General features: G+C 39.9%; 2 protein-coding genes across 2 annotated transcripts; both read left to right on the forward strand.

Moving 5' to 3' along the window:
- Positions 1-4865: 4865 nt before the first annotated feature.
- On the forward strand, positions 4866-103558 carry so (sine oculis). The gene is made up of 6 exons (XM_065231557.1): positions 4866-5864; positions 44452-44662; positions 67650-67777; positions 67980-68084; positions 68590-68645; positions 102773-103558. The coding sequence occupies exons 1-6, from the start codon at positions 5580-5582 to the stop codon at positions 103200-103202; spliced, it is 1215 nt and encodes a 404-aa protein (XP_065087629.1). The 5' UTR covers positions 4866-5579; the 3' UTR covers positions 103203-103558.
- Positions 103559-115234: 11676 nt separating this feature from the next.
- LOC135709302 (histone H2A-like) lies at positions 115235-115896 on the forward strand. The gene has a single exon (XM_065231612.1). It carries the CDS (start codon positions 115361-115363, stop codon positions 115823-115825), a length of 465 nt encoding a protein of 154 aa, XP_065087684.1. The 5' UTR covers positions 115235-115360; the 3' UTR covers positions 115826-115896.
- The last annotated feature ends 18927 nt before the right edge of the window (positions 115897-134823 follow it).

Consider the following 134823-nt stretch of genomic DNA (forward strand, 5'->3'; position numbering starts at 1 on the left):
GTAGAATATAGCAAGTGAAAAATAGAAACATGCAGTGACAAAAGAAAGCAGCAAAAAAAAAGGTCCGCCTTGAGTGCTTCGGTTGACCTTGAATTAAACCTCTAAAATCTACGTCGCAGCTTCAGTTAAATTGTTTGGAGTCGGTTTAATTGCCTCCCGGGAGCCCGGTTCTTCGAGTTCGGATGCCACACTTTCGGCGCGTAGTTCTATTGAGAGATTCGTCCCCGTGGACGAGTTTTAATCCGGTCCGATTGGTGAATTAGCCCGGGAAAGTGCTGATAATGTGTTCGTCGCGAGTTTTGGTGGTAATTCGGTGGCAGACGTTGCCGCTTGCAAAAGTGTTCGGCCTTTGGTCTCTTGACGGTGTCGGAGATTACGGCTAATCTGAAAAATGCCTCGCTCCAGACTTGACGGGGTGTAACTGATGGCCGCGAACGGTTCCTAGGAAAAGCACTAGACGTGAACATCCTCCCATGCATGGCAATGCAAGGAAATTTGTGTTCAGAACAACGTAACCAGGGGGATCAAATTAACATGGTGAGACCAGTCCAAATACTTTTTACAATAAAAAAAAAACAAACTAAATACAGTATGCAAAAAAAGTTTATCCCCCCCCCCCTTACCAATTAACATTTTTTATTGTTTTTCTGGTGAAAATCAGTTTAAATTTATGAGTGTTCCTTCATGATTTATCAATTTATGTTTATTTATCACATTGCCATTGAAAATACGATGTTTATATCTTTTCTTGAGATTTCATGTGATAAATTATGAAAAATGGTAAAAAATTACGCAAAAATTGTTTATCCACCCCCAAACGGATACTAGGATTTAAGTGTGTTTGACAGAGTTTTAGTGTGTATTCTGCAACTTTATCGAATGTAAACATTGTGTCTATCTGTCATTTAGTGCTCTTGAAGTTTTCATGCTCAAAATTTCAGTTTTGTGTTCAAAATTTGAAGTTATTTGTTTCAAAATGCCCAAAAAAGACCAAATTTCGATCAGTATTCGAAATTTGATTATTGAACATCACAAAACTGGCAAAAGCTACCGTTTTATTGCCGATATTGTCCAGCTTCACAAAGATACGGTCGCTAGAATTGTGCAGATGTACAAAAAGCGTGGTTCTATCTCACCAGCTAAGCGATCGGGGCGTCCTTCAAAGACAACTGGCCGAATTGACCGAGCTATCGTGAAGAAGGCGGAGCTGGACCGGAGACTATCAGCTCCGAAAATTGCGAAACAGATTGAAAGCGAGTTTTCCATTCAACTGACATCACAATCCGTACGAAATCGTCTTCATAAGAAAAGTCTTAAGGGCAGAGTGGCTCTTAAGAAGCCATGGTTGTCCGCAATATATATCAAAAAAAGATTGAAGTGGGCCCAGGACCACATTTCATGGACCATGACGAGTCGAAAGTAATGCTATTTGGGTCTAATGGTATCAATGGTGACCCAAATAGCATTACTTTCGTCTCGTCTGACCAGATCACCTTATTCCAGTCATCATTAGTCCATAAAATGTTGTCCTGGGCCTACTTCAATCTGTTTTTAAATTTTTTTGCGGATGACCATGGCTTCTTAAGTCTAACTCCCGGACTAAAGCTGTCTACAATGACCATAAATGCGGCATTGTAGAGAGAGTTCTTCCATAATAACATTGCCGGCCAGTGGGGGTTAGAGGGAATACACACACAATACACACATATGCAATTTTGGAGAAATACTTAGTATTAAGGAGAGCCAGTACTTTTACAGGAAACATCAGAAAACGATGCCATATCCCGGATCTGACGCGAAATTTTGTCTAGTTTTTGGGTATATAGGCCACTCTTTGCGCATTTTTGCGCAAAGCGCAAATTTTTTTTTATCAAGTCACTATGGAGACGCATGGTTGTGGAGGAAGCAAAATGGTTTGAAGATTGTATTTTATCTTAACATAAATAAAATTACCATCTGAATACTGACTATTTAGTGTAATCCTTATTCTGGTAGGTAAATGGCCGTCAATAAACCACGTGGTCTTATGGGGGAGGGGAGGTGGGAGGGGCAGAGGGGGAGGGGGTCATGACCACGGCCCTAACAAATTTTAGAATTTTTCTACGGACAAAACGAATCCAAAATGAATGAAACGTCGAAATGAATCCTTATATAACATCAACTTCAGCATTAACTTAGCTCTGAGTTCGCACCTTAAAAACGTCACGTGGTTTATGGACGGTCCCTAAGAATACCAATCAGTTTTGTCAGCTAACATGTGTGTGTAGCTGAATCGATCCATTGAATGAAAAACGTAGGTAATCGAACTTTTTTAATAATTTATATGATTTTATAGCTTTTGGACCACCCTAAGAGCAAAAAATACACAAGTAAAGTTAATTTCAATATCAATAATGATTTCAGAATCCCCTAATAACCCTTTTAATCAAACTCTCCATTCAACTAACACATCGTGATAGCTTATTATTGATTACTTTTTACTTAACCCAAAATGAGCTGATTTTCATAATTTAGAACCACCGTAATATAATAAAACCAAAATATATGAAAAGTTTCATATCAGAAATACATTCAGGATACCAAAATCATCTTAACCTGTGAGTTTTAGCCATTCCGGATAACATATGAGGTTTTGTCCGACCTTTGTCTGGAGGCCCGCCACTGTGCAACGGGTGGGCTAGGGCTGTAGACCCCCCTAAGGATAATATAGCCCCCTCTAATTGAAAAATTCAAAGCATTAATATAGTCCCCCCCTTGGGTTTTCCTTAGTTACGGAAATACGGAGAAGTACTGATTTTCGAATCAATTTGAATCGTCAAAATCGAACAACTTTTTCAACTGTTGCAAGATCAAAATGTATGAAAAGCATTTGAGTAAACAATCGATCGTTATGAAGAGCTTTGAGTGGGTTGGTTTATTTCCTTTAAATTTCGTTATAATTGCTTATCTTTTTTTTTATTATCCAGACTTCATCAGTGCCAAGTACTCAATGCCACTGATGTTAAAGGAAATAAACCAACCTACTCGAAGCTCCTCATAAAGGGATTCCGTTAAGAGGTTCGACAAATTTAAAGGATTAATCGATCGTTATTTTATAACAAATCACTTCCAAATAGTAACAAATATTTTCATTAATTTTACCGGTGCGCTTCCACTACAAAACTCCGAAATGGAATGGATATATAAAAAAAAATGAACAAACAAAAATCCAGCTCAACAACTGCAATTGTTACGATAGAGCCATGCATTGATTGGATTTGTTGTCATCGCATTGTCAATTTGACATACATCGTAGGAGTCTCAAGGTGACTGCAATTTGTCTTCGCTAGACCCAGTTAAAACGTAGCTAATCGCTCAGTAAATTGTGTCCAAATAGACCACAAATTTTATTTTTGATACTTGGAGATCATCCAGTGAGCTGTTTTTCATGAAAAACTACCCGGAAATAAATAAGCATACAATTACCATAACATAAAATACAGTCACAACCAAATTTATTACCAACAGTCGATCTTATTGTATGTTTATCATACAAGCAAATTTAAAAATAGATCTACAATACGTCCCATATACACGGATAGAAATCCTTTTATACTTTTGGAAAATTTCTATTGCTGATTATTGATAAAATGTATAAGTCAACTAATAAGCACTTGCAAAAAAGTTAATGAAGCACGCCTTGCAAAAAAGTTAATGAAGATCATGTGTCAAATGAAATGTATAAATGGTCATTATTTTTTTATAATAGGACCTATGTGGATTGTCTTATGAAATGTATAAGCACCGACAAACCGACGTTACAGCTCATACAAGCTATACTTTCAAATTCGTGCCCAAGACGCCATATTTAAAATACGTTAAACACTACCGACATCTACTCATCCGATCGCGTCATACCATGAGCAAGGACACGAACCCACGTATAATTTATATTGTCATGGTTTGCGTCTCACCTCATTCGACAGATCTGATCACCCGTTTGAAAGTTCGAATCGCTCGTTTGACAATTCGAATTGTGGACAAACGAAATGCTCCTGTGGCATGTCGGTTCGTCGGTGGTTTATGGCTGATGTTTTGGCAAAAATGTTTAAGTGAAAAGTGATTTTTTATACGGTTAAATATAGAACAACTCCTTTGTCTATTGTACCAACCAGTGAATGATGACTGTACGTTACGCTTCCCCCTAATATCAAAAGCTGTACTACAAATATTGCATGTGTGAATTGCGGCTTGAAAGTGTCAATCATGAATGGCCTTGAAAAATCTGATCACAAAAATTGTGCGTTTCACGATGACGACGTTGTACGTTCCTGTGGATCAAATTACAAAACAAACGATAGGAACATAGAGTCCAATATTAATCCAAAACATGATTAAATCACTTTCTTCACACAACATACTTCAGTACCACAGTACCACATGCATCCTCACGTTAAGGTCAGGAATCCACCATCTTCGCATGAGGCATCAGCAGAGAAAAAAAAGCTTGCCTAATCTTTATTGTGCTCACTGGATCCAAGCAGAAAGACCAACCACAGAGAGCCATCACCAAAGAGCAGAGCAGAATCTGCTATCTTCCCTGTTGCATGCATTCCTTCAGGTAACCGCATAAAGTTAATGCTATCGCCGTTTTGTAAAAACTCCTCCCAACTGGCATCGGACCACGCCTACTATTCGCTGCGAGCCATGCGCAACAAATAGCACATGTTGCACTAACACTCACTCACATACGGATCGGCGGAGGGAACTCAGTTGCAAATGAGTGACCCACCCACAGGCACGCTCAACCGGGCCTGTCTAGGAGATCGTAGCGCACAAGGATCTCAGTAGTCTGTGGCGATCGTTCGTGGTGTTCGGTAGGCGATTAGAAAGGCAGCGTGTGCGTGGTGAAATTGGTGAAATTTGCCATTTGGACGGATATCGTGCAATATGTGCAACTGAAATGCGATTACAAAGTGGTGTGTAGGTAATTGATGCCAGAAAGTGGGATCGCCGGATCAATTGCCGTTTGAAGATTTTGGCAGAGATTCAAAAGAGCAGTCATTAATAGGATAGGTTGGATAGGTAGGTGTCGCGAACATTCGCGTGCTGTGCGCCGTCGGATTTTGTGACAGAATGTTGTGGTGTTGATCAACATTAGTGTTGTGTTTCTGGGTGTATGGTTTTTTTTTTGAATGAAGAAGATTGCAGAAACCTAAGCAGGCGGCAACTGTGTATGCAAAGTGCGGCTATTTTTAGCGCGGTCGTTCGAAACCGAAGCCGTGCGTTTCAAGAATTTGACGGGTGAAATATTTGACCGTGCTGAGCTGCGGCTCCGTCGTCTTGATCGTCGGCGAGGAGGAGGAAAAAAACACGTAAACACTTCTTTTGGCGAAGCAAATTAGAGTGGAAACGAATTTAGAACGTGTCATCTGGGTTCGAAGGAGGCGCTTTGCGCAATGCACCTGCCTGACCGGCGGCGGTGTGGATTACGCGAGTTATTGTAAGAGTGCGTGATAATATGTTGCGATTGTAAGAGAATATAAGAAATTTTAGAAGACCCGCAGAAACCAAGCTGTCACTGAAAGCACAAAGTTAAAATGTTGCAACACCCGAGCAGCGATTATTACGAGTTATCGGCGGCCAGCAAACAAACGCCCCCAAATTTCAGTCCGCAGGGAGCTAATGCGGCTGTTTTGGGATCGCTGGCTGGCGGAGGTAGTGCAGGATTGAATAATAATAATAATAACAACAACAGCAACAATAATAACAACAACGACAATGATCTGGATTTGTTGGGACAGAATGGAGGTTTGAATAGCAGCGATCGGGAATCGATGCCCAGTTTTGGATTTACCCAGGAGCAAGTAGCGTGCGTCTGCGAGGTGAGTTGACCTTTTAATCGTTAAGCCTGCTTCTCTCTGAGATGACTACGTTGGTCATGACGTGAAAAATAGCTGGGTAAAGCAGAGTTGCTATATAGAAGACCATCGCTTGAGAATGCTTGAAACCATCTCCCGCCACAGACAGTATATGAGCAAGCCAAACAATCACTCTTTTGCCAGTGGATCTGAGGAAATACCTCAAGTCCCCTCACCCATCAAGTGAGCTAGGCATCAATGGCCCTTCGTTTAATTTCAACTTCTGTTCAATTTTCACTCTGATAGTACTGTAACAGAACTATCAATCTATCCTCTTCAGAACTTTCTCTAGCTAATAAATTATCGTACTAAAGCTTCATATTGATATTAGTATAGTATTTTATCCCAACTCTGTTAAGCTTAAGTTATTTGCAGTTAATAATTTGTCCATATGTACGCCAAATGAGCTTAATGTTCAAAGAATGCTCTGATCCGTTTCCTTTTCTTCTATAGTGTTCGAACATTTTCTCTTTTCCATCGGCTTAAGTCCTCTTTTATTTGCAAACAATCTGCACTCATGTAGCTGATGGTCGATTGCATTGAAGAATGTGAGACGGTAAGCGGTAAGAAATGTTTTTGTAGAAATGTTCTCAAAAAATGCGATTAGAGAAGCATATTTGTCACCTTTGACACAAAGGTGAAAAGTCTATTGATGTTTAATTGATTTGAATAAGAAAAATCTTTTGCATGAACACACTCAATTGATTATGAATCCCACGCAGTGACATCCAAACTGGATAATCTTAGAATTGGTGGTGTGAATTTATCGATCTCATCGCAATCAGAGTACAACAAAGTAAACATTCACACACGACGGCGTGGACCTCCAACTGCGGGGAAGATATCACGCGGCTATGTCGATGTATCTCGAACGACCGCGTTCGTATGCTAATCGATGTTGAACAGTGTCCATGCGTCCACCGTAGCATGTGAAGAAGGAGGTCCACGGACGACGACGAAGACGACGGTACAAATTAGAGAACATCACGTTATGTCGTTTTTATTCAAATTTACTTCATCGATCTCTCTCAACTGAGAGGAACGCAATGGAACGTAAATTTTGACTAATTAATGTGAATGCGGGCGAGTCTTTAAATGCGTCTCCGTAAGTAAAGCTTAAACCGTGAAATGTTTTACAGGATAATCTCGGTTTTTGATATTATCTCGACAAAAATTAGGCCTTAAGGGAAAAGGGAACGTCAATAATTTTTGGGAATTCAAATGCAGATTTCTCGCGTCATTTTTCAAATAGACCTACCTACATTTATCGATTCTCTTTTTCGTTATTAACTTGGCTGCATCCATATTTCGGGCTAATTTTTCTACATAGTCTGTTAAAAGTATTATTTAGCGAATTGGACGATAAGAATAGCTGAACATGTTTTTGGAGTCGAGTTATTAGCGAGAGAGTCGATTAAGAGAATCGTTTAATGGTAGATTGGTCTATTTGAAAAGTGACGCGAGATTTTCCGTTCAAAACCGAAATTCTGTTAATGAAAATGTCTTCACTGTGTTCCGGTAGGCAAGTAGAATACTATGAACACATATTCATGAACGTAATTTTGGTTTTGAGGGAAAACACTTCTTTTTTATTCCCCCTTTCACCTTAATATTTGTTATTATTTGTTTCGGTCTCAATCTCGACCCAACCCAACTGAACACCAATTGCTAGTTAAAATCCTGCGAGTGAAAATCTCTCAGTAATGATTTACAAAATAAATTTATATCGATGGTTTTTCTTAAATTATTTCAAATTTATTGGTGAGAGCTCCATAACTCGATATTTTCTATAATTCGATGTAGATTTGGGGTCCCTTCACTTTTCAATGTATCGTTCTCTCCACAAGTTGATATACACGTACATAGATATTATTACCGACTTCAATCATTTTTACCGAACATACAAAAGCTGAACTGTTCGTGTTTCAGGCGGCTGGCTTGGTGATCTCTGACTGTTCGCTAACCTGAATACGGGAAGAAGGACCACGGTTTCAGGCGGCTGGTTCGGAATCACACTGGCAGTTCGCTCACCTGATGCTGGGACTGAATCTTCTTAGCACAAATGACCGTAGGAACTCTTCTTTGAAAAGGTTCTTGAAAAACGGTTACTGGTTTTCTATTAAATCCGAAATGGATAATGAACCTTTTTGTTGAAGTCATCCTCATGGCTTACTAGTTTCCAACAGTTCGATAAAAATCAGGCTTTCATCAGTTTTAAGGTTTTACAAAACAAGGAAAACTTCACCACTATGTTAAGACTTGTTTATTTAATTGAAATTAAAATTTAGTGAAACAGACTTTGAAATTAGGGTCAAAGTTTTACCGAACGGTCAGCAGGAATGGAAAGGTTGTACTGGTTTTGCCATGTTGATTGTATTCGATGAGGTTGTTCCTGTTAAAACAACCCCGTTTTGCTCAGCGGGATGCCCTCGATCGAGCGTGATCTATTGTTCGGTTTAAGTTAGAATAATGGTTTGGTTTTACCGTATCCAGATCAAATGAAACTAATTTCGTTGTGTTTGGAAAGTGGCTGAACATTGTCGCGGCAGTCGTAGCTTATTGTGATGTAAGGGACATGATAGCCTGAACAATGTTGAAGATTTATGGGTTCTGTTCCAATCTTGTGTAAAGACCAAATCGAAACAATTAACGTCGCGTAATTGAAGAATTTAATTAAGGCTTAAGTGCTTTTTTTCTAGTAGTTCTTGGGATTGACAGATCGTTGGTCACACCGCCGTCGGGTTTGAATGGTTAGTGGCGTCCCGTAACCTCACTTTTAACATGTGCACCAACTTTCAAAACCAAATTTAATGCCATATTCATACTTGAATCAGTTAAAAAATGCACGTTTACTCGATATCTATCCATTGCAAGCAATATTTTGATTTATTGTTTATGTTTTGAGAGTTGGTGCACAGGTAGATTGAGGTTAAGGAAACGCCACTGGTTATAGCATCAACTTGATCATATATTGTGATATGAGGGACTCGGCTGCCTTAAACAGTCGTTTTCGTTTACTGAGTGGGATTCGAAACCACAATTTCCATTCAGTATACGGGTGCATTGCAAATTATACAACGGTGGACCTATGATCTATGGATGTATTAGGCTAATGGCATTTGAGTTTCGAATCCGTTTCCTTCCCTAGTTTTTCCAAGCATTTTCTTGATATTTATGGTCCGGCATGAAGACTACGCCATTTTCCTATTGTTTTGGAACATTCATGAAATTCTTGGTTTTTTCATAATTTCTCGGAACATCTTGAGTTTTTTTAAACTTTTGTAAAATTCCTGTAATTCTCTTGAATTTAATTGAACTGCCCTGATGATGTGTGATCTTTCCTGATTCTTATAAAGTTATTGGAACTACACAAAAATAAATGAAATGGTCCTACATTTTTTAAACTTCCTTGGAAATCTCTGAACTTTCCTAAAATCTCTGGAACTTCATCTTTGAATTTCCCAAAAGTCTGGACTTGCCTGAAGGTTTTAACATTGCCCTTAAGGTCTCAGAGTTTTTCCGAAGGTCTCTAGACCTAACGTTCGTGAGGTATTTGGAAATTATTTGATGTTCCATAAAGTTCTCTGAATTCTTTGAAGTTTTCTTAACTTCCCGTACTTACCTTACCAATCATACTAAGGCCTTGTTGTCCTCTACTGTCCGAAGAAGTCGTCTCCACTCTACTCGATCCTTGGCCACACTTCACCAGCCTCGTGGTCTGCGAAGGGTCCGCAGGTCGCCTTCTACTTGGTCGGCCCACTGCGCCTCTTCTTCTTGTTCCTGTTGGGTCGCTTTCTAGAACCATTTTCACCTTATCGTCCCGTGGTATTCTTACGACGAACCCAGCCCACCGTAGTGGCCCAATTTTTGCACTTTGGATGATGGATGGTTCTCCAAGCAGCTGGTGCAATTCGTGGTTCATTCGCCTCCTCCATGTTCCGTCATCCATCTGCACTCCACCGTAGATGGTACGCAACACCTTCCGTCCCTGGTCCTCCACGTGCATAGTCCAGGTCTCGTGGCCGTAGAGGACCACCGGTCTAATGCGGCGGCGAATTTTATGCGACCGGAGCGTCCTCCAGAGTCCAAAGTAGACACGATTCCCTGCCATAATGCGTCTTTGAACTTCTCTGTTGGCCACCTCGATTTCGTCACCGTCAATCTGAACTCGAGGTGGGAGACTAACATTGTCTTCCCTATGGCTTCAGTCTGGTGTACGTTTCCGCCATCGTCTCAAAGTTCTCTGCCATGATGTCAATATCATCGGCGATGCCAAGAAGCTGGATAGACTTCCTGAAGATCGTGCCACTCGTGTCTATCCCAGCACTTCTGATCACACCTTCTAACGCGATGTTGAATAGCAGACACGAAAGTCCATTCCCTTGCCGTAACCCCCTTCAAGATTCAAAGGGACTCGAGAGTGTCCCCGATACTCGAACAACGCACATCACTCGATCCATCGTCGCCTTGACCAATCGCGTCAGTTTATCCGGAAATCCGTACCCGTGCATAATCTACCATAGCTCATCTCGATCGATTGTGTCGTATGAGGATTTGAAATCGATAAACAAATGATGTGTGGGCACGTTGTAATCGCGGCATTTCTGCAGAATCTGCCGAATCGCGAAAATTTAATCCGTGGTAGCACGGGCACCCATGAATTCCACCTGGTATTGACCCACGAGCTCTCTTGCAAATGTTGACAGGTGGTAGCATAAAATTTGTGAGAGTAGCTTGTAGGCGGCGCTCAGCACCGTATTTTAATAGCTCACTTGGTAGTTGATATAGACCAGTTGCTTTGTTGTTCTTCAGCCGACCGATCTCCTCCTTAACTTCTTGAAGATCAGGGGCCGGTAGCCTGTCGTCTTCTCCGTGCGCTCCAAGGTCTGTTGTCGTGCCACCTTCGTTTTCTGCTGCATCACCGTTGAGCTGTTAGTCATAGTACTGCTTCCACCTCTCAATCACCTCACACTCGTTCGTGAGAAGGTTACCGTCGAAGTCCTTACACATATCGACTTGCGGCACGAACTATTTAGCTTCTCGTAGAACTTGCGTGTGTCGTTTACGCGGTACAGATTTTCCATCGCTTCGCGATCTCGGTCTTGCTGCTGACGCTTCGTCCTTTGAAAAAAACGAGTTTTGTCTGTTCCACGCTTGTCAATATCGCTCCACATTCAATCTCGTGCGGTGTTGCAGCATTCTCGCCCGTGCTACCTTCTTCTCCTCTACTAACAGTTTGCATTCGCCGTCAAAACAGTCATTTCTTCGGTCCGGGATCGCAGTACCTAGTGCCGCTGCAGCAGTGCTACCTATGGCGGAACGGATATCCCTCCAGCCATCTTAAAGAGTAGCTGCGCCAAGCTGCTCTTTCGTGGATAGTGCAACTTCCAGCTGCTGCGCGTAATCCTGGGCAAATCCGGCGTCCCGTAATTGTTCAATGTTGGGTCGCGGCGTTCGACTTCGGCGGGTGTTATGTACCGTCGAGAGTTTTGAGCGCATGCATACTGCAACTAGTTAGTGGTCCGAATCTATGTTCGCTCTGCGGTACGTAGTGACTATTTTAAACTTTTTTTTTACGTGAATTTATTTCGAGATTGATCATTCTTCTTGCAGTGTGTAAGATAGGCCTACATTTTGTCGAAGACATCATATCAAGAAGACTGGCAACTTTGCCAGAATCCAAGCGACAGATACAGCACCGCTGCACTTGAGCGAAGGTGGAAACAACGCATAGAAAAATGAGCAAATACACAAACCTTTCTTCTGAGGATGTAATCTTTGCTATCAAATTCGTTCGAAGCATTTACCTTTGAGCGGCAGATGACGCAATTGTACCTGTCTCATACGAGAAAATGGAAGAGTTGCCAGTCTTCTTGATTTGTTGTCTTCGATTTTGTTCTAATTTTTTAACAAGTTGACGACCTTGTATAGAGTTTTTTGACGTTTAATCGTCTTTCTCTCGTTTGGCTAAATAAAGTTCCATGAGTTTTCCAGGTTTTTGCATAACTTTGGAGGATAATTTCCAGGTTTGTAATAAGAAAGCTATTTATGAAATGCGTTTAAAAAATGTTTTTTTTTTGTAAAACAACAATAACAACAACAATTAACGCACTCGTTTTTAAGACATGATAATCAGTTTTAAAGAAAGAGCTTTACTTAATTTTAATAAGTCTAAGCTCACAACACTTTTAATGTCTTGAAATTTCGTACTAGCAAAATTGTTGAAACTTTTAAGAAGTTCTATTTATCTCAGAAAAACTAGATCTAGAGATCTTTGGGGTGTTCCAGAGATCTCAGCGGGAGTCCCCGAAATTTTAGCCCAGACTGTCGGATTGGTTTAAAAATCTATAAGCGTGAGTTTAGACAAATTCAGGATAATTCCATGATGTGCTGAAATAAAATCGAGAACCCTTAAGATGTTCCGAGATATTCCGTACAGAGACCTTCAGGATATTTATGGAAACTTCAGAAATATTTCAGGAACTTCACATAAATCCAGAGAATTCCAGGGAAGTTTAAAGGTGTTCACGAGAATTCCATTTATTTTAAATCAAAACCGAGATCTTCATTAGAACTAAAAGGTTTAAGGAGCTTCGAGAAGATCAAGACAGATCATAGAATTAAAGGGCAGTTAAAAAAAATCAAGGAATCTGCAGAAACCTTAAAGAAGTTTCAAGAAAATTTCCGGAAACTTCAGTTTGCTCAGAGAAAATTTCTGGAACGCAATAAAAATTATATGAACATCCGGAAAATGTGAGAGTATTTCAAGGGTGTTATATCATGGAAATTTCATAAAATTTAGCTATGTTGATTAGAGAACATCAACGTTCCATTGATTAAAATAAATGCGATATCTTTTAGCAAGCATCGATATTTTCAAGAAATTCTAGAGAACTTCTAAGAAATTTAGATATTTTTAGATTGTTTCGTTATATTCAGTGAAGTTTCGAGTACTCCGAGGACGATCAGATTACACCACAAATCGCATTAGCTTAAGGAAATTTGCAGCGACTTACAAGGAGTTCCTTGGAATTATGGGATATTCCGAGAATTCTGTGATTGATCTGAAAACTTTAGAAGATTCAGGGAATTATAAATATATATCAGAAAATTTACCGGAACATTTGATCAATTTAGAGAAATGAAGGCAAGCATAGAAAACTTCAGGGCTGGGCTTTCCAGGGAAAATTAGTGATTTAAGGATAGTTCTGTGAGCGTGTATAAACTTTATGAAACTTAAGGAAAATTGTAGAACTAAAAGGCAATTTAACCAATTTCAGTAAAATTTTGGGTTCTTTAAAAAAAGATATTCAGGGCAGTCTAGAGAATTTTAAGGAAATTGAGAAAAATATTGGACAGTTTTAAAAACATAAGACTATTGAAAAAGCTGTGAATTAGTTTCTAAAATCGACAAATCTTGAGAACTTCAGTGAAAATCATAGAACTGTATTAATTAATTTCGTTGCGGGAGCTTAAAGAAATTCCTGAAATTTCAGAATAACTTCACAGAAGTACAGAGATCTTCAGAAACATTTGGGGAACTTCATAAAAGGCTATGGAACTTAAGGGAATATCCGAGAACTTATATGGAAATTTTGAGAGCATTTCAAATAAGTTTAGTAAAGCTCCAAAAACAAAGTGAATTTCAGGGGAGTTCAGTTTCATAAGTTTCACTAAATTAGCGGAAAAATTCAAGAAGTTCCCAAATTTTCAGAGAACTTTAGAGATTTTAAGAAATTTTTTGAGGTTTTCACACCAGAAGTTCACGGAAACTTAAATATTTTTAGAGCAGTTCAATTAACTTCAGTACAACACGCTTCATGAGAACTGCAAACAGAGCAGTGAAATTATATAAATTTTAAAAATGTTTCGAGAAATTCAGTGAGTTATTAAAACTTTAGAGAAGATTCATGTTCGTTAGGAAAATTGTAGAAACTTTAGGAAGCTCGAAAAAGTTTAGTGAAGTTAAAAACAATGAAGAAAAGTATTGTGAGCTTTAGGCTAGTTTCTCAAACTATATAAGAACTTCAAGGCAGTTTCATTAACTTCAGGAATATTTTGGGAACTTTCAAGTTGTTCTGAAGACCTCAGAATAGTACATTACATATTCAACGGAAATTTCTCATGAAAATTCGCTTGGAGTTCTCCTCATCATTCGCTCGTATTCTCCCGAAACTCTCATGGAATTATTTCAGAAATTGACTTGGAACGCTTCTCTGAAATCTCTAAAAAAATCACAATAATATAGTTGGAATACTTCTCGCAACTATCCGACGAATCCAATATTCTTTTAATTTTCCTAGGAATTGCCTTGAAATTCTCCTCGGTAAGAAATCCTATGGAAAGATTCTCAGAATTTTCATTGAATTCTTTTCAGGTTTTTTTTATCTCACTCGATCCTTCCCTTGAAATTCTACTCACATTGAAAGCCTAATAAGAATTCATTTTCATTTCTGCTCACAAATTCCTTAGATTTCTTACCTTGAATTGTTTGGCGATCTCTCTTGAATTTTTTTTTCCGAATTTATTTGAAGATCTCCTGGAGTTATTCTCAGATTTAATTGTAATCCTCCTTTTAGCATCCCCAGGGGATGAAAAGTATATTGTATGTTTTTATTTTAAAATGCATTATTTTCTATGGAATATCCTTAGTAAAAAAAATATTTAATTTCCTGAGTGCTCCCTGAGACTTCCAGAAAATAAAATTCCCTGAGAATTCCCGGTTTTTCAGGTTTTTCCAGGTCTTAGACACTTTGAGGTTTAGTCATAAGCTTTCTATTGAATCTTTCACTTCAAAGGTTCCAATTGTACATATTTCAGTGTTTATGAGATTCTAATTGAATAAGTCTAAAACGTCAAACATTTATTTGATATGTCATCAGAACGACTATTTTTTTTCCCTTAGGTCACTTTTTAGTCACTTTTTTACAACTATATGTCACTATTTGGTCACTTCAACATCGTCACTAAAATCACTTTTTTTTACAGCATTGATCACTACCAGCCCTGAAATATGCACTTTTAAAGCATTTATAATTTTTTAGAACATTGCATTGATTTTTTTTAAATTCAAACAAAAAAAGTTATGGTAAAACCGCGCTTTATTAGGGGGTACTACCGTTTTTAGTCCATTTACACCCTATAACTTCGTCAACTTGAGAGATAGAACATTTTCGTGTTCGACAAAGTTGCTAAAAATGACTTCATCTACAATGTGTCCATGGATGTACGTCAATTTTAACAAGACATACAAAAGTAATTTTTTTTATCTGAGTGTATACCCCCCAGCAAACATTTTCACGACCTTAATAGTTTCATTGGAAATAGTCATGTTCCACTATTTTCGATTTCGTCACACTGTGGGGCGTAAAGATGTTCGAAATGTTTGTACCCGATTTTCTTCGTAAATTTGGCCTAAATCATGGTTTGGGTTATCCAAATCTTCAATCCCATTTATCTTCGTAAATATGACCTTAATTTGTCAGTCCCATCAAAATTGGAAATGAGAAAACGGCGTTCATAGATTTTACAAGTTATTTTTCAGTTCTCATTTTACACTTATTTTGAAGGGATGGTTTTAAAAATTAACGTGCAATGCGATAGAATGCATCTTTGTTTAGTAATCTGAGTGGGACTGATTTGCGATTACATTTAACGTCAATGAGAATATTAACCACAAGTCAGTAACAACGCCATGACGACGATGCTGCATTAGTTAAGCATAGTATTGCACAGTGGAGTGATATCATGATCCCAGATAGTTATTATGGTTCCGGAGCTATGGGCGGAACATATTTCGGCGAGTATGGGACGGACATTTCCATTTACATGCCAAACCCATCATGCGGTAAATAAATTTACATGAGAATTCTAAAATAAGATCCATAAAAGTCATGGTGAGTAACCAGCACCATGTTGGCCACAGCCCGACATCATGCGACACAAAAAAACACATGAAAATTCTAAGCAAGAACCATAGGCGGTCATATTGAGGATCGTAAGAACTATATTGGCCACATCTAGACAAGTTCCTGATACCCTTGGGGAAGTGTTTCTAATCTAATCTAACACCAACACAGCCAGTTCTTGAAAGCATCCTGGAAAATGATGGATATACCTCCATCATTTTTCTTGTCTATTTGATATATGTTTCACATCGAAGATGTGTCACACATATCAAAACGGCCAGGCCTACTGTGCAGCATTTAAGGGGCAAGATGATTCAGAATACATCGGGCCTGTTTAAATCGAAGACTTAAACACGATGCTTCAGAATCCAATGAATGGAAGAAACGTGTACATCTCGTACCGTACGTTCCGATTTTGGTAATTATATGATTGGTTGATCGTTGGAAGCATCAAAGCTAGAAAGGTTAAGTGATGCTCCATTTTCTTCTGCCGGTTGGGACATGAGCACCAACTCTTGTCCTAGCCTTTTATGGCTTATGGCTATAGCGCCATTACTCGCTTTCTGAAAAGAGAAGAGTGAAAGGAAAAAGAGTAGGACAAAGGGAAAAGGATTATGTAAACTCTATGAACATAAACAATATTTTTGAATTGAAATATACAATATAGAAATGCATAACGGCGGTGGTCACTTCACGGGTCTTGTAACTTTTATCAAGTCATGAAAAGTAACAAAGAACTAGAAAATCCTGATTCTCCAGTTTGAAATTCTAACGACTAGGGTTCGGTGGTGGATCTTATACCAGTAACGCACCACAAAAAGGAGATCTCCCAACGTTACTGGTTTGAAAAGATAAAAATTTACAAAATGGAACGAACTCACCAGGTTTAGTCAATTGAACCTGAAGGCTGCCTGACATGTGTTGATGTAGAAGTCCAAATTGACGAAGATCAACATGAACTAGTCCGGTTTATGGTAGTTGAGCGCAATGTCTTCCCTCGATTTGAGATAAAAAAAATGATCGGATGTATGTAGTCGATTTTTGATTCACACTTACAAAAAACTAATTTTACACGTGACGGAATCCATCTTTGACATAAAAGATGAGACGTAAACAAACATGTCATGTAATATTACGTACCCCGATCCTGAAAACTTCGATGCTCAAGTACGTTTGATTGAGCTATAGAGATTGCTAAAGTATGATTGTGTCAGTGATTTGTTTTCATCAGGAAAATTTCCCGCTATGAAGTTTTTTTTTCTCGATGAAAACATTTTTGCGTATACGTATACGTGACATAGTGTGCGTACGATAAACGTCAGCAATCTCTATATTTCGCGTCTGTTATGAAACAAATTTATGTCAAAATTGTCGCTCGTATATGTCACTCGCAGAGCACCTAAATTAACATTAGTTTTCTAAGTGTATGTGCATTGGCAAGCCTTTTGGAGGCCAATTGTCAGGTTCAGCGCTGCGACTCAACGCTGAGGCGAATGATGGAACTAATGATGGGACGCCTCATGGAGGTTCTACTTGTCTTCAGAACAGCTTCTCAGTGGGAAATAGCTGGAAGGTAGCACTAGATACAATGATATGCAGCTCTCGCAGGACTTCTTCTGTCTTAATGGACTCGCTGACAAACTAGAAATTGTCTCCTGGGCCTGATTTTGGCCAGATCAGCAACCGAATAAAGATAAAAAACTCCACGAAAAAAAAACAAGCGTCACTTTCGATCATACACACAGTCTACTCCTTCTCCGTGGGCACATAATCAACCTCAAAAATGGATTCACGGAAACAAAGTATAAACTGACAAAAAAACGATAAAAAATAACAATCTCACCAAGTCTGCAACAAGACGCTACACACTTAGAAATAACTAATTTTACACGTGATGGAATCCATCTTTGACATAAAGGATGAAACGTAAACAAACATGTCATGTAAAATTAAGGGCTCCGAGATTGAACAGTTCGTTACTCGACGAAAAGTACGTTTGATTGAACTGAATTTTGCGTTTGTTTTGACCCAAATTTATGTCAAAATTGACGCTCGTATATGTCAGTCTCAGCGCACCTAAATTTACATGAATTTTTCTAAGAGTGTATGCCACTTTTCATCGTAGCAATCCCAATTGTAGATGATCCACTTCTTGACAGGAACCAACATTTACCATTCCGGTTCATCTGTCTGAAATTCCCCGAGTAATGTTCTCCTTTGATAGGTTCAGCGATCCGCCACACCTCCATCATAATATTGGGAAGTCACGAGTTTGTTTGAGGCTCACCCTTGGTTTCAAAGCCACTTGTAAAAATACACGCTGCTCGGGGCTCAGAAGCAGCCATTACTGTACAGTCCTCATGAAGATGAACCACATAGAAAATGTGGAACCAGCCTGGACAAAAATCACAACAGATCCATCCAGTTTGAGTATCACTGCTCAGACTTCATGGTTCAGATTTACACTTCACAAACTTCAGATCTCTATTTGCTTGACTTCTAGTTGTAGAGCCAAAGTCTTGATATCCTAAAAAAATCACTCGAGCTTAGAACAGCAAAAATAAACGTCCTGATACCCTCGGGGAAGTGTTTTGAGTTAAATCTCATGATGCGATATGTTGTCTAGCATTCTTAATTTTATAGAAGCAAGCCTAAAAACATAGCTGTGACGTTGTTTTATAGTTTATTTAATGAATTCATTTCCTATTGGGTCTGACTTCCGGTTACTTTTTGCTGTGGGTCAATTTGACTTGGTACTGTTTTTAATTTTTCCTGGACAAATCACCTTTTCTCAATAGCACAGCTAAAAAACATAGAAAGATTAATTGAATAATGGTGCTAACTCAAAATTGTTAAAATACAGATGGACTGACTTGCGGTTACCGGCAGTTTAGGTGTTCGAAATATCTACAGAGGATGTAAGAAATTCATGCTTGCATATTGTGTATAAGCAAGTTGTTTTCAGTGAACTATTGTAATATAATTACATTTATACGCAAAATGTCGAAAACCCATGTATTTGCAGTTTGGTTGACCGGAAGTGGTCTCTATGCTGGATTTTAGCGAATAGCAGCATAAGACAAAAATATCTCCCAACACAGTTAACCCAACACCAACAAACGCGCACATTCTCAATCTATCCCAATGGAGTGATCTATGCGGGTCGTTTATGACAAGTTTATTAGCGTTCTTCGGCTAACGACGACGGCGGCATCCGCACATGGGAAGACGACACACGACAAGAATGCACATTCCTTCTAAATGCACACATTATTACTACCAAGTGCCACCCGAAACTTGTAGCTTGGCTCCGCTTGGTTCTTTCGGAATTAGAATGAAACATATTTCCTAGAAGAACAGTCGTTGAAAACGTAAAACGTACGACGAGCTCGCATATTGGTGGGTGTTAAAAGTGCAGTCGATTCATACACGTTGCATGTTTTGGGAAAGGTTGCGGGGGAAAAGGAAGTACATATTTTTCACGTTATTTAATGTTCCCTGGAGAGGTGAGTCGAAGAAATGTGGAATAGTAAACATTGCCGTTGGGGAAGTGTTTTGAACAGATTTTCAAATTTGGAAGTTGATTCGTGGAATTAGGAAAATGTACTGGAAAAGGAAAAATATTGTAATTGTGTGAATGCTTCATGAGAAAATGCGGAAAACAATAGAGCATTTTAATTATTTCATGGCTCAATTAGTAACTTTTTATCGCTGTTTCAATTAAAAAGTTCATAAAACTTTACATTAATCAACCAATTCTTTTTGTTGTTTTTGAGTTACCTATTTTTTGCTATTTTATTCTATTATTAGAATAAAATAGCAAGGGGAAATGGATGTAATGTCGGCCTAAATGCCCCTAATTTGGGCCCACACATAAATTCAGCAATCGACTAAATTTTCAATAGTGACCAAAAATATCCATTAGTACCGTCCCAATGACGCGTTCATCTAGATAAAATTGATAAATAGCAGATTTTTAGCGATGGGCCCAATCTTAGATCCATAGGTCAACATTAGAGTCATTTCCCCTATTATCATTATTATTATTGGTGTTATCATAATTGGTAATATCATCATTGTCACTGTCACAGCAGTTTCACATCGTCCAACAATGGTTTCTCGTGCTTTTATATATATGTCAATATCATTTGACATTAGTTGAATTGTTGGTCAGTAGAAGGTCTTCAAACTAATACCTGATCAACCTGATGTCTTTAAAAAAATATGCCGAGCGACTGGGTGACCGTATCACCGGATTATGAGAAACACGCGACACGCGACTTTTATTGACTAAAAGAACGAATTATGATCGGAGGCGAACCAGGCCCAGGGTGAAAGCCTCCCTAATGATGAAAACCTTACAGAACCTAACGCATTATAATCACAGGTAAAACACATTGTCTAACTGAATATCGACGTTTTACGCTGTCCGTTAGCATCGACTGATGACAGGGTGGTCTACCAACAGTGAGCTGTGCTGCGTGCGCTAGGGATGTCCATGGGTCCTAACATCTCCCCTTTTTAGTATAGATGGTAGGGATCGAACCACTGAGGCTGCCTTCGAACTCTCGAAGAGCGATGTGCTACCTACGCATCGGAAACGCTCTTGAACTCCGATGAAATTGTTTTGGAACCAGTAGCACCGGACGCAGATCTGTTTGTTGCCGACGAAGTTGAGGAAATCTCTTGGCCATCGGCTGATGTTCGTGGAGAGGATATCGTAAAGTTCGCATTCCTGAGACGAATTTTTCATAATAATTCGACAGTGAGCATGCATAAGGGCCTATACGCGATGATCGATTCTCTTTGTCGATTTTCTCTTTTGTTAATAACTCGCTAGATTTAACGTTTCTCGGTGCGTTTGCTGTTGCTTTTGATAGCCAATACAACCTGTTACTACTCTGCATTGAACAAATTCTAGAAAATTATTTCGCTTAGCTGTAGCAATGCAAGAGAAAATCAATGAAGAGAATCGATCATCGCGTATTCGCCCTTATGCATGCTCACTGTCGAATTTATCTCCCCAAGGAACGAGCGAACGCCGGTGACATCCGTAGGAGCTGGCAAGTCCCGGATTGCTTGGATTTTTGCTGGATCCGGGCGCAGTCCTTGCTCACCGATGAGCTGTCCGTTGCCCAAAACAACACTTGTCCGCTTTGATGGTGAAGCCATATTCTTGGATGCGTTGGGGAACGGCGCCGGTGGTGTAGTGGTAAGCGTGATTACCTCTCACCCCAGCAGGCCTGGGTTCAATCCCAGTCGGCGCCGCCGGGATGTTCTGAGGCATAACATCTCTGATCACGCCTTCCTTCGGATGGGAAGTAAAGCCGTTGGTCCCCGGTTCATGAGTTGATGGGTCGATAGGTAGGGTCCAGGTGTGGGAGCTGCCTTCCTGGCACGTCGGTAGCATTGGTGCTCAGCACGGAAAACAAGATCGACGGAAAAAACAAACCAAAGGAAAAAAAAAAAAGTTTCGTTGGTGATCAGAGTGAAATAATTTCCAGGCAGCTCTCGCTCTTAAAGATCGGATAGCTAGTCTCCGTCATCATCATCGCGCTGGGAAACTCATCAGCTTCGACTTAGATCACGCTTTCGATCGGGTCCGGCACTCTTTCCTTTTCGAAACCATGCGCTCGCTTGGCTTCAACCAGCATCTCGTTACTTTGCTCTCCGAGATCGCTTCACGCTCCACCTCTCGACTGCTCGTGAACGGGCATCTCTCACGGCCGATCGACATCCTGCGCTCGGTGCGGCAGGGGGACCCGTTGTCTATGCACCTCTTCGTGCTGTACCTTCATCCGCTTGTGTGCAGACTTGAGCAAACATGTGGGCTTGATCTGCTGGTGGCATATGCGGACGACATCAGTGTGATCGTCACGTCAACTGTACAAATCGATTCGATTCATGGGCTATTCGTTTCGAAATAGCCGCCGGCGCCAAGTTGAATGTACGCAAAACTGTTGCCATTGACGTTGGATTTTGCGAAGGCAATCAAATCGACGTCCAGTGAAGTGGCTGCAAACAGCCAGCACGGTGAAGATCCTGGGAGTGATTTTTGCCAACTCGATCCGGTTGAATTGGAATGCTGCGGTTGGCAAGTTTGCGAAACTGACGTGGCTCCAGTCGTCTCGGACCCTGACCCTACTTCAGAAGGTGACTGTGCTGAATACGTTTGGTATCTCTAGGATTTGGTACATTTCGTCCATCCTACCTCCACTAGGCGTACACATAGCGAAAATTACGTCAAGGATGGGCACCTTCCTGAGAAGTGGGATAGTCGCCCGTGTACCATTGATACAACTGGCGCGCAGCCGGGAGCATGGTGGCCTGAAGCTGCAATTACCGGTGTTTAAGTGTAAGTCGCTCACCATTCACCGACATTTGCGAGAGATCGATTCCCTACCTTACTATAGATCCCTCCTTTTCCACGATAATCACCGTCCAGCAATTTCTATAAATCTTCCCGACATCAAATTAATCCTATTAAATTTATCCCACATTCCCCTCCAAATCCAATATAAACCCTCCGCCGATCAAATCCACCAGTATTTCGTCCAGTAAACCGAACTGCCAAAGGTGGAACGCAACAGTCCAGCAAACGACTGGCCACGCACATGGCCAAACATTTCTGCGAAGCAGCTCTCTTCAACGCAGCGATCGAAACTCTACCTGCTAGTGAATGGTAAAATCGAGCACCGAAAACTACTATTCGTAATGCAGCAAGTACCGGACGAAAACTGCACACATTGTAGGGCGTCGTTCAGCCCCGTAGAATAGTCACCGCAGATTCGTATAGCACCACTCGCCTTCCGGACCACAACAATCGGTGCAGCTCACTCGGAGTACTCGACCGGTGTGATGATGTTTGCTTGCTCAAGTAGATCTAGCTCCTGATTAACTGTTTCGTACATCGCGTAGGCTACTTGCCGTTTTGGCCGGAATACAGGAGACTGTCCTTCCTTGAGGGTGAACCGGATCTTCGCTTTCCTACACATCCCCAGTGTGTTCATAACAAGTCGTTGGCATTCGTCGGATATTTTTTTTTAATTATAGTCACTTTAACACTCTTGGGTCATTCGTGACTTTGGCGTGAGAGGTATGGATGTTAACCACTACGCCGGGGTCGCCCCCTTCCGTTGGATATTTGTTCCAACGTAACTGCTGTGTTTTCTTCTATGCGGATCGTATCCGGATCTCGCCATCTCCTTCCGACTTCAGATCGCATATGAAAAGCAAACACTTGAATTGCCCCTCGCTCATTTTCGCTCGACGCAAAGACGATTCAACCGGCAAGCGTACGTCTTGTAATCCTTGTGATCTCGAAACTCACCTCCTTCGTAGTCTTCGGCAAAATGTAGCTAACATACCGTTGATGTTCCGACGGTCCAAGTTTCCGAAGCAATAAGCATACCTTCGCCTCGTCATCAGTTGACCGGATTACCTGCTCCTGATGCTGTTGGAAGAATGCCTGCTGCTACCTCTGTGCTGATTCATGCTGCTGGAGAAACAATTTGGCCAAGTAAGATAACAAATGTTCTATAGTCCATAGAAAATGTAACATGAAAAAAGTTTCCACGAAAATTTTCACGATGAAGGAAAATCACTAAAAAGCAGGAAAAACCGAGGGGGGTGACACATCTAAATCTCAAGTTTAGATGCTCAACAAATCTCACACTAGCGAATCAATCTTCGAACAATCTTCTTTCATTTGTCGCATCTACTTGCATCGCTCATCAAGTTTTTGCAGGAAATCTTCAGAATCGACATCAATCTTCTTTCTATCTACTCAGCGTGCGCGCAGGTAGCTACAGCAAAACACAATCTTTTTTGCATCGTAGATAGAGTCGTCCCCCTCGGGAAAAACCACATTCCAATATAATGTGGAAAATGTTTTCCACTAAAAATTTCACGGTTTGAGAATAAAGCAAAGAACAGCAGGAAAATTTAGTTATAAAATTTTTCCTTATCGTGCTTGACATTTTCTTCTCTTTCTGTGATGAAAGTTTCAGAGTGGTATCTTTTACCATTTAAGAGTTATGGGATTTTTATAATATTATATTTTCGGGAAAATTGAAAAAGTTTTAATAAAATGTTCCTGGCTGTTAGTTTTTTGTTCATAACTCAGAGGTTAGGTTATCTTTATGTACAAGACTTTCAGTAAATATTGGCGACTTCTGAAATTTTTAAAAAATTTCCTCCAACGTGAAAATTTTCGTGGGAAATATTTTCCAGAATAAATTTTATATGGATTGTTGAGATAATTTCCTTATCGTTTCACGATTAACACATTTGCTTGGTTCATGGGTTATACATTTTCAAAGTACGTGATGTCCGGGAACTGCAACTAAAGTTTTTCGGGAAAATTGGCCACCCCAATTTTTTGAATTTTTGTTCTATTCATATGATGGTCAAATATGGTCAAATGGCTTGTTTATCGTGTATTTATCAAAACATGTCGTCGACGTCGGTGCCGGGTTTGAATGGTTACAACAACTCGAGTAACGGTATGATGTGATATGAGGGGCTCGGTGGCCTTAGAGCAACCGATTTTGCGTACTGAGTATGAGTATGAGTCGAATCTCAGGCCTATCCACATTCAAGATTCGTCAATCGGTTTATTTGTTAATATGATTACATGGTAATAACAGCAACTAGATGTTTAAAAAGGAGCTCGTTTGCCTAGTGGTAAACGTTTTTGTTTACTTAGCAGAAGACCGTGGGTTCAATCTCAAGCTCCTTTGCATTATATGATCGTTAGGACATCAATTTAGCTTATCGTTTACCGAAACGAACCCTGCTGCAAACCCAACACGCTTACCCAACATCCCAGAAATTTCTCGTGGAAGTCGTCAAGAGTGTTTCGCAAGTTATAAAATCGGTATTAATGCCGATAAATCGGTATATCTGGCAACGCTGCTGTATGTACACCGCTATATTTGTGCATAATGAAAATAGTAATGTTGCAATTGATCCTCACAATCAGCCCCACCAAGATGAAGACCAATTTTAATAAAGACAACAACACAGGCGACAAACACAAATATGTTGACTTCGATTCTCAGAAGTTGCCTTAATCAAAAGAATGTTGATATGTCAAACTTCAAACTAGAAAAATCCAGAATTACATATGATGTTCATGCCATAAGTTTTGCGTGTAGTTCTAAAATAAACCAGAAAACACTCAGTGTAATAATTACCGTTGAATTCTTTTTGGATTTTTCTTGCAACCCCTTCTAAGAATTTAATTGATAATCTTAGAATTCCCGTAAGCCTATCGGGAGACTTTGATTCTTTTCATAACCTTTTCAAAAATTTATTTTAACTTTTTCGAAATTTTATTTAGAAACCCCTTGGAGTATTTTAAAGAATTTCTTTCTAATTATCAGCAAATTTTTTGCAATCAATTTTGTTGCAGTTCTGTGATGAATCTTTCGCACTAGGATTGAAATTATTGCCAGGACACTCTTAGAACTTTGTTGAATTCTGATCATAATTCTCTTGGAATTCTTTTTTAAATTCATCCGTCATTATCCCCATGCAAATCTGCTCAGAATCACGTAGAAATTTTCCGCAAAGTTTTGTTTTTCACAGCTCCTTTTTAAATCTTCCAAAATTACCTAACCATTTAATTTAGAACTTGTATTCTTCTCCACAGAAATCCCTCCAAATTCATCTAACAATTTCTAAGGATTTCATGTTAAAATAATTCTGAAATACTGTTCAGAACTTCTCTTTCGAAAACTGTGTGGGAATCCTTCTCAATATTTGTTTGAAATCAACACTTTGAATGAATTGTCCTGTAATTTGTTATAACCCTTAAAATGCTTCCAAGTCTCAGAGCGTGACAATTATGACTCCACGACTCATAAGTATGATATTTTTTTTTCAAATCTGTGATCTTGATTTTTTTCCCAAATCTCCCATTTTCATTATTTTTCTCCAAGTCTTCACTTCAATCACAAAGATTGTATTAATCACAAATTTTGAAAAAAAGTTTTGGGAATCTTCTTAAATAATTTTTTTTTATCGTTTCAGTAAATTCCTTTCAGCACGTTCTTAAAAATGCGTTCGATTTCGTTTTTGTTGAATATTAACAACCGGAATTTTTTAAAGATTGGAACCGGGAAAACTGGGAAAAACCGGGAATTTCAAAATGAAAATTCACTGGCCTTAGTCAGGTCAAAATATTAATCACTTATGCTATAGTGATGGAACCAGATGGGCCATGGCTGCCTGATCAGCATCGAAATACATTTCATTCATAAAGCATACCAAAAGCAATAAATTTCCATACTTATGTGTGTGAACGAAAACCACAGGAATGTTTGTTTCTATCGTAATAATGTCCGTACATCACCGTTCCCAGTCTCACCAGGTGGTGTGGATATCGCAGCAAGACCTTTAAGAAGACAAAGGACAACAAATCACCACTCACAAGTTAAAACTGTCGTAAGCATTTGGTCGAAAAAAAAAATCACTGGACGTTAGTCGAGATAAAATTCGGAACCTCCCGCAAAAGAAAGGCATTCCATTTAAATAAAAAAAAAATAGTTTTAGCGCCACCCTAGTCAATTCACCAGCAGCTTCGGGATCGTAAAACTATCAAAAGAACCATAAGAATCCGGGTAATGAATGAAGAATAGAGTTCTGATGGAAGTAAAAGAATGCCTTTAAGAATAAAAAATCCAACCCTTTGAAAGTTGAAGACTCAAAAGGAAAAGAACAATCCTTTCCCTACGTTGAATAAAAAGAAAAGAGTTAAGCTGGTGGCACTTGAAAATTGGAAACCTTTCTTTACCATACACTTCGTCTTGGGCACAGCCAGCTCGTCGGTGGTGGTGCAGCAGCTCTGGATGCATTTGTTTAGCTTCACTCTCCTTCCCTTCTTTGGCCAGACCGGACACACTCGGCTGAACCGTTACCCATCAAACATCATTGCGGTGCCGCCGCCGCCGCGCCCTTTCCTAAGCAACGAAGAAGACCGTTGGATAAACACGCAGTACCTATGTACATACTCAACTAGGTCGACGATCGCCAAATGGTAGAAAGGATCAAATTACCTCCCCATACACGCACATAACAATTTTGCAGCACTCAATCAAACTCTCATCCTCGTCACGTTCAACGAAAGCCGCAAGCATGCTCGGAAAATCCATCAGACAAGCCTGATGACGACGACACTCGTGGACTATTCCATTAATACTCAGCATCAGTGTTCGAAACAAGATGGATTTCCATGCCGCGCGGGAAAACACATGTGTCGACGAAAGTCATTTGTGGAAAAATGCGATAAAAATAGTTTTCGGGATTATTTTGTAGCATAGTGAAATTATTCAAAACATCTTCCGCCGACGATGCAGTGCGCGATGTTCCGGTGTGGAATGTTTAACATCACGCATTGGCTGTTGGACGAATTCCACCGGGACGGACCGACCGACCGTCCGACCGACCGGTTGTTTTCCGTTTTCCGGTATGAATGAGTTATGCACTAGTAGTACCCATCGATACAGTGTCGTTGAGAACATTTCCAGACTTTCTGAACCAAACGATACAAATGGGAAAATATGCTGTGAGTCGGGACATCTGTTGATCCACTGATGTTTGTTATGTTTTTTCTTACGTAAAAAAAGGAATTGTGACCACTGATAGAACATCATAGTAGGGCAAGTGTACCAGTTTTGGTTTAAGTGAGGACATAAGTACTTATATTAGACAGCTTTTTTCATAATGAAGATTTTCATATAAAATCTTCTCTGAAGATAAATAGGAAATATTATCAAAATATAAAATAATCATGGCCACCCTCCATGTCAGCTGAAAGCATTGTTGTCATATATACCGATTTTCAAGTATTATATCGATACAGTATCCCCCGTTCATCATGGTCGGATTATCGGGGATTGAATCGCTAATCTGGTTGTCAAACCCATACTAAAAAATCAAAACAAGCGGACAGCATGCATAAATTTGAAAATTAACTGCACAATGTATTCAAATGCGTATTTATACTTTTTAACGGGGTTGGAGCGGGGGATACTGTTTACAAATAAAGTTCTTCAGAATAATAATGTTTGTCGATTTTTTTTCTATTCGAATTAATTATTAAAAATAACAGTACCAATGTAAAGAAAAAGTAAAACATGGATCTCAAATCAAAACATTTTCGAGCTGTCAAATCGATCCAATATTTTACTCTCCTGGTATTAAGAAACGAATATAAATATTGCCGTCCATTCATATGAAAAATATTCAAGTTTTTCTTAATTAATAACAACGTTTTTAAAGACATCAAGTTTCCACAATGTCAGAGCAAAAAGTTAGATTTTGGAGCCATCTATGCGGATGAGTTGCGAACTACATATTTTTGCCAATAGATAGTGAGAAACTTCTTGGAAGCCAAGCCATATTATTCCAAGTCATTCTTAAAACAATTTCTTAAATCAAATATGTATTAATTTTCCAAAACTCTGCCTAATCAACCACTCGGTCAAATTAATGTTATCCTGATGAAAGTGCAAATCAAAGTATTAGCAGTTGATAAACTTTTACACTCTATATAAATTCAGTTCCCAATTGCTACTTTCTTAACTCATCCTCAACCGTTTGCTTAAGACTGTCGAGGAAAGCAATATTCTCCTACCGGAACAGTTTGGTTTCAGAAAGGGGCATTCCACAACGAAGTAACAAGGTTGTTTCCAAGTCCACAGCCATGGCCTTTTTAGATGTCGAAAAGGCGTTTGACAATGTATGGCACGACGGACTTAAACTCAAGATTTGCAACTTCAACTTTCCTTTACATCTGATAAAAATCACCCGTAACTACCTTGAGCAAAGGTCATTCAAGGTATCGTTAAATGGTTGTCTTTCCGACACTTTCTCCATCCCAGCAGGCGTCCCATAAGTCTGTTGGGGCCCTTGCTTTGCAGCTTATACACTTCCGATATACCCGATCTTGGTAACGGGTGCGTGTTCTTCCTGTTCGCAGATGATCCTGCAATTTCCGTCAAAGACAGATTGCCTCGCGAAATCACCAACAATTTTCAACGATGCCTTGACACCTTTGCTGACTACGCGAAAACGTGGAAAATCAAAATCAATGCCGCCAAAACTCAGGCAATTATGTTCCTGCACAGGCAATCCCCCAATCTAAAACCAGCTCCCTCCTGCACAGTAGTCATTGACGGCTCAAGAGTCGAGTGGTCTACAGAAGTAATTTATCTCGGGATGTTGTTTGATGAAAAGCTTCTATTCCGCTCGCACATAGAAAAGACGTTAGTTAAGTGTTTAAGCTTAGTTAGGTGTCTTTTTTTTATATTAATTTATTTGTACAGGCTCAATCGAATAAACTTTACAGAGCCGAGTTATCATTTGCATTATACATGATTAATGTCTTAAATCTAGAGTTAAAGGAATTGAACCGATTACTCGCGGTCGTCTCGAGGTTAGTGGAGATTTACAATTTTTTGGATGGGTTAGTTAGGTTCTGTATTCACTCATTTGTCACAGATATTGTCTATCTATGGTGAACAAACTGGCCGTCTACAAACAAATCATTGCACCTGCAATTTTCTACGCTGCTCCGGTGTGGGACATGGGCACTGACTCACAGGAACAAAGTCCAGGTAGCACAAAACAGAGCTTCACCAGGAAGCGGACATCCCAAGAATAGATTTTAAAATTACCGACATCAAGACTAGATTTGTGCAGAAATGTAACATTTCAGAACATGCTTTAATAAGCAATTTGTATATTTTTTCCCTCTGTTCGGGACCTAACACTACTGCGACCAGTAATTTGATCTATTTTAGTATATCCCGTGTCCTTAGTTTAGTGCATATCGTATAACTCCATCACTATTGATTTTTTTACAGTTGCCTCTCGTGCATTTATCGCAAGGATCCGACTCTAATTGAAAGGTCCCGCTATTTATACCTTTGGGAGTGTTGAAACACCCTCCAAAGGCGCGCCCCTTTGTCAGTCAAAATTGAATTCCTTAGCAACAAAATTAAGGTATGACACCGATTATAACCATGCATCATAACCCTAGTCTTAACCACTTCAAGCTAGGGAACAACGAATAGAAGATTAGGAATCACATAGATGAAGACAACTAACTAATTTTTTTCCTTGTTTCAAGATCATCCTCGGTAGACAAAGCCGAGTCTTGTCACTATCAACAAGGCATAAAAAGTAACAAGGACTAAGATGTGTTCCTTGGATTACTGAAAAATCCTGTTCCCCTAGTACGAAGCAATCAGAACTATAGGAATCGGTGGTTGATCTTACATCCCGTAACGTACCACGAAAAGGTGATCTACCCACGTTACGGGGCAATTTGTATATAAGGCCTGTACTCGAAAAAAATGCACCAGACAAAAGTGTTCGCCAAAAATTTATTTTAAGTCGGATTTTCTTGAAACTTTCAGCCTGAACTAATACATATGGATTATGTTTTGGCATAATTACTTTATTCAATTTCCTTTCCATCGCTGAAAGCCCGCACCTTTCCTTTAAGACCCCTCATTACATTTTGTGCAATGGTGGAGCCGACCTTTTTGGTCACTTTCATTCATTCTTTCTTCAACTCCAGCTCGTTCTTAAACACCTTGGACGATTTTCGAAATTTGGCTTTCATTATGGCCCAACATCATTCCACCGGACGAGTCTCTGGTGAATTTGGGGGGTTGGCGGTTTTTGATACAAAAACAACGTTATTGTCTCATGATGCCAGGTCCGGCCAAAATAATGTCTCGCCTCCGTGGGACCGCAGGAAGGGCAACAGACGCTTCTGGAGGCACTCGGTGCGGTAAATTTCGCTGTTGATGGTACCCATTGTGATGTACGGTTTACTCAGTTTACCGCATTGGCATATGGCCTGCCAGAGCAAGTATTTTTTAACGAATTTGTCCACTTTCTTCTTCCCTATGTCTTCCGGAACATCGAACCGTGATTTGGTAACGTAGAACTCCAGCCCCGGTATCTGCTTTGCGTCTGCCTTGATGTAGGTTTCGTCATCAATAACCACACACATCGGTTTCGTTAACCACTCTCGATACAGCTTCCTTGCGCGGGATTTGGCCGCCGTGTTTTGTTGATCACGCCGGTTCGGTGCCTTCCGGACCTTGAATACACGAAGCTCGTTTCATGGTTTGCTGAACGAACCAGGCGGAACACTTTGCCTTCAGAGTCACGTCACGAATCGAAAGGTTCGGATTACGCTTGAAATAATCCAACACTTTCCGGGCCTTCACAGGGTCAGCTGTCTTCGATTTTCTTCCACTTCCAGCCCGCCGCTCGGTCGTCTTAAACGATTTTACCACCCGAGACACAGTTGTATGGCTGATTCCCAGTTGTCTTCCGATCCATCTCATGGTCGCAGTCGGATTTTCCATAACGGCGCGCAAAATTCTCCGGCGATTTTCTTCTTGTTTCGATGACATCTCAATAACCACTGAACCGATTGTTATGAAATTTTGCACATGTAAACAATTCACTCCAAACTAGTTATACCCATATTATTTTCATCAATTATATACACGGATAAAAATGGTGCATTTTTTCGAGTACAAGCCTTATTCAACAAAATCCAATAATATTCAAAGGAAGGAGCTAAAATCCATCTTGGCTGAAAATTAAAACCAAATTTTAACAAAAATACGTACTGTTGTCAATTTAAACCAGGTTTGTGTGTACATAAAGACATATTATTATTATTTAACTTTATTAATGAGGCTTTCAGCCTTGGGCTGGTTCGCCTCCACATAAAGACATAATCATCGAGTATGAATTCAGTAAGATCTATTCTATAACATCCAAGCATAACTTTCAAAAGAGGTTATTAAAAAACAACTTAGCATAAAAGGAAACCCAAATTTCTGAAAAAATACTTTTCGATTTACAAACCCGGTTCAACCTTCAAGCATGGATTCAGCAAGGTTCATTCATTTTTTTCAAAGATAGGAGCCGAAATTCAGTTCGCCCGGTTAACCCGGTTCACGTATGGAGTCAGCAAGGTCCATTCAACGAAAAACAAGCTTATTTTTCAAAGATATGAGCCGAAATGCAATTATGCAGAACCAAATTTCTATGAAAATACATACTTTTAAGAATTTAAACCCAGTTTTCTAATAAATTGTGCATTCTTCAAAAAATGTACCATCACGTTTGGATTCAACTTGGCAGAACAGAAAATCAAAGTTTCTATGAAAATACGTACTTAAACGTGAATTTAAACTCGGTTTTCTCAAAAATTGAGAAATTGAACCCTCACGTATGGATTCAGCAAATTCTATTCTATATAATACAAGTCAATACAAGAGAATACCTACTTTTTTGAATAACCAGTTTTGTCCTTCACGTATGGATTCAGCAATTTCCATTCTTTCCAAGTACAAGCTCCAAACGATAGAACCGAAATCCAATTTGGCTTCAAAAAAATCTACCATCACGTATTAACTTTAACACAAAGGTCTATTCTATAAAATCCAAGTTTGGTTTTCAAAGGACGGAGCCAAAATCCAACTTGGCTGATCAAGAAACCCAAATTAATTAAATCACTTCAGGAAAGCTTATTTCAACTATAAATATAATTCAATCACTTAACAGAAAAGTTTGGACTCCCTAAGAAAGGTATTGGCCCACTTCAGAAAAGGTTGGACTCCGTTTGGAAAATTTAAGCTCAAAAAAGTGTCGGTTCACTTCGGAAAACTTTCTAAACTTATTGGAAAGCTAGATGACCTAAAAAAGATTGTGTCCTTGCCAAATGCCAAAGCAGTTAACAAAAATCTGGGGCTCGGTTAGGAAAATGTCAAACCCGTTCTGAAGAGTTTGGATTCAGTTCGAAAAACTTGAATCAATGTTGACAACCTTGGATTGGTTTAGGAAAGGGATTAAATCAGCTAATGTGGCCTCACTCCAGAAAATGCAAAACCAATTCTTTAAAGTTCGGGTTTGAGATATGTTGGATCACTTCAGGAAAGCTTTGACGACTTTAAAAAGGATTGAATAACATAACAGAAATTCTTAGGCTCAGTTAGAAAAATGTTGATAACTTATTCGAAAGTTTGAACTCACCTCAAAAAAGTTCAGACTCAGAGTTTTGAATCTGCTTTGAAAAGTGTCACCTAAATTAGAAATTTCTTGAATCTTACCTTCTAAAAAATTGAATCATTAGGTACACAGTTCGAAAAACTATTGTAAAATTCTATTTAGTATGATGCACACATCCCAAGTAACCAAAAGCTCCGCATTCAACACTTTCAAGTTCCATAAAGTTCAAATAAAGTTCCGATAGAACATTCAAGTTCCATAAAGCTCGAATAAAGTTCTGACAGAACTTTCAAGTTCCATAAAGTTCAAATAAAGTTCCGACAGAACTTTCAAGTTCCATAAAGTTCAAATAAAGTTCCGACAGAACTTTCAAGTTCCATAAAGTTCTAATAAAGTTCCGACAGAACTTTCAAGCCACATGAAGCAATCCGCACAAATCTTTTTTTGTAACAAAATTTAATGTACGTAAATATGAAATAATCAGTGGCCCGAATAAATCATAATTCTAATATTTATGCAACATTCCATAAAAAAAAGTAATTTCCTGGATTCGAACCCGTGTATTCGGCATGTGATCTACGTTTGCTAACCACTGCGCCACAAGTGTCATGGAATACCATGCGGGCAAACACCAATTTAAATTCATCAAGGTGTTGTGTTGCGTATTCAAGTCAGTCAGCTGGCTCAGAAAACTCCAACAATAGGCGGGACAACAGCTCACTTTAAGGTGATACGGCACGTCATGCAACAATGGCTGTCCCTAAAATCATTAAATAAACGTATTATGGTATGCGTACGAAAGACATCTTCCTACAAAACAGTAAATTACTAATTACATACCTTAAAAAATGGGCCTGAATTATATGAATAAGATCTGGATACATATTTCAATACTTTGCCACCCAAATATTGCCAATTAATTCACTCATTGGTAATATTTACATTAAAAAGTACGATCAGCGGATTTTGCTCTGCTCAGGGCATGAAATTTCAACAACTGTTTTCACTAGCTTTCACTTCTCAGAACCACACTAAAAACAATTACGACACGTGCTTCTACAAGTACTTTCAAGTTAATTCACTTTTAAAGACGATATTCACTTAAATAATATCATTTGCATCGTTAAAAACGCGAGCCGCGAATAATTTTGCATGTTGAAACTGTTTTGATTACCTTTTTTCTACACACCGCATTACGGAGGTGTGTGTAAGAATCATCTATCATCGTATCCAGTGTTGTCGATTTAATTGAAACAAAGTGTGTAAAAACAATGTTTTTATTGCTTTTTAAGGTACTTAAACTGTGTGCAATTTAGAAACCATCACTAAAAAATGTTCAAAACAATTTCTTATTTTGTTTCTCAAGGCAAAAAAATGATAGTCAATGATCCTAGAAATCTTCTATAGAAAACATATGTGTCGTTCTGGTTGCACTGCTCGAAGCCATCAGCTGATATGCAAAAGGCGGCAACGGATGATTCAAAAACAAAAACATACACTATAAGAAAAAATATCCAGCGGCCAGTTCATTTTTACCTACTTTTGACTTTGAGTGGGTAGAAACGAATTGTCAGTTCCATACTAATTGAAAACAATCAAATGAAAACTCTTCGACCCACATTACCTACTTTTGGCCTCGCTTTTGGCTTCCTGCAATATAGTGCCGAGATTTGTGAAATTGAGTCATTTTGGGATCTTTTGTCTTACCGTGTACCTGGAGTTTTGAGCTCTGGAATCACTTTTGGACAGGTCGTATGTAACCAAAGTGTGATGTTGAATCAATTAACTTCTATGATGACTTGACATGTTGGTCTTGGTGGCTAGGCGCAAAATTGTTTTCTGTATAGGAAGGGGTGTCCTGGGAGGTGGTAGGTCGATAATATTGGCAAATTGAATGGAAATGTAGTGATAGTTTCTGTTACACATTCGACCTAATAATAACGAATTCTAGCAGCTATGTTTACGGTAGTTGCGGTAGTGCATGATGTACACTCACACTACTACAGCATCAATGATAATCAATTCACTGACACATAGAAAGGAGAAAAAAAAAAAAGCAAAAAAAGCGTGACGTATCGTATCACCTTAATATATTTCAGATGACGTAGTGGTTCGTGCTGAGACTCTCACGCAGAAGGACTGGGTTTAATTCTTCAAACAGCTGCATTACTACTACTAATGCTGATAAATCAATACACATTAATACCTGCCTTAAGAAATATCTTTCATAAAAGTGCGAACTAAATAATAGAATGTGTAGAGGTGTAGGTGTTGGTCGCTATTGAAAATTTAGTCGATTGTTGAATTTATGTATGGGTCCAAACTAGGGGAATTTAGGCCGACATTACATCCATTTCCCCTAATATATATTTTTGAAATATAGAAATGCTTCCTTCTTTTGAACATGACAAGTTATTTCAGTTTGATTCATGATTAAAGTTCGGCGAAATGTCCTTCGGCGAAATGGCACAGCCCCACTTCGAAGAAAAACAACTCACCTTAGGAACAGTGAAGAGCAGTCTGTTGACTGAACAACAAAAGCTGAATGGTCGAGATACAAGCGGTGGCGTAACAAATCGATCCGATGGGACAGAACTGGCAGCTAAAACCGGGATGCAAAAGAAACGTATCCGTGACAAGGGGTAGGTCACTCCACACACCAGTCTTGGGTGTTAAATTGTTATAATATTCTGCTATTTTTGTTGCAAATTTAAATAAATATATGCTCACTTTTGTGCTTGGACAAAATAAATCATACACTCCTAAGATTTTATTTTTTAGCCATCGAATAAAAACAAAATCTGAAGATTTGGCATCAAGGCGTAATATCTGACAGTTCTTGTTCCGGTAAGCGTGCGATGCGCACAATTGTGTTTTGTTTGCGTCATTTGAAAAGTGAAAATTGTCGGGAAAGCAGATTTCGCTCGATGTTAGAAATTTGGTGATTCGTGATCGTGAAAAAGGAATTTCTTTTCGGAAAATTGCCGAAAAGTACTCTATCTCAGTTGGATCTGTTCAGCACATATAACTAGTGTTTGAAGTTTTCACTGTTCACTGAATAATTCACGTGTATTTCCGCAACCGTTGAACCCCCATGTGTCAGTAAACTAAACTGATTTCATTGTATCGGCGGGACAACGAATCATGGCACATAAAGAAACAGAGAAAAATAAATCTTGCTGCATCGATGATCAAATACGTTAACACAAACAATTTACTACTGACGGTATCATCGAAAGAATCTTTATATTCGTGTGTACCATTCGGCATGGATTGTGTGCGTTAGTTTCTGTTCATGATACATCTGCGTATCGCAGTATAACACTGGCGAATGGTTCATATTCAGCAACATGTAATGACACTGAATATGAATGGTCAAAAGCTGTTGCATAAAGTGAACATTAACTCTTCACATCGAATTACGTGGGTTATTAGGGGAGATTTTGTATTGCCAGGTTCCTAATTTTGCGTATATATTCTTAAGAAGTATAACCATGTGGGCGCCTCGTCTCGTGTCCGCAGTACTAGAGTTTTTTTTTCCGATTACACGAGTGAATCCCGTAAATTTAATATACGTATCATGTGGGATTTGATTTAATTGGTTCAAAAATGGAATACCCCGTGATCCCAGCGATATAGTAAGTTACTGTGTTCGGCAAACATTTTCAGGTGACTAAGATCTTTCGGATGGTGGACATATAAGTTCAGAGTTCATACACTAGGTGGCGTAAGTGTATATATGAGATTTTTATGTGCTATTTATATCTCATGAACCTGACATTCATGGAAAATACAGTCCTCAACAATGTTTTTTTCCCCGGTGGACAAGGCCTTCTACATGAAGAAAAGGTTAGTTGCGAATGCTCTTGTTACGCGGCTCTATCTCAAGTAACAATTCTGCAATCATTTGGCATCTACTATGATTTATGATGGTTTTATAAAGGCAACGAACAATCCATTTAGTTTAAATACAGAATTTCACAGTGTAAAACGTTCCAGCTTAGTAGTTCACCTTTTCGCTGTTTTAAAAACCTTTTCCTGTCTGGCGAGAAGTCAAAAACTGTCTTGTTTTAAAATTAAATTTAAAGTAGTTCTCAATCCCACCATAGAACTGTTCTATAAATCAATCATAAACTTCATTAGCATTTTTTTATTAATGTCTTGATAAAATACTATATAAACCTGTTCTATCATTATCAAAACAATCATAAAACCATTACGTTTAAAAGGTAAAAGGCATATATTGTTGCCTTTTTGGCTTTTAAAAGTGTATCATAAAATCACCTCTGTTTACAAATTGAACTTTAAGGATGGATCCTCATAGTGAATAAAAACCAAATTTATTACAAGGATATCTCGAAGGATAAACGAAGTTGGAGGAAAAATTGAAGCGATGCTAACGACCGTAGGGAAGTCGATTTCAGTAAAATTTAGTTCTTTAGCACTTTAGAACCAGCACGTTTTTATCTTGGTTGTTGTTTTTCTAGTGAACTTAGCAAGCAGCTAGGGTAAATGGCTCGGATAATGGTTTTAATTGTTGCCAAATAGCTTTTATTGTAGCTTAAATACGATTTTGAAATGGATCTCAATGCGTTTATCGTACAACCATTTTGCAGTAAATCAATCTTGAAGAGCTTCGATAATATACCCTTCAGAACCTTCTCCAGAGTGGGCCAACTAGACAGATTCTAGCATCAATGAGGTTTTGGTGGATGCATCAATTACAAAGCATTCTTGACCAGGGTTTTATGAATTTTGTTTGATAGTAGCTTTGTAGTATTTTATAAACCTTAAAATGTTGCTTGGGATTGCATATGTGCTTTATCACAAGATCCTGACTTACTTGGAATATACGGTCTTCTACATACATAGTTGCTAAACTAACCAAGTCCTTTCAAATGATGGACAATACGCTCTTAGAAATTATCGCCGACTTCGGTAATTTTTACTGAAATCTGAACAGCTGAACTTTTCGGTAAAATTTATGCAATTCAATTCAATTGCTTGTCAGCTACTTTGAAACTAAATCTCCACTGAAATGACAAGATTTGATAATTTAAACAAGGTTGAAAATGTTTTGATATTATTTTCAAATTCAATAGCCTTTAAAATAAAGGTCAAAGTTTTACAGAACGTTCAGCTGTTCCGAACACGGAAACAACATCTTAGTGTGTAAGTGTGTATGATACATGCACAAGCTCTTACGTACACTGCGCTAGTGTACGTAAGAGCTTGTGCATGTATCATATCTCAAGATTTTGGCATTCTGAGAAATAACTGTTCACTGCAAAGTTGTTCTGATGACCAAGGTCACTGCAAAGTTGTCCAAAAAATATATGAAAACTTTCCCGAAGACATCCATTCACGGATTTTTCATACGTTGTAGCAAGCTTGATTGACCCTTTTATGGATAATCCGGATCTTCCGGAGGACCAGTCTGTGATCATCAATATTCTGGCCACAATATGAAATTAATTCGATAAACACCTCAACAAGAGTGTTCGCAAAGAAAAATAATGGAGCTCTAGAAACAGTTTGATGAATTGACCACTTTTACGCATGTTCCGGATCTTTTAATGGACCAGCCTTAGCCCTTCAAGGTACATATTTGGACCAAAACCCCATATTTTTTCTTAAAACTCACCAATAAGTGCTTCCGCTAATAACTGCGCAGCTCTAACTCCAATTTCATGAATTTACCACTTTTACGGATGTTACGGTGTCCCCGCTGGATGACACATTGTACCAAAAGAAGGACAGTTAACAATTTCCCCGAAGATACCAGTAAGTTATCTATTCATATAACTTTAATATCAGAGTTTTCTTGACTGTATATAAATTTAGTTTCATTCATTTTAAACCGACCATGACATTGATCCGTGTTCATAATAAATCAAAACTAACTAACTTATCCGCGTTCCATTTCTTCGATTATTTCTACCCTTATTCGCTCATAAGGTACCGCAGGACGAAGGAATGTTTATTATGTACCTAGCTGCGCTGTGCTACTGCCAGAGTTGGTGCGGCAGAAAGATGACGTTTGCGATTCCTTATGTATCATCCACTGCTTTGCATGGATCTGTACGGCAATGTTGTGCGGTAGACACAAAGAGAAGATATGTGCAGTTCAAAGTTGTATACAATCATTGAACGCGTTATTCGGTGAACTGTTGAGATCGTGTTTTTTTTGTGCAACCATCGTTCTTCGTTTTGTTCATTCATTTGGTGCTACAAAACTGAATACTCTTATTCGGCAAAGGTGTCTGACACTTCACTCATTTGTGAATATCTATTCATGACCAGTTACGAACCTGACACACGGTAGTTCAATGGCATGTTGACAGATTTCCAAACACTGCATAAGAAAAGTACGAAACACGAGGAATTGTGAGGAATTTATCCGGACAAGGACGTCATCGTGCGACAAGTAATCTTGATGACATCAGAATTGTTCGAATGGCTAAGCAGAATCCGAAGTATTCGTCGAGGCATATTGTGGAATCGATGGATCTCAATGTAAGTCGACGTACTGTTCGCCGGCGACTTAATGAGAGCGGTTTGAAAAGCTGTTTGGCATCGAAGCGTCCTTTTATCAACAAGCGGAACCAACAGAAGTGACTGGAATTTGCTAAAAAGTACGCCGGAATGACTGTGGACTTCTGGAAACGAGTTCTGTGGACGGATGAGAGCAAATTTGAGTTATTTGGACAGAAAATGCCATCAAGGGTTTGGCGAGGTTCCGGTGATGCTCTTAAGGAACCATACATTCAAAAGACGGTTAAACACGGAGGCGGAAATATCATTTGCGTGGTCTGGTGTTGGAAGCTTGGCTCATATAAAGGGAATAATGACTGCAGATGTGTACATTGACTTGTTAAGTGAAAACCTGGAAGTTTCGCTACTGAAAACAGGCCTGGAATCCAATTACATTTTCCAACAAGATAATGACCCAATGCACACAGTGAAGAAAACAACGGCATTTTTCAAATCAAATCGGATTAAAAAGCTGGAATGGCCTCCCCAATCTCTCGATCTCAACCCAATTGAGAATTTGTGGTCTTATTTGGACAACAAAGTGGATACAGCATCGGTTTCCAACAAAAACGTTTATTTTGAAGCACGTGAGAGAATATCGATTCAGGATATCCACAAAACCTCGTCAAAACTATGCCAAGACGGTTGGAAGCAGTGTTGAAAGCAAAGGGTGGTCATTAGAGTGATGCAAAATTAAAAAAATTTCGCTCCACAATACTTAAACCAATCCAAATCTGATCTTGACTAACCTCTCAAAATTTGAACCCATTTGGTGAGAAACTGAGATGGCACAAACCATTTGAAGTTTGTATGGGAATTACTATGGGAAAACCAAGATTTTTTTTCATGTCTATCTAATAATTCACCATATCGGGTTGCTTCAAAAACTTTCAACTGAACTTGCAGGAAATTTTTCCAGCTACAACTTTGCTGAAGACCATTTTTTGATTAAATGCAAGGAACCAAAGTTATCAATGGTTTAATGCGCTGATGTCTTATGATCATGCTCAATCAACTGCTCAGCAGGCAACATTGGTGTTTCTGGGGCGTTGAATAGGACACAAAAATCATGGCTACTATGTCACACTGCAAAATACAGTGTTGCCTACAGAGCAGCTGCTTGATCATGTCATAAGTTTATCAATCTCTTAAATAATTAATAACTTTTTCCTGTCTCGTTTTACATAGAAATGATCTACAGCAAAGTTGTAGCTGAGAAAATTTTCTATAAGAATGGCTATCGAACTGTTTCGCAGCTCAATATGGAAAAAGACTTGAAGGCAATGATCAAAAAGTTGAGGTTTCCTATAGTAATTTACATGTAAACTTCAAATGGTTTGTGCGAAGTCTGTTTCTAACCAAATGAGTTGTAACTTTTGGAGGCTAATCAGGACCCAATTGGAAACCATTTAAGCACTGTGGAGCGAAAAAGTCAAATTTTGCATCAGTCTAGTGGTCATACCAAATACTGAGAGTGTTAAAATGTAAGTTGAAAGTTGAATTAAACAAGAATTTTCAATAAGAAATCAGGCGTATGATTTATTTTGTCCAACTAGAAATTCTTCTTTTACAACTTTTAAATGATGATTGAGAAAGTTAAACAATATATTGAATATTCTATACCTGCACAGTTTTAGCGAAAAACATACAGAAGTATTGCAGAACAAACCATTATTGTATGTTTGAATCTACCTGATATATCGAGCTCCAAAGAAAAATTATATGGGTGTATGATTTATTTTGTCCAGTACTGTAGTTGGTTTTGTGTGAGTTGCAGCATTATTTGACTTAAGGGGGTCTAATTAACTGCCTCTTTCTTTAGAGCCCACTCTAGAACCTACATTTCGTATTTAGATCTATAAGTGAACTGCTGGTCTGAGTTCCTCAGTCAGTCAAACAGCACGTAATGTTGTGAACAACTTCGATGACAGTTGTCCAGCAGTGCTCCCATTTTATTGGAAGAACAATCCAATGCCTACGAGATTGTGCCGATGGATGTGCCCAATTTGTGCCGAATCTAATTTCGGCACAATGTGCTGAGTGACTTACTCCTTGATCCGTGATTATAAATCGAAGTTTTCTGGAAAATGCTACGGTTGCACAGATTTTGGCCACAATGGGTCAGCATTTCCAAGATCTAAAGAGCCTCGAGTGCGAGCATAAGCAGCGGAAGTGCCAATGCATCGTGAAGTTGCGTTGATAGGATCTGTGCCGATGGTGTGTTCAAGCACAATGAAGAAGGTAGAATGGATTCTTGATTCGGGTGCCAGCCGCCACATGGACAAGAGGTAGGCATTTTCGTGAAATGGAAACGCTTGCTGAACCTATCACGATGAACGATGGAAGTATGAGAGGTGTCAAGCAAGGAATCATCAAAGGAAACATATGACACAAAGCGGCCGGGTACGCGAAGTTTTGTTCGTTCCAAATCTAAAATTTAACTTGCTATCGTTGGGGGCACCGATGAATGTTGGAGCTAAGGTCATCTTTGAGGAAGATCGTGCCATCTTGACCAAAGACGGGGAAGTCATCGGCGAAGCTATTAAGCATGGTAATTTGTACTATATGACCATGGAAGTAGAGAATTCAGACACAGCAGGCCTTGTGGTACAAGCGCTACGGTAATTTGAGTCATCGAACCCTATTGAAACTTCAAAGATCGGAGATGGTTAATGGATTGGATAAGCTGAAAATGGAGGAAGCTTTCTGTGAAACTTGTGCTGAAGCAAAACTTGTTACACTTCCATTCAATAGTTCAAGACCCCCACAAACAGCAAGCCGCTGGAAAGAGTTCACACGGTTGTTTGTGGAAAAACTACGTCGGCTACATTCGATGGTTACCTGTATTTTGTGACGTTCCTGGATGACTATACGCATTTCGCTGTTTTCCTCCATTCCTTTATTTAACGTCGATCTCTGTTCCGCAATCTAGTACCAATCACCGACGGACATCGATTGCTATCCAGTACTTCGTCGAGACTACCACCGTTCAACTTCCAAGACGTCCGGTCAGTTACCGGACAAGAACTCGCCGATAGTAGTTGGAGGGCCCTCCCACTGCGGTGCACCGTGTTCGTCCACAACCAACATCCACCAAAGCTAGCCACGGTAGAAAATGTTCGTAGTCATCACCACCTGCATCAAAAGCGCTAGTAAACATGTCCCTCTCCCTTCTGGAGGAATAAAACGCTAAGCCTGTTGAGCCTCTCTCTTCAGGGTAGTTGGCATTTCTTTAAACGGAGCATTCCCAGATATTACTATTGATTTCTATATTCGTACCCACAAAGGGGTATCCAGGTCTTGCTCTTTATAGTACTCTTGAGGTTTCCTTTCACCTTAGTTATGGCTATTGGTTGAATTCCTGTCTGACAGCAGAGATTATCTATTGACAAGAGTTCTAAAGAGCTCCTGCACAGGTGAGTGATTAGTGTGAACAAAGTACGCAAAAGTGTTTACAGAATAAACGACCCAGTGCTCAGTATATTCCTTACTTACAGTGCTCAGTATAATTCCTTACAAAGATCCTTCAGAGTAGCTACCCGAGCAAAGTCTGAGTTCAAATGGAAATCTAAATTTGATCTTGTGATTTCGCTGATAATGATTACTCAGGTTGCTGTCGTTTTGGTCGTTTTAACGGTTAAAATATCAAAATTGAGGGAATAACAAATTTCGATCCATAATTTCATTTCCACCTTTTTGTATTGTGTGACCGACCAGAATTTGAGTTAAAGTTAGAGCAATTTTAGTGAAATTTTGAAATCTCACGTAGAATTCGTCAACATTTCCATTCAATCTTAAAACCTCTTGCACGCTCAATCCTTTAGAAAACTTTACTATTTTTTAAAGCAGTTGAGAATTGAACTTGAACTGGACTCAGCCATGTTTGCAAATATGTTTTTTTTCCAGAATAAAGTACACTGGTACAACATCTACTCGAATTAGACGACATTTACTGCTAGCAACTTATTATACCTCGTTCACAATTATATTGAGAAATGGTTTCTTAAAATACAGTTATCTGCCATCACATTTCAATCGTCAGCTTGCATTAAATGTTTATTTTTAACAGTCCATTTCGACTTGAAAATGACTAATTTCGAGACATCGTTTAATTCGCAGTCGTACATGTTCCCAATGAGGGTCATGCACAAATTACGTAACATTCTGGATAGGATACTTTTAAGCTATAGTATTGCTTATGTTACTCGGAAGCTTCCCGATGTAAGTCCACAAATGGTTCGTCATTTAACTATGACCCCTTTAGATGCTGCAGCAGAGATCAACCGTAGAGCAAGACAAATCATCGCCATTTCAGTGTCGTCCCAGTATACCACACATGTGTACACCGCATGTACCTACCAATGTAGTGAGTGGCAATAAATAGCAAAGGTAACGTTTTTGGATACGTTGTTGCAAATTTTGCTAAGGAAATTATAACGAGCGCGAATCAAAAGATGACGGGACGAGTGATTTATGTGTTTTAAATTTAAACTGATACAATGTAACTCTCAAAGCTAGTTTGCTGAAGATTCGCAGTGAGTAAGAGTTTGGATGGGATGTTTATGAGCTGCGAATGAATTTTAATGTTGTGGCATAATTTCCATCTCAAAATGTCAACATACTCAAACATTCAAGGTGTTCAATTTCATCAATCAACCTGAAAACATATTTTTCTGCGCTGTAACTTGATCCCCGTCGGGGCGACCGGCATAATGAATCGCAAAGGAAGTGTTAAAGCGCGGTGTTGTCGCCGTCACGCCGCCATCGTCGTCGCAAGCAATTTAAAAATGTTTTTGTTACTATTTCGGAAAAATGCAAACGGTTGTTCGTGGAAATATATTTTCCCACAGTTTTGAATTGGGTTGAGCGTGCGCGCGCGCGAGTATGCATGCGTCACCTCAATTCGATTGCATTCCTACCCCTCTGGGTTTTACAGCACGGTCGCAGAAATCCACGCGTGAGAAACGCACCTGGTTGAACCCTGTAAAAACGCAACAATTCGATGAGTTTTGATTAATTGGACATTTTTTTTCCACCTCTCCTTCCACTTTTCCCAATAGGTTCTACAGCAGGCAGGAAATATCGAACGGTTGGGTCGGTTTCTGTGGTCATTGCCCCAGTGCGACAAGCTGCAACTGAATGAGTCCGTGCTCAAAGCCAAAGCCGTGGTGGCGTTCCACCGGGGGAACTTTAAGGAGCTGTACCGGTTACTGGAGCACCACCAGTACGCACCGCACAATCACGCCAAACTGCAAGCACTATGGTTGAAAGGTGAGTAAACGAGGAGTACCTATGTTTGCATAATGTTTGAATAATGTATTGGCTTTTATTTTTTTGATGCGATTTTTGGATTCTGCCGCTGCAGGTTATCCTCAAACCAGGCGGGCAGCTTTCAAGAGATTTTAGACAGCCTATTTAAAAAATAAAATAAAATGTAAGGGCGTACACTGAGGCAAAAAGACTAAATAATTTCATAAGGCTTGACTTATGAGCGACACATATGAATTTCATAAGCACGACTTATGAACGATTTTCGTCTAACATGAGGCAGGGTAAATAACGGCTTCGGCAATACCTTATTATATTGTCGTCAGGGGGTAAACAAAGTCCTTGAGAGGTATATCGATACATTGTGTTTCAAAGCATCTATTGGCCAAATTTGAGTGCTCTAGGACTTTGTTTACCCCCTGACGATAATAGGTTAAGGTATTGCCGAAGCCGACATTTCCCCTTGCTCTTTTACGCCATTAGCCATTCTATTTCCCAAGCGTTGAAAGACGAGTGATCCAGTAACAGGACCCGTAATCTAAACGTCCATGGTTCGGTTCTAGTTTGCTCAGTTTTATTATTTTTTTGTAGACATTATTTTTCATAAGGCAAATCTTTGAAATTCACACCGATTTCTTGTGGCTAAAATTCATAAGTGGTTCTTATAAAATGTTTACGTACGTTTACCTCAGTGTAGTCAGGTTTTGATTTTTTTTTTTTTTTCTCTTTATGAGTCGTTAGGCCGAATGGCCACGTGGTTGAACGCTATTAGGTCAAATGTGATTAGGTGGAAGGGGTCACTAGGTGAAACGAGTCATTTGAAAAGTTGAACTATCATATTATCACCCGTTTCTAATATTATCTACGAGAGGCGAACCAGCCTAAGGCTGAAAGCCTCCTAAATAAAGCTAAATTAATTAATTATTATCTACGAAGCCACTAGTAAATTCTACAAGGGGCCTTTCTTAGCCCAGTCGGTATAGGCGCAGCTACAAGGCACGACCATGCTGGAGGTGGCTGGGTTCGATTCCCGGTCTGTCAATTTTTCTCTTTGGATCCCCACGGCCATGTATAGAAACTTCCAGCTATTTCCAACTTGTAGTTCAATAAAAGAAGCTATTATCGAGCATCTAATATGGCAAACACGGCAAGAAGCGCTTTTGTAGCCAAGTTATTAACGAAAGAGAAAGTCGACGAGGAGAATCGATCAATGTTACTTAGGACCTAATGCATTGTTGGGGTTGATAGTTTTTCGTAGTGACTCATTAGTGACATTTACTCATATTTTATAAAAATTTACTTATTGTACGAGTGACCTACGCTTTTGCAAGTTTGAGTGAACGGTACTCAAATATGAGCCAGTCTCATTTTCCGTGAAGTTTGTTTTGACGGGAGAATTGACTGCACGCTATTTTTGAACAACCCAAATTTGAGTAGAATCTACTCATATCCGTCAAAAGTAGGGCTACCCTAAATTGAGCAAACAAAGTTGGAACTGACAAGATGACAAATAAACAAATGTCTTCCATTCGTCTTCTTGTCAGTCTAAACTTTGTTTACTCAATTTGGGACTTTTGACGAATATGAGTAGATCCTCCTGAAATTTGGGTTGTTTAGAAATAGCGTGTGTACCGTGTCGACCTCTCCTTTCACGCAAAGATTAACATTTTGCCTACACTGTACACAAATATCATCCTCTGATCGAATGAAATTTCAGACCATTGAAATCGAAACATCGAAATCGCTTTTTCGAATGATAGCTGAAACCGGATGACGTTTGTTTTGAAATCAGACGATTTTCCTCTCGAATACAGGATGAACATTATCATGAGAAGGGATAGGGCTTTCAGTTGAAATGCGTAATGCTCTCTGCAGAATGATTGTCATCTTAATTGAAATGCATATGGTATTGGTTCAGGCACATAACGCAAATCATTCAAAACGATGATGTAAATAATTCTATCGAATGTCATTTGCTGATCTGAGCAGACAAACGAGTTGGAAACATAGCGATCGCTATCAGAGCTGGTACGAACATGGGTAAAGCGTGGAAACCGAAGTTTGTCTATTTCGCGGTGGAGAGAGTTTCCTCGACCTCTACCGTGCTTACGGGAAAAGTAAAGTAAACGCTTTTATTCATACGACCTAATGAAGCATTTTTGCATCCTTAATGGAATGGCTGATCATGGCTATTCAGTATGTACATGTCAATAATCGAATAATAAATCTTATTTAAAGCTCTTGCTGTCACACTTTCCTTAAATTTGTGTCCTCTGAGTGCTGTATGTATTACAGCCAATTTTCAAATAAAAATCATCTTTTATTTGGATGTCAGTCATATGGATGCTCATCATCTGACGACGAATTCACCGTAAGACAATCATCCGAAATTCGAATGGATATTGTTGAAGGGCTCGAGCAATGCAATAATCATTCGACGCATTGTGTGTGGATGTTTTCGTTCAGTGTACGGGATATTTCAGTGGAGTGAAAGGATAAGAAACGATCCGCTATGTTTGCTCGACATTTGCTTATGGGGTTTTCCTATAGGAGTGAACAGTTGCAGAGTCGTCGTCAACGCGAATGGTTTCACCAATACCAAAACCAAGTTATCAAATAAAGTTCGTAGACCATAATTAGGAAAACGTCTCAAAATTACGTCCCTAATGTTCGGCCCATAGTTATAAAGCGCAAAAAGCGTTAAATCTTCTAAATTCAGAATAAGAGTGAAAAGTGTGTTATTGATTTATTAGGCTAGCATGTTACAAAAAGGTAAGTCCTTTCAATTCATGAAATTATCAGGATTTTTGATGACCTCCGAAGTGACGATTTTCGTTAGTGCAGTAATACGGCAAAATCATGGCGCCTAGAAATCGAAAATTAAGAAAATTTCACTAAACTTTTTCTTTGAAAACGAGCAATAAATGTTCTAAATTTGTCCCAAAAATAGGCAATCAATTTACGGATAAAAATTTCACAGCAGATGTGGTATTAGTTTTTCATTACTATTGTGTATTATTGCTGAATGACTGAGTTATTTGCTTGATAGGCCGTAGTGAAGGGCTAGACTCACATTACACCCCGTAACTCTATTATATTTTTTTCCAGAAATTCGAACAAGTTTAAGTGTCAGAATCGTTCTTAAAGCTAAAAAATCGTTGCGTTGCATTTGCAACGGAGTAATTCGTAGATTGCATACTGGCAACTGTCATGTATATACTTCGTTCTTATTCTAATTTCTTAAGGAAAACTGTTCAAAACAGGGGGAACTCCGTTACGGGGAAAGGAAGGATATTGTTGGTGTACCATCTACTTAACGAGAGGCCAGCGACTCACCGACGCGCCCATAAAAGCTACGGAGTTGGGTCAAGATTCGCTTAAGCAGGCGATGTGACCTTAGGAATTGTTTTATTTTGAAGGAGCTTGGGAGTAAACCCACGATCTTCTACTCAGTAAGCAAAAGCGGTAGCCACCAAGCTAGCCGAGCTCCTCAATTCAAACCCTGGGACATAATTTGGTAAAGTTTTTATGAATACTAATAGAATTATAATGCAAACAAATGAAATAAAAAGCAAGGATCTCACCCGAATGATCCCGCCTCTTGTGATTCTTAAGATCAACTGTTCTCGCAAATGGAGGTCCATCTCCTTGATCCTGATAATAATAAAATCAGTTTCCCCTTGCTCTGGCCTCGGGGAGATCTGCATCGGAATAAACGCATCGTCATTGCAGCATTGTCGATGAACCTCTGGATGTTGGCTCACGATCCCCGTTCCGATCAGCTCTAACTGTTCCACTCTCAGATTCAAAAATTCCAATACGCAAAAACATGTATTCGTAAGAAACTTCACAATTTGCTAAACACGGGAGAAAAATTCAAACACGTCACTTTTTCAGCGCGACCTACTTGGATCTAAATTATAAACGGGAGCTAGAAAATTCCATGTATGAGTATTAAATTTCTGGATCATTCATCATTTGGTGTGCACGGAATCTCGAAAAATTATCGGTCTCTAAATTACATTGATCATTTCATTTCAACGCTTCACAGGTTTTTTCAAGATTTTTTTTAATTATACCAAAAATATACTCAGAGTGCCTTTCAGAACTCTTCTAAAACAATATTCGCTTGCTCACAAGAAAACTCCACCCTTCACTTCTTATCCTTAATAATTCTCCCAAGCATTTTCTTAAGTTAATTTATCTAAAACTTATGCAAAATTTCTGTAACATGTTTCTCAGAATATTCACGGTATACCATTCGAAATAATCCTCGAATTACCTTGAAAATAGCATTGAAAATCGGTTCAGCATAATCTTAGATACATTCTGAAAATCTGAATACGCATGCAATTTCCCAGAGAATTCCTTGAGTACGCAGAGTTCCTCCTTGGAACACTGTTCGGGATAGATCACATCATGTAAAAATGGGGGTACACTTTGTGAAAACCGAAAATGGAACATGTAAAAAAATTATGAAAGATTTCTAACGTTAATAACTCAGCTGACCTCGAACCAATTTCAATAATTTTATCACCAATCGATCAGAAATATTCCTACTCATCTGCTCAATTGAACACTTCATCATTTTTCCAAATGTCGCTATTGAAAATTGCATGCATGTGCAACTGTTGCTAAGCTAATTAAAATTATCAACGATTGCCTGCGAAAAGCGATTTCGCTAACACAGATTTCAAAGTTGAATTTCGTCTGGTATCACCAAATGGTGATTATTCAATCACCGCGTGTTGAGTGATAGTGTTCTCCAGTACACAACGAAAGGCTGTCTGCAAGCAGCGAGCTGCAACCCACATGAGCATCCATTGAAGGAGGAAAAATCCGCAGCGCTATTGATCGGAATCAGTAGCTCTTCGTGAGTCGCTGTGGGCCATCTATGCCAAGCGCTTCTTACTAAAGAGTATACATTGAGGGAACCCCACTCAAATTCCTATTCCTATACAAGCTCCTGCTGCAGTTAACTAATAAGACTTATTATATAAGACCACGTAGTCCTACGTCACCATTGCGTACAACCCCATAGGACTGTCCCTTGTAGTTTTTTTTAAATTCTAAATCCTCTAGAAAATAGGGTCTTAATCATGCTAAGCTTGAAAAATCAGGAATAAATATAATAAATATACCACGCACACCGTTACTGAAAAAACTCAGCACAACCTACGATGACGGAGACGTCCAAAGCAAGCCCTGTTTCTCGTACCCTGCCAACCAGGATTCCCACTATGCTGCATCATGTGCAACGTCTGTCATCGTTACTTAAAATCAGCAGAGAAGATTGAGAAGCCACATCGCTACGAACTCAACGTACGATACATCATCACTACCAACACCGGACTCGCGAATTCTCCGCTCAGGTTGCCTCTTCTCGCATTTCTCCAATTTGCTTGAAGTCAAGCACTTTCGCGTGCAGCTACAACAGCTGTACCCAGGCATGGAAAATCATGTGCATTCATTTCATACATTCATTTACATTCATTTACCTCTAACTTTTTTCATTACAGCATTCTGCAAAATAATGTACAGAGCTTTTGTAGGTTTTGTTATAAGCTACAACTTTTGCTCATAACTCAAATCTGTATCTCTTATGCATTTCTAACTAGAGCGGGCAGAACTTGTTACTGTTTTTCAGTGAATGTAAAATACATTCACTGAAAAACAGTAGTGGCTTCTGTTCAAATGAATGCAAATGATTTTCCATGCCTGGCTCTCCAACAGAATTAACGAATCAGAAGCTTGAGAAGACACTCGCTCAGGGAACAGAGCCACCGGACGAGTTTCCGGCCCTTACTCAAGGAAATGAGTCGCTAGACGAGATCCCGGCCCATGCTCGGGGGAATCGAGCGGTTCCTGTTTCCACTGTAAAGAGTCAAGCTCGCCATGTGGGTTCGTAGAACCCCATAGCTCGGACTTGACGTTAAGTACCAACTCTTTCTTTCTCTTCCAACAGTACGCGTACAGATGATCCTCCTGTACAGCACACCGTCCATGATCCCGCAAGCTGTGAGGAGGCTTGTCTCGAGAAACTTTCAAACCAGCACTAGTGAATCGCCATTACCAGTTGTCGACAAACGATACGACGTCTAGTCAACGACGGGATACCAATTCGGACTGGAATCCAAACCGACGCGTACCCTGTTCCTCGTCATCCATCAATCCATCTGCGATCAACAAAACACCACTCTGGAACGTAATCTGGACCGCTTCATCGGAGCGTACTGCACGATGGCCATTCCAGATGCTGCTAGACCATATTCGCTTCTACGTGACCCAAGGCTCAACAGCATACAGAAAAACTAAATCACCATTCCAGTGGCAACTTGAAGTGATACTTTCTAGCGTGATAACCTCACTCCTACGCTCGTTTAATGGGACACTCCTTCTGGATTCAGTCAAACGGTCGTACATCAATCTGCAAGATCCAGTCCATTGATTCGTATCAATGGGCAGGATCTTGCAATTTAAGACTCTGTTGGATTGCAAGAATTCAACTGACTTGATCAATTGACTTGCCCTGTCTAAACCCAGCTTAAAGTGTTTTTTATGCGTATGATTAGTGCAACCCCGGCCCTAAGTATCGGCCAGTCTATCCCGGCGTCAACAGAGAGTAGAAAGCGAGCAAAGGTCAATTTTGAGTGTGAAACAATCGATACCCGAGCAGAGAACGAAAACAAAATGAAAACTAAGTTTGATATTTTGATATAAGCGTTCGTGATAACATATTTTGCCTACCGTGTGGTCGAGTTAACAGTAATCATACCAAAAATGAGATCTAAATAGTATATGAAGGATATTAAAAAAGATAACAAATTATGTTTACTTGATAACAAATCCATGTATGCGTTTTGATATTAGTAATTTCGTCAATAATAAACAAAATAAGTAATCAATATGTTATTATAACTTTGGTAGGAAAACAAAAAAAAAAAAAATTACAAAACTAAATTAGTTATTATTTTGATATCATGATATCAAATTTAGTAATCTGAATGTTTTGAAATCTTTTGGTTGATATCAAGATTCAAAATCAAATAATGTTGTAAATAAAGTGCGAATGGTGCCATATTAAAGTACAGAACTGGAAATAATCATCCGGTGGTACACATTACAAGAAAGTATATAATGAATCGCTTTTGTCATTATAGACAACTAACAACAGTTAAAATATGACGAACGATTGAAGTTTATTAGCATAGAAATAGACGATGTGAAGTTTTTAAGTTTAGAGTTTCGTTTTCATGACAAATTCTAGTGAAATTATATTCAATATAGGAATAGGACACACGAAATGATAAATTCCTTCGCATCGAACATATTTTAACATACAATGACGATATTTATTTTATTGGGAGAGAACTGATAATTAATAATATTTATGACAACATATTTAAATATGAGCTAAGAAACCGACTAAGTCTACGAAAGTTAAATTGCTATATTCGACCATGTATTAGTATAAGTATTACAGACGAACTGGACGCAATCAATTTTCTATCGATTTGTAAATTCAATTCACAGGCACATTAATATCAATAAATGTTGTAAAACAACACTGTAAGATTCATAATTGGACGTATTTCGCGCCAAATCGAATCGAAGCTGGCAGCACCCTCTCAGATTTCAATAAAATTTTCTGGATGTGTAGACTTTGACTAAATAAGCACTTTTGCATACTCAGTTTTTCCAAAATTTATCTAGACTAACATTTGAGAAGGGCCAAACTTTTTCAGCCGATTTTTTCAAAAAAATATTATGGAAAAATGACAACTCCAACAAAAATATGTTGTATGGATGACTTTTAGGAAATTGACCAAATTATCGAAAAAAAATACTGAAAAAAAATTTAATTTGAGATCTACACTGAAAAAAATATCGATTTTTAAAATTTAAAGTCGGTTAAAAAAAATGGCCATGTTTGATTTGGATGAAACTTTGCCTCAAGATAGGTAATTATGTTTACTACCATCCGTCTATACATCGTGAGATGGCCACTTTTAAGGAAAAAAAAGTTTTTCTTACAAAAACTTTTTCAAGTCTGAACTGATTTTTTTTTTGATTTGCCATTTTCACACAAAACTAAACCAGTGAAGCTCAAAATCATCTCAGAATCCAATGAAGCTCAATTTGCGATTCAATTTTGTCTAATCAGCACTTAAGTTCACTTTGATTAATCGAGAATTTCATATGTAAAGGGCTCATGGTACATTTCTCGCCAAATCGTACTTGGAATTTGCAGCACCCTCTCAGAGTTCAAAAAAACTATTTGGACATGTAGACCTTGTCAAAAAAATATCATTCCCTTATTCTGTTGTCTACTTCTGATGCAAAATTTGATAATATGTGAGAGAAAAAAGAGAAGATTTTTCATATATCATTTATTTATATATTTTCAATGTTTTAAACCTATTTTCATACATCCTATTTTTTCCTTTTTCCAATCAAGTTAAATATTTTTGGTTCATCTTCTGAATTAGAATACCTTTTTGCCGCTACTTTGTCACCAGTTATAGGCACAAAACTGTGGAATTTCTGTGTGCCAGATATTGTCTTTGTGCTGTTATATAGTTCTTCGAGTTCTTCTGACATTTCGATGTACTGTTCAGTGGATATGTACTCGAAACGTAGTTTTGTTTTTACCTGTTTGTTCAACTATTTTTGAAATCTGAGAGGGTGCTTCCAGCTCCGAATACGATTTGGCGCGAAATGCGTCATTGTCTTTGTGATGTTCATAAAGAAACCTGATTGACTCGCAAGAAGAAAAAATAAAAATAAATGTAGATTTCACTGATAAGTGTGGATGTTTTTTTTTATAAAATATCAAATTTTGTTTTAAGTAATATTTTTAGAAATATCAAAACAATATCAAAATATGAATTCAACCGAAATTTAAAAAATAGCATATCAAAATATGTTGTCAACATGATTTCAAAACCAAAATTAGATATCATTTTGATAGTATTTTGATATTAGACTTTGCTTGGGTAGAACTGTTTCCCCTCACCATCCCTCCCCTACAGGGGAGTTTGGTAAAAGAGATGATCAACCCTACTTCTGCCTTCCTCAAAATTGACCTTTGCTCGCTTTCTACTCTCTATTTACAATTTTCAAACTGCCGTGCTCTAACGGAACTATCAACTCTATACTTTCATCTCCTCATCTATCGTATAAAATGACCGCTTTAAGTCTTGCTTAGTTCAGAAAACCGTTTCCTATAAACATAAGTTTTAAAATCTTAAAAATGTACTTTGAAGTTTTAGCAGCTTTTTACCATGAAAATTTGTCATTTTTTTCAGTGTGTATTTTTTTCTCAAAAAGAATTGCAATTTCCTACAACTTTGTTTCAGACATCAGTTTTGATTAGAAGAGACGTTTTCATGCTATTATTTATTGAAAAATATCGAGAACGCCATTTTGAAAAATTAGGCGATATTAAAAACGGCTGAATTCCAGCACAAACTTGGTTCATTGCCTCTAGTGAAAAACTATGCGAAGTTTTATGGGAAAAATAAAGTCGATTCGTCAGTTGGCGTGGAACTGCTCATTAAAATTCTCTTGAAATTTCCATAAATTTAGGGTTAATTTCTCGAGCTAGTCACGTGAAGACTACGGCCCTTTTATTTACAATCAAACCGATTATAAACTTTGTACTATTCTTCGGACATAAACAATGATGAAAACTACAGGTAAACTCTTCTCAAGCTGATGAAAATTATTTTAAACACCTTCCGACGACTACATTACAAAATCTATCATTACGCCACAGAACTACAGATATGTTCAATTTTACGATTACAAAATACCAAATTTTTAGAAGCACCTGCCGAAAAGTGAGACACTACGTAAAATTGTTCAAAATAGCAGCATTAATAATTTGCAATTTTTTTTTGGGTCGACCCCGGCGTAGTGGTTAGCATCTATACCTCTCACGCCAAAGTCACGAGTTCAAATCTCACCCGGACAAGTCACAAATGACCCAAGAGCGTTAAAGTGACTATAATTAAAAAAAAATAATTTGCATTTCAGCTCAATTTTGAGATTTTCAATTTTACATTTCTCAAAATCTTAACAATTCCCACCCCCTTTCCCCTTGGCTAGTTTTTGCACCTTGCTGTTGGTGGGCGGGCTTAATTTCATGCTAGTGGAGTGTTGGAGACGGTAGGTTTATGGCCGGCGTTGCTGGCTCATGCCGCGATAGAATGGCGCCATGGGCAGAGGCAAGTCTAGTCCAGCAGTGATAGTATCACACTTGTTACTCCTTTGATTTGTTTTGGGAGACTAATCAGGGCCCAATTTGGAACCGTTTGAAAGCACTGTGGAGTGAGCCATCTCATCTGAACCATCCTAGAATTTATCATAAGGGCAGCTCAATAATCAATAAAAGCTTGCTTGAAAGAGAATACCTATCAGCACTCCCGATATCAACTCTAGCTCCTTCAAGGCCCTGTGGGAATGATTAATTCATTCATCCTTGTTTTACATGAGACCAATTTAACCCTGTTCACCTGTCCAATTCTAAGGAAAGGATGCTCGGTTATATTTTAAACTATATCAATGCATTCATTGTCGTGATTCATGTGATCGATGATTACTATTTAAATTAATTAGACGTAAAACAGAAATAAAAAAAAGGATTGAGCTTGGGATTGAACTCACGACCTACTACTTGGAAAGCGGAAACGGTAACCACTACTCTACTGATTTCGTCTTGTGTTAAGCTGAACCAGTGTTGTGGAATAATGAATCTAATACGTCTTTTATAAAGCATTTACAAGGCATGCGATTAAAACATGGACGCATACTGGTATAAGAGCTATTAAACTGACTGTATTCACCTTTATTAAGTAATATTGTTAAGTAATGCAATGGAATTTAGTAATGGAGCTAGAAAAAAAAAATATTAGAAGTCTAATAAATCATGTTATTAAATCAATTGAAAACAGTCGAAATAAAGCGTCAATGCATGTGCAAATTACACTTATTCAGTATGTTATTAGACAGAATTAGAATTTGAATTGTGAAGACAGTTAACGTTTATACAGCTTTTAATACGAAAATTAATCAGATCAGAGCAAACAGTGGAATAAATGTGCATCTATCGATCTCAATTAACTTTTTTCAGCGCAAATTCGACAACTCGTTTTATTCAGCATTGTACACTGTAATACAGCATTTATTCAATATAAATATATGCTTATTTGTAACTTTGAATTGTTTTTTGGGTAGTCACGTGACGGTTACCGTCCTTTTTACAAACTTTTTTTTCGAAAATTTAGCTGACATAAACTTTTCAAAATTATTTTAAAAACCTTGCGGCGACTACATTACAGAATCTATTCATCACAAATTTTGAATATTTGTTCTATATGAATCTATAATAGGATTTTACATTCATCGTTTGGGTGTATAATTATTGAACAGACGTCATCTCCAGCTTTCCCGGCGGCACTCGATGCTGCCTATCTGTTGCTTTAATTATCAACAAACCTCGACAGATCCCATAAAACCCGAATCTGATCCGTGGACACCATACATTTTCAGCTGAAGTTGCGTTGCTTTCGCTTTGTGTATTATATCACATGTGGAAACCGAGCCAAGTCCTGTCTCACTCTCTCTCAATCCCATCTCATCACAACCGATGCGTCGAAGCAAGTTTTGTAGTAGGCACAACTGGGGACCACCATCAGCAGACGAACTATACAACACGAACACAGAACTGTTATTCCGTTTCGTTTCGAGGTTCCGAGTCCAAGTCCGCGTCGCACCCTCCGACTGTGTATCTCACTTATAGCATCCGAATGCCAGCGCGTTTATCAAAACGAATAATAAAATGAAATTGATATCTGATACCCTGTGCAACGCGCCACGTCCCCCCCATCCCCTAGCCCGGTTCCCTTGCGATCAGCGGGATTTGTTGTCACCGAGGCCGACCAACGACGACGCTCGAGGGCAACCACAAAATCTCTGACTCAGCAGCCAGCGAGCCTGCCAACGGACGAGAAGAAACCCCACCACGGTATCACACGACGACGACGACGACGACGACGACGACCAACAACAGTAAAACAATGAAGTTTCTCGGAATCTCTGGGCATCGTTGGATTGGAGTTGTCGTTGCCGTTGTTATTATTATTCTAACAGCTCCGCTTCTCGTTGGTTGGTCATCTCGTTATCACTGAGTCCATCTAAGTGAGTGAGAGTGATACGTTTGGCCACCCCGAACGGTCGTAATTATTTGTGGCTTTGCGGATGAACCGGTCCCGATGGATGGACGGTGGGTGCCGGTACGTGAGTTTTCGATTTTGGACTCTCGATGGTCGCGTGGTTTTATGGCTGACTTGAGAACGAGCCTCGACAACATTCAAATTCCAGAACATAAACTCACGGCAGTGAACAACATTATCCTCTCGTATCCGACGGGCATTCCTCGCTCAACCTGCACAACATTGTATGGCTGCGCTCCAGTTATTCGTTTCGGGACTTTTTTCGAGGAAGCCCTGAAGCCAACAAAAAATGCAACCTTCTTAAAATCTGATAAAGATAAAGAAAGAGAAAGCAACAATGCCTAAAACCCTAAAGGCGAGTCCACTCAAACGGTGGCAACTTGCTCGAATCATCATCCTTCGCCTGGCATGCAAGCAGGAAGCACTATCAAAAATCAACCTGGACGTGCATGGAGTTGAACATTTTCCAAAAATCATGCCATAAAACAGCACTCACCGAAGAAAAGTGAAGAACGACATGTGTCTGCCTGGCTGTCTGCCTGTGCCGTCCGCTGAACGGAAAGGTCAGGAAAAAGAGGATTAAAGCTTATGTTCGGTTGAAGTTGTGAACAAGTGGCTCCCTACGAACGCTACCGCGCCGCACTGCCTCACCCGCCTCGATATGGACGGGAAGAAAGGACGGACGGTAATTGAATCAAGATTATTAACGCATCATTCCCCCTCTTTCCCGGATCGTTTTGATTTTATGATATGTAGGAAAATAAACAACACTCGACAGGGATCATCCTTCGGGCTGGGAACGCGGGGTGGAGACGGAAGCTCATTTCGGGATGATGTGCATAAAATTTAATTAAATGGAAACCTCATGTCCGTATTCATCGGACGAACACGGACGATGCATTCTTTTTTTTTTTCGGAAGCCAATGGCAGCAGAGAGATTTTTTTTATGAATGTTGAACATGCTTGGTACTGATCCTTGCCGTCGGATGGCAAGATTTTAAGCCCGCTCAATAGTTCGATGTGGACTAAAAACTCCACATCGGATCGTTCTTTCCCTTCTTTGCTCCTTTCAGTCTCGTTCACTGACGACGGACAGGAAGTGATCACTCGAAAAGGATTAAGTCAACAGTGCAAGTTTGTTTTCCAAACTGCATAGCACTTTGAAAAGCAAAACAAAAAACTAATGGGATGAAATTAGCTGAAGCTGAAAATTCTAGCTAATTCTACAAAAATGTATTGATAAATGTCGTTTAGACCTGGGTACTGCGGACTAGAGAGGGTCTAGTATAAGAGACAAGTGGACTGGTTGGTTTTGAGCCAAACGAATTGTCAAATCCAGAGCCAATCGTGCAGCGCCTATCTTGCAATTGTTTTTTTTTCTGACACATGAGCTTAGCGGCGCCGGTGGTGTAGTGGTAAGCGTGATTACCTCTCACCCCAGCAGGCCTGGGTTCAATCCCAGTCGGCGCCGCCGGGATGTTCTGAGGCATAATATCTCTGATCACGCCTTCCGTCGGAATGAAAGTAAAGCCGTTGGTCCCCGGTTCATGAGTTGATGGGTCGAAAGGTAGGGTCCAGGTGTGGGAGCTGCCTCCCTGGCGTCGGTAGCATTGGTGCTCAGCACGGAAAACAATATCGACGGAAAACAAATCAAGGAAAAAAAAACAGAACCGCTGGCAGACAATGCCCATTTTGATTATTTACAGAATCGCTATAAATCGGTATAAATCTCGTAAATCGGTATTCAGAGGAATTTTATCTATGTATCGGTATCAAGTTCTAACATTGGAATAAATGCTGATAAATCGGTATATCTGGCAACACTGAGTCAAACACTCCGAAGTCACGAGCTACACGAAAAATTAATCGGATTCAAATATGAGTCAGATTCATTTGCCGTATAGTATTCTTATATATCTTCTAGCATTATCATCTCATAAAAATGAATTGTAAGCGGAACGGAAAAAAAACCAGAACGGCTTGGTTAAATGTCCAATAAAACATACTCTGCACGCTTAGAAATAACTAATTTTACACGTGACTGAATCCATCTTTGCCATAAAGTATCAGACGTAAACAATTATTTCGTGTAAAATTAAGTGCTCCAAGACTGAAAAGTTCGTTAATCGACAAAAAGTACGCTCGATTGAGTTGAATTTGCCCGTCTGTTATGGCTCAATTTTATGTCAAAATTGACGCTCGTATATGTCAGTCTCAGAGCACCTAAATTTATATGATTTTTGACGTAGACTACGTCTTACGGGAAGATACTGGGGGTAAATCGAAAATCTAAAATTGCGACCGTCACGAAAAAGTGTAAGATTTAGAACGCTTATAACTTTGTCATTTATAGATGAAATTAAAACCCAAATACATCAATCGATAGAAAATGACTCTGAATATTTGCCACAATATTTTTTTTTCCAATTTCCCATATAAAAACAATTGAAACATGTACAAATAAAAAGTGATAATTTTATCACTATTTTCATGAAATAAACGTTCTCCCCAAACCCAGTCGTCATAATCGACTACCACTTGGTTGCAAATCGTTCTGATTAAACCTGAAAAGTTATAAAACCGCGCTGCTGTCGTGGCTCAACTCATTCTTTGCTCGACTGTCGAGCTGTTCAGTCCGTATTTTCGCTCGAGTTCTCGATTCGATTTTGTTTCGTTTTGTGCTGTCGCGTTGCGCCGTGGATGTGTCGCCACCTTCTCGCGTTCTGGCAAGTTTAATTGAACTTGCAAACACGAAACAAATGGTGCGTAAACGTGCCAATGAGCCAGCAGAAGGTGCTAATCAAGCCCAGCGCATCGCAGGATGACGCCGGAAAACGAGTACTGCAAGCCAACCAGTATGCAGTTCTCCCGGAAGAAAATGGCGATGGTGACGCCGTTCCCATTGCAAGACGAGAGCGGATTCCCCAGCTTTTCACGCCGGTGAAGGATGTTGCCAAGCTGGGTGCCGAACTGGCAAAACACAAGCTGCTGCCTCGCTTCAAACTTTGCAGCATCGGTACCAAAATCATGTGCTCCAGTCTGGAGGAGTACAGACAAATAGGAAGTTTCCTGAAGAACAACAACGTGGACTTCTTCACGCATGATCTGTCATCGAGCAAGCCGCTGAAGGTGGTTTTGCGTGGATTACCGTCGTTCGAGGTTGCTGCGGTGAAATCCGAGCTGGAGCGGCTTGGGATCCAACCTGAGGCCGTGTTCCAGATGAACCGGCGTCCCAACTAAAAAACACCAGCTTCCGTGATCACTTGTTCCTGGTGTATTTCACGAAGGGATCCACCAGTCTTGCAGCTCTGAGATCCAAAATAGGTCATCATCAGTTGGGAGCATTACAAACCCCAACATCGTGATGTAACGCAGTGTATGAACTGCCTCTCATATGGCCATGGCACCAAAAACTGCCACATGAAGACAAACTGCGGCAAGTGTGCTGGAACTCACTCAACTGCGTCCTGTGAGCAAGTCGATGACATCGAGCCAACGTGTGTCAACTGCGGTGGAAACCACCAAGCCTCCAATCGCGGGTGTCCCATGCGAGTGGAGTTCATTAATATCCGTCGGAAGGCCACAATCAGCAACCAGCTCGGTCGCCTTCGTAATCATCGTTCGCCTCCTGCACTAACGGAAGTCCAGTACCCAGCTCTTCAGCCCCGCCGACATGTTCCGAACCTAGCCCCGCTTCCGCTCAACAACCAACAAGCCAATCCTGCAAGTATCCAAATGGTTCCCAACAGTCGGACAGTTCAGCATCGTCTCGCTGCTGCTGCGGCCCAGCCAATTCCAGGTTCATCCACCGCCCCTGGTTTATCATACGCTGGTGCTGTCTCAGGTGAATCTGTCGACGATTCTCCGTTCACCTCGGAGGAACTTGTGACGCTCGTGGCCGAGGTCATCATCATCATGCGTACCTGCAAGACTCGATCTAAACAGCTTCATGCTGCCTTGTCACTCGTCACCAAGTATGGACCGTGAAACTATAAAAATTTCAAATTGGAACGCTTGCTCACTGACGAACAAGCATAGAGAGCTACTCGATTTCCTCAACACCAAGGAGGTCGACATTGCTATCATCACCGAGACGCATTTGAAGCCCGAACTGAACATATTCCTTCCCGACTTTCGGCTCGTCAGACTTGATCGCACCTGCTCTGGAGGTGGAGGAGTGGCCATCGCTGCAAGACGGAACATCAGTTGCCGGCTGCTACCAAACTTCCAGCTGAAAGCAATTGAAGCCATCAGAGTGGAGGTGAGCACATCACTTGGCCCAATCACCATCATCGCGGCCTACTGCCCCAAGCAAACCAACATCAGGGACGGGTCGTCAGTGGCCCTCCGGAAAGACATCATCAAACTCACCCGGGGGAGCGGGAACTTTATCATCGCTGGCGATCTGAACACAAAACACCAAGCTTGGGGCAACTAGAAACGGCATCATCCTGAATGAAGACCTGCAAGAGGGCCACTATACCATCTTGGCCCCGGATTCTCCCACCCGGTTGAGTCGGTCTGGGGTCCATGCGACCATCGACATCTTCGTAAGCAACATGGGACACAACGTCTCGCAACCTGTGGCATTCCAGGAGCTAAGCTCGGACCACTACCCGGTGGTGGCCAAAGTTGGATCCTCGGTAAACCGATTCGAAGCTTCCCGGCGCAACTACCATCGAGTCAACTGGGCGCAATATCAACACTGCGTCGACACAACCATCGACTACGATGTCCAACCGGGGACGTCCGAAGATGTTGACCGGTGTCTACAAACCATCGAGGAGGCGATCTCCCGGGCCAGGGAACAACACGTGCCAGTATCCAGACAGGTGAGTAACACTCTGAACCTTGACAGCCCTACCAAAGATCTCATTAGACTCCGTAACACCATTCGTAGGCAGTACCAGCGTACTGGCCTGCCTATCTTGAAGACCAATTGTAATTGATTAACAAAGATCATTCAGGCCAGGATGGTGGATCTCAGAAATAACGATTTTGCTAGTAGGATCCGCTCTCTCCCAGATTGTGCTAAGCCCTTCTGGAAACTTACAAAAATTCTTAAAAACAAGCCTAGGCCCATTCCACCACTGACCCCACTGGATCGTCCCGGCGACCCAGTGGTTCATCTGATAACTCCTGAAGAGAAGGCTGCCGCGATAGGTCAACACTTCGTCAGCTCCCATAATCTCGGACAAAACATCGTCAGTCCTCATGAATCTGAGGTTGCTGAAAATGCAACCAATGTTCTTCAGATTCCTAACATTTTTCCAGAGGAATCCGAGATTACGGCTGACGAACTGTTGGCCTATATAAAATCATCTAAAAACATGAAGGCCCCCAATTTTTGACAACATAATGAATCTGGAACTCAAACACTTAAGGTCCACATTCTACAGCTATTTGACACTGATTTTTAATCTGTGCCTCCGACTTGGCTACTTCCCCTCGTGTTGGAAGTCAGCTAAAGTCATACCCATCCGGAAACCTGGGAAGGATCCGTCCTCTCCTTCAAGTTATCGACCAATCAGCCTGCTCTCAGGGTTATCAAAACTGTTCGAAAGAGCAGTGTACCACCGGCTCCTAACATCTGCCGATGAAAACAACTTGTTACTCGAGGAACAGTTTGGTTTTCGGAAAGGTCGTTCGACCGTCCACCAGCTGACTCGAGTAACAAACATTCTCAGACGGAACAAGTCTGTTTCGAAAACATCTGCCATGGCGTTGTTGGACGTTGAAAAAGCGTTCGACAATGTCAATGTCTTCCTAGTGAAGATAATAATCAACTATCTATCAGACAGGACGTTCCGAGTCTGTCTGAATGGCATCACATCGGATGCTTTCAACATCGGTGCCGGGGTTCCACAAGGAAGCATCCTTGGCCCCATCCTATTCAACCTGTTCACCTCCGATATGCCGGCTCTCCCTGATGGTGGATCGTTGTCTCTGTTCGCAGATGACACATCCATCGTCTACAAGGGTAGGGTCATCGGAGCTCTGACTGCCAAACTTCAGAGAGGCCTAGACGTCCTGTCTGAATACTTAAACAGCTGGAAGATCCGTATCAACGCGGCAAAGACCCAGGTCATTATCTTTCCACACTCTAATTCTCCCAGACTTGTTCCGTTGGAGAATAACAAGATCTGCCTGAACGGCACAGTGGTGGAATGGTCCAAAGAGGTCGTTTACCTCGGGCTAACACTAGACAGCAAGCTTCTTTTCAGGGAGCACGTTGACAAAACGAAAACCAAGTGCAACATCTTGATAAGATCGTTGTATCCACTTATCAACCGGAAGTCAACCCTGTCCCTGAAAAATAAGCTTGCTGTCTACAAACAAATCATCCTTCCTGTAATCGAGTACGGTATGCCAATCTGGGAGAGTTGCGGAAAATGCCATCACCTTAAACTCCAAAGGATCCAAAACAAGATCCTTAGGATGGTCCTAAACAGTCCCCCGCGGACTAGAAATTCTGAGATACACCTCCTGGCTGGAAAGGTTCAGAGACACCTGTCTGAGATCAAATCATCAGATCATACGTGATCTAGCACGTTAGGTTAAGTTATACTCGTAGTTAGGTAGGCTATCACTTTTTTCAATTCAAATAAAACAAATCCCCAAAGGGGTATTCTGTAAACTAGTTGAAAAACGCAAATATTAAATTAGAATATCAAATTAAACAAAGATGAAGAGCCAGATAGGCTAATCAATTAATATGATAAATCAATGTACATACTACCATAATCAACAGAAATAAACATAATTTTACTACTACTACTGGCTCTACTCATTTTCGCTTCGGACGGCGTGGGAGAAGGTAGCAGTAGCAGCAGCTGCAGCATCAGCAGTAGGAAGGCAGCGGTTCCTGTCAACCGCAGAGTTCACCAGTTTGAACCCTGAACCTTCCGCGACGGGAACGATGAGATCACTGGCTGCTGGCAGCGAGCCCTGTCGCCTCGATGGCGCAAGCACTCCGAAGTGGATCAACCTCGCCTGGTTAAAAGTGACATTTCGAAATTTATTTTCAATGTTCGAAAAACCCGGTGATTTCGATTGATCGGTTTTCAAACAGAATTCAGTCACGGTTGCCAAAATTTAACTTCTAGTCGGTCAGAAATAACCACGCTTGGATAGCAGGGCTATTCGATAAATTTCCAGCTGTCACTTTTAACCACGAGTTAAATTTAACTAACCAATTAAGACACAGGCTTGGAAGTAAAATAAGGGACCATCCATAAATAGCGTAGCATTTTTTAGACCATTTAACAAGCCGGGGGGGGGGGGCCATGATAAACAACCTAAAGAAATCATTCGTGAACTTGCCGAACACTTTTTTCCAGGAAATTAGTGCAACAAGCTAAAATTAAATGGAAATGGTTTTTTTTCTCGAAAATTCTATCTCGAGCTCAATCCCTCATCATGGCATGTATTTTGATGACACTCGATTTGTGATTTCCCTCTCACAGATTACAAAATAGAGTACTTCACACTACTAAACATGTCGGGGACCTCTATATATGCATTTAGACTACCATCCATATACATATTTTGCACTATAGATACTTTCTGCTCCGCCCCATTCATAAAAACGGTCGGAAATCCTTTCAGGGGCGGGGCTTATAAAGTATTTTTTGAGCAAAATATGTAAAAAAGGAGGGACTTCGGACGTTAATCTAAATGCAAATTAAGAGATACCAGACATGTTTTGCATTGCACTGCCCTCTATGAACAATTAACGGGAAACAGATTATGCGTAGCTTCCGATATATGTCACCGCAAACAACAGCAGTGGCATCTGATAGAAAATGGATGAGTGAATGATTTTTTTTAGCGTTCTGAAGGAAAATCGCTGTCGAAGCCAATCTCATTTCCACATAAAAATTTCAAGAGCACAAATATCAGCTCTCACAAAACTTATAATAATGAAACTGGAACTTCACGTTTGCTGTAGTGCAGTACATACTTAGGGAATTCCAATTTCATGAGTGGTCACAACAGTGTGTAAGATTTGTACTCTAGGAATCTTGAAGTGATAGGGAACATCAGCCATCATGACGGCCATTGTTGGACGCTTCAAGGAATCTCCTGAAGAAAGCCCTACCTTCATTTGCTTCATATCTGATTGTAATTTAGGATCCAAAAGGAATTGCATATGTATAGGAAATCCAAAATATCTAAATACGACCGAAATCATAGGTTTCTTCTACTGTATTTAAAATCAGTATCTAGAAAAATCAATCCTCTGCCAAGAAGGAGGGTTGCTGAAGCCAAAAACCATTGCACTATGGGCAAAAATGGGTCCAAAATTACCCAAAATTCAATATCTCAACAGCACGCTGAATTCCGGCCATGAAAAACTACTTTTCCGAAGTGAAATCGTCCGGGAAATCGATTGCACGTGATTCCATGGACCGGAGAGCCTTGTAGGTATGTGTTTTGGACCATTTTACCCCATTTTCCCCTACTTTTTGGAGGAAATGTTTTTTTACAGCTCTATTTTTCGTAAAACATAAGCACTTTATGCATGGTTTTAGAATACTATGTCTTCAAACAACAGTTCATGAGATATTAAGGTAATACGGGGTACACTTTATAGGGGAGTAAGGGGTAAAAGTGAAATTACAATCAATGTTTTTTAATACAAAATCCATTTTTTTAATATCATATTATTTTTTTCTGAAAAATTCTTTTAATTAACTTTTATTTGGTATTTTGAGTTTCGTCATCGGCCAAACAGTTCAAAAGTTATAAATTTTTGAAAAAAATCGAAAAAAAAAATATTTTTTTACCGCCCTAATATATAAATAGTCACCCTAATGACAAAATAAAAAAAAAAATGTGTCTAATATGTTGCGATAAGGAACAAAACTACCAATTTTTACAAAATTCTGAGAACCACTATATCGTTTTGCTGTACACAGACAAAAAAGTGAAAACTCTTTTAAAACAGATAGCAGTAAATTAAAACTTATTTAACCCCAATTAACTTTAAAATTTCGAAAAAAAAATCTTATTATTGCAGGCAACCTTTGAGGTCATTCAAACAATCGCATCGTTCAACATTTTTATGAATTAAAATAAATTTAGCGAGGGTTCACTTTTACCCCTTACTCCCCTATAAAGTGTACCCCGTATTCCCCTAATATCTCATGAATTGTTGTTTAAAGACATGGTATTCTAAAACCATGCATAAAGTGCTTATGTTTTACGAAAAATAGAGCTGTGAAAAACATTTCCTCCAAAAAGTAGGGGAAAATGGGGTAAAATGGCCCAAAACACATACCTACAAGGCTTTCCGGTCTATGAGACCACGTGCAATCGATTCCCCGGACGATTTCTCTTCGAGTGTTATTGAGCAGTTCCACGCCAAATGACGAATCGATCTGATGCGACCATTTTAGGGGGGAGTGAGACATTTCGCCGAAGGTCATTTCGCCGAATGGAAGCAAGCAATTTTCTACGGGTTTGAACTTTTCTCAAAGCTCAGTAAATTTTGAAATCAGTCTCGAAAAAGTTTAGAAAGGTTCGATTTTTTTTTCAAATGTAATGCTTCCTTTTTTTGAACAAGATCAGTTCTTTCGAGTTGTACTGATTTCAGAAATTTTTCAATAATCAATATTTTTGATTTATAGGAATGCTTCCTTCCTTTGAACATGATCAGTTCTTTCGAGTTGTCCACCCTTTAACATAATCTTAAATATTTTAGGATTTATGAAAACTATCAAGATTCTGGTGATTTTTTTAGGTTTGAGAAATTTAATTATTTTTCGAGACTAGTGACAAGAAATTTGTTTGAGTAGCGCTGGAACCTCAACAAAAATATGTTGGCAGGAATTTCACCAAGATCCAGCAAGCAAGTAGCCGCTTAGGATGGAAGTCTTTTACGGTGGCTCTCCCAAATAACAATTTAGGTTTTATCAGGGTTCTGTAGACCGTAATTTAGACTTGTAGAATGCTTTAAAACCTCGATAAAACTTGACATGTTACTTGGGCTGTGAACCACTGGAGGTGCTCAGGAAACTTGATATGCCGCACATAGAGCTTTCTAGAGTGTTAGTCAGTCCGCCCCTCGCCCCTACAACTATACGCCCCTGCAAGAAAAATGTTAGTTTATGCTTAGGGCCGTCTTACCCCGTCGTTCCGCAAATATTTTAAAATATTATCCAACTTGAAATGACTATGACGACAAATTTCCATACGGAATGTTACTTCTTTTACCTTTTTGTTTTTATTTTAAACATGTCATTGACTGCGTCAAATGGATAAGAACGTGTTTCGCGAGCACCAAGCTTCGTTTTCGTAGCAAAATGCCAGTGTTCCAAGTTCCATTCCAGCTACAAACTCATAAGCATTTTGTACCCCGCTGAGTTTTGGTCGATTGTCGATTCTGGTGGTTTTCGTTTGCTGTTTAATTCTTTTGGAGAGATCGAATCGAACTGATATCATCAGTCATCGCACATGGAATTTAAAGAAGGTGACAGACGCGCGACAGCGAGAGTTCCGCGACCAACGTCATGTCTGTCCGTTCGTAGTAGGTAGGATGTTCTGTACAAGGGGCATAGGTGTCGGCTTCTTCTATGTTTCCTTTCACTTTTCAATGCAAAAAAATGTTATCCGGTCTGAACGTAGTGATATATTCTCGCAAGTTTATTGAATTCATGGCATACTTTGATTCTTTAATTTAATAATTTGGAATGATACCAATTAATCAAGATTAACAGTGTACTAATTACGATCACCCTCCCTCATTCCAGCTCACTACGTTGAAGCGGAGAAACTACGGGGGCGACCGCTCGGAGCAGTCGGTAAATACCGCGTTCGTCGCAAATTCCCCCTACCCCGGACGATATGGGACGGAGAGGAAACCAGCTACTGCTTCAAAGTGAGTCAGGTGCTTCCAACTCAATGTGATGCCAAAACTAGCATCTTGTTAGAAAAATTGAATCTCAATCATTCTACAAAATGTTAACAAAGCAAAAACAAAGAACGCTGCTCAGAAATCAACTGAAGCGGCAAATTTTCGACTTCCCATCTTGGCATTAATGCGTTTGCTCTGTTTCTGTGTTTACGCGTGCATCTTCTAGGAAAAATCAAGATCGGTACTGCGAGATTGGTACACGCATAATCCTTATCCCTCGCCGAGGGAGAAACGGGAACTGGCCGAAGCAACCGGATTAACCACCACCCAGGTAAGGTCTAGTAAGTTGGGTGGATTTTGAGTGAGTTGTTATCATCGAACGAGCGAAACGATCACGGAACGTTTTTTTTTTGTGTGTGGATGCTTTGTCTGGACGAGGGCGGCGCTTTGGTCCGGACCAGTTTTAGGTTCGTTCGTTGTGTGTGCTGCTCTTTTCCGCCTGAGGAAGCTCATCTCAACTAGGTGGATTGAAATTGGATACTTTTTATTTTTTGGGTTTTGTTGATTCAATCTAGGCTCAGCTCTTCCGTTGACTTCAGTGAAGCGCGAGGATTGATTCATCAAGGGAAAAAGGATCATTTTAATGAGATTTATCTGAGTTTTTCCTCTGCGACCTATGTTTTATGCTTTTTCCAGCTCTTAGCTTCTACATATTACCTGAATTATTATGCAACAGAGCGGAGAGTTGCACTTGTTGTTTCGTTTTTGATTCGCTTAGTTATAGTAGCTCTGACAAAAAAAGGCAATGGTAAATTTAATAGATCCCTTTATTCTAGGTTTCAAATTGGTTCAAAAACCGACGGCAACGGGACCGAGCAGCAGAGCACAAAGAGTAAGTATCAAACCGTTAATTTCGAATAGTCCATAATGCACCCCTACAAAAAATCTTCAGCTGATTCTTGTTAAACCCATTGATCCAATTTGTTCGAAACCGTACAATCAAAAATGAAAATGTTGCAAATTCCATGCCACAGTGCTTGACAGCTCTAAATTGGCTGCACACTGAGAAATTGTCACTAATTGAGCTTATTGTTTCCGAGATGTCGTCGTTTGTCAGTCCATTCTCATTAACTGCCAAATTTACGGCATGATACAAATCTAATCGGGAAGATATCTTGCCTTTAACCTCCTGGCTGGGCTGGCTTTGTACGAGCTACCAAAGACGTCCATAAAAGAAAGTCTATTGTTTGAATGCGAGAAGCAAATGTGTCAGTCAGTCTTTTTTTTTTATTCTGGTTTGATTCCCTCCCTTTCCTCGGAGCCGACTCAACCTCGTCTTTGGTGGGGCCTGCAGCAGTTGGTATCAAGACAGAAGCAACCAAGACGGAGAGGGAACAACAAAACTCATTGGAAAGGGAGATAAATAAAATGTAAATAAAAGTATCGAATTACCAGCCACCGCAATATGGATTTTCACTCGTTCCAACCGGCGGAGACGATGACGATGACGGTGACTATGAGTTGGCTTCATACATTATTAGAGTGCTGTATTTTTCGTGTATGCGTTTATATTGTGAGCGTTTGTTGGTTTGTTCCAAAAAGAGGAACACCTCGCCACTGTAGCAGAATTTTCGTAGAGTGGTTTCCAAACTTGTTTTTTGTTCTAAGGTAAGGGAAACTGCGTTGCTTCATCAAATTCATTAGACATCCTCTTGGATTCCCTTTTAAATTGTATATGTAACTGTAAAGTATAATTTGCTGAACGAAATTAAGTTGAGTTTAGATGCTAACACCTGCTAACCTGCAAGATGCACCCCCTTAAAGATAGCGTTAAAACATTATTAAAAAGGATGTAAATCATTTAAGGTTCAATTTACTTTGATGCTTTTTGGAAAATTTCAAAAGCAGTTTTTTCCGACGCATTATTTCAGATTTCAAAAAGCTCGCACTATTCGATTTCTTTTGATATTTTACACAAAATGACGCGTGCAAAAACTGCTTTTGAATTTTTAAAAAATGCATCAAAGTAAATTGAACCTTAAACCGAAGAGATAGTGATGTGCTTCCCCTAGAAAAAAAATGTGCATTTTTAGAGCACTTACAACTTCGTAGAACATTAAAAAATTGGGAAATTCAAACAAAAAAGTTATGGTTAAAAACGGGTTTCAAAGGGGTACTACCATATAGGTAGCTCTAAGACCAGAAGATTCCGAAGAAACGTGCTCAACCTTTTGAATCAGCTCTGGTACTCTCTTCGGTCCCAAAATCAAAACAAATATAGTGTAGTACTAGAATTTCGACTAGAATGGGGTTAGCTCATCGATGTACTTGGGACTGATAGGCTAGTCTAGTGTGAGCCAATTTTTATCTGACTGTATATCACCCTTAATAAAAAAAAAAATCACCACTCAAATAAAGTAGGGGGAAGTCCTCTATGCTCGGACACTTTTTGTTTTTCAGCAATAACTAAAAAGTACTGGATTTCAGGTGTTTACTTTCCCATTTATTTAAAGAGAAACAATATCGTAAGTAAAAAAAACAAGCGAAAAAATAAACCCTTTGCAATTTGAAATTAATGATGGGTTACAATTTTTGTGGAATTCAAATCATACGAAAAGTGTTCCCTATTGCCGGACACAGTGTCCTCTATGCTCGGACACGAAGGTATGCTTTGTTAAAGCTTACACCATTGGCACAAAAAGGTCAAGGGACGCTCTAATATTCCTGCTCAAGTCTTGTGGGTCCAGTCTTTGCACGTTGAGCACCTTATGAAGCCTTCCTTATCCGATTTCTGGCAGACTAGGCAGGCTAGGTTTTTTTGCCAAGTGGTTTTCTTTGTTGCTCTCGCATAATCTTTTGGTTTGATTCCGCTTTTTACGAAGATCTTGCATGGACTCCTTAATTCTCTTTTCTTTTTCCTTTTCCTCTACCAGCGTTCTGTTGGAAAGTGATGTCAAAACTGTGCTTTTTTCTGACTTCCGCTTCCTAGATTCCGAACGCTTCTGGACGGCATCAGGTAGTGGTGACAGTTTTTGAATGCTTGCGGTAGCACAAATAGCAGAACAGTCATAGTTGAAGATGCTAATTTCAAATAACAGACTAAAGTGGTAATTTTTATACGATAGATGGAGGCCAGATGAAAGTCTAGAGTTGATAGTTCCGTTAGAGTACGGCAGTGTGAAAATTGCATATAGAAAGTAGATAGCGAACTAGGACAACTTTTAAGGAAGGTACAAATCGGTTTTTTCATCTCTCTTTACCAAACTCCCCCTTTGGAGAGGGATGGTGAGGGGTGCCCCCCCCCCCCCGCCACCACTGGCAAAAAGAGATGAAAACCGACCGCTCAAGTACCAACGATGTGTTTGAAACAGTTCTACCGATTTTTTACCGCACTTCAGTTGTTATTTGAAGGAAGGCATCCAGTCGTAGGTTTGGAAATTGCAACTATTGTTTTCATCTCTTTTTGTCAGTGGTGGGGGGGGGGGTCAAAGGGGGAGTTTGGTAAAGAGAGATGAAAAAACCGATTTGTACCTTCCTTAAAAGTTGTCCTAGCTCGCTATATACTTTCTATATGCAATTTTCACACTGCCGTACTCTAACGGAACTATCAACTCTAGACTTTCATCTCCTCCATCTATCGTATAAAAATTACCACTTTAGTCTCTTATTTGAAATTAGCATCTTCAACTATGTAAATCGTTGGCTTCACGCAGAAGTAATATTAAACATATAGTCAAAGTAGCAGAACAGGTTGATGGATTGATAGCAGTATCTTTTACGAAGATTTCTTTTGAACCAGTTGCAGACTCTTCCAACGGAATGTTTGTAAAATCACATGGTAGGAAGTCGATGTCAGAGAAAATGTGTTTATTGAACGGATGAATTCCCGTACACTGGAAACCCGAAACTGCAAGATCTGTTCGTGCTATCTTCACGTATGCCTCACCTACGAGGCCAGCAATATCGTAGTCTGTAATCCGTGCTCCTGCATTTTTCCGCATCCACACTTCACAGCATTCATGGTAAGCATTCTTGAACGGTTTCATGAAAGTCCGGTCGAGTGGTTGCAGCTTGTGACTTGTGTGTGGCGGAAGACTTAGAACATTATGGTAGCTGTGACCATCAAGTATTAGAAGAACAGGTGATTGTTTTGAAGGATGCGAAAAATTTACGAAATGTTCAAGCCATTGTAAAAACAAATCACCATTCATCCAACCTTATGGCTGAGCAACTCCTTTCGGGGGCGTTAATCATAAGCCTAGCATGCATATCTAGACCAACAATTGAAATAGGCGGAACAACCAAACGTAAACAATGGCTTTAAACGCAAATTCCTCGAGAATCAAAGCACATCCAAGCAATCTAACACCACCATTTGATAGAGCAAACTTCCATTTTCGAATGGCATTGTTAGTTTGCCTGGGAGTGTTTTGATTCTCGAGAATTGTGTGTTTAAAGCCTTTGTTTACGTTTGGTTGATCCGCCTATTTTAATTGTTGGTCTAGATATTATGCCTTGGAAAGACAAACAAAGGCGTTATGTACTGTCCGATTGCACACATACAAAACAAGGTAGTGATATTTCTTCCACGTTCCGCAGATGCCTGTTTACGAACTTGACGAACGGCTTTGGGAGCTAAAACCTTCCCAAAATTGCACTAGTTCTGGATATCTGGGGGCTCACCCTCCAAATGTTAGCTAAGGGTGTTACAAACAAACTTCTGTATGCCGGCAACTCTGGGAAATGTTGTTTAGAGGTCGCCCCGACAATATTTTTGAAAAAAGTACATTTTTCATAGCTATTATCCAATAAATATATTTTTAGTTCTTTAAATTTCAGTGAAATCTCAGCCTTTTATATTTTTCGCAGATTACCAAGGGTCAACACAATAAGAAAAAAAATGCTACGGCATGTTCTGTGTCCAATTTGTTAGTTATAATTTTTCAAATTCGCTAAAATGATGTTTTTTGTTGTACATCATCACAAGTGCAGCAGAAATATGGGAAAATTTATAAGCAAAAACTTTGCCGGAAACTTTTTAACCTCATTTTTAACCGTTAAAAAGTTATTCGGGATTTACTGTGGAAATAAAAGTTCAGAATTTCAATACTTGTAGTATGTCCACCAGCAAATCAAACTATCATTGAAATAGATAAATACAAATCACCTACTTTGTTGTAAATCACTTGATAACATTTGTTTCGAAGTTTTTTGAATTCAATAGGAGGATATATGAGCGGAGGGGATTACACAATTTATTAGTTTCCATTTGATTGCCGTAGCAAGCTGAACCAAAAAAGAAAATCATGTCACCAAAAACCAAGCTCAAGTCGGATCTCATCACCGATATTGCGAGGAAGCATTTGCCCAGAAACCGTTTGTCGTCGGAGTTGGACATCATCAGGTACTTTCGATTCAAGCATGAAACCCAACAACTTTCAATCGGACAAAGCATTCAAGTTGTGGCTACCGAAGCTGCTTGTATATCAATGGTACACTGCTTGAGAAGGTTTTCGGAAACTCAACCGGAACTTTGTTTGTCACCTGCTGGCTCCGGACTTTTTTCAAAAATATCGTCGGGGCGACCTATAAGCAACATTTCCCAGAGTTGCCGCCATACAGAAGTTTGTTTGTAACACCCTTAGCTATCATTTCGAGGGTGAGCCCCCAGATTTCTAGACATAGTGCAATTTTGGGACACCCTACTTCTCATGCTTCGGCACACAATTGACGCCAGTTTCGTCGCAATTGTAGATTCTGGACGGTTCAAATTAGTACTTAACCATAAGATTTTCAAGATTTGAGTGAAATAACTGGACCTGAGGACGGTTGAACCCAACAGATCTCATTAGGCTAGTCGACTTGGAAGTTCTCAAAGAAAATCCATGCCTTTTCATGAAGCTGTAGTAAAAAAATTTCCAGGCTGTGCCTTTTTTGGTGTTGAAGCAATGAAGAACCTTCAGCTCTTCCGCGAGATCATAGACCAGTTTCAAAAACTCCTTCTTAGTAAGTGGCATACATCTAATCGACAAATCCGTGACGTAATGCGCAAGCTGCTCCTTGTATTCAGTTGAAAACGTCTTCTTGAATCCACTGGCTTGTGATCCAGAACGATATCCTTACCGGTTCTGAGGCAGCTGATACGATCTTGTGCGTATTTAGGTATGCCATATTTTACGGCGGCCTCTCGTATACTCATTTGCTTTGAAAGCATTTTGTTCCAGAGACCACGAATTTTATTTTTTGCGTTCCATGTCTACTACTCAACATCATTACTTCCTGTAACAATAAAAAAAAAACTTAAATTCTATATAATATCCACATTTTATGTTGACAACTTTATTGTCCGAACATAGAGGACAGTATGGTGTCCGGCCATGGAGGAGACACAACAGTTTCGAAAAAAAAAACCCGAATTTATCCACCTATGGTGTGATCAGACCCTTCTTACTTATTCAAGTTTATTTATTTTATTGTCATTATCAGTGACCAAGCCCCCCACCCCCGTGTCATCCAGTGACGCTACACCACTGCCTGGGGGTACCCGGAATATATCCGGGTGTAGTCTATTTGGTGAGGCTACCAATCACCTTATCATCGTATTTTAATGTGATTTAATGGGTTTTAATTCAATTCATATTCAAGCAACTTCCCCGGGGTACCTTGAACATGTCCAAGTGTGTCCAATGTGGTCTGGAACACTTAACACGACTTGCATTGATCTTATTTTTGAATTCTGTAGTAATTTGATGTGTCGCATGATGGTTTTAATTCGTTTCCCGTTAAATCCAGCGTGAAGGCCCATATTCACCGGATCTTATTCCGGCCATATCTCCGGAACCGGTTCACCGATTCCAAAACCGTTCAATAGCGTTCAACGAAACCCCAAGACCTATCATTTCGCACCGAGTTTGTCCAAATCGGTTGAGCGGTTGCTGAGAAACGTGAGCGCATTCATTTCGTTACATACACACACACATATACACATACATGTTCCAATCTCGTCGAGCTGAGTCGAATGGTATATGACACTCGGCCCTCCGGGCCTCGGATCGATAGTCGGTTTTTCAAGTGATATCTATACCCTTCTTTGTAAGAAGGGTAAAAAATCCCAGAATCCTATATTTTCATACAAAATTTGCATTACATTCAAAAGAAAACTTACCAAAGTCGACGTACAGAAATACTACACCTTTAAATTTAGGAAATATTCGCGAGTACACTTCCGTGAAATTTTCTCGTTTCTGTTTTTCTTTACAGCTATCATTTTTTTTACCTTTACTGACCGTGACGTCATAATTTGTACACGGTGAAAACATACAGCTTACTATTGTTTCATCATGTCCAAATCTTATTATCACTCTTTGTTTATGGAATATCATTACTGTCCGGACATAGAGGACTTCCCCCTACTCAAAAAATGAAGAAACATTGTAGAAGACATCAAAAGGCTACACTCAATAGTTTCGTCGCAAATGGCCATGTCCCATTTTTTCGTGCAGAAACATTTTCCTCGTAGCGAACAGCGTGATCACCTTGACAACCAGCGATGGGATGGAAGGAGACTCTGCTGCATTAAGCTATGCACACCTCCCGATATCCCTGTTGATATCGGGCGGGCAGGTTAGTGAATAGCTTTAACCCTCCGTCATTCGCGCTGTTGTACTTTGTACAACACACATGAGCTTTCCATTGCCATTTTGTTGCTGACTTACCAATCGATCTGAAACCGACGAGTATTCCTCAAAAAACTTGTTTTGATCTAAACAAGCTAATTTTTGATTACAGTAAACACAAGAATAAATTTACTCGCTGTGCTTTTTTCAAAAAAGAAACATTGGTTCCATATTGTAGCTTAGGGTATTTTCGTTGATATCGTATATAGTTTTTATAAAGTATGTGTTACATATTTTACAAAAATATTAAAAAACCATTTTCGTGTTTTTCGTCTTTTTGAAAAAGCACTCAAACCATCACTTACGAAATGTATTTCCGATACAGCCATCACAAATTCAATGTTGTATTCTTATTGCTTATGAAGTTTTCTGATTATATACTCATGCATGTAAAATATTTGTATATGCCTTAGCTTAAGGTAAGGAAGTAACTGTCATCATCAAAGATGTACATGCGGCAAAGTTCTTCCGGATAGTGAACATGCAAATGTGTTTTGTTCAAAGCTCTCTCAATTTACGTCCAATTTTGGCATCTCCTTTGGTTATTTCAATGGTATGAATGGTATACCATAAAGGCTCTACCACTACTTTTTTTTTTTTTTTTTAGTAGATTTTGAAAAATAGTGTAAATTTGGGTGAACCTTTTGTACATAAAACTTGAGCAATATGCCTCTTCATATTTCCATTCAAAATCTTTAAAATGGTCTATAAAGATCGAAAATTGGACGTTTTAAGGGCGTGTTTTCATTAAACTTATGATCGGGAGTGTATGGTCTTATAAATTTCTCCATTCAACTGAGCAAAAGTGCCTCACTCTCTGAGTTAGTCTCGTTGTCCGTGCACACGTAAATACAGGGATTTTTTTTTTGTTCTAGACCCCTCGGTAAGACATTTTGAAATTAGCCTTAAATGAAAGGGAGATTCTAAACATTAATTTGGTGGAAATTGCAGCGATATTGATCTTTTAAGATACTGTTTTCCATCTGAGATACGTGTTACCATTAATTTATCAGAGGTATACAAGTGGAACGACTCACCTGAATTTATGTATCCACAAATCTGCATGAAAATCTTCACCAGTAAAAGAAATCCAGAATATATTTGTCTTATCCCACTTACGCTGTTTTTTTACTTTGATTTGTTTTTCGTCGATCTTGTTTTCCGTGCTGAGCACCAATGCTACCGACGCCAGGGAGGCAGCTCCCACACCTGGACCCTACCTATCGACCCATCAACTCATGAACCGGGGACCAACGGCTTTACTCAGAACATCCCGGCGGCGCCTACTGGGATTGAACCCAGGCCTGCTGGGGTGAGAGGTGATCACGCTTACCACTACACCACCAGCGCCGCTTACTTAGGCTGATGTAAATTGTATTTTAATTTTATGATATTTGATATGCGAGAATTTCCCGCCAAGTTTTGAGAAATTTCTGAACTACTGTTCATCAGCCAAAAGATCTTTATCTCCTTAACAGCTTTGCCAAATACAGTAAATTTCTAGCTGTTCAGGATCTCGAGATCAGTGTTCACTCGGCTGTCGACAAAAGCAGGCCACTCTCGATGTGTGCTACGCGATCGTCTGTTTTCTCGGCAGCAACCATTGTGTGGTCCTCCTCATTGTTCTTCATCAGCAGTTCTTTCGGTCGATGCGTCGTCGACTTTGGAAAGCAACCGTTTCGTGATGAGTGTGTGAGTGCTGACCACGTTTTTCGTCCATTGTTGCAATGGACGCGCTCTGACCCTCGTTGGCGTACAACAATTTGCCATACAATGAAACTACTGGACGCGGCTCCAGTTCTGATGGAGGAGGCTTTTTGGATAGCGGAAGATAAAGTGTTTATTGTGTTGTACCTTTTGACTATAGTTTTAAGATATATTGTAAAGTGACCAAGAATCCTCGGCTCTGTAAAGTTAATTCGGTTGAGCCTTATCAAATAAATTAATAAACAAAAAAAAAGGATCTCGAGATAGGGGAATTTACGTATTCTCGTCAATCTAAGCAGCGTCCGCACTTCTATTAGCATTTTCAGAGCGTCACGCACATATATGACGTGTCTGTTTGTTTCAATTCATCTGCTGCTTGCTTCTCTATCCATTCCTATCGACAGAATTCTTTAAAACTGTTTGAAAGCGTTTTTACAACGCTCTAAACTTCTCAGGTGAGTGTGACTATTGTCGGCAGCCTCTTTTTCTTCGGCAACCTTCCCATTAGAACTGCGTGTTAACCAGCTGTTCTATTATCGGCAACTCGAAATCAGCCCCATTTTGTAGTACGTATGCTTCATTTGAAGAAAAATCTGGCATAACAGGATTGCTCGGTCCTACAAATATAATCAGATTGAAGCTGAAAGACTAAAGAATCGTTTGGATACATTCAGGGAAGTGTGTTGATCGTAAAACATAGTGAAATTAACGTTTAAATTTTGGTTGCCGAAAACAGTCAATGGGTGCCGAAGCCGACATTTACCCTATTATATATGCGAAGAATTCACGTATATCCTAGCGCCGTGTAGTGAGAAAATTCTGTACTGTCGATGACAGTTTAGCAGGTCTCGAAATACATCTAATCCGAGAATTGCACATGTATACAAGCGCAATGATGTGATAAATTGAATATCTGTCCACCAGCCAAAAGGCCTTGGCTCCCTGAACAACTTTGCCAGTAACTTTTTATCTGGGAAGGATCTAGAGATATTTTATATATGCGATAATTTTACATGTCTACTAGCGCCGCAAAGTGAGAAAACTCTAAACTACTGTCCACCAACAAAAAGACGTTGACAACAACTTTGCCGAAGACAGTAACTTTCTATCTAGTCAGGATCTCGAGTTATTTTATATAAGAATTTCACGTGTTTACTAGCGCCGCTCATTAAAACATTTTTGAACTATTGTGCACCAAGAAATAGGCTTTTATCTCATCAACAACTTTGTCGACGACAGTAACTTTCTATCTGGTCATGATATCGAGATATATCACTAGGCATGGAAAATCATTTGCATTCATTTTGTGCATTCATTTACATTCATTTGTCCCTAACTTTTTTCAACAACAGAATTCCGCAAAATAATGCATGTAGTTTTTGTAGGTTTTGTTATTAACTACAATTTTTGTTAACAACTCAAATCCGTATCTCTTATGCATGACGAACCAGAGCGAACAGAAGCCACTGCTGTTTTTCAGTGAATGTATTTTACATTCACTGAAAAACAGTAACAAGTTCTGCCCGCTGTAGTTCGTAATGCATAAGAGATACAGATTTGAGTTATGAGCAAAAGTTGTAGCTAATAACAAAACCTACAAAAGCTCCATACATCATTTTGTGGAATGCTGTTGATGAAAAAAGTTAGAGGCAAATGAATGTAAATGAATGCATGAAATGAATGTAAATGATTTTCCATGCCTGTATATCACATGCGATAATTGCACATGTATACTAGCGCTACGTAGTGAGAAAATTCTGAACTACTCTCCACCAGCGAAAAGGTTATGATCTCTAGAATAACTTTGCCGAAGACAGTAACTTTCTATCTGGTCAGGATCTCGAGATTTTCCATGTTGTAACCAATTAAGTCAAATCCCACGTAGTACGGACACCGTTTACGCGGTTTCCATTCACATTATCTCTATTATCCGCATTTTGGGGGTTAACTGTGCTAAAAGTTTAGCTTGTTTAGTTAAAAACAAGTTTTTTGAGGAATACCCGTTGGTTTCATATCGATTGGTAGCTCGGCTGCAAAATGGCAATGGAAAACTCACACTGCTGTATAAAGTACAACGCGCGAGTACTCGTGTTACAAAAGTTGGCACGAGTAAAGGAGAGTTAAGTTAAGAACGATGTCGGCATATAACCCCTATAACGACAACCTAAAAGACATGGACTTTGACGTTCACTTCTTCCCTGGAAATTATTGTTCCACAAACTACAATTAAGTAAAAAAAAAAGTAATTTCTGTAATTTTGACGTATGACTATCGTCTTTGTGGACTATACTATTGTGCAAATAAAAAAAAGTCACGAAATAATGTCAGGTTTTGAACGCTTATGACATGCTCATTTATGAATAAAATTCATTTTTAATTACATAATATTATTAAGATTGAATGTAAGATTTGTTTGGTATAAAGATGATAGGGTAAATGTCGGCTTCGGCACCCATTGACTGTTTTCGGCAATCAAAATTTAAACGTTAATTTCACTATGTTTTACCATCAACACACTTCCCTGAATGTATCCAAATGATTCTTTAGTCTTTCAGCTTCAATCTGATTATATTTGTAGGACCGAGCAATCCTGTTATGCCAGATTTTTCTTCAAATGAAGCATACGTAATACAAAATGGGGCTGATTTCGAGTTGCCGATAATAGAACAGCTGGTTAACACGCAGTTCTAATGGGAAGGTTGCCGAAGAAAAAGAGGCTGCCGACAATAGTCACACTCACCTGAGAAGTTTAGAGCGTTGTAAAAACGCTTTCAAACAGTTTTGAAGAATTCTGTCGATTGGAATGGATAGAGAAGCAAGCAGCAGATGAATTGAAACAAACAGACACGTCATATATGTGCGTGACGCTGTGAAAATGCTAATAGAAGTGCGGACGCTGCTTAGATTGACGAGAATACGTAAATTCCCCTAGTTGTTTATCAATGGTTAACTATTGAAAATTGATCAAAGTTTTCAGCCGTAATCAACCAATCACGTGTTCGCTCGCTATGACTATCGAGAGAACAGAGAGACGAGCCGGTACCGATCAGTCATTTTTTCTTTGTTTTTTTTCTATTCATTGACATACATGAGCAAAATACAAAAAAAAAGATGGGGCTTAGAATACTAATCTAAATGCCTAAGTATCGGCGTCGGTAGTGTAGTGGTAAGCGTGATTGCCTGTCACCCCAAAAGGCCTAGGTTCAATACCAGTCGGCGCCGCCGGGATTGTCTGAGGCATACAATCTCTGATCACGATTCATGAGCTGATGGGTCGCTAGGTAGGGTCCAGATGTGGGAGCTACCTCCCTGGCGTCGGTATCATTGGTGCTCAGCACGGAAAACAAGATCGACGGAAAACAAACCAAAGAAAAAAAGTTAAAGATCATTAATTTGACAAAGTTTTCGGATGTTTTTTTGCGTGATTCTGGACGAATGTATGACAAAAGGTCAAAAGACAAATGGCCGAATGGACAAAAGGTCGAAAATGATAAATGGTCGAAAGGACAAATGGTCGAAATTCCTGATGCATTAAAGTACTGCTCACGTCTTAAAGAATCATAAACTTCTGAAAAATATGAGATCGATCACAGTAGATGCGACCTTTTGAAACGTCAGTCTTTGATAGTTGACTGAAGGAACAAGCCTAACCTAACTCATATCCATTTGTTTTTGTCCCTCGTTGAACAAATGACTCCCGAAGCGCCATTAAGCCGATACCTTTGCCGTAAAACTCAACAAGATTAACGAAAGTCATAAAATCCTACACACAAAAGCCGTGAAAAATTTATCGTTCTACACACATACTGTATATATAAACTGAGCTCACACCACGTTCACGATTTTATAGTGGACAATTCGAATCTCGCGTGCGCACGCCGCATATCGGAGGAGAGCCGTTGTTGAATCCGAAACATCCGAGGAGCTGGGAAAGTGAAGATTCCGTTGACGGTGGCTCTGCTAATTTATGGCCGACTCCCAAAAGTGTTAGCTGATACCTCTCCGCGTCGTCTGTGTTCTTTTCTTATGCTTTCTGTTAGTTTAATTTTAATCTTATCTCTCGAGACACCGTCGAGCAAGGATGGGAACGCGTTCGCCGCTGCCCCCGCCCAATGCTGCGGCTTCCGCGATAATCAAATTAACCCTGTTAAGTTTATGTTTCTTCGGTTTACAACCCTCTTTTTGGTATGGTAGATGGTGTTGTTGTTGTTGTCGCGTACAAATGTGCATCTGATCGGAGGAGGTCCAGTCGAGCTTGAGGGTGGTCGGTCGCTCGTGATGCATCTCAGGCTGTAATCTTAATCGAATTAAGGAGAATTTGATTGAAGCGAGAGATAGTGTGCGGTTCGTGTCGAGACAACGGATATTTATTGGTGGTTTACGATCGGGAGTTTGATGGCAGTAAATATATTTGTACGTCGTATTACAAATCTATTTTGAGTGCATTTTGTAATGGTTGTGTTGCTGGAATTTTGTGTCTTACCGGTTGGTGTTGTACTTCTGTAGTAATTTCACTAGAGCCAAGAGCAGCTCTATTAATTCCAGTTTTTCGTCATGGAATCAATAATGCATATCACAAAGAATTGCTTACAACTTTTACTATGATTCGTCATGGATATCTGTGTGGTCTAGTCTTGGACAGATCCTGTGCCAGAAATGCAACTCGGACGAACACGGTCTCGGACCGCTCCTGCTCCAGTTAGGCCAGGGAATCCGAGATACAGAAAATTAAAATCGACAAACCAGTCAACAAATGGAACGCATGAGCAGCAATTTCCAGTCAGACATCAAAGCCCTGACAGCCACTCAAACCGAGACCCAGCGCAAGCTGCAGCTGATTGCAAGCAGCATCCAGGAATCAGAAAAATACTCCTCAAGTCAAATCCTTGCGCAACCCACAGAGATACCATAACCACCGAAACTAAACATGGTTGTCCATCCGCCGATCGTAATCCCAGCGTCGATCCAAGGATCTCCCATCGACGTTTGCAGCGACATATTCTTCTCCACGGAGGAGAATTCAGATACAACTATCACCCCAGGGAACAGCCCGAACGCCGTTACCAGGCTAGATAATCCTTTGTCAAACAACAACTTGACCCACCGCCCACCACGCACAGCCCAAGCTCCCAAAGTCCAAAGACCACATAGAAACTCACCGGAGCCGCCCGATAACGCCAAGGCTGCCAAAGAAAAATGGAAGTAGTTGTTTCGCAATCACTTCCAACTAGCGACCCTCAAATCCTCAGATCCTCAAACCGGAAAGTCATTTCCGACACTCCGTAGCCATCGGGGTGCTACGTGAGACCGCTTTCCATCGTATCGATATCAGCTCAGAGCTAACCATCATTACCGCACAGCTAGAAAATCCTTCTAGCATTGCCGTAGCCTGAGCTTACCTGCCGTGCGGCCGTATTCCCAACCTAGAGAAACAAATTAACGAAGCTCTCGACAAACTGCCCGAACCCCGAAGTCCTCAATAATGGAACTCCCAACTAACTTCAACGGACGGCACGCCACTGAAATCGACATCACAGCAGCTAGTCGGACCGGTTTCCGGCAAAATAGTGTTGACACTCAATTCCGACCTCTACGGCAGTGATCATTACCCGGTCTAACTTCAGCTCCATGCCATGGCGGCATCCCTGAAGTCACCTGCAGACCCCGCTGGAGATACGAGAAAGCCGACTGGGCAATATACGACACCAGTATCCGTTCCCTTTTAGATGCTTTACGGAAGTGATTCTAGACGAGCAGCAAAGGCACTTCGAAAGCTCAAGCGCCTCCGCCTTGACGACCCTGATCGCGAAGTATCGCAAGCTTCACAACCAGTGCCGCCAAGAAGTGAAAATGGCAATGCAATCCAGCTGGATGAACTTCCTTGACAGCATCAACGAGTCGCAGTCCTCGGCTGACCTTTGGAGTCGAGTCGATAGCTTCGCGGTATCCGACCCTGACATTGTCGCGGACGAACTCGGCAAGTACTATGCTGATCTTTCCGCCATTAACGAGTGCGATGACGATTTTAAAAGCCGGGCACAGCTCCGATCTACCTCCATCGCCAATTTCAACGTACCACTGGACCCTGGAGTGTTGACTAGCATCAACCTGGCGTTCCCCTTGGGGAGGAACTCCGTTTCGCGCTAAGCCAAAGCACTGGCAAATCCACCGGACCGGACGAGGTTGGCTACTCCCTCCTGACCCACTTGCCCGTTCCAGGCAAGGTAAAATTGTTAGAGTTATACAACCTAGCTTTGGATGAATGGGGTGTACCCTGACAGGTGGAGGAGGCTTGTTGTATCCATCCCGAAAGCAAATAAAGCATCCCGCGAGGTATCCAAATATCGTCCAATCGCACTCACCTGCTGCAAGGCCAAGGTGATGGAAAGGATGGTCAATCGCAGGCTAAAACTGCTAAAACTGCCTGCTCGACAACCGACAACATGCGTTTCGGCAGGGGTATGGCACTAGTTGATCTTTTATGATGTTCTTGAAGCTACCCGGAAGTTCGTGCAATTCTCATAAATGTCTACACCTGGAGATTTTCGTTTAAAGTTTCTGAACTTCTGTTATATTTCTAAAATATGTTTCGGGTTACAATGTGTTTCCAAAATATGTATGAAGATTTCTAAATTACTCAGGAGTTTTTGAGACTTAAGTTTCTCGAAAATTTCCTAGAACTCATGGAGCTATTCTGAATTTATAATTATATAAATTATTCTTTACAGTTCTTTAGACTTTCCCAAAAATCTGGACTTTCCTGGAGTTATTGGGACTGCCTTTAGGATCTCTAAGCCTGTCTGAAGTTCTCAAGAACTAGCTTGTATGAGGTTCTTGGAATTTATATAAAGTATCTTTGGACCACTCTGAAGTTTTCTTTACTTCGCTGATGATCTGAGAACTTCTTACAATTTCGTGCAGTTTCCATGCAGCTTATGAAACAACTATAAAGTTCTCACAGCTTCTCTGAATTTGCTTAAATGTTATAGAAATTCTCAGATTTTACCTTACTATCCCGCAATCTGTCCATTAAATTTTTCCGAAACCCCAAGTATTTCCTTTCATTCCTCGGATCTTCTTTAAATTGTCTAAAAGTATGTGGACCACCCTGCCGATCTCTAATCTATCCTGAAGTTCTCGTTATTTTTCTGAGGATGTTTCTGGAACTACCTTGAAATCAATGAAAAAAACTACAAAGAACAGCCCTATGGGGTTGTACGCAATGGTGACGTAGGACTACGTTTTAAAACAGCAAAAAAGGGTTATCTTGCATTTAATTCCACTCAATTAATATTGGTATCCATGACAGATACGTATTTCGACTACAATGTGCAGTCAGTGTCATTCCCACAAAAGACTTATCAAACATCCTAGCCCCCTTAAGTACTCATCCCTTAGGTAAAAATGTCAAGATCCCAGGTATAAAAAAGAAACACAATGTGTGGAATCGGAACCTACCTAACCAATAAAAACCAAAGATTTAAGAAAAGGAGAAAAATCTATTCAAATCTCTAATAAGGAATGTTAACTGCAGCAGGAGTCTCTGTTTACACTCTTTAGTGAGCTACTGATTCCGATTAATAGCGGTGCGGCTGGATGGATGCTGCTTGCAGGCAGCCTTTCGTTGTGTACTGGAGAACACCACTACTCACCACGCGGTGATTGAATAAACATCGTTTATCGGATCGTACACCGGATGGAATTCAACTTTGAAATCTGTGTTAGGGAAATCGCTTTTCGCAGGCAATCGGTGATAATTTTAATTATCATAGCAAAAGTTGCACATTCGTGCAATTTTCAATAGTGACATTATGAAAAATGATAAAGTCTTAAATTTTACAGATGCACAGACATATTTCTGATCGATTGGTGAAAAAATTATTGAAATTGGTCCAGGGGCATCTGAGTTGCTTACGTTCAAAATCTTTCATAATTTTGTTACATGTTCCATTTTCGGTATTAACAAAGTGTACCCGACGTCACAATCTGTATTACCCCGACGTTTTTTGCAGCGACTTGAATTTATTTGAGCTTCTGTGAAGTTTCATAAATTATTAATGAGTTCTTTTAACTTCCCTGATGTTCTTTGAAAATCTTAAGTTTTGTTAATTTCTTTAACTTTGACGCCATTTCTCAAATTTAACTGCCTTAAAATTCTAGAAATACATTTCAAGCTCTCAGAACATTCTTGAAGTTCCCGCAATTTTTCTGTTATTGATGGAACTACTTTGAAGTTCTCAGAACAGCCACAAAGCTCACGTAACTTCATTATAATCTTAAATCTCAATTGAAGCAATTGAAAATCTTTAAACTTCTGACAAGTTATGGAACAGTTCTTGAAATTTTCCAGAAATTTATGGAAAACCCCTGCACGGTCAATGTGATCAACTCAAATTTGAGTTCAGTTTACTCATAATCGCAAAAAGTGCAGGAACTCAGCGATGAGTAAATTTACCTCATGTTTTCCTGTGGAAAACCCAAAAAATCTGCCAAAAAATGAGGAGAATGGACGGAAATTTTACGCAGTCTAGGATTAGTGCCAAAAGACTGATTTACTTTTATCATATTCTGGATTTTTTTACGTAGGATTACGGCTTTCTGCAACATAATGGGGGTGCAATTAAAAAAAAAAACAAAATCGACCGCGTTACGAAAAGTGGTCAGGTTTTGACCATTTATAACTCTGTCAATAGCGGATGGATTTAATTTATGAACCAACCAGTCGACTGGAAATTGTTCTACAAATCCATTAAAATTAAGACTTTATCAATTTTCAATAGGGCACATTCACCGAGTATTGATATCGGGCATATAATCCTACTTCAAATTCCACGGTCGTGTCTTGGATAGAACCTTTTACTTTTTTCCTGGAAAAATCTAGAAAAACATGAGGCAAATTTACTCATCGCTGAGTTCCTGCACTTTTTGCGATTTATGAGTAAACTTAACTCAAATTTGGGTTGTTCTCATTGGTCGTGTGAGACCATTCTGATATTAGGGATCTCCCGTAGTTCTCAGAGCCTGAAGTTATCAGAAGTTGCAGAAAACTTCTCAAAACTATGATTCCCGCAATTTTTCTGATGTACCATCTGCGATTTTTTTTAATCTGCGAAATTTCAGGGCAGTCTATAGAAATTGAGGGAAGATTAGGAGAAAGTTACGCGAGCGTCAACACAGTTTTCAAAACTTCTGGAAAATTAAGGGAACTTCGAGGAAGATCTTGGAACATCATGGCAGTTCAATTAAATTCAGAAGCATATAGTGGGAACTTTTATAAAATACATAAAAAATTCTGGGAAGCCTAGAGAACTTTTTAAAAACTCAGATATTTTTGAGGCAGTGAAAATAACATCAGGAAAACACATAAATCTTCAAGGAATGTCTAGACTAGACTAGAGGACTTAATTCAAAAGCTATGAACTTCATAAATTATTTCGCTTTAATTTCAGGAAAATTAAGGGAACCTTGAAGAAGTTCTGCAAGTTTGAGTGAAATTCAATGAAACTCAGTGAAGTATCGAAGGAGTCCAGAGAATTTCGGAAGATCCGAGACCTTCAGGAACACTCCGAGATCTTCAACACGAATGAGAACGACCCAAATTTGAGTTTAGAAACTGGAGGAACTCAGCGATGAGTAAATTTTCCTGTGGAAAACCTCAAAAATCTGCCGGAAAATGAGGAAAATTGACGAACATTTTAGTCAGTCTAGGAGTACTACCAATAGACTGAGTGAATCCAATCTTTACTTCTCTCATATTCGGGATTTTTTTCCTGGACAAACATGAGACAAATTTACTCATCGCTGAGCTCCTGCACTTTATGTGATTTATGAGTAAGCTAAACTCAAATGTGGATTGTTCTCATTCGCCGTGAAGAAAGTTTCACCAACATCTGGAAAATGCGGGAGCATTTTAAAGGAAGTTCTCCCCTCCGTCATTTCAAACTCTATCGCTAGGGGGACCCTCTTCTGGAGTTCCCAGTATTCGTCAAGAGATGAATCAGCCTATGGCTGAGAGTCTCGTTAATAAAGATATCCTAACCTTAAAAGAAGTTCCATAAGCTTCAGGGTAGTTTCTAGAGTTGGGGAAACTTCAGGGAAGATGATTGCAGTTCCATAAATTTCAGAAAAATATCAGGAAATTTTCAGATGCTACGAAATGTTCAAGTAGTCCAGTAAGCTTCAGAGATGTGAAAACTTCATAACATTTTTGAAAGCTCCACTGAAGTTCAGAGATATATCTATAATACTTAGGGATTCTCTTATGCTCAGTACAGTACTAAGAGCTTCAGAAGAATTTCTTGAATTCTAGGGAAGTTTCGAGAACTTTAGGAAAGATCAGATAATCTTAGGACAGTTCCATTTGCTTCGGGGAAATTACAGAAATTTTAAAGAAGTTTCGAGGCGCGCACATCTAAAATCTGTGAGTAACCAGCCTAAATTTACCATTGAGTATACTGTTATATCACATCTTCCTTCGGAAGGGCATTAAAGCCATTGGTACCGGCTCATGTGTTGATCGATTCAAAATCGTGGCGAAACAGATACCGACGGAAAATAAACAAGAGAAAAAGTTCTTCCTACACACTAATTCAGTTCGGTAAAAGTAAATTAGAATTTTTTTCCAAACTTGTACAGACTTTGTTCAGTTAATCCCATTTAATGATAAAACATAAAATTTGTCGATTTGTTTTCGGTTATTTGAAATTTTAATAATTTCTGCTGTTCGGTGAGCTGAATTCAGTGTGAATATTATTCGGAAAAACTCACTAATTATGTAACTTGACTTCTGTAACTAACCCATACAGATACACTATTAATATAATGCCAAGGTCAGTGAAATCTACCATAAGTTTATTTGAAGCAAAGCTTGCATAATACATTCATTTGTAGTGCTAAAATCAACAAGACCTCGATTAAATTGATACCATGCGTCAATGTCAACTTGTCCCAGGCCCCAAGCGCACTGCCAAAAGAGGAAATATTAATCAAAACGTATGCCGTCATCATCATCATAACGATATCAAGATTAATAACCATAGCTATGGAACCTGTCACAACGCTTAACACACCCATCCAATCTCTATAGCCGTCTCTTTAAATAGAGCCATACTTCTTTCCCCCTGTTGTTGCACTGCTCCATAACTAAGTTAGGGAAATTGTTATTTCATTAACTTCCTTAAGCCCCTCTGACTCGCGGATAATAGGCGTGAATTTGTCTATTTCGTCACCCTATTCAAGAATGCTACCTTCCTTCTTTCCATCCTCTTCGCCTGGAAGATAATATGCTATCACTCATCAACCATCACCGTCGACGGTTCCCGTGCATCGTCGCCTAGATCCTACTGCTGCAACATCGTCACAATCATCATCATCATCAGCAGCAACCAACGTCAGAACGGTTTCCATATAGCCCCTACTACCTATAGCCGCAAAAACCATCAAGTTTTTCTTTTCCGCTGCTCCTTTGGCTGCCCTTCGTCGGTCCTTATTCCCCCACCCAATTTCTATGCTGTTTGTTCATGGCTCCGTCCGCGGCAACGACAACGAATGCTAAAATTCATACACCCTCCATAGGCCTCTCGCTCCCGCTCTCCTGCGATATCCGTCCCACATGTTCCACGACTACGACGACGACGGCGGCGGGCAAATTGATCATTCGAGTGTACATCTCGGGTGATATTTGATATCCCATTAAATGGGCTGAATGGGCCGAGTGTACACCATTCCACTCTGCGTTTGCTCGCTTCATGCTCTCTGGCTGGTCTGTGGTTGCTAGAGTTGGTCTGATGGTCGCTCTTCGCTGAGTGCGAGTGAGATGGCAGCTGTTGCTTGATGCGGGGCACTCACCTACACGCGCATAGATATGTCATTGCCATCCGAGTAACTCACTTGCTGCATGATGGTGGTTGTGTGCTTTTTGCACCATGTTTATGTTGAGTGCCATGGATACATACCCGGTTGGCAGGGTGGTGTGGTCCACACGTGCTTCTAATCTTCATTCTACACCACTACACACTGCTGAGCGATTCACGCCGCAGGCAGGCTGTCATGGATGGATGAAAAGAAACATGTTAGTAGTAATAATATTCATATGTTTATACATTTTTTTTTATATAGCTACATGAAACGAATGAGCGTGCGGAAGCATTTGAAGCTGTGCTAAAAATAAATTCATAGAACTATAATAACAAGCATTGTTGGCGGGCTGTCGCTTTTGTTGTTATGACGTTATGCTGTATTGATGCTAAAATTAGCGTATCTGGTGAATGTAACTAGTAAGAAGAAGCATGAAAAGAGTTGTTCAGCCTATTATTTTTATGCATACCTTCGACGGATTAGATAGTTTGTATAAAGCACCCTTATGATTGTTCATTTGCCGATATTGTACTTCAGGAAGAATCGTAAATAGCCGGTAATCAATTGATTATGTACTACTACTGACACAATCTACGCACCATCTACACTCATAAAAAAAGTGCATATTATATGCATGTGCACGGAACTAAAAATTTGACCAGTTACTTTTGAATTTGGAAAATATGTGTAGCGCTAATGAAATCTTGTTGATTCGATCAAGATAGCTTTTATGTGCAGTTCTTTTGATTTTTAATACCAATCTAATGATTACACTAGTTTACAGCATACTTGAACTTTGTACGCTGATGGTCGTTTCCCATGTAAAATCATGCGCTGAATCCAAAAATGCAGTCCAAAAAAATCTCAGTAGGATAGTTATCGAGATATAGCTAATAAACTTTAAAAAAATGTGTTTACTAAAATACAAATATTTCCGATTGTAATGAAGTAATATTAATTATTTTAACGTCAAACTAAAGGTGATGAAATTTGCGTTCAATTGTTTGTATAACATTTTGAAAATCATTTTTTCTGCGTAAAAAGCAAAATTTAAAAAAAAAATAGAATAAACAAACTATTAATTAACAACAATACCACTAATTTCACTGACAATTGATGTTCAGTTGATCGAAAGAAAGCAATTTACCTTTAATTTGGCGTTAAAATAATTGATATAGCCGCATTACAATCGGAAATACAACAAACTTTTTTAAAGTAAATTTTAATTTTTTAGCTGTATCTAGAAAACTATCCTATTGAGATTTTTTCCGACTACATTTTTGGATTCAGCGCACGATTTCACATAAGAATCATTGATCAAAGATTCAAGTTCCTTCTGACATAGAACTACGGCTTTGTCGACTATACTGGGGTGTAAATAAAAAAATATGTGGGGTGAAATAGTGTTAGGTTTTGAACGCATGTAACTTTGTCATTTATACATGAAATTGAAATCCAAATACACCAATCGATAGGACATTACATTAAGAATCTGCTGACAAACATAGTTTTCCAATTTTTATTAAAAAAATGGACAAATGATAATTTTATCACTGTTTTCAGGAAATAAACGTTTTTCCCAAACCCAGTCGTCATAATCGAGTACCACTTGGTTGCACATCGTTCTGCTTGAACATAAAAAAAATATAAAACAGCACTGCTGTCGTGCCTCTGCTCATTACCGCTTCGGACGGCGTGGCACTGGGTCCTACGTAGACAGTTAATGGGGGGGGGGGGGGGGGGTTAGGCAATTATTCACCGCCCATATAAATTAAAAAAATGTATAGAAAATTGTTTACACAGGGGGAGGGAGGGGAGGGAATTAGAAGCTGTCTACGTAGTTATTGAACAAACCCCCTAAGTTGTATGCAAAACACCCCCCCCCCCCTTCCCCTAAAACGACAACCTGAAAAAGACATGGACTTTGAAATTTACTTTTTTCCGGGGTGCTTTCATCGTCGTCTTCGTATTGGTGCGATGCGTGCTGTTCCACTCATACGTCGTGTCCGACGCTTATCCGTCCGTTGCTCGAAAGCAAATGACGAAGAAAACGATTTGGCAAGTGTTTTTATTATCGCTGCTTTTCTCCTCCCTCATTGGTGAAATGGTGAGCGGTCAACCGATCATTGAGCTCGCTCATGTGAGCATGCGCAATGTGTCGTGTATTCGATTTGCGCTCTATCGCTGCGTCCGTGTTTGGGATTTTTCGTTACATGTCTGAATTTTTGATTTTTTTTTTGATGTGACCCCCAGTATAGAAATTAAAGACGTAGCCCTACGTATTTTTTAACATTTTAATTGATTACACTAGTTTACAAAACAACATAAAAAGTGTGAACTTTAGTGGTTGACCAACGTTTCTAATGCAAAATCCTACGCTTAATTCAATGCCGTGGTCAGTTAAGTGGTTAAAGTAGAGCCATTTTTGAGATATACAAAAATTTTGATTTTTTGAATTTTGGACAAGAGTACGATTACTAAAATGTCAATATCTTTGAAACTAGTGCACCAATTTTAAATCTTTTTTTATGAAAGTGAAGCTTAATAAATTTATATGTCTTAATTAAAAATTTAATCTTGAAGTCATTTAAAAATTTACAGCATTTTTTTTATTTTTCCTGCGAATTTTCCATAAAAATCTTGTTTTAATCAACATTTAAATGGGATAAAAAGATTCAAAAAATCATTCCATAATTTATTCTTAAAGTCCATTAAAAACTGGAGAAAATGAGCCTTTAATGGATGAAATCGGTTGGAAATTGTCGAAGTTATGAAATTTTTTGTAAAATCATGGAAATTGAATGTTCCAAGATTGGCCGTTGTCCCGCTCCTAGGTTCATGCACCACTTCCAGTAAGCCTTTCTGCGGACGTGTACGTATACGGTGCATTTCACTAACACTACCAGCTGTCACGCAAAATTAAATGGGATATTTTCAACGCTAGTGTTTGTGAGACCGCTCGGTGAGAACCTTACGCAACCAACTCAATTTGACAGCTTTCTTTCTTTAACATTGCTTAACGATGTATACGACAAAACGTGAATTCAAGTGTAAAAATGATCCTCAAAAGTTTTGTTACGCGTGTGGCAACTATATATTTACAAAATCGGTCAATTTCACTGCTTCGTTGCAAACTGCATACAGGCTTTATTTTAAAATTGATCCTGGAGACTTTGACGAACCGTGGATTCCAAAAGTATTATGTAGTTCGTGCAAAACGTGCTTGGCTAGGTAGATGTCAGGCGCAAGGTAAATTGATTTTTTGAATAACTTTCATATAAACAATTTATGTACAGCATGGTAGTGCTTTGTTCTTTCCTGATCGACATTATCTTACTTCATCTATTTTTGATAAGTGTTAATGTCTTACTTACTAACTCACTTATTTGTTATCTGTCAGTCGCTATTTGTCCTTTGACATGCCCACCATATGGCGTCGACCGTTTTGTCATGCAACGGATTGTTATTTCTGCTTGACAAAAGTTAAGCAACAAGGACGTCACAAAACAGTTGAGTATCCACAAGTGGCTTCTATGACAAAACCTGTTCCACATTCAAGTTCGGTCCCGTATCCTGTTTATCCAAAGCGGAAACGAGCGCCCTCTGTTGAATCGACCGTTACAAAAAGTGAGGAGGAATTCAAGGAGGAATGCGAGGAAGACTTCGAGGTGGAATTGGAAAGAAACCCAAAACTGTTTACACAATCCGAATTTAATGATTTGGTGCGAGATCTCGACTTATCGAAGGAGAAATCCGAATTGCTGGCATCACGCTTGAAAGAACACAACATGCTGAGCAAGAATGTCAAAATTTCTTGTCACAGGATTCGTCACAAGAAATTTGACAAACATTATTCTACAAAGGACAAGGCATGTTTTTGCCATGACGTAAACGGCTTGTTTGAAGAGTTTGGTGAGCCATATGATCCAGCTTAATGGCGTTTATTCATCGATAGCAGCAAGTTGAGCTTGAAAGCCGTTTTACTGCATCAAGGGAATGAGAAACCTTCTATTCCATTAGCTCATGCCGTTAATATGAAGGAAACGTATGAATCAATGGCTCTATTGCTCAATTTGATAAATTACAATCAACACAATTGGAAAATTTGTTCCGATCTTAAAGTGGTTGCCATGTTGACTGGATTGCAACAGGGATACACAAAATATATGTGTTTTTTTTGTGTAAATGGGACAGTCGAGCTCGTAAGGAACACTACGTCCGAAAAGATTGGCCAAAACGGGATAATTTCACAATTGGTAAAGACAACGTTAAAAATGATCCTCTTGTGGTAAAAGAACGCATAATACTTCCACCACTACATATAAAACTTGGGCTATTCAAAAATTTCGTCAAAGCGTTGCAAAAAGAAGGGCCGGCATTCCAGTACTTGCAATCAGTATTTCCAAATTTATCTGACGCAAAGATAAAGGAAGGTGTATTTGTTGGCCCACAGATAAAAAAACTGCTCAATGATTCCGCATTCAATACAGTTTTGACACCAGATGAGGAAGAAGCGTGGAAATCGTTCCAGCGTGTTGTCACAACCTTTTTAGGAAATTTCAGAAGCCCAGATTATGAGGAAGCCGTCGATGAATTGCTCAAAAATTATGAGAAAATATGTATAAATCAAAAATATTGTGTTTGTTACATATAATTAATTTCAAATCCTTTTATTTCACTGAACACAGGTGTGAATATGTCTTTGAACATACATTTCCTACATTCTCACATGGATTTTTTCCCGGAAAATCTTGGTGACGAGTGTGATGAGCACGGCGAACTTTTTCACCAACAAATGAAGATGATGGAACGTCGTTACCAAGGGTTTTGGGATGAAGCAATGATAGGTGACTATTGTTGGTTTCTGATTCGAGAAACAAGTTCAAAACATCGAAGACAAAGTCATTCGATTCTCAATCATTTTTAATAAAACCTAAATAAATTTCTTTTGTATCAACTCGGTTTTAAATCCTGATATGCCTTAATCAAATTGATATGTAGAGAAAAGAATCTCCCATGAAATCTTTACATGCGATTTGGATGCTTACAACGACACCTAGAAAAGGAACTCTAAAGCTGTTGTATTTCAGCAACATTTTTAAGTGTTTTACAAAAATGCTCATAACTTCGACAATTTCCAACCGATTGCATCCATTAAAGGCTCATTTTCTCCGGTTTTGAATGGACTTTAAGAATAAATTTGGAATGATTTTTTGAATCTTTTTATCCCATTAAAAATGTTGATTAGAACAAGATTTTTTATGGAAAATTCGCAGGAAAAATAAAAAAAAAATGCTGTAAATTTTTAAATGACTTCAAAATTAAATTTTTAATTAAGACGTAATATTCTAGTGATAGCAAATTTATTTAACTTCATTTTCATAAAAAAAGATTTAAAATTGGTGCACTAGTTCCAAAGATATTGACATTTTAGTAATCGTACTTTTGTCCAAAATTCAAAAAATCAAAATTTTTATATATCTCAAAAATGGCTCTACTTTATTTTTTCTGACCACGGCATTGAATTCAGCGTAGGATTTTGCATTGGAAATGATCATCACCTTACCGAGTTCAAAAATGCTGTAAACTAGTGTTATCAGGCTCTTCATCTTTGTTTAATTTGTTATTCTAATTTACGTATTCATATTTTTCTACTAGTCTACAGAATACCCCTTGGGAGGTGTACTATGTTTGAATTGAAAAAAGTGATAACCTACCTTACTACTAGTATAACTTAACCTAATGTGCTAGATGACGTATGATCTGATGAGTTGATCTCAGACAGGTGTCTCTGAACCTTTTCTGGATAAAAACTCTCCGTTCTTCCAATGTCTGAATTCCAGCCGAGAAGTAGGGGACTGTTTAGGACCATCCTAAGGATCTTGTTCTGGATCCTTTGGAGTTTAAGGTAATGGCATTTGGCGCAACCCTCCCAGATTGGCATACCGTACCGTTTGACTGAAAGTCATATCTGGTACCTCTATGCAATTAGATTGACATCCAAAGTCAATCCTTTTTTGCATATTCTGCACAAAAGATACTTTCTGCCCCGCCCCATTCATAAAAAAGGCGGGAAATCCTGTCAGTGGGGGGGGGGGGGGGGCCTAGAAAGTATTTTTTGTTCAGAATATTTAAAAAAGGACGTCGGATGTTAACCTAAATGCATAAACCGTGCATCATAGAGAGAGAAGCGCGTGTGGAAGTTGAAATGTGTGGCAGATGTATCGCTCAGCGGAAGTGATTAGTCACTTAGATTATTTCTAATATATTAGTTTGCGGTAGTACACAATGCCTCTCAAAAATTATTACGCGAATATTCTCTTCCACCCCGGTGTACCTTAACAATGATGCTTTCTATCAAAACAATGAACAGGTGCAAACTGTATTCGAGCATTTGCTCTGACTTTGAAATTCATTGCTCCTACTTATTGGAAACCAAACATTTGATGAAGTCACAGAACTCTATTTTGCATCATTCTACAAACATGCTACATAATGATGATGCATGATAATTTTATGTTAGGGTTGTCCTCCAAATTGGCGAACAAAGAGGTGCTTAAACCCCGTATGATCGTTATACCCCTTCCTCCTCTACTTCGCTGACATATGAACCAACATTTTATTCAATATTGAAATTACCGTCTTCTGATAAGGAAAACACAACTGCCTGTTGCGTTATCATAAATGCAACCTTCACTCTCTTATCTGCTGCAGAGATCTAATTTAAAACTAATGATGGAACCACGGAAAAAAATAAACGTATTTTTTGGGAATTGTTTTATCCCACAACATGCATGACGTTTTTGTGTACTATACTGAGGTGCAAATCAACTAAAAATGTTTGACGAAATAGTGTCAGTTACTATTGTAGTCGGCGGCGATGTCGAATTGAGTGCGCATTGATCACAACAAAAAAAGCTCAACATTGATCAACCCAATGTAGTTATGTTGGGAAAATTCTGTCAATTCTTAACCATTAAATTAAATTCATATACATAATCTCATGCGTAAGATGAACTATAGTCTGATTATGCTAATATGAATTGTCGCAAGTTGGCGTGTTGGGAGGGTTCTTGTCCTTGGGAACCACCTGCACGTTGTTGGCGGCGTACCACTCCATGGCCTTTTTACCGTAATGGCAAGATGCCAAATCCGGCCAAAACAGTACGGAACAACCGTGTTTCTTCAGGAAAGGCAGCAGACGTTTATTCAAACACTCTTTCACGTAAATTTCTTGGTTGACAGTCCCGGAAGCTATGAAAATGCTGCTTTTCAAGTCACAGGTACAGATGGCTTGCCAAACCAGATATTTCCTTTTCGAACTTTGACAGTTTCATGTGCTTGAAAACATCTGCTACCTTTCCCCTTCCTTTTGCCGTATAAAACTCCTGTCCCGGAAGCTGCTTGTAGTCGGCTTTGACGTAGGTTTCGTCGTCCATTACCACGCAGTCAAACTTCGTCAGCATCGTCGTGCAGAGCCTCCGGGATCGCGCTTTGGCCGTCGTATTTTGTTTATCATCGCGATTTGGAGTCACTACCTTCTTGTAAGTCGATATTCCGGCTCGTTTTTTGGCTCGATGCACTGTTGTAGACGATAAACTTAGCTTATTTGCGGCATCTCGGAGAGAGAGGTTAGGGTTTCGCTTGAAACTACCGGCAACTCTCTTTGTCGTCTCAGCGGCTTCCGGGTTTCGATTTCCCCCCGATCCAGACTTCCTGGCTGTCGACAAACGTTCCCCAAACACTTTAATTACATTTGTAACGGTTGATTTGGCAACTTTTAGCGATTTTGCCAACTTTGCGTGCGAGTAGCTCGGATTTTCGCGATGCGCGAGCAAAATTTTGATACGCTGCTCTTCTTGCTTGGACGGCATTTTGACAACTGAAGAGTGAATTCCAAAATCAAAATAGGAACAACATTCTACACACACGCACACCTTCAAAATGAGGGGTGTTCAGGTTTTTTAAATGCAAAATTGAAAGAAATACGTCAAGTTGATATTGACCAAATTTTGACCGTATCACCCTTTAGTTTTATGAATGCACACTGCAAATGATTTATATTTGTAAGACTAATGAAATTTATTGCTGGATTTTTTGCATAGCAGCTGATTTTAAATATTTCTTCCTTAATCTGTATTGAACCTAAACTACTTATATCTTATACAAACAGACAAGATTAAATATCGGTAGACAGAAATTCATGAGATACAATACAGTTTCTTGCAAACGTTGTGTACTGAAATCGGTGGACCATCACAATCGTCTATATTTCCTATTCTGTACACGCAAACCAAAAATTTATTACAATGAATGTTATGTGAGAAGTTGACCTTGCAGACGATGCAATGGTTTTCAATCTTTTTTTTTATTCCATGCTCTGTCTATGCTTTCACCTACACAAACAAGCATTTGCCTTGATTTTTATGCATGACATGGTAGAACGACGCACACACTTGCCTCGATTCTCTCCAGCAGAAAAATCAAACAAAGTCGAAGGGCAAGGGAATGAGCGCTTCTTGTTTGCTTTTAGCCTATCAATATTCCGAAGCATGGAGAAAGCACAGGTCTGATAATCGCCACGTTCGTAGTTCGAGTCCCCCCCTAGCCGGCATTTTTTTTTTTCGACATGATTAATTTTACTCTCCACATTTTTCTTTCTCCATTTTCTTGCATTGGACCGCAGCTCGGTATATCGCATCCTCGGTTCATGCGGTCTCCACTTACATCCTCTGATGATGAATCCCACATAATTGTAAGCGAATCTTACATCCACCGGTTGGGTGTAGGTTTCGGTTTTTGAAATGGCTTCGTATGCAAGATAATGTTTAGATTGACTACCAACTTCCCATTCAACACATATTACATACATCATATTATCAACCGGTAGAAACCAACGATTTTAAATTGGCTCGCTACTTGACTAGCCTATTGGTCCCAAGCAAACGATTAACGTACCCCATTCTAGCCGAAATTCTAGTACTACACTGTTTGTTTTGATTTGCTATGAAAGTTTGACAGATAAAATGAGATCAACGAACCGATTTTCCTATGTTTCGATTAGCTTGGGACCGGAGAGTACCAGAGCTGAGCCAAAAAATTGAGCACGTTTCTTGGGGAACGTTAGAGTTACCTCTATGCTAATAATGTCATCTAAAACAAATTACACTACCTCAGCGGTGGTTTGCACTTCCTGACTGGTTTCACCCTCGCTACGAACTGCAGACTGAATGGATGGTGGTGAATTGTCACCACCGAAAGGTATCGCACCGGGATCTGATAGTTTCTTTGACGAATACCCAGCGGTCACTGAGTCAGCATCTGACAGATCGGTTCAACTGCTGTCGCGAGGACCATGCGCGCTTTTATGCTACGCTTTTACGCTTTTATGGATACGCTGATTTTTTTTTCCCTCGCTGCACAATAGACTGGCCCACAAAAATAAAGTTCTAATTTTCCACGGGCCAACCTCTAGATTTGTGCTTTTAGGCGAGAAAACCTTTCTCTGAAAGTTTCAGCTCATTTGGTTGTAAGATGAGCTGGTGCTTTTAGTTTGAATTTTGTATGGGAAATTTGGATGAAATACATGAAAAAATGACATCGCTACACTGTCAGAAACAATCACGCTCGGATAGCAGGGTTAATCGATAACTTTCCATCTGTCAAATTTTAACCAAAAGTTAAAAATAAAACACCAAATGGTTCAGAGCTTAAATTTACTCCACCATTATTCGATTTGACAGAACCAGAGTACCAGAATTTTCGGGGTACATTGACATCAGCGTTGCTAGAATGTTTTAAAGCTTACATCGGTATTTATCGGTATTTACTATTTTAATTAATTTTATATTTTTGCCGTTTCTGAAAGCGATAGTTTTAACTTTTGGACTATGATCGGAAAATTCCGGAAGAAAACTCCGGGGAATGTTTAAATTAGCTTCTGGAGGAAGCTGAAAACAACATCCAGAGAAAGAAGAAAGTAGCTCTCCTGGAGGAAATTTGAGGAAAGTTCTGAGAGAAGGCGGAAAAACATCCGCGGAACTTCCAAGACATAAATTGATAAACTTCTGACGAAAATTTAAAGAAACTTCGGAGATGAACTAGCCTACGGCTAAAAATCTCCTAAATAAAGGAAGAAAAAAAAAATCAGAAACAAAAAATCGGTTTTCACATTTAAAGGAAGGCAGAAAAGTTTCGGAAATAGGAAGTAAATTCCAGAAGTAGCCATTTCCAGGGGAAGCCAGAAGAAGTTCGGAAAAACCTTCCAATAGAAGTAAAAAAAAAAAAAAAACAACTGGGCAAAATTCCAGACCTAGACGAAAGAAATTTCTGGGAAAGTTCAATTGAACTTCCTAGAGAAGACGGAAGAAACATCCTGGATACACTGGCAGAAACTTCCTAAGGTAGATGGAAAAAATCTGGAGGAAGTCGGAAGCCAGAGCGCTAACGGAACAGTCGAAAGAAACAAGGACATAATTCCGGAAGAAAGAGCTCTTGGGGGATGTTCTAATGATCCAGAAAATTTTCCAAATGGAATATTCCATATTTCCTCAGAATTCCTTGTAAAAGTTCTTGTAATTTTCCTTAAGTTAATAGGGCTGTTTTGGAGTACTGTAATCATTTTTGAAATACTTGGAACTTCCCTGATTATAAAGAGACTACCGGAATATCTCTAATCAACTTTGAAGGTCTGTAGACTTTTTTAAAGATTACGAAATTTCTTAAGCGGTCTCACAATTTTCTTGAATTTATTTTAACATCAGCAATGAAGTTCTCTGATCTTTCCGATTTGTCTAATTTTTTAAAGTTATCGACACTGCCATTAATACGCACGGAACTTCCCATAAAATGCTAATGTTCGTGTAACTTCCCTTACGTTTCTTAAATTTGCACGAGGGGCATTGGGACATTGCTGAAGTTTTCGGAAATTGCCTGAGTTTCTCGGAACTCCTAAAACTTCAACGATTTACTTGAAATTTATTAATCTGTCCTGATGTTCTCGGAGCTTCTTAAAGTTCTCTCAATTCACCTAAAACTAAACTGTCCTGAAAACCATTAAAATTTCCAGAAGTTCTTTGGACTTGTGAAGTATAACATTGATTGTATTTTCACATTGACCCCTTACTCCTCTATACAGTGTACCCCGTATTCCCCTAATATCTCATGAACTGTTGTTTAAAGACATAGTATTCTAAAACCATGCATAAAGTGCTTATGTTTTACGAAAAATAGAGCTGTGAAAAAACATTTCCTCCAAAAAGTAGGTGAAAATGGGGTAAAATGGTCCAAAACACATACCTACAAGGCTCTCCGGTCTATGGGGCCACAAGCAATCGATTCCCCGGACAATTTCCCTTCGGAAAAGTTGTTTTTCATGGCCGGAATTCAGCGTGCTGTTGAGATATTGAATTTTGGGTAATTTTGGACCCATTTTTGCCCATAGTGCATCGACTGACTGAAGAGCCAAAACGGCGAGGAAATTGAAACAATAATCAAAAGAGTATCCATGAGACATTTTTAAAGATGATTTTTTTTAGAATTTTAAGGGCTCAAAAAATTTGAGATAGGGAAAATGACGGCTTCGGCATGACAGACTATTGAAACACTATTTTCACTGGATTTTCTTACGAAAACACTTCGCTGAATGCATGCAAACGATTCTTTATGCTTTCAGCTTCAATTTGACTATATTTTTACCACTGAGAAAAAGCAATCTAGCAGGGTTTTCTTGAAATGAAACACACGCACTACAAATTGTAGCTGATTTCGAGTTGCCGATAATAGAACATCAGATTTATATGCAGTTCAAATGGAACGGTTGCCGAAGAAAAACTGGTTGCCGACAATACTCGCTCTCACTAGAGAAGATTGGAGCTTTGTAAAAGCGTTTCAAAACAGTTTTTGACAATTCCTTCGACTGAAATTGTTAGAGCAGCTGGCAGCAAAAAATTGTAAACAAACCAATACTGCATATGTGCGCGTTCCTTAGAGAAAAAGGCTATAGAAAGAAGGTCGCTGCTTAGGTTGCCGAGAATACGTAAATTCCCCCATTATAAAAGATACAATTATTAAAAAAAAATCGGTATAAAACATCAAAAATCGGTATTCTGATGAACCTTATCTGTATATCGGTGTCTAGTTCGGAAATCGTTATAAATACCGATAAATCGGTATATCTGACAACGCTGATTGACATTACACTGGAGCTGTCAAATAGCTCCCGGTGTGATTATTACTGAGATATCAGCAAAATACTAGTTTGTTAGCTGCGTTAGCGGAATCTCGGCATGTTTTTCACTAAGGCTGTAAACCATTTGCCAAGTTAAATTTAACTCGTGGTTAAAAGTGACATTTTGAAAGTTATTTCTTATGTTCGAAAATCCCTGTGTTAACGATCGATCGGTTTTCGAGCAGAACTCAGCCACAAATGTCAACATTTAACTTCTTGTCGGTCAGAAATAACCACGCTCGGATAACAGGGTTAATCGATAACTTTCCATCTGTCAAATTTTAACCAAAAGTTAAAAAAATCCACCAAATGGTTTAGAACCTAAGGCTGTGTTCCATTTGGTGAATTTTCACTTAAATTTGACAGATGGAAAATTTTCAAATAAACCTGCTATTGTACCAGACTTATTTCTGACAGACCAGGAATCAATTTTGACAAACACCTTGTCGAAAATAGGAAGATCATCAACAGAGGGATTTTCTAACATCTTAATTTATTTTCGAACTGTCAAATTTAAGTGAAAATTCACCAAATGGAACGCAGCCTAAGAGAAGAGGTGACAATACGAGGGCGAAAATGAACCACTTTTCTGTCAAACGTGAACCAGCTCCTGATTGGCCGATTTCATGTGCGTAAGATAGAGAGAGATAAAGATAGAGATAGATAAAGAAAGAGATAGAGATAGAAATAAAAGAGGAAGAAGCCAATTGTCACCTCTTCCTCTTAGGTTTTTCACTGAGATCCGCTAAATAAAACGCCGAGCTGGTCGGCGATGCCAATCTCGGCAATAAAAATTAAGTGCACGGCGAATGAGAACGACCCAAATTTGACTTTAGTTCACTCATAATCGCCAAAAGTGCAGGAACTCAGCGATGGGTAAAATTTGTCTCATGTTTTCCCAGCTTTTTCCAGGATTTTCCAGGGAAAAATTCCCGAATTTGAGAAAAGTAAAGATTGGATTCACTCAGTCTATTGGTACTACTCCGAGACTGAGTTAAGCGAGTTAAGTTCAAATTTGAGTCGTTCTCATTCGCCGTGTGTGTAAGGTTCTCAAAAATTCTCCCAACGACTATTTCAATAGGAAAACTGAGGGTAGATTACATTTCTTATAAGTTAGCACTAACTTATGCGAAAAGCACGATTTTCCTTGATAACACGGCGAATGAGAACGACTCAAATTTGAGTTTAGTTCACTCATAATCGCCAAAATTGCAGGAACTCAGCGATGAGTTAATTTGCCTCATGTTTTCCCAGGATTTTCCAGGGAAAAATTCCCGAGTTTGAGAAAAGTAAAGATTGGATTCACTCAGTCTTTTGGTAATACTCCGAGACTGAATAAAATTTTCGTCAATTTCCTCATTTTCCGGCAGATTTTTTAGGTTTTCCACAGGAAACCATGGGACAAATTTTACTCATCGCTGAGTTCCTGCACTTTTGGCGATTATGAGTGAACTAAACTCAAATTTGAGTCGTTCTCATTCGCCGTGAACATTCATCATTATTTGAATCCTGTATCTAACCCGACAAACCTTCCTATTTTCTTACTTTCAGCACCGGTGAATCGGACAAACAGCACCTGGACTCTTCTAGCGATTCGGACATGGATGGACCCAGTTTGGGTATGCCCGGGTCGCATAGTGGCCCGCAACAGTCACTGGGAGGAAGTGCAGCACAAAGTCTTCATCTGGGTCCGGGCCTTGGTGGTGGAATGTCCGGAAGTGGTGGACCCCACTCCGGACCGGGAGGTCCACCTGGAGGTGGTGGCGGTGGAGTAGGATTAGCTGGACTTGGGGTCGATCACCAGCCACAGCCACTGTCGACGAGGAACAGCAATCTGATGAATATCCCGACCAGCAACAACAAGGCACTGGGCCAGCTGGCGTCCAGTTCGCTGACCGCGGCTTACTCCCATCTGTGGGATCGGAGCAACGTGATGGGATCGATGCCGATCTATGACATCGGAGAGTATCAGCATTTATGATTTTAAGCTAAGGATTGTGATTCTGTTTAAGAAATCTCGGTTTTTTATGATGGATTTTTAGACAGTGGACAACTCTCTTGGATAGATTTTGTTCTAGACTTTAGTAGGAATTTTGAAAATTGATTGCAATTTTTAAGTAGTAGGAATTTTAATTCAGGTTATCTCCAGAATCTTGTACTGTACTTTTTTTCCAGCCTTGCATGGAGCTGTAGAAAAACATGACAGAGACACTCTCACACAAATGATCTTAATTATAGAACAAAGCGTAATGCAGTTTTTCAATGCCACAATTCTAGTGTATAATGCAATAATATAATCAAAATTATCCTTTTTATTATACATTTCGAATGCAATGTAGAGGCATGACGTCAATCCTCGTAGAACAGAAAAAGAACTCCCAAATAATCCCGTGACAAATTGAGTTTTCCCAACAAAATTGAACGAATAATTACTCGCTATTGTTACGGTTTTGAGTATGCCTCACGATGAGAGTAGAGAAGGTACTTGATTCCGTCGTTAAGAGCACCCTTCTCAAAAGTTCACAAACAACATCATTTAACGCTGGCAAACGGCAGAGCCGGTCCCCTCTCAGCAATTTACGAAATCAGAGCAGCATCCTTGCGCGCTCATTGTTTGCTTGTAGATGGAAAAGCGAGCAAATTATTCATGATAAAACTGGGCTGACAACAAGGATAATGAAGAGGTTTACCGCACTCCTTCAGCTTCTGTTACCGATTCTGGGAAGCGCATTTCGACCGCGTGATTTTTCCATGTATCAACAGGTCAGTCTAGTATCTAGTTAATGTGTAGGTAGGGTATAGATCTAATTTTAGGTCGACTAAGCGCAACTCGCACTTTGCCTCTCTTTTACGGGTGGAATGTTTCTACCACAGATGTCTTCCAAATGTCCATACTTACCGTTAGATTTGATGAGGAGTCACAACTCGCTTACACCGAAATCATGGATATGTTTTATATTTTCTGCTCGATAGGCCCAAAATGGGCGATTAGGCCGAAGTAATTCTCTACCCTATTAGGAGCTGTTGGGGGAACGTTACATTGAAATTCGCCAGTTTGCCGGTGTAATTATGGGGCCGGTAATGATCCGCTATTAGTAAGGATAATACCCACGCGCGACACGTGTGTTAGAGAAAAGGGCACACGTGGCGGTGCCAAAATAATGATGTTCATCCTATTATGTTGTATAATTACGGGATGGAGATTGTTTTGACTACAACACAACATTAATGAGCGTGGGAGTTGAAAATCAAACCGAGTCTAATGTTTAAGACTGGTTTTGCCGTCAGTCAGAAGTTACACGGGACTGAAGCGGGGTCAGAGCAAGTCATATCAATTGGAACTTCACTAAAGGAATGCCTTTTGAAAATTTAACTCTCTACCGTCGATGCCAGTGCACAATGGGACAGGAATTAAATTTAGCAGGAACTGGCATTGCATCCAATTGAGTTGACATCTGAAGTGAAGTTTCTTGGATTAAATTGGGATACAATTTGGTAGAAAAAATAGTTCAAGTTTTGGCCATAAAGATGGCGCAGCGATACAAACTTTTTTTATTTTGCAAGATAGAGGTTTGCTGTCTCGGGCAAAGTTATATAACGTAGAATTTTATGAAAAGTTGCCAAATAAATAAACGCTGTACATCTGCGAACAACTGAGGTATACGAAGTTTTATAAAATTTGAATAAAATTCACGTTTTTAGTATTATATTTTGAACATTGATCAATCCAATCTTTTTCAGATCAATGCGATTATTTTTAGAGTTCTTAAAAATATATAGCACATGAAAGTTGAAAAAAAATACATGATTTTGTGAATGAATTTTCTAACAAATGCTTAACTGAACGCAAAATGTCATCAATTATTTTAAATTTACATCAAATAGACTCGGGTCTGGGTTCAATCCCAACCGAGGTCGGTGGGATTTTTCTGAGGCATAAAAATCTCTGGTCACGTCTTCCTTCGGAAGGGAAGTAAAGCCATTGGTCCCGGCCCTTGTGTGTTGTGAATGGGTGCGATATCCTACGCAGGTGTGGAAGCTGCCTTCCTGCACATTCGATTGTCGTCAATGGATGTCCGTCGGTGATTGGCACTAGATTGCGGAACAGAGACCGACGTTAAATAAAGGAAAGAAGAAGAAGAAATAGACTTAATGTACCACCGAACAGGTTGGCATTTTATTTTGCTGGATCTCAGTGAAAAACTTGCCGAGATTCAGCAAAATGTATGATTGTTAGCTGAATTTCGGCAAGTTTTTTTTTTACTGGGATCCAGCAAAATAAAATGCCCGCTGCTCGGAGGTGCCCATCTTGGCAAAAAAATCTAAGTGTGCAAATTTGACCAAGATCAAGCATTTTTTTTATTTTGAAAAGCAGTAGAATAGTTTTGCTGTAACGGGTGTTCAATAAAAAATGAGAATGATTTCAGTGCCGTCCAGCGCTCTTGTGAGAGTATCGCGACTAAGTTGCGTTGTACGGCTAACCAGAGCCCCTTCTCCAATATTCATTGACGTTTTTTTTTGAAGAATACTGAAGGGCACTCGCAAGAGTCTCGGTGCGTGTGCTGCAAGACAGGGGTTGAACTGGTGTCTGCGACAGGTTCTTCTTCTTCTTCGCATTTCAAGCTTATTGCATATCGCATGATTAGCTTATTGCGTGCTCTCAACTTAGTGTTCTAGATGCACTTCCACAGTTATTAATTGAGAGCTTTCGATGCCTGTACCATTTTTGCATTGATATGATTGTGTGGCAAGTCCAATCATACTTCTATGCCCAGGGAAGTCGAGAAATTTTCCAACCCGAAAAATTCCTAGACCGAACCAGCATGGTCTTGCTGCGCCTTTACCGACTGAGCTAAGGGAGGCCCCCTGTCTGCGACAGGTAGTAGTAGTAAAATTTACGTTTATTTTCTGATTTTTTAATGTTTCAACATTTGGTTTCAATTGGTTAGCCTTTGGCTCTTTATCTTTGTTCTAGTTAATTGGTTATTCTAATGTGATGATTGCGTTTAGCCGAAGACAACAAATCATTTGCTCATTTTTCTATGCGTTGCTTCCACCTTCACTCAAGCGCAGCGCCATTGTATCTGTCGCTTGGATTCTGGCAAAGTTGCCAATCTTCTTGATTTGTTGTCTTCGGTTTAGCGCAAATTTACAGGATACCCTTTTATGGGATTGTTTTCGTTTGAATTTAAAAATTTGATAACGTACCTACTTGAGCACTGGAATCTACCTAACTACTTAAACTAGGTTGCCAAATCACGAATGATCTGGTGGTTTGATGGCAGACAGGCGACTCTGAACCTTTCCAGCGTGGAAGTCTTTCGTTCCTCGAGTGTTTAAAGACCGGCCAGGTGGTGAATCTCAGGATTACGAGTTCGCGGTGGACTGTTAAGGATCTTGTTTTGGATCCTCTGAAGCTTTAGGTGGTGGCACTTAGCACAACTCTCCCAGATTGGCATACCATACTCAATAGCCGGCAGAATTATTTGCTTGTGGACGGCAAGCTTGTTTTTGAGGGACAGGGTGGACTTCCTGTTTATCAGGGGGTCGAATGACCTGATCAAGATGTTACACTTGGTGGATGTCTTGTGCACATGGGATCGGAATAGCAATTTGTTATCGAGGGTGAGACCAAGGTAGACTACTTCACTCAACCATTCAATGGGAGTACTATCAAGATGGATCTTGACGTTAGCAGGCGGAACAAGCCGAGGTGAATTCGAGTGTGGAAACAGAATGGTTTGTGTTTTAGCTGCATTGATACAAATCTTCCAGTTCTTGAAATAGTCGGACAGTTTACTCGCCAGAACACGGATCACTCGACCCTTATAGATAGGTGTCATCTGCGAACATTGGCAAGATACCACCACCCGGCAGGGGAGGAACGTCTGACGTGAAAATGTTGAATAGGATAGACCCAAGCAGGCTACCCTGAGGGACCCCTGCATCAACGTTGAACGTATCAGAGGGGACATTGTTCAAGTAGACCTGGAATGATCTGCCCGACAAGTAGTTTTTGATGATCTTCACGAGGTAGATCAGAAAGTTGTATCGATGCAGCTTGTACACTAGACCATCATGCCAGACATTGTCGAACGACTCTCGACGTCCAACAATGCCATGGCAGATGTATTGGAAACGGACTTGCTCCGCTTGATGATGATAGTAACCCGTGCGAGTTGGTGGATGGTAGAGTGGCCTTTCCTAAACCCGAATTGCTCTTTGAGAAAGATGTTATTATCATTTGAAAACACCAGCAGACGGCTGAGTATCAACTTTTCGAATAGCTTCGAGATGGATGACAAGAGGCTGACAAGGGGCGATAGCGTTTGGCACTGGTAGGGTCTTTGTCAGGCTTGTGTATTGGAATCACTTTGGCTAACTTCCAGCATGCAGGGAAGTAGCCAGGCTCCAAACATTTGTTGAAGATAAGGGTAAGATGGTTGAAGAAGTCAATACTCAAGTTTTTCAACTCGTGGTTGACTACACCATCCATACCAGCAGCCTTCATATTTTTAGTGCTTCTAATAGCTGCTATCACCTCATCAGCCGATATTCTACTATCATCATGCACTACTACGGGGGTGTCAGCGACTCTAGACATTGCCTCCAGTACGGCAGGCTCATTGCGGCTCACCATGGTTTGGGCAAGATTATGTGAAATCACAAAATGTTGGCCAAAAGCCTTTTCAACTGGGGTTATGAGTAGGGATGGGTCCAAGTTTTGGTCAACAGAGGAAAGCGGAGGGATCGGTCTCGACTTATTTTTCAAAATGTTGGTCATCTTCCAAAATGGTTTTGCACAATCTGGGAGAGAGCGAATCTTGTTGGTAAAATCGTTATTTCTGAGTTCCACCATCCTGGCCTGGATAATTTTGGTTAGCCTATTGACATTGGTCTTCAAGTGGTGCAGCCCAGAACGCTGGAACTGCTCACGAATGGTGTTACGGAGCCTGATAAGATCTTTGGTTGGGCTGTCAAGGTTCAGAGTATGACTCACCTGTCTGGATGCTGGATGCGTATTGCTCCCTGGCACGGGATATCGCCTCTTCGATGCTTTGCAGACACTGATCGACTTCTTCGAACGACTCCGGTAGGACGTCGTAGTCGATTGCTGTGTCTACACAGCGCTGATACTGCTGCCAGTGGTCCGAGCTCAGTTCCTGATAGGCGATAGGTTGAGAGATGTTATCGTCAATGTTGCTGATGAAGATGTCGATGGTGACATGAGCTCCGGATCGACTCAACCGAGTGGGAGTGTCCGGACACAGGATGTTGTAGTGAGTTTCCTGCAGATCGTTGTATAATATTGTGCCGTTCTGGATTCGCCGACTATTGCCCCAGGCTTGATGCTTGGCGTTCAGGTCGCCAGCCATGACGAAATTTTTCCGCCGTCGTGTTAGCTTGATGATGTCTCTTCGGAGGCCTGGCTGCGACAGGTTGGAAGGCCGCAGAATATTACACGGTAACCGCAAAATACCCAATAATGACTACAAAGTATGCGGTTTCGAGGGAAACTTAGACTACCCATAAAATGAGTAAAATTTTACCCATTTATGAGTAATTACAACTACAAAAATAAGTAGTAAGTATTCATTTTTGAGTAACAAATACTCATAAATGGGTAATATTTTTACTCATTTAATGGGTAGTCCCAGTCTCCCTCGAAAATGCTTACTTTGTAGTCATTATTGGGTATTTTGCGGTTACCGTGTAGTGTCCATCCAGCTAAAGCTCCTCCCCTTTTTAGTTTTTCTCGTTAAACTCCTTCTCTCAACAAGGTGGTAAATTTTAGCCTTTAGCAGAAAGACGCTTAACACTTTTTTCGGCGAATTAATGATCCTTTTTTCACGTCATGGTTCTTCTCTATGCCTGTTCTGATAAATTAATAGGGTAGGATGGTGCAAAACGCACCGTTTAAGCAAAATCGTTAATTGCTGGCGTATGGAAGCTAAAATCAAGAAGAAAGTAATGGGTGTATGGTTCATTGCCATGTTTTCTACGAAGATCAAGTGATTTCGAACTACAAAACGATGAATGTTCATGATTTTCAAGGTATTTTATAAATTGGTTCCAAAATGATAGCGGGCAAAACGCCTGATTCATGGTGCAATATGCACCACAACATTGTGGCAAGACGCACGACAACATTGGGGTAAAATGCACCGTATGATAGACAAACCATAACCTGCAAGTAGATAATGCAAAGGGATGAGGTATTTCAAATGATTATTCCTTTATGTTACATCATAAATAAGGTCTCAATAGAGTGTTAAACTGTGATTCATGAAGTAAAACATCTAAAAAAATATACTAAAAGAGAATTCGTTCAATTTTTTGCGATGTATGCTTAATTTGCAGTCGACGATTTTAACAACTGTGTCATATTTTGCATAAAATGCAATTTTTAAGGGAATCAGCAGCTCAATATATGATTTCATGATCAAGAATTAATCACTTAATTCGAGCGGATAAAATGACGTTTACTACCACTCGAACTTTGAAATGAAACATTATTTTTAGATTTTTTCTTCTAGAACCTCGAAAAAAGGGTCGAACCTCGAAAAAAGGGTCGATGGTAAAGATGGCTAGAAATCAGTTGGTCCAGTTTTGTGAAATCGCTGGTAGAAAGTCACGCCAAAACTGCTTGACAAAGTGGTCAATTATTTGTGAAACCTCCAGTTGAAAACAAACACAATCCGTTTCCCGGAAAATGCATCTGAGGAAAAGTTATCGCTGTTTTTCTATAAGTGGGCGTTTTACCCCAGGGGTGCATTATGGGTTGTTCTCCCTTACTTTTATTTATTTTCTCTACTGCGCTAAATCAAACGAGTAAAAGAAGGGATGCAGGTTATGCGCTCGAATAATTAATCATACCGTCCGGTCATTTTCCACAGAGATGGCGCTGTTCCGTTGGTAGGAAGTCAGAAAAGAAATTGAGAGAAGTGGGAATAATTCACTTTCCGTGCATATTCAGGTCCAAAAAAGTGAACGACAACATAAATAAATTAGTCACGGACTTTGTCGTTCAGTTAAATTCAAATTTGAGAGAGAAACTTGTGAGGTTGCAAGACTCGGCCATTTGTCGCAACAAAGACCATCCGGAAAGCAAATGCACAACCGTGCAGATTGGTCAAATGACTAATTCAATCATGCAGAAGCCGAAACACATAAGCCTCGGTTCGATCACGCATGCGTTAGTGTGTGCGATTATTTAAATCATCGTATTAATGCTCCACGCTAACTTAATTCTACTCAAATTAAGCATGGCTCAGCTTTGTAGTTTTAATATGTTCAATATGTATTGTTATCGTGTTAATTATTATTATTATTTTTCCATACCCAACATTATCTACCATATTCTTCCCCTCCTCTACTATAATGAGTACAGATGAAATTTATCAAAATAATTATTTTTTTCGTGCTAACATCACAAGCATAAAAGTTATCATGAGCAAATTTTTAATATTGCTGTCAACTTATTTGCGTCAAACTTCAATAATACCATCAAATTTATCATTGAAATTAACTTCATCATTGCATTTAACCTCAAAATTATCATCATCTTGAACATTGACATTAACCTGAGCTTTGCAGTCAACTTAACATAACCAACACCTTCAAAATAACCATCAAAAAATATTAACATTGCCATTAGCTTCACCATCGTTATGACCTTCAACTTTACCATAGTCTTGAATATTGCCATCAACTTTAACTTAGTCGACAACTTCAATATCACTGTCAATTTTAACATTGACATCAACATGACATTACTGTTAACTTCACCTTTATTATCAACAGCAACATTACCATCAATTTCAATAATCCCATAAACTTCATCATTGACATGAACTTCAACATCGTCATCAACTTCAACATTGAAATCAACTTATACATCATCATCAACCTCAACGTTGCAGTCAACGTCAGCATTATCATCAACTTCAACATTGACATTAATTTTGGGTAGAATATATACAAGAGTAGGTATTTTTTTTTGCTGGTGCAAATGGAAACTACTATATGCGATTTACTCAAATTTGGGTTATTGGGGGAAAAGTACTTAATGTTGGGTAGTTTTTCATCTCCGTGTACTGCCGTTATACGCATAAGAGTCCCACGGTGCATAAGGATTGCATAGAACATGGGACAGTTATGTATATAACGGCAGTGTAGAAAACCTCCGTTTTTAGAAAAATTCTCATACAACTGAGTAAAAGTGACTCGCTATCTGAAGGGTTCTCATCGGACGTGTATGAAATCCAAGAAGAAAGCTTTTGGGCGCATGGCCCCTGAAATCTCCTCAAATTTGAGTATTTACTCATCTTATCAAAATTAAATAAAAAAAGGCAAGGTAAGGTCACTCCAATAAGAATTTGAAAAAATGAAATGAATGATTTGATGAGTGAACATGGTTTTTGTGAATTTGAGTTAAAACTCAACTCAAAGTTCTAGGTTTGAACCGGCCGTGAGAAGCTCATATCAGAAATAGCTTCCAGCGTAACGTAGCGGAGACACAAAGCGTACACGGCCGAAGAAAGTTACTAGAAGTTGAGTGGAATTTCATTCATTAACGCAAATACACGGACGATCAGATCCTTCAAAATTTAGACGAGTTTACTCAATTGACCACTTTGTCAAGCAGTTTAGGTGTGACTTTCTACCAGCGATTTCACAAAACTGGAAAAAATAAATTCTATTTTTTTTTTATAAAACGCACAAATGTTGGCTACTTTCTCGAGGTACTAATAGACTGACCCTAATAAAAAATAACCATAAACGAACGATAACCCAAATCATTGAACTATTCCACAAATGGTTTGGATGATACCCAGAACACGTCGTTAAGCAAATTAACCATACAATTTTTATTAGGGGAGCAGTATCTGTTTTTATCATTTACCATCACACGCAAGGAGTAGCGCTTCAACCCAGTGTCGATGAATTGCGTTTGTTCAACTTCGTAGTTACGAAACGAGCGAAATGAACAAATGAGTTTATTATACATCAACGAATACGCGTTTGTTGATATTCACCAGTGCTCGATTATCAAACCCAAAATTGTCAAAATCAGAAGTGATCCTCAAAAGCAAAATAATCAACGAAATTTTGGGCAAAATGATTATTTTGAATATTGTCGACCACACTGCCCTAATCATCGATATTATCATCAGTTCAGCTTGAGGCAATAATTTGCCGTCGACTTATGTCTAAAAACCACGTTCTTCAGCGCTATATTTGTTTAAAATGAAAATAATCAATATCATCCCGACCAAGATGAAGACGAATATCAATATCTACAACAACAGAGGCGATAATGAGAATCCAGCCACGAATGAAGAAAAACAAATGTTATTTTTGATACTCAGAGGTTGCCTAGATCAAGGGAATTTGTTTACATCAAAATTCAAATTCATGCAGGTAGTTGGTCTATCTGTTAAGGTTTTCTTCATATTCAGCTAAATTGAGTGTAGAAGAAAGGATTTTTTATCAGCACTGAGACTGAGTGAAACCTCTATCCATTTTCCTTAGATTTGAGAAGTTTTTCCTCACGGCAAATGTATCTAACTCATAATTGTTTATCGATCACTTAAATTCACGTAAACGTACACGGCCAATTAGATCAACTCAAATTTGAGTTTGGTTTACTCATATATCGCAAAAAGTGCAGGAATTCAGCGATGATTAAATTTGCTTCAAGTTTTTCAGGTTTTTCCTGGAAAAAAATCCCGAATATGAGAAAAGTAAAGATTGGATTCTCTCAGTCTTTTGGTACATCTCCTAGACTTAGTAAAATTTTCGTCAATTTTCCTCATTTTCAAATTTACTCATCGCTGAGTTCCTGCACTTTCTGCGATTATGAGCAAACTGAACTCAAATTTGGGTTGATCTAATTGGCCGTGTAGGTCACTCATAGAAAGAGTAAAGTTTTCCGAGCTTTTTAGGAAAAACTTCTCGAATATGAGGAAAATTTAGAGAGGTTTCACTCAGTCTATAAGTATAATCCTGGACTGAGTAAAATGTTAGTCGATTTTCCTCATATTCGATTAGTTTTTACTGGAAAAGCTAGGAAAATTGGCCTACGTTATTTCGAATTTGATTGAACGATTCTCAAATATGGGTTAGATTAATTTTCCGTGTATTGGAGGATCGAACCGTGCCACTCACAGTCAGCGCTCCGCTCCGAGATGGTTTTATTACAGGTGGACAGGAGCTCACGGTCTCCCAGTGCTGGTGAGTTCTTTGCCGTTAATGTTCACGAAAAGTTCACTATTTTGCTATTCAAAACAAAAATTTGTATGGGTTTTTTTGGACAGTTTTTGGCCTGTTTCATACGACCGGAAAATGTATGCTGGTCACAAATGCCATACCAAACTGCCCCGTAATGTGGGTAGATCACCTTTTCGTGGTACGTTACGGGATGTAAGATCTACCACCGATTCCTAGTCCTGACTACTTCAAACTAGAGGAATAGGATTTTTCAGTAATCCAAGGAACACATCTTAGTCCTTGTTACCTTTTATGCCTAGTTGATAGTGACAAGACTCGGCTTTGTCTACCGAGGATGATCTTGAAAGAAGGAAAAAAAATGAGTTAGTTGTCTTCATCTATGTGATTCCTAATCTTCTATTCGTTGTTCCCTAGTTTGAAGTGGTTAAGACTAGGGTTCTGATGCATGGTCATTATCGGTGTCATACCTTAATTTTGTTGCTAAGGAATCCAATTTTGATTGACAAAGGGGCGCGCCTTTGGAGGGTGTTTCAACACTCCGAAGGGTATAAATAGCGGGACCTTTCAATTAGAGTCGGATCCTTGCGATAAATGCAAGAGTGACAACTGTAAAAAAATCGAATACTTCATCATTTCTCAATAGTGATGGAGTAATACGACATGCACTAAACTAAAGACACGGGATATACTACAATAGATCAATTTACTGGTCGCAGTAGTGTTAGGTCCCGAACAGAGGAAAAAAGTTGGAAGGGTTGTATACTAGATACAACCGCAGGGTTGGCGTTGGATAACGTCTGTTATGTGTTGTATTTAATTGTGTATATTATATTTTAGGAATATTCCTTAATAACTCTTTTGCGAAAGTTTGGTGGCCCTGAAAAGGGCCGTTTTGTTGGGCTGATGTTGTTGGGTTTGCTCTACTCTGTCGCCCTGGAGGAGCTTTGGAATGATGTTGGTAGTTCGAAGAGAGACAGCATCTCCCCTTCCAGCGTTCCCACACCCCAGTATAGTCCCCAAATTTAAGTGTAACTGTGATATTCTGGATAGAAATTGTCTTCAAAACTAACTTTTTGTCGAATTATTGGTGGCCCTGAAAAGGGCCGTTTTGGTTGTGGTTTTGGAATGATAGACTGAATAAATGATTATGTTTGAAAAATTTCAGTTTTTGCTCCGATCAACAACCATACGGGGCAATATGAGCACCCTAGTAAAAGTTAAGGTTTTGACAGGTTTTCACTAGAAAATAACATGCAGGAATCAAGTGAAATAGAAACATAAGTTCTTTTAGCAACAGTTGCGTGTATTGCTCGCTGTAGAACCAGCAGATCAGTAAAATGTAATATAGTGAATGCGATGCTTGTTTTCTTGACTGCATATCTTATAATATTCTAGAGATTTTGAGCTAATGTTACATTTCCATTATTATCTTAGACATGTAATTGAATTTTGATACGATTTTCATGGAGATGCATATTAGAAGCATTTTCAACAAGTTTGTAAAAAAAAATAGATTGAGTTAATAGGTATTATGCCCAAACGAACGGTGGCCCATCTCGCCCCGTATGGTCTTCTTGCCCCCATCGCCTCTATTGGACTGAATTCGGAAACGCTCATGTCCAACCGGTTTTCGTTTTGGGCTGGAAATTCTCTAAAGCAACATATTTAAAAAATATGGGAAAATCCGGAACATAATTAAAAATTCTTGAAATAAACGTAATAACATATTAGTAAATTATATCTGGGTAAGTATCTGGCAAGACGATTGAAAATCTGGAAAATCAAATAATTCAGGAATACTGGCAACGCTGTCTTGTTTCATGCCCGTAGAGACAACCGACACTCATCCCATTTTCAGTATTTTGCTACCCACAGTATTTATTGTACCGTCCCTGTATTCATAATATGCTACTCGACGCAGGTATAAAACCACCCTCGACGGTCGAAATGTCATCATTACAGTTTCAGCATCGAACTGTTCGTGTCGTTCGCAGTATGTCTGGACGTGGAAAAGGAGGCAAACTCAAGGGAAAGGCAAAGTCCCGTTCGAGCCGCGCTGGATTGCAGTTTCCAGTCGGTCGTATTCACCGTCTACTCCGAAAGGGCAACTATGCCGAGCGTGTTGGAGCCGGTGCTCCCGTCTACCTGGCTGCCGTGATGGAGTATCTGGCCGCTGAAGTTCTCGAGTTGGCAGGAAATGCCGCTCGTGACAACAAGAAAACCCGTATTATCCCACGTCACCTGCAGTTGGCCATCCGCAACGACGAAGAACTGAACAAACTTCTTTCCGGAGTGACCATCGCTCAGGGTGGTGTCCTGCCAAACATCCAGGCCGTCCTGTTGCCCAAGAAGACCGAAAAGAAGGCCTAAATTCGATCGAAGTTCCCACCCTTTAACAAAATCCGTCCTTTTCAGGACGACCAATTTGATGGTAAAGAGTTTCGTTTTCAAAACAGTTTCCGCGCAAGGAGTGATAAAATGAATCCATTAAAAACATGGTTGAATCTTTCTGTCATGCTCTCCCTAGTTAATTGATATCCTCATCGAGTAAGTTCGATGATGGTTGATTAGTGTAGGCGTGTCTTGAATTCCAAGAAATTAACCAGTGCAGTGTATCATTCCATCCATATCTAAAATTAGGAACGGCGCCGGTGGTGTAGTGGTAAGCGTGATTACCTCTCACTCCAGCAGGCCTGGGTTCAATCCCAGTCGGCGCCGCCGGGATGTTCTGAGGCATAACATCTCTGATCACGCCTTCCTTCGGATGGGAAGTAAAGCCGTTGGTCCCCGGTTCATGAGTTGATGGGTCGATAGGTAGGGCCCAGGTGTGGGAGCTGCCTTCCTGGCACGTCGGTAGTATTGGTGCTCAGCACGGAAAACAAGATCGACGGAAAAAAACAAACCAAAGGAAAAATATCTAAAATTAAACTAACGACTAAATTTTCAATAGCGCCCTAAAATATCCATCAGTAACGTCCCAACGACACGTTCATATAGATAAGATTGGTAAATAGCAGATTTTTAGCGATGGGCCCAATCTTAGATCCATTTCCCCTACCTTGCAGAGCTGCGGTGGCCCTGGACTTATGGCCTACATTGATGCAGCGGAATGAAATTCATTAGCAAATTACGGTTGAGATTTCAGAAATGATCGTGGTGTGCGTATTGTTCCTTCATTGCTCAACATTTACCGTTACCGTTGGGACTTCCGGTCTTCTTTGCTTAGTCAACCGGTTAATCGTATTGAAACTTCTAGATTATTATTACGCCTATACTGTGGGCTCATAGAACAATAAAACCGAGCCTGGTTAGTAGGTGAACACAAAATACCTTGGGAATGATCGTGACACGCTTCATATGGATGACGAATCGTTCTCATCTCATCCTCAGAAAATGGTACCCATTATTTTAATCGGCATCCTTTTGAAAAATTCCCCTCACAAAAAGGCTTTTCATGTACTGCCAGAGGGTAGGGGGAGAGGGGCAATTTAATTATTACTAAAATGAACGAAATTTACGATGTGCGCTTCCATCGTGCAAACTTTATTTTGATTGCCGAAGGATATACTCAAAAAATTTACCACATAGGTATCTAATGGATGAAAACCATGTGAATTTCACATAGCTAAAAATCCCACCACAAAATCACATGAATATCAGGAGGCCGATGAAAGTCATGAAAAAAGTGTCGGAAAGGCATTAGAAAATTAATCGTTAAACTCTTTCTTGATAATGTTGTGGCCCTGAAAAGGGCCATTTTTCCAACGCGCTCGGCGTAGTTGCCCGGTGAATACGACCGACTGAGAACTGCAGCAGCTGGGCATTCCATGACGGCGGCCCAGTATACCGGAGCACTGGCACCAACGCACTCGGCGTAGTTGCCCTTTCGCCCCCAGGCTCTGCTGCCGCTGCTCTGCTGCCGTTGCTCTGCTTCCGCTGCTCTGCTGCTCTGCTGCTGGGTCGACGATCGGATAGACAATGATGGAACGGTCGTTTTTTTTAGTTTAAATGATCTTTATTTTAGTTTAACTTGGACGATTACCATATAAATTTTTACTAAGTGATTTAATGATTTCTTCATCTTTAGGTATGGGCAAAATTCAAAATTTGTTTTACAGAATTAGTCCTAGACTTAGTACACGGTCGACCACCTTGGTGGGATTGGTTTGTTTTGTTTTTAGAATTTGAAGAGAAACTACTTAATACTACTATTTACAGCTTAAAACTAACCTACTCTACTATATACACTTAACCTACTATGTACAAATTGCTTATTAAAGCATGTTCAGAAAGATTGCATTTTTGAATAAATTTAGTTGTCATATCATCAATTTTGGAATCTACTTTGGGAATTTCTGCCTCTTGATGGAGGTCTGCTATTCTTGTGTCGAATGGACGATCTAGGATCATCCTCAACACTCTATTCTGTGCAACCTGGATTTTGTTCCTGTGGGTCTGAGCGCACGATTCCCACACCGGGGCGGCATAGAAGATCGCGGGGGCTATGATCTGTTTGTAGACAGCCAGTTTGTTTTGCCTTGAGAGGCGGGATCTGCGGCAAATGAGCGGATACAAACACCTAACCAAGGCGGAGCACTTAACTAGGGTTTTCTCTATGTGCGAGCGGAACAGGAGCTTCTCATCGAACAACATCCCGAGATAAGTAACATCAGTGGACCACTCGACCCTTGTACCATCCATTATTACGGTACAGGAGGGAGACGGTTTAAGTTTTAATGATTGTCTGTGAAGGAACATGATCGCTTGGGTTTTCGAGGCGTTGATTTTGATTTTCCACGTGGTGGCATAATCAGTAAAGGTGTCAAGGCATCGTTGGAGCTTGTTCGTAATTTCACGAGGCATCCTACCTTTGACGGCTATCGCGGTGTCATCTGCAAACAGAAAGAACACGCAACCGTCTCCTAGAGGAGGGATGTCCGACGTGTAGATGCTGTAAAGCAGTGGTCCCAGCAGACTCCCTTGCGGAACACCTGCTGGGATCGGAAATTGTCCCGAAAGTGAACTATTCAACGACACCCTGAACGACCTTTGCTGGAGATAGTTACGGGTGATTTTCACAAGGTATGGTGGAAAGTTGGAGTTACAAAGCTTGTATATAAGTCCGTCGTGCCAGACATTGTCAAACGCCTTTTCGACGTCTAACAAGGCCATGGCTGTGGACTTGGATACAGCTTTGTTACTCCGGATGTTATTCATCACCCGCACTAGCTGATGATTGGTGGAATGCCCCTTACGGAACCCGAACTGTTCCGGAAGAAGAATGTCATGTTCCTCCACAAACTTGTTTAGTCGGCTGAGGATCAATTTTTCGAACAGCTTGCTCAGCGCTGAGAGCAGGCTAATCGGTCTGTAGCTTGACGGTAGTGAAGGGTCTTTCCCAGGTTTGCGGATCGGGATGATTTTTGCCACCTTCCAGATGCTTGGAAAGTAGTGCAGCTCCAAGCATCTGTTGAAGGTGGCAGCTAGCAGCGAGTGCACCCTCGGGCTGAGATTTTTCAACGCTAGGTTGAATATTCCGTCAAACCCGGGAGCCTTCATGTTCTTACTGTGTTTCAGCGCTGAGCAAATTTGTTCCTCTGTAATCCGTTCTTCTGGAGGGACGGCACAAGGGGAGGCATCTAACGTCAGGACGCACTGCGCAACCTGGTTCTCGAGTGGACTTGGGATTTTAGAGCCAAGCAAATGCGACTGGGCAATGTGCTCCCCAATCGCATTGGCCTTCTCTTCGTTGGTGATAAGCCGTTCGTCATTGACTCTAAGTGGTGGAATGGGCTTGGGGTGAGACTTCAGCACCTTGGCAACCTTCCAGAATGGTCTGGAACGGTCGTCCAGGTTCTGAACGAGCCGCCCGAAACTCTCGTTCCGGATTGAGACCATTCTGGAAGCGATCTGCCGATTCAGATCGACCATTTCGTATTTACGCTGCAGATCCCCAGTCCGCTGAAACTGGCGTCTACGAACATTTCTGAGCCGAATCAAGAGTTTGGTGTGGGAATCAATTGCTTGAAACTTACCCCTCACAGGAACTCGTCGAACGCACTCTTCGTCAGCCACGGATATGGCTTGATGGAGACCCTCCAGAGCCCGGTCGATGTCCTCCACTGTGTCGAGTGGTGGGTTGTCGTCGATGTGGCGGTCGACCACGCGTCGAAACTGGACCCAGTTGACTCGATGGTAGTCCTTCCGCTGGCACGGTGCAGGGGCCACGTTGTAGCCCAGCTCGGTCAGCACCGGTTGGTGGTCCGAACTCAGGTCGTTGACGGCAACCGGCTTGGCTAATCTGGTGTTTGCCAAGAACAGGTCCAGCGTCGATGGGTTGCCCGCCGGTGATGTGAAGGTTGGTTCGTCCGGAAACCAGACGGAATAGAGACCATGCTGGGAATGGTCGAATAGCAGGCGGCCGTTTTGGTTCTGCTGGTAGTTCCGCCAGGCCTCGTGCCGGGCGTTCAGGTCCCCTCCGATTACGAAGCGGGCATTGGTGCGGGTTATGATGGCAAGGTCGTTCTTGAACTGCTGTGCTGTACCATTGCTAACGGTACATTGCCGGGGGCAGTAGACAACGATGAACCGGACGTTTCCGGTCGATGTTTCCACCTCAACGCCGACGGCCTCGATGATGGAAGTGCGGTAGTGGGGTAGGGTGCAGTACTTGATGCCTTTCTTGATGATGACCGCGACACCGCCCCCCCTGGAGCTGGTGCGATCAAGCCGGACAATGCTGTGGTCGGGCAGCCAGAAGCTGTCACCGGTCTTGAGGTGGGTCTCGGTGAGAAGGCCCACGTCGATGTCGTGCTTGCGGAGGAAGTCTGCAAGCTCAATGTTTTTCGCCCGTACGGAGCGAGCGTTCCAGTTGGCGATCTTTATGGGTTCACGGTCCATAATTAGCGACGAAGGAGATGATAGCTTGGAGCTGTTGTGTTCTTGTTGCGCAGGTGCGCTTGATGATGATGGCCTGGGCCAACAGTGTGACGATCTCATCCGTTGACAGCGGAGAATCGTCTGTAGCTTCACCGGTTGTACCGGCCAATCCCGGAGCAGGGGGATCCGTCGATGGCCCGGAGGCTTGACCGGGTACTGCAGCGGCAGCCAACTGGGCAGCAGCCAACTGTTGGTTGAGCGGGAGCGGCGCCAACACTGGAATTGGCCGTGGTTGGACCCGTGATAACGGAGGAAAGTTCTGCGCGTTGTTTTCTGGAACCTTCTTGCGACCGGGCTGGCTGTTGGACGAGGCCTTCTTCCGGATCTCGGCGTATTCGGCCCGCTTCGGACAGGCCTTACTCGTGGCCTTGTGGGCGGCACCGCAGTTGGCGCATGTGGGAGTGGCTTCCTCGATGCTGTCGCAGTTGTCGATCTTGTGGTTTTTGCCGCATTTGATGCAGCGGCTGGCCATGCGGCAATTCCTGGTGCCGTGCCCGAACAATAGGCAGTTCGAGCACTGAGTGACGCCACGGTGGGTGGGTTTATACCGCTCCCACTTCACTACGATGTGGAACAGTGTGCGTGTCGTCTGGAGATCCTTCACGGTTGTGGAGTTCTTCTCCAGATGGACCAGGTAGAGCTGGTCACGATACTTGATGGCCTTGCTGCGGGTCATCTTGTGGACTTCGACCGGCTTGAGGCCGTTCGCCTTAATCTCGTCCATTAAGGTGGTGGTGTCCATGTCGTGGAGCCCGCGCAGCACCACTTTCAGCGGCTTGGTGGCCTCGATGTCGTGGGAGAAGTACTCCAGCTTCATTCTGTCCAAGAGGGCCTGAACTGCGTTGAAGTGTTTTTCGGCCGGGACCATCAGTTTGTAGCCTTGCGTGCACCGTTGAATGGTGCAGCGAAGGCCCTGCTTAATGTAGAAATCCAGCTGCTCCCATAGCCCGGGAGGGAAGCCCTTCACATAGAAGGGTGGCAACTTAACTTTTTTCGGCACCGTCTCAGGGTCCGACTGCGGCTGCGCTCCGTTCTGCAGGGCGGAGAACGGATTGTTGCTCAGCAGCTTTTTTGCTGCTGATACGGTGGCGCTGCTGTCTTCAGGTCTGGGTCGTTTAGTTCCGGGAGGCCCCGGCTGCGGGTCCGCAACGCCTGTCGGGATGGGCAATGGGGTTTTCTTCTGCTTCTTCTGAGCTGGCTCGGTGGTCGCACCGTCTCCTGGGAGAGTCTGTTTTCCCGGTAAACCGGCACTCGCGTTACCGCGCGATTTCTTACCCATGGCTGGGTCAGCGAGAGCGTCACTACACAACGCGGAGCTAATTCGACTTGCGAACGAACGAACGAAACTAGAGAGAATTCAAATCGACTGAACTGCTCAACAGTCTGGCAGCGAATGAACTGTTATCTTTTTGACGTAGGACTTCGTCTGTGATTTATATATGGGGGTGCACTTTGTGAAAACCGAAAATGGAACATGACACAAAATTATGGATCTAAATAACTAACAAAACCACCAATTACGTACATGCATATGCTGCTTCCCCAACACAGTCATCAGGGAGTCGTTAGTAGACGAAACAAGCCGAAGTGGCATCTCATCGCCATATTCTGAACCACACGCCCCCAATGACCACACAAAATGCTCTCCAGAGTTGTAATCTTGTAACCAAACTGGAAGCAGGGGTGCAAGTGATTTTGATCGATTCTCTTCATCGACTTTCAGTTTCGTTAATAACTCAACGGCAAACACATTCATTGACACGTTTGTTGTTCTGGATGATAGAAGAGCATAGCAGAAATAGTGCGAAATAAGTTAGTGAAGCCATGGTCATCACAAGAGGAAATCGATGAGGAGAATTGACTTTCACCCCTTAATTCAGACGTCGTCATAGCAATGAAAATTAGCATCGCACCGCTTTTGGTTCGTGAGTTACACTTGTTGGTTGCAATGCTGCTGTTCGACATTTTCTAATGACCACCAAAAACATGAAATTACACTATTTTCTAGTCCAATTATTCGATTAACGATTAATAATCGTAAAGATTTTTCCAGCTATTCGACTAAATATTTATTAAATTTTCAATTATTCGAGGGCGTAGCCGACATCCCTCCTTATTTCTACTCGTTTGATTTTATTTATTTATTTATTTAGCGCAGTAGAGAAAATAAATAAGAGTACTAATTTATCCAAACAGGCATAGAGAAGAACCATGACGTGAAACAGGATCATAAATTCGCCGAAAAAAGTGTTAAGCGTCTTTCTGCTAAAGGTTAAGATTTACCAACACACTTAAAAATAACTAATTTCACACGTGACGGAATCCATCTTTGACGTAAAAGATGAGACGTAAACAAACTTGTCATGTAATATTAAGTGCTCCGAGACTGAAAAGTTCGTTGCTCGACGAAAAGTACGTTTGATTGAGCTATATTTCGCGTCTGTTATGACTCAAATTTATGTCAAAATAGACGTTCGTACGAGGGGCACGCAATAGCCTTTTTGACTGCGTTGGATTTAAAGTACAAGGTGTTTAACTATGTAATTAAGTAATTAAAAATGAAAATTAAGCATGTCATGTAATTAAAATTAATTTCGCGTAATCAAAGCAGTGCCAGTGTAATTACTGTAATTAAAACATGTAGTTCAATTTGATTACGTAATTAATGTAATTAAATTTTTTTTTTGTAATAAATGTAATTAAAGCTACACAAATGAAATTAAAAACGTACCCAAATCCTTAATTCTTGAACTATTTAAAAAAATTGAAGAAAACCCTTAACACATATTCGAATGAATTAATTTATTCAAAAACTCTTCTTACACCCTGAACTATGCATATTATTTTTTTACTATTCTACAAACATGACCAATTCTGCGAATACTTATACTAAATTTCTTGGAGCACCATGCTAGAGTTGGAAACTGAAATAATCCACTCGCGACAATCGATTTCACTTTCGTTTTGTACGTTCAACATAATGTCGTATCTAGTGCACTGTATTCGTTGAATAATGCGCTTTAATGCAGAACTAGAATAAAATCGATTGTCACGAGTGGGTTATATCGGTTTACAACTCTAGCGATAATATACAGTGAAAAGGAAGTGATACTCAGAATGAAGGCCGTGATTGCCATACAAATGAAATGAGAATCACTTAGTTGTGACGACAAGTCTTCAAATTTTACATTTCCTTAAATTCAAGCAATTCCTCGAGCAAATTTCCTCCCGATCAAAAAATGTTCGAATTTTAAGCCATGCTGCAGCACAGTTCGACAGATGATGATATTAGCTTGTGCCTGATTTAACAGATTCAATGGAATGATGTTACGCGTGAATTCTTCGATTAATTCAATATTTCTTTGAAACTTAATATTATTATACTAATAATAATTAACAGATTTAAGGCAGAGTTCATTGACAAAAAAAAAAAATATAATCAGGTTTTGGTTGCAGACACTAAGATGATTCAAACCAATTGTGTGCTTTTATTTGTATTATCGCCAACATATGATCACATCCGTATTCAGAATTGACGCGATAGCACTTATGAAATTCGCCTCCCCATTGTTCATCTTTCCATGGGTCAACTAAACAATACTATGGGCAGAACTCCAAACCGATAGGAAACGATGAGTCCCATATGCACAGGACACGAAATGATCGTTACCGATCAACTTGATACACTCAAGTTATCCGTGCTGGGAAGACAATTGCATACCAGCTGCAAATTTTTCCCGGAAGTAGCGCAGCGTGTGAATGTCCAAAGTATTCACCAGCTCCAGTGTCCGTTCAGCTGTCTGGGATAGCAAATTTGAACTCTTAATATGGTCATTACCGACGGATTTTCGTAAAATAATGAAGTTTGATATGTCACACGAGGGGTTCTGGTTCTTATTGGGAGTTGGATATCTACCCGGGGGGGTTGTGGGGGGTTGGGCCGACAATTAAATGGGACTGTGGACTGTCTAAGACCATTATTAGCCGTGCAGAATCATGAAGTTTGAAGTTTGCCCGGGGACACAGGAACATGCCCGAGAGGGCTAGTGTGACCGTCGAGTCTCATTAAGGCCATTACCAGCCAAAGTTTGGAAAATCATGAATTTTGATATGTCGCACGATGGGTTTTTGGTTCTTGTTGAGAATTGGCCACTTCTCCGGGGGCACCGGAACATGTCTTGGAGGGCTAGTGTGACCATGGACTTTCAATAAGGCCATTACTGGCCAAGATTTGTAAAATCATGAAGTTTGATATGTCGCATGATGGGTTTTGGTTCTTGTTGAGAATTGGCCACTTCCCCGGGGCACCGGAACATTTCCGGGATGCCCAATGTGATTGTGAACCATCGAAATAGCTGCCACTGGTCCAATTACATCGTTTGAGAGAGAAAAAAAAAAAAAACATGATGTTCATCGTGTGTATACTTATTACAGAACAATAAAGCCGAATGCCGACCAAAAGTGACCCCAACGGGAACCGATATAACTTAGGAACCATGAATTGATCAAAATATTTTCAGATGTATTCAGAAACTTCAATAGATTTAAGACAAAATTCAATTTGTTGTAAAAAAAATATTCAGAAATTATGTTTTTAGAGCTAATTGATTTTTGAAATCTATGCAAATTTAGACGTTAGGCACGCAAAGGTTAACATAATTTTTGTAATTCTGGTTTCGTTCGCATCCACCAAATTAAATTCGTTATTTCTTAGGTTGAACAAGGTAGCACAAACAAACATTCCTTTCATTGTCGCATTCTCCGGTGCTTTGACAGGGGCGTGATCCAGGATATAGTTCATTGCCCTGCCAACACCTCGGCAGTATTAAAATCCGACTACATTTCCAATCACGAACCGATCGTTGCATGTGAATTGGCACCAATCACCAACGTAGATTTCCTCGTAGGTCCCAGGAGATGTATGTTTATAGGGTCTATTCTGAAGTCATAACAGCGGTACCGATACAATTTATCAGAGCTGACATTATCCTTAACGTAGCAAAAGGGCCTGTGAAATTTTTGTTTCACGGGCCAATAACGAAAGGGTCTATGGGGGAAATTTAAGTACATTTCTCGTTGTACATTAATGGAGTTAATGTACTTAATTTATGCGACTTGTAATTAAAACTGAAATTTGTACTTAAAAGTAATTAAATCAAAACATTTCCGACGCTCGTAATTAAAGTAATTAATCATGTAGTTAACTGTAATTATTGTACTTAAAAAAGGCTTGCGTAGGAGTTAAAGGTTATTGCGTGCCCCTCGCGTTCGTATATGTCAGTCTCAGAGCACCTAAATTTACATGAGTTTTTCTAGGTGTGAACTTGTTGAGAGAAAAAGTTTAACGAGAAAAACTAAAAAGGGTAGGAGCTTTAGCTGGATGGACACTGATATTCTGCGGCATTCCAACCTGCCGCAGACACCTCTACGTAGCTCTGGTGTGGGAATCATGTGCACAGACTCACAGGAACAAAATCCAGGTCACTCAGAACAGAGTGCTGAGGATGGTACTTGATCGTCCTTTCGACACTGTAATAACATACTTGCACCAAGAGGCAGGCATTTCCAAAATGGATTCCAGAATTAACGAAATTAACACTAAATTTGCACAAAAATGTATTTTATCAGAACATGCTTTGATAAGCAATTTGTATATAGTAGATTAGGTAGTGTTTCTGACGGCAATGTAAACTTCGGTGAATTTTCGGATCTTCCGTGAGTAAACTCAAGTTTTGAGTGAGAATGCTTTTAGCTGTAGAAAGTTTTTTTTTTGTGATTAGCTTAATTTTAACAAACTTAAGGTATAAACTTAAAAACTAATCCACTTCACGTGTTGAAGTTCACTTTGTCAACAAACTGTTTTTAATGTGTTGTGCTATCTGTAACACAGATTCAGTAAAGGCACGGTATTACCAAGCCGGAGGCGGCGGGTTCGATTCCCGGTCCGGTCGAGGGAATCTTTAGGGTTGGAAATTTTCTCGACTTCCCTGGGCATAGAGTATCATTGTGCTTGCCACACAATATACAAATTCATGCATTGGTATTGGCATCGAAAGCTCTCAATTAATAACTGTGGAAGTGCATTTAGAACACTAAGTTGAGAGCACGCAATAAGCTAATATGCGCTAAGCAATAAGCTTGAAATGCGAACAAGAAGAAGAAGAAGCTATCTGTATATAAATTTTAATTTAATAATTGCTAGTATTTTAATTCATGTAAACTTACGATTAACACACTAAGATTATTTTACAGATTTCTGTAAAAAAATCATAGTGTGAAGAATTCAATAGATTTTACCACTAGCAAACACTTTTAATATGCGAAAGAAAATAAGTAATAGTTTTTAATCTGTCTTCGGTAAAATCCTTTTTACTATTTTTATCTGTACTCTTATAACTCTCCTTATCTGTCCTGTCACCTGTTCTGTCATCCATGATGTCAATTGTCCTGTCAAGCGTAGCGTTACGCCCAGTCAGCTGCCCTGCTGCAATTTGGCTCGCTTCAAGACCGGTATGCAATTGGCTTTCTCCAACACGTAGTTTCCTTTTTCAATTTAAAACAAACCAATCCCACCAAGGTGGTCATTCTCTAAAACAGGCCTGATAGGAATAGGAACTGTAATTAATAATAATTGAAATTTCAAAAGAACTAAAGTTGAAAAGACGCATCTGCTTCAATTGATAAATAATACCTGTAAGCCACATAAATACAAGAAATAAATATCATTTAAAGCCTTAAAAAAAAAACCAGTCCAAACCCTGTCCAGCAGCAGACGCGCCGAGACTCTTGCGAATGCCCAATTGTTGAACCAAAGAACATGGGCTTGTCCGGTCTGATTTGCTGATCCAACTGCCTACACGTCATCATCCTCTTCCAAAGGCTTCAAGCATGTACTACCATCGGCCCTTTTCAGGGCCATCAAGGTTTTTCAAAAGAGTTAAATTTCTGAACATGTTCCAACTAAAACTCATATCGAAAGGTTCTTTTCAGGGCAATCATAGTCATACTAAAGAGTATAAACAGAGAGCACCTCGCTCAAATTCCTATTCCTACACAAAATCCAAGCTCCTACTGCAGTTAACAAATTACATTTATTATGTAAGACCACGTAGTCCTACGTCACTATTGCGTTCAACCCCATAGGACTGTCCCTTGTAGTTTTTAAAATATGTGCCAAGATCTTTAAAATTCCGGAAATTGGTGACATCGATCAGAGGTGATGTACTCCTTTTCAGATGAAATAACCTATACGTCATTTTAAAGACGACTCATTTCAATGTGAGCAAATCCTTCCGACCACAAGAAGCACACAAGACTGACGCTAGCAGGGAGTTTCCTAAAGTGATTCACCATACGTATAGCTATGATATCACGTTGACATTAATCACTGTGACTTTTGTTCAAGTCATCGAAACATTCGACTCACCAAAATTCGAATGCATATGTGCGATGTTATGAAGCACATCTAGCAAAATCAAATCAGTTCACCCGAATCTTTTGCGATGCCGACTCGCGTAGTAAGCACATGAGCCTGTTTTACGGCTTTTCGGAACCATCCATCATATCAACCAGCCTTGGATAGCCCTATTTTAGCGTTTCATTTCAAGGTTTGCTTTGGCTTCATGTTTACCAAATATGAAATAGGGCTGCGGTAGTTCATTGTTGTTCTACATAGTAGCGCCGCTATCCCCCGCTGCTACCTGCTACTGCTTCAAAAAACGAAACTAGTTTGTTGTTCTCTTACACCGCCTTACGAATGTTGGCCTTACAAAAAGCACACATTCATGTTTCGGTCAGTGACGTCATATTGGTGTGTGCTTTGACTGAGAGCATAAGAAAATTCCCCGCCATCGGCAACTGTTGGAGCCCTACTGTGTTGTCATCGCGACCGCGTGGTACCCTACAAACGAAGCGCGGAAGCATTTACCTATACGGTCGTCTACGTTTGTTTAAGGGTTTATGCTTATCCTCTCATAGCACTCACTCTCTCGTGAGAGATTTTTTCTCTGCGTGGAGAGTATCTCTAGATTGAGCGACATTGATGTCGATGGAATAACAGTGATGCCATGAATTCAGATGCAAAATGTTATGCTTTATGCTTTTAACAGCTTTTAAGCATAATTATCAATATATTTTCTGTTTCCTGATCAGTTATCATTTTAATTTCCTCAAGTTTCTGATACTCTCTCAGGATGGAGAAAACACACTTTGCATTTCACTTTTATCGGTGATGGTAAGACAGTAAAAAGTTTAAGTCTGGCCGCCGTCGCTGTTTTTTGGCTTACGCCAACGCCGAACGACGTGTCGGTGGAGCGCCGATGAAAATATGTTTTCACATCGGTCTTTAGTACACATGAAAAAAATCCGTGTTCTAGTTTACACCTGTACTTGTTATACATTAACAACCCGTAAAGAAAATTCAATAAAAATACAATGATTTTCATTGTCATGACATTGGACATTTGTCATGGATATTTTGTCGAGTACCATGAAATCACAACGAAATTCACGGTTCACAACAATGACAATCATGGTATTTGAGTAATTAACAGTAAAAATAAATTTTTCTCGAAAAATTTTGATCTCATTTATTAATTTTCTTTGTATCCTTAAAAATCGGATTTGTTTTTCTTCGGTACAACTATTTAACAATAAATATTAATGTACTCAAAATTCAACAGTATAGTTCATTGTTATTTTGTTGTATTATTATGGTATTTTTTTCGGGTAGGCACACTATTTTTTTTATGGTGAAGACAAATAAGAACAATTACGAAACTCATACTATCTATTAAAATCTTGATGTTTAGCTAGATTCTCTTTGCTAGGAATAGGAAAATATAATAAAGGAGCTGAAAACATCGAAAATAAAATACCTAATAGGAAACATTATGAAAATAATTTTGGACTTTTTTAAATATAAATTTATAATAATTATATTTTTTTTCTTTTCTTTGCAATTCCATTCCAATTGGAACTTTACGCTGGATCTGAACAAATGTTTTCAAGCATATCCACAATTTTAATTAATAGTGGTCCAAGCTTGTGCAATTTTTGCAATGGTATTTTAAATTTTAAACATTCGATACTTCAATAAATACCAAGCTTTATATGCCAACTTTTCAGTTTAGTGCTGTCAGTTTTGGAGAGCGTTACTCAACTTTTTTCACAACCATTATTCAATCTGTCAGTCATACTAAATAACAGCAACCAATAAATGGCAATGTCACTTCTATGTTCATATTAATCAACTTTGCACTTGTAACTGCAAAACAAAGCTAATATAGTGAATATACACTTAGGTCTGTTTTTTACACAGGGGATATAGACCTTGTAAATGTTATTTTTAAATTCGTCGTAAAAAAAACTGAGCAGTGTGCTTCAACATGTTGTCTGTAATTCTAAGCCCTGATCACCTAGAAAATTTTCATGATTATAGTATCCAGAAAATGACGAACATACGAATCTCCATGTACCGTTCCTGCGCCTAACCGGATGATTTCAGCTGCTGCATATGAGGCATGTTCAAGTTCATGCAGGTATGTGTTTTCGGCTAACAATGTTTTTTAAGAACTGGACAACTTTCACGATTTGACGACCTCTCGACAGGTAATTGATTTAAATAGGTGTAGTTTGCCGCCTAGTACTGAAGCACAAAATTTGAAATCGCGTCGTGATGATGAAAGTAAGGAGTTAGTCATTTATTGCCAGAATTTTAATAGAATGAGAAGCGCCGCCAAATCAGTTGAAGATTAGATCTGATTGCCGATAGACGTTTTGTTCGATCGCTGCGTTGTTTTTTTTCGGTTGCTTTTGATAGCTATACAGTACTACGGTGAAATGTCGAGTGTAGTAGCCGTCACGAATACCATTGCTTTCATATTCCCGAATAATGCTGCCCAGCCAACTCTACCGGAGATGGTCCGCTTCGTGAAAGGCCTCACCGGTGATCAGGGAAAAATGGACACGGCGTATAGGAATGCTGAGGAGAGGACGGTATTCATTAAATACAAGTCCGAGGAAGACATGAGGGAAGCCCTCTCTTGTAACGATGAAAGGCAAACGTTCCATTATTCTAATGGAACACAAGTGGAGGTTTGCATGTCGGTAGCGGGTTTTAACATCCAGTACGTACGGGTGTTTGACCTACCGCCGGAGGTATCCGATCGTGATCTTGCTGCTGAACTAAACAAATTTGGGAAGATTAAGCGCTGTGTGCGGGAAAAGTATCCACCCGAATATCAACTGGATTTGTTCACCGGTGTCCGCGGAATTTACATGGATGTGGAGAAAAAAAATCCACCAGCGCTTTACTTCCTTAGCAGAAGAGGAAGAATTTTCTACAGTGGAAAAAAATTGAAATGCTTTGCTTGTGGACAAGAGGGACATCAAAAAAAGTCTTGCCGAAGGAGGAACGTAAAAATAACAAGAGACACAGGAGTAGGTGTCGAAAAGGCAATAGATTTGGAAATAGAGATGCTGGAGGAGGAAGAAGAAGAAGAAGAAGAAATCGGTACAACACTGGAAGCTGAATTGGATCACGGAAACCAGCAGAACGATCAACACAACCAGCAGCAGCAGAAGCAACCGGTATTACACTACCAACCGCAAAAGCAGCAAAAGATTGGAAACTGGACTGAGCACGTTCACCTGCATACAAAGTTGCTGAAGCAACAGCAGAAACAACAGAAGTATGCCAATGATAATTCACCACCCAGGAAGACCTTACGTCCCAGCTCTTCACGTTCGGGCACCGGATCAGATAAGTTTTAATAATTCAAATGAATTGTAATTGTTCATTCTCTTGACTCTTGGCTCCGTAAAGTTTTAATTAACAGTTGAGCCTTACAAATAAATTAAATGGATAAAAAAAGCACCGCCAAAGTGAATGAAATTTATAAAAAAAAAGTTTATGCTTGCAATTAAAGGATTTATGAAGCTATGAGATATTTTAATGATAATTGTTATTTACAAGATGCAAGAAGGGAAGGTAAAGTGTGTGTATGACACATAAAACCTGTCAATTTAGCTTTCAGAGAGTCACAATAGCGATTAGCTGTAATGATGAGCAAAGCGATAAGCGAGTAATCAGCGATCATAAAATCGCTAGTTGTGACCTTCTGATAGCAAAATTGACAAATTTTATATGTCATACACAAACTTTTCCAGCTCTTCTTGCTTCTTACACATTAAAATTATCATTATAGTATCTCATAGTTTCCTAATAACGAAAAATATCATTTTAGCTGTAATGAGCAATTACAAGCCTATTGACAAATGTAAAGAAATTTGATTAAACCAAGTAAATCATATAAAAAATCAAAATGATTGCTATTTAGATTTGCTATTTACTACCATGACTGATGATTTTTGCGTATCAGAGTCACCTTCTCCTCTTTGGAAAAATGAAATGTTCCACACTGCTATTGAATACTCCATAATGATACTTGAGAAAACCTCGGAGAAAACAGCAATGGTGGATACTAATTTGTCAGATTTTGATGACTATGGAGTTATCAAAAAAAAAAAAAATTGAACGGTTTAGATTGGCAACTTGTAATTTGTAGTCATGTTTCAGAACATGCAGTTGATGTATTCTATCAGATTATTTATTCTATTCTACACGGCGAATGAGAACGACTCAAATTTGAGTTTAGTTCACTCATAATCGCCAAAAGTGCAGGAACTCAGCGATGAGACGAGGCTCACGTTCAAATTCACTGGTCCATCGAGCGCTCCGTTTGCGAAAGGAGAATGAAAGAAATACGAAAGGGATCAGTTTCAAGAAGTGACAGTTTCATCAAATTCCCCAACTAACCATACTCAAGCAAAGTAAGAATATACAAGCTATATTGCGACTATATGGTTACTTGGGTACTCGTATGGCCGTCAGAATGGTTCATCGGTTGCGAAGTGAAGTATTTCTGAAAGTGATGTGTAATATTTCTCAATGTTTTGAATTTATCCTACCGTTACCTCAATGTTATATCACAGACAAGCACACAACACATTGAACATTTATAATTGTAAACCCTACCGCCATCTGTCGTATATACTTTGATGGGCAATACACTCCCCAACAAACAATTTGAGTTGATCAACAGCTGTATAAGCTATTTTTTAGCCCAATGTTTGTTGGGTCAACAGATGGTTGTAGTGTGTAAACGTCAAACGCTAGGGAATGTGCACCACAAATGGCAGTACTACCAACTAAGAAACATTTAAATTGACCGTTAAAAACGATTTTGATGAACGTTTTAAGAGTGTTATGTCTGCTTTTCTGTGATCATACCTTCACTATCGCAACTTCGGGTAATCTGCGAAAGTACTTGCATTTTTCTCAGGCACTTTTGATCTAACTGCAATTACTCTCTCATACTCGAAATGTGCCACGACCAAATTTGCACAACGACGCCTTATACGCTCTCTGACCGAAGCGCAGGGAACAGCAAAAGTGAGAGTGGGATGCAAAACTCAAAATTACCCAAAATTAAGTAAAAAGAACTTAATTTTAGGGTAATTTTTTTCTCTGTGTATGGATTGGAGATGTTTTCATGGCAAATTATTCATAACAAGTTTGCACCCACAGGGAGAGGTTACCTCCTGCGCAGCTGCATTTTTCGGAAAAAGGTGAATATGTGCGATTTCCACTAAGATGAAAGTGGAAATTAAGTGAATTTACTTAGGAAAGGTTGTATCATGCTGGTGATAATAAAGAATTGGTTGTATAGGACGCCAATATTCAATAAATGTTCATTTTGGCCGTTTTTAAGCAAACATATTGATACTCACAATTTTCGACGGAAAACGCACCGTAGCTTGATTTACTCAGCACGCACCATACTATAAAACGGTGCTGGATGGTCTTCAAAGTGATAACAAGATGACAAATCATCTTTATTTTGAGTAAAGGGTGATACGGTCAAAATTTGGTCAAGGGAAAACGCGTGTAAATCGGTGAAATCGTTTATTTAAAAAATCAAATTAAATTTCTTTTTCAAGTTCAATTAGTATAAAATTCAGGAAAAATATTCAGTTAGGCTTCCGCTTTTCCAAATCCGAATTGCCGGGCCTTACGCTTGACCCCTGCCATCAGATTTTGTACAGCCACCTTGTCCACCTTCTTCGCCGCAGAAAGCCAGTTTGCCTTGAACTGCTGCTCGCCCTTAGCAGTTTTTTGGTCTTCTTTAGGTTCCGCTTGACAATAGCCCAGTATTTCTCAATTGGGCGGAGCTCTGGCGTGTTGGGAGGGTTCTTGTCCTTGGGAACCACCTGCACGTTGTTGGCGGCGTACCACTCCATGGCCTTTTTACCGTAATGGCAAGATGCCAAATCCGGCCAAAACAGTACGGAACAACCGTGTTTCTTCAGGAAAGGCAGCAGACGTTTATTCAAACACTCTTTCACGTAAATTTCTTGGTTGACAGTCCCGGAAGCTATGAAAATGCTGCTTTTCAAGCCACAGGTACAGATGGCTTGCCAAACCAGATATTTCTTTGCGAACTTTGACAGTTTCATGTGCTTGAAAACATCTGCTACCTTTCCCCTTCCTTTTGCCGTATAAAACTCCTGTCCCGGAAGCTGCTTGTAGTCGGCTTTGACGTAGGTTTCGTCGTCCATTACCACGCAGTCAAACTTCGTCAGCATCGTCGTGTACAGCCTCCGGGATCGCGCTTTGGCCGTCGTATTTTGTTTATCATCGCGATTTGGAGTCACTACCTTCTTGTAAGTCGATAGTCCGGCTCGTTTTTTGGCTCGATGCACGGTTGTAGACGATACACCCAGCTTATTTGCGGCATCTCGGAGAGAGAGGTTTCGCTTGAAACTACCGGCAACTCTCTTTGTCGTCTCAGCGGCTTCCGGTTTTCGATTTCCCCCCGATCCAGACTTCCTGGCTGTCGACAAACGTTCCCCAAACACTTTAATTACATTTGTAACGGTTGATTTGGCAACTTTTAGCGATTTTGCCAACTTTGCGTGCGAGTAGCTCGGAGTTTCGCGATGCGCGAGCAACATTTTGATACGCTGCTCTTCTTGCTTGGACGGCATTTTCACAACTGAAGAGTGAATTCCAAAATCAAAATAGGAGCAACATTCTACACACACACACCTTCAAAATGAGGGGTGTTCAGGTTTTTTAAATGCAAAATTGAAAGAAATACGTCAAGTTGATATTGACCAAATTTTGACCGTATCACCCTTTAATTGAGCAATTTTCTTCTGTTTACATCATGTTTACGATGCAGCATTGATGGAGTCGTGAAATTAAATGAATATATCTTATGAAAGTTTATCTGGAAAAGTCAAAGATGCACATCAGTCTGATGTAAAAACGTTTTCTTCTTCAATTCGAATGTTACATTGGAAGGATTTTACGCAGGCTTGATGAAAATTATGATTTAATGCTATTTTTCACGAATTTTATATGG

Source organism: Ochlerotatus camptorhynchus, unplaced genomic scaffold (genome assembly GCF_037179485.1).
Source record: "Ochlerotatus camptorhynchus isolate MF236.1 unplaced genomic scaffold, CSIRO-AGI_Acam_v1.1 ptg000357l, whole genome shotgun sequence".
Classification (NCBI taxonomy): Eukaryota; Metazoa; Arthropoda; class Insecta; order Diptera; family Culicidae; genus Ochlerotatus; species Ochlerotatus camptorhynchus.

Coding starts and splice junctions, on each gene's coding strand:
- LOC135709302 (XM_065231612.1), top strand. CDS start 115,361: ATGCTACTCGACGCAGGTATAAAACCACCCTCGACGGTCGAAATGTCA.
- so (XM_065231557.1), top strand. CDS start 5,580: ATGTTGCAACACCCGAGCAGCGATTATTACGAGTTATCGGCGGCCAGC. Junction 67,778..67,979: donor AAACCAGCTACTGCTTCAAA/GTGAGTCAGGTG, acceptor TGCATCTTCTAG/GAAAAATCAAGATCGGTACT. Junction 68,646..102,772: donor CGAGCAGCAGAGCACAAAGA/GTAAGTATCAAA, acceptor TCTTACTTTCAG/CACCGGTGAATCGGACAAAC.